The following is a 144,179-nucleotide window of genomic DNA, read 5'->3' on the forward strand; positions in this document are numbered from 1 at the left end:
CCTAAAATATGGGTAGTGTTATGACTACTTCCAAGACAGTAAAACTGAGTATTAAGGATGTTATGACTTGCAAAGTTCATATAGCTAATAAATAGTAAAGCCAGAATTAGATCTGAGGTTAGTGGATCCAAATTTATAATCATCTCTACTCTACCTATTAATATAGTAAAGTAGTATGTTCTCTGTGACTTGAGAAATCACTGTTTACTTTGCACTAAACTCTGGATGCCTACTGGGAGGCATGTAATAGATAATGTAAAATATGACAGTTCTCAGAACTAATGGGTTATTGGCAAGTTAGTAACCTAAATCTCAATTTAAAGTAACTTAAGTAAATTTTCTAAATGAAATAGACATGTTCAAAATCCTCATTGAAATACTCCATTCATAAAATAATTATTCAATTGCTGCTGAGGGTTTTTTCCCCAGGCTTTTTCTTTCTTGAGAATTTGTCATGGAGATGTCACATCTAATTTAAACAAAAACTGCCTTCCCTATCTTGCTAACCTATATTCTCAATGTGCCTGGTTCCCAATTATCAGCAAATACAACATTCATCTTCATATCTGTGTTTGCCATCTTTTGTATCATTAGACCGTCTGGTTTTTTCCCCTCTTATTCTATAGCCTTTCCTGGGAATGGTGGAGAGCATCTCACATATTCCTGTGGCTTCAGAAGTATAGGAAAAAAATGATCTCATTTCATATCAAACCTAAAAACCTAAAAGACAGGTGGGTGTTACAGATGATGAACTTGAAGTTTAGCCAGGGAAAGTAGCTTTATTACTTAGATAGTTAAGTAGTAAATGGCAGGGCAAGAACTAAAGCCCAGTTTCATGCAGTTTTAATGACTGCAATCTCTTGGACCCCCCAAACTTATATTTCCTTGATTTTCCTCTGGAGAATCTATTGCCTTAAGGACTTGCCTTTAGACCAGTCTGAGCGCTTCAACCCATATAGATTGATAATCTAATGGGCTGTCCTAGAATGTAACCCTTCAAGTTAATTTTTCCATCAATGTTTTTTGTTTTCTATTGCCAACTGTGGTGCCAATCTTAGATGAAGTAGCATGTGGTGGACCACATTAGTTTAGTTCCCAGTGGATGGTAGTTCTTAGCCTAAGAACAAGGCTGGTATATACAGCATTGCTTATAGATGCTACTTGGAAGGTTTGGTGGGACCCTTCTGGATATAGTTGTGAATACAACAGTGGATAGCTAAGCTATCGTGGCCAGTGTTGCAAATTTGACCAAAAACTAGTTACTAGCTTTTACCTTATAAGAATCCTGTGTGCCTGACTGACAGAGAAATCAGGTAACCACCATTCCAAGGTCCTCCATGCCTATCTCAGGTTGATGGTATAGTTTGTCCTGCATTGGCGGCTAGCCATATGGATATGTTCTTGCCTGCATGGGAGAAATGGAGAGGGAGCAGAGGCAGAGACTAGGTACATCTCTGCCTCTCTGCTTTCTCTCTGATTATTAAAAATTATGAAGTCTGGCCAAAACCGGTTTGGCTCAGTGGATAGAGCGTCGGCCTGCGGACTGGAAGGTCCCAGGTTCGATTCCGGTCAAGGGCATGTACCTGGGTTGCGGGCACATCCCTGGTGGGGAATGTGCAGGAGGCGGCTGGTCGATGTTTCTCTCCCATCGGTGTTTCTGACTCTCTATCTCTCTCCCTTCCTCTCTGTAAAAAATCAATAAAATATATTTAAAAAAAAAAAAGTAAAAATTATGAAGTCTGATTTCTGGAGCTGTTTAGATGAACACTGCCCTCAATTTATTTGACCTGTGGAATTCTATGGGGGGTATTAGGCCATTTCACCCACCAGGAACCAATTCAGTGACCTTACATAACTACTGTCCTAAGAACATCTCCAGTGTAAGAAGACACCATGGATGGTTATGCTCTGCTGGGCAGCCTAATATACATAGAGTTCTGTGCTCTAGAGGTTGACATAGGGCTATAAAGAAATGCTCAGCTTCACAAGTCTTTGCCACCTAACCAGTTGAAAATTGGCATATGCCTAGCCAACTGGAATTTGTAAAATATTATTGCCTGCAGCAAAGCCTCTGGGCCTGTGGGTGACCACGAGTCTCTCCAGTGGTCTGAGGCTGGCCAGAAAATAATGCACCTCACAGGGAGCATTCAAGGAGTGTGACTTCTGCTTCAGGGAGCGTGACTGTTCCAGGAATTTGAGTCTGACCAAGAATATTTCTTGCCTCTCTGAGCTGAAATTCCAAGCCCTGAGACTATACTTTGTAGAAATGTTATATTAATGTGTAATTTATATACCAAAATTTTCACTCATTTTAAGGGGGTACACTTCAATTATTTTTAGTAAACTTAGAGTTATGAAACCATCACCATAATCCCATTTTAGAACATTTTCACCATCCCAGAAACATCCTTCATGACTATTTGCAGTCACTCTCCAATCTCACTCCAACTATCTCAAATGCTTTTTAAAAAACCAGCTTTATAGAGATAACTCAGAGATAATACAATTCACTCATTTAAAGTGTACAATTCAATGGCATTTTAGTGTATTCAGAGCAACCATCACCATCACCACAATCAATTTTAGAACATTTTCATTACCTCAAAAAAGAAACGTTGTACCCCTTAGCAATCACCCCCTGCCCCAACCCTTTATCTTCCTATGCAACTACTAATCTACTTTCTGTCTTTAGAGATCTGCCTTTTCTGGACATTTCATCTACACTGAATCATGTAACATGTCATCTTTTGTGACTGGCTTATTTCACTTAGCCTAATGTTTTCTGTTTTTAAATTTTTTATTGAACTTATTGGGGCTACATTGATTAATGGAATTATATAGGTTTCAAGTATATAAATCTATAATACATGTCTGTATATAGTATTGTGGGTTCACCACCCTAAGTCAAGTCTCCTTCCATCACCATTTATTCCCCCTTTACTCTCTTCTACCTGCCCTCACCGCTCCCCCCCTTTCCTTCTTGTAATCACTAAACTGTTGTCTGTGTCTATGAGTGGTGGTTGTTTTCTTTTTGCTTAATAACTTCACCTATTTCGCCCATTCCCCAACCCCCTCTGACAGCTGTAAGTCCATTCTCTGTCTCTATGAGTCTGTTTCTATGTTTGATTGTCTCTGTCATTGAAAAGTTTTACTATTAATCTTTTTCTAATAAAGGTATTAACTCTGAAAAAATAAAATAGACTTCTGTTAAGCTAGTTTTCAATTGGTTGTTCAGGCCGATTGTCCTATATTTTAGTTGTAATTCCAGTTTGATCCTGGGAGGAGGTTAGTGTAACTTCCACCTACTCAGCTGCCAACTTGGATCTCAGCCTAAACTTTGTAAGGTACATCCATATCATAGCATATATAAGTACTTCATTTCTTTTTTAAAATATTTATCTATATTGTTGATAGTATTACAGATGTCGCCTTTATGTTTTTTCCCCCCATTGGCCCCCTCCACCCCACACCTGCCCCTCCCAGGCCTTCGCCAGACTTTTGTCTGCGTCCAGGGCTATGCATTTATACATATAAGTTCCCCAGTTAATCTCTCCTCATTCATTTATTTTTATTACTGATTAATCTTCATGGTATAGCTATATACCACATTTTATTTATTCATTCATCAGTTGATGAACTTTTGGGTTGTTTCCACTTTTTGGCTATTATGAATAATGCTGCTATGAACATTCATGTACATGTTTTTGTGTGGCCATACATTTTGATTTCTTTTAGGTTTATACCTAGGAGTGGAGTATCTGAGTCATATGATCACTTTATGTTTAGCTTTTTAAGGAGCTGCTAGACTGTTTCACATTCACATCAGCAATGTATGAGGGTTCTAATTTCTTTACATCCTTGACAACACTTGTTATTACATCAGCCTCTTTTATTGGTATGAAGTGGTATCCCACTGTGGTTTTGATTTGCATTTTTTCTGGTGGCTAATGATGTTGAGTATCTTTTCATGTGCTTATTGGCCATTTGTCTATCTTATTTTCGAGAACCATATGTTTAGATACTTTTCAAGTTATTTAATTGGATTGTCTTTTTATTATAGAGTTGTGATAGTTCTTTATACATTCTATATACAAATCCTGACATATGAGATACAAAGTTTTTCTTCCATTCTTTGTATTGTATTTTTATTTTCTTCAAAGCTTCTATCTCTGTTGTAGTACCTTACTTCCTCCTGGCTCATGTTATAGCTAGTTGTTAACAAATAATTACCTCCTTGGAAATCAGGAGCTAATTGAGGGCCACACCTTTATTTTGGTTTACCCTCAGAAACCTAGGTGGTTCTCTGCACATATATACAGTATATTGGAATTAAGCCCTAAATTCTAGGTTCTATTATCTGAAGTATTTCAAAAATATCACTAAAGCCAAAGATTTTGTTTCCCAAGTAAAATCAACACGGCTGCCTTATATCTGAATAAGATAAATGGGTGAACATGACTGATTCTATCCATTAACAATTGTCCCCTTTATCAAGGAAAAATAGCATTGATATAACAGTCAACACTTTATAAATAGGTCATATTCCAAAAATGTATTTGTATGGCAGTTACTTGTAATGCTGGACATATTTTCACCTACTGCCAACATGATAACAATGATTCAATTAACACATCTGGGATCCAAAGCCAATGAAGCTTAATGTAATGAAGCTTAATACTAAGTTCATCATAGGCCAAAAGAGCCCTTCATGATCAGGACTTGCCTGGGAATTGAGATGTCATTCATCATGTTATTTCTATGGAAAAGTGTGTAATAGCACTGGTGGTAGCATAAGCACATATCTATTTTCTGTGTAAATCGATTGTAGACTTAGTGACCTCTGGTCAGCAAGCCTGAAATTAAAAAAGGATTTGGGGGTATAAGGAGGATTACTTACAAACCCCAGTAGTGGCTAGTTATTCCTCGGGATGGGATATATAAACTTGAGTTTTGGATATTACCGAAATACCAATGTCAAGAAACAGTGAATATTTGATTATAAACTATCAAAATGATGGTCATGAAGATTATGCAGTTACATGAGCACATGTATATAAGTGGAAAATGTAGGATCTGATATTTAAATACTACCCCCCCAAAACACACACACACCCCATAAAGAAAAACAACAAAAAAATTCTAGCAGAGGAAAAAAAATAACTGAAAACAAAGAGACCAAAATGCTAACAATAATTATATTTTGGCAGAATTACCTTTTTCTGCTTTTCTTTATTCTGAATTACCTCCAATTTGCTTAAATTTATTTTTATTAAAAAACACCAGAATAACTTATCTTCCTAAATTTTAATTTCTGTGAGAGCAGGATTGTTTGTGTGTATATTAAGATATTGTCACTGCATAGAAGAGTTCGTGGATTTTTTAAAGGTGCTTAAAAGTATTTGTTGAGTTATATAAGTAATGAATTAAAAAGTTTCAGAGCTGAAAAATAAGTAGGGTTTAGAATGCAGTGATGTGCTTGACAATAAAAATAGTAATTTTTCTTCTTTTTTTAAAAAATACATTTTATTGATTTTTTTTACAGAGAGAAAGGGAGAGGGATAGAGAGTTAGAAACATCGATGAGAGAGAAACATCGATCAGCTGCCTCCTGCACACTCCCTATTGGGGATGTGTCCGCAACCAAGGAACATGCCCTTGACTGGAATCGAACCTGGGACCCTTCAGTCCGCAGTCAGACGTTCTAGCCACTGAGCCAAACCGGTTAGGGCTAATTTTTCTTCTTTATAGTTTTCTCAAATGGAGTAAAGGGAGACCAGCACCATGTGAAAATTCAAGAAATCATATAGTTTTTAGGGGCTTATGTTGTAGAGAAAGATTTCACAGCATGAATGCAGTCTGCTTTTAACCAAACGCAAAAGGATGTGTAGAAATATAAGTTCTATACCAAAAAAAAATCTAAAAAATATGCACTTCATATCTTTCCCAGCCTAATTTCCAGAAAGGGTGATCAATAATGAAAGAAGACTAGTGCTGCAAATGCACGGCAGGTATCTTTTCAGTTGTCTGTTTCCTTGTGATTTGTGTGTGTAGAAGGATGTCTCACAGCTTAGATTCTTGTAGAACCTAGAAGTTGTGATACTTCCTCAAATTCTTTAGTCTAACTGCAAATATTCCAACACTCATATGCTGACATTGTATTATAAAGTTAACTCTAAATTTCATACATTGGTATATCTGCAGCAATCCTAGTTCTCGAATGTCCTAAGGAGAAAAAGGCTAGAGCAGAACTAGAAACGTTACTAATCATAGTCTGTAACACATGCTGTTTTTCCCCCCTGCACATTTGCCAGTGTACTTTTTCTGGATTAGTTTCAAATTATTTTAGTAATTATTTTGTAAGAAAGATTGCTAGAATAGGTGCCATTTCAGATTCTTTTTTAGCTACTGCATTCCAGTTTTGAACGAACCATATTCTTAGTCTTAACTTTTTGATAATACCAATATACGTAAATCTTGTTTTGTTTGTACTTAAGCATATTTTAAGAATAATTGGCACTGAATAATGGAAATATGCCATTCTATAAATAACAACATTCTTTTCGTGATTTTCTACATTTGCTTGAGTTGCCCAAACTTTTCTTTTTTAATCTTGACAGAGTTCTCCAAGGACTTTAGATGTTTAGGGACTATGCAAGTTAAATAGCATTTCATTTTTTAAAATAAAAGGTAAACATGATCATTTATAGCTTTTTTAAAAAGTCATGCCTAAAGGATAAAAAAAGAAATCTGTAATTTTGGTTCAATTTAGTTTAGAATTATAATAATTTTACAATTTATCTCAGGGCTGACAATCACAGAGACTTAATATAAATCTTCAAGCATCTAAAGGGCTGCTTTTTAGCCAACTGAAATGATTTTTTCCATCTACACTGAGTACTTGTACAGAAGCTAAAGCATAAGTGCCTTTATAGTTTTATAAACTCAAATAACTGAAATGGATTTTTGAAGAGATGGGAATATAAAGTAAAGATCTTTTCCTCAAAGATGCTTGATAAAATGGGATAAGCAAGCCATGAATCCAAGTGGGACAAAAATGAAGTACTGGACTTCACTTTCAGTGCTGGATAAATAGTCTTCTAGACAGTGTAATCAAGTGCTACTGAACAACCAAGACATCCAAAAATTGATAAAAAGAACTACATTATATAATTTTATGATTCACCAATCTCTCTGATTCTCATAACGCTGTAAGTGATGTGAGACCCAGGACCCAGGAACTGGTGGAACCAAATACCTCCAGAGGTGGAGGTTAGTGAGTAGATCTAAGGCTCTGTGAGGAGATGTAAGGCTCTATGTTACTAGTAGGGACTTGTCAAGGGAGATCTAAAACAAGGGACTGTGTTTAAGAAGCACCAGCACTTGACATCTCCCCCCTTCCTTGGCTGTAACTGCCTTTCTGCAATCCCTGTAGAGGACTGCAAAGAGTAAAGGAGAGAATGTCTGGCAAGGAGGGGTTAGAGTGAGGTAGGAAGAGATACTAGAGCAGATGAGAGAGGGGAGTACCTTAAGAAAAAGGGAGATTAAATGAAACTGTTATAATGAATGTGCAATTCTCCCTGCTCCACCCCCCAGCCTTCTTCCTCCACTCCAAATGGCTGTCTAGCCAGCAGATTTTTAGAGTACAGTTGCTAAATTGCACAGCTCTGGGGGAGCCTGGCATACACACAGTGTATGTGAATGACACCGATGAAGCTGTGAGTGCCCAGCTTTCACAGCCATACATGAAGGCTCTAGATCAGAAGCACTTTCTCTGAGAAATGGAACCAGTCCAAGAAACAAGACCCAAACTTAATTATGTGAGATTCACCACCAGAATGGTCCCACTAAGTCTCCTAATAGCGAAGGCAACATTTGGCAAGTCCCTACTAGTAACACAGAGCCTTAGATCTACTCTTTGAAACCCCAGGCTCCAGTATGAACTTCTAGCCAAGAGTCCCCAGGCTGAAGAAGTCTCTAACATGAAAAACAGAGACTGAAATAATTAGAAGAAAAAAAACTTAGAGGAAATAAAGTCTGTAGGGAAAAAAGAAAAATATCATTAATGTTATCAGAGATATGAGAAGATAATGCATATGTGGAAAATATACAATATTTTATTATGGTAAGGAATAGCCATAGAACCAAAAAAAACCTCTTGGAAATTAAAAAATGTGATAGCAAAAATGAAAACTTGATAGAAAGTTCAGGAGATAAAGCTAAAATCTCGCCCAGTTAACAAAGCAAGAACAATTTTTAATTTTAAAAAATATTTGTTAAATACAGAAAATATTTTTTAAATTAAGGGACCAATTCAAGACATCTGACATCTGAATAGTAATATTTTTAGAAATTCATGACAAAGGAAAAGGGGGAAGATACAATAAAATACAATTTAAGGAAATTCCCGAGAACTGAACGATATGTATTTTTACATTTAAAGGGTCCACTTAATGCCCAGAAAAATGATGGAAGAAAATAGATTTATACTTTAGTACATCATCATGCAATTTTAGTACTTTGGGGTCCTATTTGAATATTAACCAGTAACATTTAAAATAAAGGTTAAAAATACAAATAGGTGACCTCTCACATTTTTTTTTTATTTTTTTGTTAATCCTCATGGGCGGATATTTTTCATTGATTTTTAGAGAGAGTGGAAGGAAGGGGGAGAGATAGAAACATCAATGTGAGAGAGACACATCAATTGGTTGCCTCCCACATGCACCAGGATCAGGGTTGAGATAGAACCTGCAACCAGGGTATGTGCCCTTGACCAGAATCGAACCTGGGACCCTTCAGTCCATGGGCCGACACTCTATCCATTGAGCAAAACTGGCCAGGGTGGCCCCTCAACATTTAAAAAAATAATAACCTTAGATCAAGGAGGAATTTTTAAAAGATGAAATTGGCCAGGGGTGAACCTGAAGGGGAGCCTCCGGTGAAGGATTAAAGAAGACAGACAAGAGAATAAAGCTGGGGCTAGCTAGCTGGGACACTGTTCTCAGATGGAGAGACAGTGCCACAGCCTGTAAGCCGAGTCTTTATTTTATAGTCAGATCCCACGAGGCAAAGCAAGGGTGTGGTCAAGATTTTCACAATGTTCTTGAAGGTTTCGAATCTACTCAATTACATGCACCTGAACTCTATCAAGCCCACATCACTCAGCCTCCTGGGATCACAGGTTCGGACCATAAGGTCAAGCTTACAACTATAGCCTTTGGCTATAATTGTGCTGGGAGGGCTTTGCCCTCCAAGCTGGGACTTGCGCATGGCTTTGCCACGAGAGGACCGTGCCCTCTCATTAGTCTGAGGCTTGCACCTGTCCAAACGCTGTAGCCGCTCTCTACATGAAATAAATCAATGGAAATAGAAAAATGTTATCAACAAAACCTCTAGAAGGAAACTTTAGCATCTCAAATGTCCTCATTATTAAATACAAACAATGAAAATTAAAGAACTAAATATTCATCTTATGAAATTAGGAAAGGACTATTAAGAGTCTCAGAAGTTAGTAATAAGGATAGCATTTAAAAATTAATAAATTAGAAAACATACAAAAAGGATAAAAAATAAAAAGATGGTTTGGGGGGGGGGAATATAAATGGGAAAAAATTGAGTGAGCTACATAAACTTTTTGCAAGCCTGATAAGGTGAAAAAGTGACAAGGTTAGAAACCACAGAGGAGAAATAACCACAATCCTGAGTGGAAAAATATTTGTGTCTGATGTTCTACAATTTTTATTAACGTGAAATATATTCATACTCCATTTTGAAGTTAAAAGTAGAATGCAAAACAGTAAGTACAGTGAGGACCCACTTTTATTAAGACAAAATAAAAGCATATGTTGTATATTCATGGAAAAAAGAGTATAGATCTTGAACGGAGGTCTTCTTTCAGCCTAGAATTATGGGTGATTTCTATATTAGGCTTACAAGTATGGGTAACTTTTTTTAAAAAAGATGTATTTTTATTGATTTCAAAAGGAAGGGAGAGGGAGAGATAGAAACATCAATAATGAGAGGATCAGTGGTTGGCTGCCTCCTGCACGCCCCCTACTGGGAATTCAGCCTGCAACCCAGGCATGTGCGCTTGACCGGAATTGAACCTGGGACCCTTCAGTCAGAAGGCTGACATTCTATCCACTGAGCCAAACTGGCTAGGCTATGGGTAATTTTTTATATTGGTTTTGTAACAAATACTAGTATACTTAAAGGTTAGTGTGTAAGTTAACAAACATTATAAACTATTTTAGGTTACTGAACAGTAACTATTTAGTGTAACATTTAAGGGAAGACAATTTTAAATTTCCCTATTTACTTTGCAGTTTCCACACCAATATGTTTTATTTTGTAGCAACATACTTCTTGCAATGTGTCGTTACCCAAATTGCTGGGATTATGGTAATATAGCAAAGTAAAGATCATTTTCTCCTTCAATGAGATAAAGCCATAAAGGACAGGCATTTAGCTCTTCCTTTCTTTTTTAAAGATTATTTTATTGATTTTTAGAGAGAGAGGAAGGCAGAGGCAGAGAGAGAGAGAGAGAAACATTGATTGGCTGACAACCTACTGGGGATGGAGCCTAAATCCCCAGCATGTGCCCCATCAGGAATGGAACAGTGACCTCCTGGTTTATAGGTCAATGCTCAACCACTGAGACACAGGGGTCCTGGCCTGAGTGTATATATTGAGTGCCTACTATATGCCAACCATTGCCCTAAATCAGTGATGGTGAACCTTTTGAGCTCGGCGTGTCAGCATTTTGAAAAACCCTGACTTAACTCTGGTGCCATGTCACATACAGAAATTTTTTGATATTTGCAACCATAGTAAAACAAAGACTTATATTTTTGATATTTATTTTATATATTTAAATGCCATTTAACAAAGAAAAATCAAGCAAAAAAATGAGTTCGCGTGTCACCTCTTACACGCGTGTCATAGGTTCGCCATCACTGCCCTAAATGCTGCCGATACAGGTTTACTAGTAATTAAAATAGGCAAAGCTTCTGCCCTTAGAAAATGTATTATCCTGTAAAACATAAATATGTATCCTTTATTTTTTTCAAATCAACTTTATTGAGGTTTAGCTTGCAAGCAATAAAATGCATTCTTTCACTTCAATGAATTTTTTTTTACACGTGCATATACCCATATAACGATCACCATAATCAAGATACAAAACATTTCCATCACCTCGGATCACCTAGTCCTATTCCAGTGAATCCTTTCTTGACACCCCCAGCAGTCACTGTTCTGTTTTCTGTCGTTGTAGTTTAGATTTGTCTTTTTGTAGTTTCACATAGATGGAATCATACTCTTTTGCCCAAACTCTGCTTTCCTTTGCTCAACATAATTTGAGATGTGTTTCTGCATGTTAAGTAGCTCACCCATTTGCTGATAATTACTATTAATTACATCGTATGGCTACGACCCAAGTTCACCAGTTGATGAACATTTGGGTTGTGTCGAGTTTTTTGGCATTAAAAATAAAGTTATGAAAATTCATATACAAGCACATTTTTATTCCTAAAGACCTAGCAGTGGGATTGCTGGAACACTTAAGTGCCTAACTTTATAGTAAAGACGAACTTTGCCAAAGTAGTTGTGACCATTTTTGCATTCCCATCAGCAACAAGGAAGGTCCAGCTGCTCCATGTCCTAGTTAACATTTGTTATCTTCTTTTAAAGTTTAATGGGTATGTCGTGGTCAAGATGCGTTCCTTACCCGTACCAGGCTACTGACGTAACCCCACTTTGAAACTGATTCTTTTATTACATTTTTTGTAGGAGTTTGAAAGAAAATGGCTAGCTTGAGCCTGCAGATGTTGTGTTCCTATTTTTCCTCCAGAAACCCGCAGGCGCTCTCCAGAAAACATAAACCTGGTGCCGGGTGGCACTAGCCCCGCAGAACTCCAAGAGCCGGCTCTTCATTCCAGACCGCAACGGATAGGGGCTCCTGACGCATCCATATTTCACGGAGGCTTCGCGTCACCTTTCTAAGAAGTTCCCAGGGAGCCGCGCGGAGGGGGGCGGGGAGGGACGGGGAGGGGCGGGCTGTGCCCCAGGCCCCGCCCCTTACTGGGACCCGCCCACTATCCCGGGACTGGGCCGTAGCTGGAGCAGGAAGGTATTTTCCGGTCTCGCGATTGGCGGTATTTACGCGAGAAGAAAAGACGGCAGCCATAGGCCGGACGGTGGCCGAGGCGAGGGAAGGGGTGTGGCCGGGGAGCGCGAAGTCCCTGAGGGTAAGGGAGGGGGGCGGGGTCGCGCGCTCCGGGCGTACGCATGCGCGCATGCAGCTAGGAGAGCGGAGTTGAGGGGAGGGAAGCGGGTGGCGGCGGCAGGGGAGGCGTCGTTATTTCCGCCGTCTGCTCGGTGCGTGGCGGCGCGGGTGGCCACTGGAGTGGTAGGTAGGGACCGCCCGTGCGGAGCCATTGAGACTTCCTGTCTCCCGTGTCTGAGCGCTCAGACCCCGCTCTTGTGGCAGGTCCTGGGGACGCCAGGTCACCCTGCGGCCCCGGCCCTACCGCCGCGCCTCAGGTAGGAGCTGGGGTTCCCGGACACCCGCTGCCCGCCGAGGCCCGGCCTTGACGGGTGTTACCGGGGCGAAGACCCGGGCCGACGTGTGCCCGCACTCCGCGCGACAATAGCCCTGCCCTTGCTTTCGCGCCCTGTGGGGCCGGGGCGTGCTGACCCGGTGGGGAGGGGGTGCGCGTCCCCTCCTCAGGTGCACCCCTGCTCTGGGCCTGGCGGGGGGGGGGGCCCACGGGCCCCATGGGGCGCTCCCGCGCGCCGCGCCTCTCGGCCAGGCTGTGCCGGGGTCCTGCGGGCCGGGAGAGGCGGCCCGTCGTCTCCTGGCAGATGGGGGGATCACCCTGACCCGAGTAGTTGGGAGAGGGGACCCTGAAGGATGCCATGGCCTGAGTCCAATGTCGGAAGCTCTGGCGTGGGTTCTGCTGGGGCCAGTGCTGGCATGAGGTGTGCTCTTTCTCCTGAAATAGTGAGCAGGCAAACTCTTTGTGAGCTCTGGTAGGTGGTTGGCCAAGTAGATGCGCCGCAGTGGTGGTAAGTATTGTGAGACTTCATTGTATGAAGACATGTTTTTCCAATACCAGCCGCAGACTCAGAAGAGCTGGGCTGAAGCACTGGGGTGAGATTTTCATCCCCGACTTAGACGCACAGGGGCTTGCAGATAGGCTGGCCCTGAAAGCGATGTCCGCCCTGCCTTTCACACCAGGTGTTCATTCTGCAGGCATCATGGTTATGAAAGCGTCCGTGGAAGACGATGATTCAGGATGGGAGCTCAGTATACCCGACAAGATGGAAAAGAGCAGTGCGAACTGGGTCGACATCACTCAAGATTTTGAAGACGCTTGTCGAGGTGAGTTTGGATATTTGGATTGGAAGCTCAGAATCTGGGCAAAGGTAACATCAAATCTTGATTGTGATTTTGGCAGTGTCTCCGTAAATCAAGTCAGTAGATAAGCGTGCTTTATGTAAGTTTTGTTAACCACACTCATTCATTCTCTATCCTCTAGGTTTAACTTTCATTTAAAGCCTACATATATATATATATATATATATATATACATATATATATATGTATGTATGTATGTATGTGTATGTGTACATACATATATACACATATATGTATATATGTATGTATATACGTGTGTATCTAATAGAACATTAAATAAATATGTTGAGGCACTTCTATTAAAATTTTCTTCACTTTTTAACTAAAGGTTAGAATATCTAGCAATAATTTAAACTGTGCAAATGGAATATGTTGACCTAAAGACAGTAATATTGTTGTCTGTTTGAGGTTTGAAAGTGATCAGATTATGTCATGTCCTGCTTAAGATCCTCCAGGGGCTTCCTGTGGCATAGAATAAATTTCAACTTCTTCCCCATGGCCTTTATGATCTGGTGCCTGCCCACCACTCAGATATCTTTTTTTTTTAATTCTCACCTGAGGATATGTTTTTTTATTTTTATTTTTTCCCCCTCAGGGCCTAGGTTTTTATTTTATTTTTTCATATTTCAAGAAAAATTATCTTAAATATAATAATGTTACATGCAATAAACACCAATTATTACAGAAAAACGATCTTAAATATAATATTACATGCAACAAACATTAATATTTCAAGAAAAAAAAGAATTTTAAGTATAATAATATTACCAAAACTGTACTAACAGTATGATATCACAAAAGTTGTAGGAAATATTAAAAATCTGCAAATAACAGGATTACTTCTACTATAGTCTAAAATATTTTTTCCCCTGGCTCTATTTTTTGTTCATCAGTTTATGTTGTTCATTATATTCCACAAATGAGTGAGATCATGTGATATTTATCTTTCTCCAACTGGCTTATTTTGCTTAGCATTTTTTTATTGATTTGAGAGAGAGAAAGAAACATCAACGTGACAGAAAAACATCAATCAGTTGCCTCCCGAACATGCCCCAACGGGGGATCGAACCCACAACCTGGGTATGTGCCCTTACTTGGGACTGGAACCCACCATCTTTCAAGGTACAGGACCACACTCCAACCAGTTGAGCCACATCATTCAGGGCAAGATTTCATTTTTGTCCCACTGTCCCACTGGGCTCATTTATGTTTAGTTGTGTTTTTTGTTTGTTAGTTGGTTTTTTAAAATGTATTTTTATTGGTTTCATAGAGGAAGGAAGAAGGAGAGAGAGAGAGAAACCTCAATGATGAGAGAGAATCATTGATCGGCTGCCTCCTGCATGCCCCCCACTAAGGATCGAGCCTGCAACCTGGGCATGTGCCCTTGACCGGAATCAAACCTGGGACCCTTTAGTCCGCAGGCCGATGCTCTATCCAATGAGCCAAACCGGCTAGGGCTGTGTTTAGTTTTAAGTCCTTATCTTATTAAGCACTACAACATGGTCCTTCTTTGAATATTTTGTTTTTCATACCTTAAATTACTTTACCCCTGGGTCTTCGCATAGCTGGCTCCCTCCTGAGCACTTAAAATGTTACCTCTCCAGTGAGGACTTGTCAAAACAACCAATCTAAGCAGATTCACCCCCTTCTATCCAACTCCAGCTCAGTTAAATCATCCTGTTTTATTCTCTTTATAACATTTACCTACTGTCATAAATTATCATTTTCAGTTATTATTTATTATCAGTCTCACCCACTGGATTGTAACTCTGTGAGTGCAGACATCTTGTCAGTAACCTAGCACACAGAACATTTCCTGACATATAGTAAGTTCAATAAATGTTTGGGCATAAATGGTTGGATAAATGAGCATGTTTGTATGAGGGGAAAAGCCTTACTAAGGTGGGAGATTGAAGATAAGAGAAAGGAACAAAGAGTGAGAGCTTGAACTTTAAGAGAGAATTGGCTCAAAAACATGGTAGAGAAATTAACTTGGGGATGGGGGAAAAATCAATATATATAAAAGGCTAATATGCAAAGTGTCCCCTCGGGAGTTTGACCCAGAGACCAGGAGTTTGATTATTCACTATCACATGCACTGACCCCCAGGGGGCAGTGCAGAATGAAGGAAGGTCCCGGCTAGCAGCTGGGGAAGGGAGGCCCCAGCTGGCAGCCAGAACGCCCCCATCAGCCCTGATTGCTGGCCAGGCCTACAGACCCTACTCATGCACAAATTTTGTGCACCGGGCCTCTAGTGGGGACATAATGAGACAGGAGGAACTGAGGTTAGGATGTGAAGATACAGGTCTATTTCTAAGTGGATGGAGAGGAATGGTGGAGGGATTCACACCTTGATGGCTTCTACATTAGTGAGCAAGAAGGTTAGGTCTTTGGTGGTGAAGTAGGGGGTTTTTAGAACAGTGCTCTTAAGGAGAGGAGTGAAGACTTGGAGCAGCTGCAGATGGAAAGGGAGCCAGTTGAATATAAGCAGAATGATAAATCATGTGCCTACCCTTTTACTCTTAAAATATGTGTCCAATTAAAATATACCTGAGAGAGAGTGGAAAGAACATTAGACTGGGAGTTGGGTGATTGCCCATGTACTGGTATGGGCAATCTAAGGAAGAGAGAAAGAAGTGTAAGTTATAGTGTAGTTTTTGTGCTCAGAGATCTTAGACTATTAGTGGATCTCATACCTATCATCTTGCACTGATTTTAAGTGATCTATATTAAAGGGCTGTTATTATGAACCTAAATGGGAAAGGTTTTATGACGTACTTATGGCTTAAGTTGGGGCTTAAAGAAATGGTTGAGTTTCTCTAAGTCAGTGGTCCTCAACCTTGGCTGCACATTAGAATCACCCGGGAATCTTTTTAAAATCCTGATTTCTGGGCCTCATCCTCCAGAAAGTCTGTTTCTTTGTTACTGATGTTGTGGCCCCACCCCATAACAAAGAAACAGAATTTCCAGAGGATGAGGCCCAGAAATCAGGATTTTAAAAAGATTCCCGGGTGATTCTAATGTGCAGCCAAGGTTGAGAACCACTGCTCTAAGTGAACATAGGGAATTATTCCAGTGGTTCTCAACCTTCTGGCCCTTTAAATACAGTTCCTCATGTTGTGACCCAACCATAAAATTATTTTCGTTGCTACTTCATAACTGTAATGTTGCTACTGTTACGAATCGTAATGTAAATATGTGATATGCAGGATGGTCTTAGGCGACCCCTGTGAAAGGGTCGTTTGACCACCAAAGGGATCGCGACCCACAGGTTGAGAACCGCTGTTCTAGACTGAGATGAACCATTAGAGTCAGATACAGTTTTTATGTTTGAGGAACAGTGAATAATTTTGCTTCCTGATGGAAGGACCTCAAGTAGGAAATATGGTTTAATCTCTGCTTCAGTGTGGATTGAGAGAGGGTAGCATGTCATTTTGTTGCCAACATCAAACCATCCTATTAACTTCTCCATAATTAGCTCTTGCATTTTCTCAAGTGGCACAAATGTGAGGTGTACTTCTTAAAACTAAAAAGTTGATATAGAACTAATTGTCATTTACATGTAGATTTAGAACTAAAGGCTTTTGGCATTGTGGGACTGGTGCCGGGTGCCAGCAGCAGGTGCGAGCACTGGGTGGGACTGTGGCATGTGGGAGCAAAGAATTTTCAGTAACCACCATAGGCCCACCCCAATGACAGTGACCAGCACCCCGCCTTGGTCTGGCACCCCCGCTTACCTACTCCACTATCCCACCACAGTTGATGCCCGCCATGTTCCACACTCTGCCACCTGCTGCTGACACCCACTATATTCCACACATGTCCCCAGGTGGTCAGTGCATGTCAGTGACCAGTTTGGTTGTTCCACTTCGGTTTATTTGCATATTAGGGTTTTATATATATAGATAGACTAGAGGCCCAGTGCATGAAATTTGTGCACTGGTAGGGTCCCTAGTGGCTGCCAGCTGCCGGCCGGGGCCTCCCTTCCTTCCTCTGGTGGCCAGCAGCTGCTGGCTCCCTCCCTTTCCGCAGCCGGCCCCAACCCCTGATTGAACTCCTGGACAACTCCCAGTTAAGGTGACAATTTACATACTATGCGTTTATTATATGGGATATTTTTATTGCAGAGAGGAAGAGAGAGATAGAAACATCAGGGATGAGAGAGAATCATTGTGTCAGCTGCCTCCTGCATGCCCCCCACTGAGGATCGAGCCCACAACCAGGCATGTGCCCTTGACCAGAATCCAACCCAGGAACCTTCAGTCTGCAGGCCAAAGCTTTATTGACTAAGCCATTTTCTTCTCTCTTTGATGATGGCTTAGTTCCCACCTTACCAGCTCATTGATATTACTTGGAGTACTTTAAAACCACTGCATAAGCCCCACCCCTCGTTGGTTTGGGGTGCTGCTTGGACTGAAATTTTCAAATGCTCCCCAGTTGATACTAATATGCAGTTGTAGTTGAGAACTGTTTTATAGAGGATGAACAGTGTTTTCATTAGCTGTTTATGCAAGTGTTTTCTATATTATTTAACTAAAATATAATTAAAAAATAGTTTTAACACTTTCAAAGACAAAAGACATTAGATGACACCAACTGGTTTAAAAACAACTTGAGAAATAGTAGTTCTATGAGAAAGTTTATTTAAGGGAACACTAGTGATTTTTTAAAAATGAGGTTGGCAATTCTAATTGGATTATTTTGGCCCTTGATGGGTTGCTTATTAATTCTTAAAAGTTTAGTTTATGGCCGAAACCGGTTTTGCTCAGTGGATAGAGTGTCGGCCTGAGGACTGAAAGGTCCCAGGTTCGATTCCGGTCAAGGGCATGTACCTGGGTTGCGGGCACATCCCCAGTGGGAGATGTGCAGGGGGCAGCTGATCGATGTTTCTCTCTCATCGATGTTTCTGGCTCTCTATCTCTCTCCCTTCCTCTCTGTAAAAAATCAATAAAATATATTAAAAAAAAGTTTAGTTTATGGTTAGTATCTAAATGTTCACTGTGTAGAAGGCATTGAGTTAGTAATTGAGTAGAAAATAATACAACCATATCTTAGAAAAGTAATGCAAGCACATTCTTCAGGTACTAGCATTTTGTTTTATTTTTTTTTCTTAGCATTTAAAGGATTTTTCTCTTTGTTTCTTTTAGAATTAAAGTTGGGAGAACTGCTTCATGATAAGCTGTAAGTATATTGTGCCCTAAGTATTTGTTTTTTCTCATGTGCAGTAGTGTTCCTTGAAGTCTGAGTAATTTTATATTCAAAGCTATAAAAATAAAACTAATTATAAATATATCTTTAACCTTAGTGAACTATATAGGGGCAGCGGACCTTAGTTTGTGATATGAAATGTTTGTGTCAGTGGTTAGAGAGTCAGTCTGTGGACCAAAGGGCCTCAGGTTTGATTCTGGTCAAGGGCACGTACCTGAGTTGCAGGTTCGATCCACAACCCTGGTTCGAGTGCATGCAGGAGGCAATTAATCAATGTGTCTCTCTCACATAGGTGTTTCTTTCTCTCTCTCTCTCTCTCTTCTCTCTCTCCCCCCCCCCCCACCTCCAAAAGCTAATATGCTAATATACCCAGGCCTCTGGTATAGAGTTTTCAAAATGCTGTTGACCATGGAAACTTTATTTCATGGAATCTTCATAGGACTAATGTTCTACAAAAAATACTTTGGCACATATCTGGATTACAGAGTCCCATATATTTGTTCAGTATACATTCATAAACCAAAAATAGCACAGGCTCTCTAGAGGCCATAACTACTAGGGAACATAAACACTAAGCGTTCTCAGGACTCTCAGTTGAGCATGAAAATTGGTAAGGGTCTCCAGACTGCCAGCCATAGGATTAATTAAATTCTGTAATTTATACATACAGAAGACAATTTTTAAAATCCCCAAACTGCATCATACAGATATTGTGCTGAAGTACAGTTCAGTAGAATAGAAGGGACCAGAGAGATTTGAAGTACAGCCTCCCTTTACTGGAGTAAAGCGAGTTTACATCATGCTTCCCCTCTTTCTCATAGGAGGTCTCCAACTCTGAGAAAGCAAGCGGAGAAGCACCTCCTGAGGGTGACTGTGTGCTCCCTTTACCCCAGCCAGTTCCAGCCTCTACCTTTGTACACCCTTTTCCTTTCACCCTTACTTTCCCTTACCTACTTTGCCTAGCTAAATATTTGCCCTGCTTGGTTATTTAATTATTTCATATTTGCATGTCTGTCTTTCCAAAAAATGTTTTTAAGGCCCTGATGACAAGAACTGATTCTAGCTTAGGGCCAAGCCTTTATGAAATACTGCTGTAATTGTCATATCTAAATGACATGACTGCAAGAGATTTTGTTTATCACTTATATTTGAACAAAATTCCACTTAGATAGCCTGAGAAATTGGACTCTAATCTGAGGCTCCTGGTTCTGTTCTTTTGTTTTGTTTGTTTGCTTAATGGTTTATTTTTAAGTGTTAACACAGGTTCTGATTCTCTAAGATGCTACTTTCTTAAAACTTAAAGAAGCAGCAGGAAGAAGGAAAATTGGTGACCTTAGAGACCTTAGGTGAAGTGTTGATGTTATTAGAAGCAAAGTTCCGGAGCTGTGCTATCCAATAACCACACATGGCTATCAGCTGGCCCAAATTGAAATGTGGCATAATATATGCATTGGAATAAAAACCTTAATATGCAAAACAGAATGCAAAATATCTCACTAATAATTTTAAATACTGAGGATCAATTAAAAAAACTTTTGGACATATTGAGTTAAAACATGTTATTAAAATCAATTTTATCTGTTTCTTTTTACTTTTTTGTGTGGCTACTAGGAAAGTTATAATTATCTCTGTGGCTCACATTATATTTCTGTTGGTCATTACTCCTCTAGTGTTTTGAGCACCCAAGACTAAAACGTGGTCCAAATACTAAATGTGACTACTAATTTATAAAACCTAGTTTCATTTTTTTTCAAGTTCATAGTGCTGAAAGTAAAACCCAACAATAATAAAGTTGAAATAGATCAGTTGATGTCTTTTCCAAAAATTTCTAATGCCCAGACTATTGAAAGAAGTACAAAATTCATCTTTTGTTTTCTCTTCCACAGTGCATGTAAAGTAATTTCATTGACAAGTACATTGGAGAATTTTTGTGTTAAAGGAAGGTTATTTAATTGAAGCGTTAGCAAGTTGGAAAGACTTAAATATTAAGTACATAAAATAATGAAGTTATTTTAAGTACTACTTTAATTTTTTACCATTGTGGAAATCTGGATAAGCTTACTAGTTCAGAAACAATTTGTGGGGTCAATTTTTTTATTTGTAGATTTGGTCTTTTTGAAGCCATGTCTGCCATTGAAATGATGGATCCCAAGATGGATGCTGGCATGATTGGAAACCAAGTTAATCGAAAAGTTCTCAATTTTGAACAAGCTATCAAGGTAGTCACCATTGTGCTTTTTGTGTTTTCTTTTATTATTTGTTATTCACATTTTAAAACATTTTTGGTTAGTAATGAAAATGAAACTTAGTATATTACTTAAAGTATAATTTTCTAAGAGTATCTCATATATAAATGAATTATTCATAACTTTTAGTTATCTCTTTCTATGGAAATCTGAAAATTATTTAAGGTCTTCATTAAAAGTTTGCTCTAATTTTGTGTGTGCATTATAAAAATTGATTTTTGAAAGCATTTGAGTATATATTCAAATACCAGGGTAATTGGCTTAAGGATTAAATTTTATCTATTAATATATTTATTATTTTTTATTATATAGCTTTTAATCCTCACCTGAGGATATGTTTTCATTGATTTTTAGAGGGAAGGAAGGGAGAGACAGAGAAACGTCAATGTGAGAAGTATCCATCAGTTGCCTCCTGTACTCCCTCTGACTAGGGATCGAACCCATAACCTATCTATTACATATTAAGTAAAATGCTTGTGGCAGTGAATTTGAAATTTACTCGTTGAGAATTGATTTAGAAATTCATTCATAGTTACCACAGAGTTTAATTTTGCATATTTTATGAAAAAAATTTGCTAAGTAAATGGATATTGTAAACAAAATTTATAAGTAGTATAATTAACCAACTTAAGGGAAGTATATTTTTTTAAATGTTTATTTTATTCTTTGTAAGTTTTGATTCATTAAAATGATTCATGTTAATGCTTGAAACTAATTTGAACTGCTTTTAAAATACTTGTTAGTTTGGCTTTTCAGTTCTTTATAAAGTCCTTTATTCTGTTTCAAATGAAAGAGGCTTGGATTTTTCTTACTGAAGACCTGTTTCAAATATATTACTTTTAAGAATACAGAGTTAATTTGGCATCTTAGTTTTATCAGATGGTGAGATAGAGTGCTCTTAGAATTGCTATTTCTAAATACTTAATTTTTGAACGCCAAAATGCATGGATCTGATATAGCATTTGCAAAATGCTACTGTACATAAATTTTGAAAACTGTTTATATGTCATATTTCCCCTCCTTTTTAGGATGGTACCATTAAAATTAAAGACCTCACCTTGCCGGAATTGATAGGGATAATGGATACGTGTTTTTGCTGTTTGGTAAGAATCAAAGTAACGCTATTGGTTAATTTTAAAACTATGACTTACCTGAATCTTTAAATTTAAAAGTATACACACTGATGTTGAGTATGAAATATATGTAATGCTTGGCCTACTAAGGTGTACAAAAGATTGACAGGCCAAGTTACGCTATAGGAAATAGCATTTTATCTACTCATCTGGTGATTTTAAAATCTCAGTTTCTGGAAAAGGGGATATTTTCTTTCTAGTGAAGATAATAGTGTAGCTATTACCCTAAGGACCCTTTTTGTTCTCAAGGTACCCAGGGAAACAAATCTGTAATTGAAAGGTTCCATAAAGAAGCATAAAATTGAAACAAAGATTTTGGATTGGCTTTGGAGAGATATTTTTCCTAATCTAGAGTGAATTATACGAAACTGGCCATGTTTTTGAAGATGAAGAAAATTTTGTGGTGCTTTCTATATGCTGGATAAGTTGTCTTCCCTAAACATTATTGATTAATTTTGGCAAAATTCTCATTTGTACTGCTTTTCTTTCTGTTTTTCCTTTTTTGCCCACTTTCTAACCATCCTTTTTAAATTTTTAAATTATCTTAGAAATATGTAAATTTTATTCATTTGGTCATTTAGTAAGTCTTCCTTGCCAGTGTAAAAATGAGTACTTCTATATTTTTCACTTAGGTCTTATATCAGCTCTATTCAATATCTGACATAATCTTATTTGCCTAGGATTACATTGCTAGGAAGGGGCATAACCAGAGTCTTGATCCTGATCCTTCTTCCCCCAAAGCTGTTTCTTTCCCTCAAAGATATCTTTCTTACTTTTTAGCAGTTTACAGTCCCATAGGACAAATGGAGGCAAGAGGGAGGATTTTTGCCCAAGTTGAGCAACCATTATTTGTATGAGATTCTTGGGACTGTAGCTAGGAGTTTGGCCTTTAATAAGCAGATGGCTTTTAGTCTGGAAAATCTTCTGCATACTGGTAATACAAAATACATACATTAATTATAGTAATTTTCATACGCATTTCTCATTTTGTAATGCAGCAGTATGTGTCTTCCTCTATTGCAGAATTCTTGGACTTAATGTAAAAAATAACTATATAAAACTTGGACAAAATTATTTACACTCTCTGACTTTATTTCTTTATATGTAAAAGGAGAAAAGTATCACTTTCCTCAGAGTGTTAGGAAATGAGATAGAATATATGAAAATAGCATAGCACTTGGGGCATAATAGTTACTCAGTTTTGGCTGCTATAGATATTCCCAGCTTTGAGCACCTGGTTCCTGGCCCATTGTAACTACTCAGTAAAATAGTGTTGAATGATTTTTTTGTGTTTTAGAAAGTTTCATCTCGTTGGGGATATATGAATTAGAGATGGGGGGGGCAATTAAACCATTGTATGTTTCTTATGGTAATACTAGAGGAGATAAGAAGAGTTGAATGAGTGGGTTGGGACCTAGTTCTAAAATTGTAAATTCCCTAGTAGTGTGGCTTTTTATTGACTGCATGGGGAATTGATTGCATTTGGATGCCATATTTGGAGATACTTAATTTCATTAGTTTCCAAGTATATTGCAAACTTGAATTATATTTAATAATGCTTTCCATATTTATATCTTTTAGCTAATCATATTTATGGTATGTGACTCTTAAAAGACTTTAGTCAATGAAAGTGAATTCTAACTTTTTTTTTTTTTGAATTCTAACTTTTTTGTCTTTCCTGACCTTTAATCGCCTTTTATTTTATTTTTTTAAATATATTTTATTGATTTTTCAGAGAAGAAGGGAGAGGGATAGAGAGTTAGAAACATCGATGAGAGAGAAACATCCATCAGCTGCCTCCTGCACACCCCTTACTGGGGATGTGCCCGCAACCAAGGTACATGCCCTTGACCAGAATCGAACCTGGAACCTTTCAGTCCGCAGGCCGACGCTCTATCCACTGAGCCAAACCAGTTAGGGCCCTTTAATCACCTTTTAAATCTTGTTATTAATATTATATTTACTTGGGTCTGTGGCAGTTTGGTCTTTGGCTGTTGGATCAGTTTAGACTTTGCAGACTCACTTTAAACATATGCATTGTTTTATTTCTTCATAGATAACATGGTTAGAAGGCCACTCCTTGGCACAGACAGTCTTTACATGTCTTTATATTCATAATCCAGACTTTATAGAAGATCCTGCCATGAAAGCTTTTGCTCTTGGAATCTTGAAAATCTGTGACATTGCAAGGGAAAAAGTAAATAAAGCTGCTGTATTTGAAGAGGTAAGATTTTGTAATTAATTATAAGTGTGAGATACCATTTATTTATTTATTGTCTAAAGTTTTACATGTCTCCTTTTTCTCTGCTTGAACCCTCCCCCCCACCCCCCAAGCCATTTCCACCCTGTGCAAGCCCCCATCGCCCCAGTGTCTGTGTCCATTGGTTATGGTAATATGCATACATACAAGTCCTTTGGTTGCTCTCTATCCTCCTCCCCTCCCTCCCCCGCCGTTTGTCTGGATTATTTTAGCCATTATATATGTAAATAGCAATAGCACTAGTTTTAAAAATTGTTTTTATCTATACATGTTACAAAAATATGTATCATATAATCATTTGAATACATAACAGTGAAAAAGCTTCAGGGATTTAAATTGCAAATAATGGGTTAAAAAATGGTATCTCTTGTTAAATCCCTGAAGCTTTTTCACTGTTTTGTATTTAAATGATTATATGATACATATTTTTGTAACATGTATAGATAAAAACAATTTTTAAAACTAGTGCTATTGCTATTGCTATTTACATATATATTGGCTAAAATTATCCAGTTCTAAGAAAGGGCTTTCATCCTAGGGTATGTTCTTTCTGTCAGTACCATTCGTTGAGTATCGATTATGTGCAGAGTACTTTGTTCTGGCTATTGTGGAGATTCACAAAGAAAATAAAAGAGCCAACCTCTGCCCTCAAGTTTCTTATAAACTATAATTTAAGAGTGCTTTACTTTCAGTCTTCAGATGAGAGAGAACTAAAGAAAACAAAAATATGAGGAATATTTTAGGGCAGCGATTTTCCGTCTTTTTCATCTTGTGGCACACATGAACTAATTCTGCAGCACACCAAAAAATATAATTTTTCTGCCCATCTGACCAAAATAAAGGTATAATTTTGAGTCATTCACACCAGACGGCTATTGTTGTGTTGGCTGTTATCTTTTTTATTTGACAGTCTAAGGGAAAAGAGGTCAGTGCCCCTGACTAAATAATCAGGTATTGCATGAATTAAAAATTATTTTGACACATTGGTTGAAAATCGCTGTTTTAGAGTATAAGCATTTTCTTAAAGTTAGTACTAGGCACCTTGCCCTGGGAAAGTGTTCTGAGGTTATATTTTTCTCCTTATAGAAAATAAGGTTTCAGATGCTGATAATTTTAAGGGAAAATGTGATAGCATTTGAGATTATTGGTAAACTAGAGGCTCAGCACATGAAATTTGTGCACGGCGGGGAGGAGTGTCTCTCAGCCTGGCCTGTGCCCTCTCGTAGTCCGGGATCCCTCAGGGGATGTCTGCCTGCTGGCTTAGGCCTAATCCCCATGGGGAGCGGGCGTAAGCCAGCAGTTGGACATCCCTCTCACAGTCCAGGGCCCTCCTTACCGCCTGCCTACTCGCTGCTCCTCACCACTTGGCTCGCTGCTCCTTAGCGCTGCTGCGGAGGCAGGAGAGGCTGCGGTCACCAGCCATGAGCCTGGCTTCTGGCTGAGCAGCGCTCCCCATGTGGGAGCTCACTGACCACCAGGGGGCAGCTCCTGTGTTAAGCGTTTGCCCCCTGGTGGTCAGTGCACATCCTAGTGACTGGTCCTTCTGGTCATTTTGCTGTAATGGTCACTTAGGCTTTTGTTATATAGATGATTATTTAATTTTTCCCTTTGTTGAAACTGGTAAGTTTCTTTTTAACATTGTTGTTGATCCAAAATAAATATCTTAGACTCCTACAGTAGTCCAGTGTATAGTACAGCTGTGGGCAAACTATGGCCCGCGGGCCGGATTCGGCCCGTTTGAAATGAATAAAACTAAAAAAAAAAAAAAAAAAAAAAAAAAGACCGTACCCTTTTATGTAATGATGTTTACTTTGAATTTATGTTAGTTCACACAAACACTCCATCCATGCTTTTGTTCCGGCCCTCCGGTCCAGTTTAAGAACCCATTGTGGCCCTCGAGTCAAAAAGTTTGCCCACCCCTGGTATAGTATGTAAAGCTTTTCTAAATAATGTTATGTATGTGAGAATAAGTATATACCTAACATGATTGTCCACTTTAAATGTATGGCTTGTGTGTTGTCTATGAAATAACTGTCAACTTTTATATATTCATTGTTTATTTAGCTACATATTTGAATTGACATGGGTATAATTATGGAAAATCTAATCCATTGGGTAGAATTACTTAAAAGATTAGTTTAAGTTAATAAGTGAGAAGAGAAATACAAATTATTTTAAGTAGTTACATTCTCAAAGGATATCAGAAGTCAGTGGGGAGAGAAATGATTCATTTGAAAAATGGTACTGGAACAATTGATTAGCAACCTTGAAAATTAACTTACCATTTTACATCTGCCTTAGTCATTTTGGGCTGCTATAACAATACCATAGACTAGTTGGCTTTTAAACAACAGCAATTTATTTCTCACTGTTCTGGAGGCTAAATCATCTAAGATCAGCGTCTGGTGAGTGCCTGCATCTTTACTTTACACTGTGTCCACACATGGTAGAAGAGGAGAGGGAGCTCTCAGGGGTCCTTATGATGAATGACATTAATCCCAAAGGCCCCACATCATAATACCATCACATTGGGTTTAGGATTTAACATACGGGTGGGGTTAGGGGGAAGGTGGTTAACAACATCAAAATAAATTGCAGATAGGTGAAATGTTTTAAGTGTTAAAAAGTTTTTAAAAATCAGAAGATAGTTCACAAAGTAAAATGGCCTTTATACATAAGATGCTTAAACTTACTTAAGAGAAATACAAATTATAAGTATATCATTTTTAACCCATTATTGGCAAAGATTACAAGATTTTTTATAATACTCCATGTTGATGAGAATGGGAAAACAGGCACTCACATACTGTGTATGTATGATATGAATTGTCATTGTTTCCCTCCAGACTTGACCGATTTTCCAGATAAATTTGTCTCAGTTTTATAATTAGGAATAAAAAAAGATTGTTCAGTAAAAGTCCTTAAGAGATATGGCAATGGACAGAAAAAAGAGGGGACATCTGTAATACTTTCAGCATTAAAGTTAATTTTTTTAAAAAGAGATTTGGTAGTGAATAAATAAGAATGACATAATCATTTTTTTGTTTGAAATAATGTTTCTGAAGTTCCTAAGTGCTGGTGTATTTTGTTCTCAGATTATGTCTCTGTTTTATTTTAACTCCTGAACTGCATACATTTTCAAGCTGTGTAAAAATGTTTCTTTCTTAATATCTTGCTCACACATTCAAAATGGGAACCATAATCGCCTCCCCCCCCAATTAGACCTCTTTTCCTCTTGCATTCTGTATCTTGCAAAATGGTTTCTAGAATGTTATCTTTGATTACAAAAATAATTTTTAACCTTCTGTATCCAGGTTTTATTTACCTTGCAGATACCTTGAATCTGGGCTCTGTTTTTCTTTGTTCCTGCTTTCGTTCATGCCTTTGTTAGCTTTAGGTTTAGGCAGAACTCTTCTTCCTGGCCTGATCTTTCTCTCTAGTTCATTCTCTACTTGACCCTCTTAAAAGTAGGTAATTCGGTCATATTCAGTTTTGCTATTCAAAAATTTTCCTTGGGGTTTGTGTTTTAATAAAAGTAATAATACTTGCACATAGTCAGATAGCCCACAAGTCTTATAGTGAGAAATTACAGTTCTCTGCTCTTCTTATCCATTCTGTCATTATATTCTTTTAGCTTTTTCCTACAACTTATTTCCATATTTCTGGATAATAGGCTTATATTCTAATTTCTGGATTTAAGGACTTAACAGTTTTTAGCAATGATATATCTCAGTACATCTTTGGCAGGTACTTAGCATTTTTACATTACCCTCTCCCCTACCCTAAATAGGAATTCAATTTTTGGTTAAATCATTATTTATTGCTGACAGTATTGTGATTATTTAAATATTAATGACAGATGAGCCAAACTAGTGTATGCCTACATTTTCTTTCTCGTTTTTCTTTTTCTCCCCCTGGCATATTATTGTTCAGCTGATCCTAATATTATTCTCTTCCATTATTTCATGCTAGTGCACAGGATGTGCCTTCTGGCTCTTACGCTTTCTCTCTCTCTGTCTCTCTCTCTCCCCCCCCTCTTTCTCTTTCTCTCTTTCTTTCAAGTTTTAAAACTTTATTTCCATATTTTTTAAATTGTTCATTCCAATGATTAAAGTCATTTTAACAACAACAAAAAAAGGCACTCTGATTAAACTGCATTTTACAGACTGTAGGACACCTTGGACCAGCTTGGTTTTTACTCTAGATTTCACTGTCGTCCTACCCAGCTTCTTCCTTCACCAACATGCAAGTTCTTTTCCTTCCCTGCCTGCCAGACAGATGGGAGAGGCAGGTGCAGCCTTCACTGTCAGTAGTTCTTTGATGTGAAAAGGGGCAGGAGTCATTTAAACTGATCCAAGCTCTTTGCATCTTACAAACTTAAACAGCTAAAATAAGAAAAATCAGAAGGCAGTGCTTGTGGAATATACAGTGCATATTGGTGGTTTGTGTATAGTATTGGCAGTTTGTGTCTCATTATGATTTTCCTGCTGGCTTCCGCTGTCGAATGGTTTCATTTGAAGGCAGTGGATTTTTCTCTTGTGTTTCTGTCTTCAATTTCAGCCTATCAAATTTCTCAATCTGAGACATGTTGGGTTTGATAGGCATGGTTGTAGAGGAAGAGTTCTGGAGGGCACAAGTGTCACACAAGTTTCACGGGGCCAAAATCAAGGTACTGGAGGGCTGTGTCCTTTCCAGAGGCTCTAGCGAATGCTCTGCTTTCTTGCCTTTTGCCACTTCTAGAAGCCTCCTGCATTTCCATCTTTAAAGCCAGCGACTCTGCATATCTTTGAACCTTCGCCATAGTAGCATTTCCCTCTGGTTCTCCTTATGCCTTTTCTCTTTTACTTAGCTTTTTAGGGCAAAGTCCTGCTTATCTTTTTGTTGTTGTTAATCCTCACACGAAGATATTTTTTCCCCATTGATTTTTAGAGACAGTGGAAGGGAGTGGGGGAGAGAAAGAGAGAAACATCAATGCATCGACTGGTTGCCTCCCACATGTGCCCTGACCAGGGCCAGGGATTGAGCCTGCAAATGAGGTATGTGCTCTTCATTAGTATCGAACCCGGGACCCTTTAGTCCTCGGGCCAACACGCTCTAACTGCTGAGCCAAACCAGCTAAGGCAGTCCTTCTTATCTTTAAAGTTGGATCCCATTCTCCTGACTTGCCCAGATTTTAGTTTTTTCTCTGCCCTTCCTCAGCACATTCTTCTGTTATAGCTGGTGTCCGTAGGTATTGGTTAGCATGGAACAGTCCTACTTGACACCTTTTTGTTCTGGTGTGATTATTAATAGCATCCTCTTCTACTCTGAATAGAATACCAGTTTGACTAATAATGGTGTGGTCCACCCCTACTAATCTCACCTCCAAAGATCTTGATTGCTTCCACTTACTCTATTTACTCTGATTTCCCTGCTCCCACTATCCTTCAGTTCTATACTAGAGACCTTCAATTTGTTTGCTTTTGCTTTATTTTTCTGTTACTTTCCTTGTGTCCTCATTTTCCTGATCCAGTGCTCTCATTTCATCATAATGTGTCACTTATCTGGTAAAACCCCAACCATCTGCCTGCTTGCTACTTGTACACAAACAGCAGAAAACTGCTTGAGAAAATCCCTATCTGTGTGTCTAGTTCTCACTTTAATTTTAGGACTGCAAATCTCAGATGGGCCCTTTAACACTAGCGACAGCCCTACCCATAATACTTGTATAGTGAACTTGCTTTTCCAGTCTCCAAGGTGACTTTTCCACATCATTTCCTCTCAGACCTCTAATGCCAACCCTTCTCTATCAGCTTGCTTTGTACTGTAATGAAATATTAGTTGGAATCCAGTGGAATTAGAAGTACCCCATCTCTCACTATCACAAGTGCTACCTGTGTTGATTCCCATATACTCTGCCTTCTATCTTGTTGAAATTGAAAGTATACCTGTGACAGTCTAAGCCAGGGGTGGGCAAACTTTTTGACTCGAGGGCCACAATGGGTTCTTAAACTGGACTGGAGGGCTGGAACAAAAGCATGGATGGAGTGTTTGTGTGAACTAATATAAATTCAAAGTAAACATCATTACATAAAAGGGTACGGTCTTTTTTTTCAATAGTTTTATTCATTTCAAATGGGCCGGATCCGGCCCGCGGGCCATAGTTTGCCCACAGCTGGAAGCTCAGCCCCTCCACTAGCATTCTAGATTCTTTTCCCTCTTGCCTACTGCAGTTATTAATCCTCTCTTTGTATCGCATTAGTAGTGTTTCCTTCACTACTAATTGGCATATAAACATGTTTTACTATCACTTAATTTAAAACAGGACATCAGTCCTGGCCGGGTGGTTCAGTTGTTGGAGTGTTGTCCTGTTCATCAAAAGGTTACAGATTCAATTCCTGGTCGAGGTACATACCTAGGTTGCAGGTTAAATTCCCTGGTCATAGTGCATTCGAGAGGCAACCAATCGACGTTTTCTCTCACATTGATGTTTCTCCCTTTCTCTTTGCTTCCTCTATAAAATCAGTAAGAACATATCCTTTGGTGAGGATGGATGGATGGATGGGTGGACGGACGGACAAAAGAATGAATGAATGAATGAATGAATAAATAAATAACAAAACACCAGTTCCCTTGACCCCATGGCTCCTTTATTTATAATTGCATTTCTCTGCTACCCTATACAAAAAACTCCTTGAATGAGCTGTTAATATTTACTTATTTTACTTTCTCTTTCAGTCTCTTCTCACTCATTTGGACATTGTCCAACAGGACATTCTTTTCTACCACTACACAGAAATTAGTGTTAACAAGGTCCTTAATGATATCCATTTTGCTAAATCCATTGTTCTCACCCCTCCCTCTTCAACCTGTCAGCATCATTTGACCCAGTTGACTACTTTTTTAAATACTTTCTTCTCCTCATCCTCCTGATACTTCAGTATCTTAGATTTCTATCTTCCTCACTGAGTCCATTTCCTGTGCTTGTTCTTCCAACTGCTGGAATACTCCTAGGCTTTTTCTCTTCACTATAACTTCTTCAGTTGCTTTCCTCTAGTTCTTGTGGCTTTTTATACCAACATTATGATGCTGAATCCCAAATTAATATCTCTAGTTCTGATTTCTCCCCTGACTTCCAGACTTAAGCAAGTAGCTTCCTGAAATCTTCATTTGGTTGACCAAAGAAATTGCAAACATAATATAAATAAAATTGTATTCCATTTCTGCATTTAATCCTGCTCCTCCCTAAATGTGCCCATTTCAGTAATTGGTACCATCATTTGCTAGTTGCTCAGACCAAAAATGATTCTTGATTGTACAGGTTTCCTCATACCCCATATTCATTTCATTGGCACATCATGTTGGCTTTACCTTTTAGATATATACTGATTTCAACCAACCCACTCTTAGTTATAACCTTAATCCAAATCACCGTTAGCTCCTGCTTGGACTGTTGGATTGTATTTAGTATTGGTTTCACTTTGATTTTTGTTCTCAAATCCACAAAATTTTTAGAGTGATCTTTAATGGCAGCATCTTTAGCAGCATCCTCTGCCTCAGCCCTCCAGTGACTTAGGTTAAGTTCTTATAATTGAGGCTTATATTTATTACACAGACCTGAGATATTCTCCTAGAAAATGCTTTTCCTTAGACTCCTCTAGATAAACTTAACAGTTCACTGAGAGGGCTTACAGGTGTTTTGTATTTTTTTGTCTTAGCAATGTTGGCCTACTTAATTTTTGAAAAATTGGTAACATTTAAAAATTGGAAAATTTTACATTAAATTAGGTTTTTGCTTTGAAAAATTAGGAGATCCTACCACACTAGTCCTGCATTAATTCATGGCCACAATAGGGTAACTAGTGGCTGACTTCCTTTAGATGAGGTGTGTGTTCCCTGGTTTGCTATGGTTTCCACTATTTTCCAAGGTATTTTGTAACCAGCCTGATATACTCAGGAAAGTTACCAGCTGTTTACACTTATAGCCCCTGCCCTACAGTAAGTTATCATTCATTCAACGAATATATTTTGAACAGTACTCTGAGCCAAACACTATTCTTAAGTCCTGGAATAAAGTAGTAAATAAAGCAAAGCCTGATCTCATGAATTAGGCATTCTGTTGGATAAGCAAATCTATAATAATAATCTGTAATAATAAAAGCGTAATATGCAAATCAATCGAACAGCCGAACAGTGGAATGACCATCCAGATGACCACGCTGACACCCACTGGCGTCAGGCCAGCCAAGGTGGGTGCGATGCGATTGGTTGGGGGCCTACCCATCGCCCCATGATCGCCATGCAGAGGGAGGCCCAGGCCACCAGCCGGCGGGGCAATTGATCAATCAGGGGGCTCCACAATCACCCCAAAGAGGGAGGCCCCCCAGGCCACTGACCAGCGCGTGGGCGGAGCCTCCCTCTGGGGGCAATCCATCACAGGGCTCCCGGACTATGAGAGGGCACAGGAGGGTGCAGACCGGGCTGAGGGACCCCATTCCCACACCCTGAGTGCATGAATTTTGTGCACCAGGCCTCTAGTACATATATAATGTCAAGTGGTGATTAATTTTAGGAAAAGCCAAGCAGGAGAAGGGGGATAGAAAGTGGTAGAGGGTACTGTTTTAGGGAGAATGCACAGGGGAAACCTCTGTATGAGGGATTGACATTGGAACAGTGGGGGTGGAGCTTTGTAAATCTTTTGAAGAAAATAACTTTGAGGGGGGGCTCAGTGAGTACAAAGGTCCTGAGAAGAGGATGTGTTCAATATGTCTGAAGTACACAAGCAGGCCTGTGTGGCTGCAGTACAGTGGACATGGAGAAGAGTGGTGGGTAGGAAATGAGGTTGGAGAGGGAGACCAGAGCCACATGGTGGAGGGTTTTAGGGGCCATGCTGGGCTTTTGGATTTCCCTATGAGGAAGGAAACTAGGTTTTGAGTAGAAAGTGCTGTAAAATGACTTATTTTTAAAACAATCCCTTTGACTTCTGGTGGCAAATTATAGCAGGGATAAGTATGGGAAGGTGGGGACCTGTCTGCAGACAGTTATAGAAGGTTGAAGTGCAGGTTTTCAGCGGAGTAACTGGATAGATGGAGGTGCTATAGTAATGTGATAAACATTAGGAGAGTTCATTTTTTCATACACATAAACTTTGAGAATCCTATTTGATGTTCAAAGTATTGCATCCTCTGAGTGATATAACACCTCTGAGTTCTTTGAGACCAGGAGCATAATGTATGTTTTTTTTCTGTAAGATAGTAATACCTGACCATGAATTGCATGATCTCTGTTGCTTTTGTTAAGAATTCAGAAATTTTGCTATAGTTCTGGCCCCTGCTGTAAATACCTATTAAGTGCATTATATTAGGCTTTTATATACATTTTTATAAGAATTGTAATGTGACAGAAACACTCCTTAAATAGAGCTTCTGATTTGTTAAATAATCCAGATGATATTAAATTCATAGTCTTCAATGCAAGTCAGCAAGCCACTTAATTTGTTAATGTCTCAGTAGTGTTTTAAATTATTCTGGGGGTAGGAATCCATGTGTGAATAATTTTTCTTTGGAATGGGGCTAAAATAGGAATGCGGTTTTGCTATCCTTTGAGTAAGGCTTAACCTTTGTTATACTAACAGTGAAACAGGCTTTTGAAGTAAGAATCTTATGTAAATCTTACAATCTTAAAATCAACCAGTAATTACTACATATTTACTGTTCACCTGTGAATTTGAGAATACTTTGTAAACGGGAATTGCCTTGTAATACTATCATAAGCATTAGCCTTATTTTGTAAATGAACTTATTAAATGCAAGTATATTTAAATTGCCTAAGGATAAGTAGTTGAAATTAAGGACACAGGGAGCCTTAGAATATGGATTTTTAAGGATGCAAGGATAAGGAAAGCTTGGATGTTTGATAGCAATATTAAGACAAGCAGGCTGATATTCCATTATGTTTTCTTACTAACAAATAGTAATTTTTTTAAGATAAATATAAGGAAAGGTTTTGCTACTACTCAGGGACCTAATTATTCCTTTTTTTGTATAGGAAGACTTTCAGTCAATGACTTACGGATTTAAAATGGCTAACAGTGTGACAGATCTTCGAGTTACAGGTAACACCATCTATAAAGATAATTCACAAGTTTATTGCTTGTATTTTTTTTAACCTCATTGTCTCTCCCTCTAGGCATGCTAAAAGATGTGGAGGATGATATGCAAAGAAGAGTAAAGGTATATATATATATATATTTTTTTTTTTTCTCTTTGGTGTAGGATTTTTTTCTTTTTCTAAATGTCAGGTTAACTTTAAGTACAAATAACTGATGTAGATAGGACCATCAACTTCCTTTGTATATGCTGTGCCTTTTGGTAATGAGTTTGAAGGCTATTACAGAAGCTTCTGATAAATTAATGTCACTTTCAAGTATTGAAAAATAAACCCTCTCAATTTTTCAATTTTGGGCTAATTTTTTAGAATTTTTGTATGCTATTTTAAGAGTAGTACATATTGTAGAATTGGAAACTCCTCCAACATAAGGACTGTCTTCATCTTTGTACCTTTAATAGCTAGGAGAGTATCTACAACACAGAGGAAAAGCTAAGTAAATGATGGTATCCCAAATCTGGTAAATATCTTCTATGAATGGCATACTTCGGCCAAATGACCCTGATGTCATGGGTCTATAGAGATTAAACAAGGGAAAGGTTAATATTTCTACTATTTTTTTTACACTTGTATAACACAGCATAGTTATCAAAGCAGTTTTACATTGTTTTATTTGATATTCACAATTATTTATTGAATTAGACAATAAACTGCACACAGTGCCCCACATTTAGAAAATACAGTTCAAAGGAGTTTAATAACCTGTCTGAGTCTCACTAGGACATGCTAGAAACCAGCTCTTTTATGAGATCTTCCTAGAATTTTGTCAAAACAGTTAACCATATATTACTCATGTATTAATAAGATGGCTTGCATTTAGTGCAGAACAGATCGGTATTCACTATGTGGCTTTATTTTTATGATGTGATTTTATAAAGCTTACTTTTTTCCCAGCAGGGTTAGTTTTGAAAGCATCTAGAATTTCAAAGAATAGATTTTTTAAAAGAAAGAAGTACCATGTGCTTTTACTTATATTGTTTTACTGTTTTGCTTTTGCTGCTTTTAATACCTTACTCTTTTGTATGATCTTTGTAAAACTAACTTTTTAAATATAGTATTAATAGGAGGAAATAAATACTAAAAACAGCTTCTTTTCCCTCTCAAATATTTTTTTAAAAAATAAATTCTTACAATAAACTAATTTAGTGCTTTACCTTGTATACTTATAATTTAATGCTTCTATAGGCCTGTGTTTGTTTTAATTCACCTTTCTTAAAATTTTAGAGTACTCGAAGTCGACAAGGAGAAGAAAGAGATCCAGAAGTTGAACTAGAAGTAATTGAACTTATTTTCTGGTAGATAATATCAGAGAAGTCAACCTCTTAGTATTAGAGTTTTATGAACTGTGTTATAATTTGTGGAAACCCTTTTTAAGGTATTTCTTTACAAATTAGACATTGCAAGAGATTTTATTTCCCTTGTGTTTATTTTGATAGAATGATAATACAGTTCTTTCAAATACATGATTTCAAAGCTGAATCTTCAGTATTCCTATGAGGTAGGAAGAAAAAATGACTTTACAGATGACACATCAAAACCTGGCAAAACCCAAGAACTTGCACAGAATCAAAAGTTGCCAAACCTTTGTTAAGGTCCTAAATTTTCTGACTCTGCTTAGTTTTTTCACAGTCCTTTTTAATTTATGATTAAATCAGTTTTGAGATGATAGTGTAACTTTTGTCTTAGGGAAAAATCAGTCCTGTTGATACAGAAGCTTTCTATTTCAATAGAGTAAGCTTTGCTATGTTTCCTGCAGCTCCGACTTTCAGGCATTTAAAGACTGAGTGAACGTTTTTGTAATGTAGTAAGTTATTAACACTGAGATTTAGGACTTAAAATATCATATTTTAAAATGAAATTCTTTTAACAGACTTTGCATCTTTTAACTTCTTGTTCTTTCTTATATATATATTTTTTAGCACCAACAGTGTTTAGCAGTATTCAGCAGGATGAAATTTACTCGAGTGTTACTGACTGTGCTTATAGCCTTTACTAAGAAAGAGGTAAGGGGATTTACTATCATCTGTCTATTTACTGGTATGTGGTTTTTGTGTTTGTTTTTTTTGCTTTGTTTTGATAGAATGCTTTATTGAAGTAGTTCTGAGACTATTCCATTGATATGCCCCTATTGCACGTGTACAGCACTGAACATTCAGTATATTTACACCAGACTAGCCCTGATGATTTTCTCAAAAAGTCACATGAATTTTACATTTTGCTCCATAACATATGCATATCTATTATTGATATAAAAATAGTCATATTTTGTGAGTTGAAAGGAGAAAGTAAAAATGAGAATTTTAGGATGTCCTCTTTCATTCAGGAAATAGCTGTTAGATTTGTGTAGACCCCAAAGTAAGCCCTAGATGGTGATTTTGTGTGTGTGTGTGTGTGTGTGTATCTCAATTACAGGCAAGTTAGTGAATAGTTAATAAGTGGTGAGTAAAGGGCCAACCTTTACCAGTGTCCTAACTTTTGCAATGCTATTTTTTTCTGTGTGTGTTTTTTTATTTCACCTTAATGAATGACAGAGTAGAAACATTGTAATTTTCCAGTTGGCTGCATCTCTCTTTTTTATTTTTTAATTATTTATTTTTTTAAAATATATTTTATTGATTTTTCACAGAGAGGAAGGGAGAGAGATAGAAAGTTAGAAACATCGATGAGAGAGAAACATCGATCAGCTGCCTCCTGCACATCTCCCACTGGGGATGTGCCTGCAACCCAGGTACATGCCCTTGACCGGAATCGAACCTGGGACCTTTCAGTCCGCAGGCCGACGCTCTATCCACTGAGCCAAACCGGTTTTGGCTGCATCTCTCTTTTTTAAACGAAATATTAATAGAATAAACCAGAAATGTTTTCTATTGTTTTTTAATGGCTCCTACAAAATTATAAAAAAAAAATAATAATTTCTATCCTGACAGGATCTGGACATTCTGTATTAAGTGAATAGTTCATGAAAACCAATGTCATCACAACAAGCACTTGATTTCATTATTGTTTATAGGATTTTCCTATCCAATGTATATCTTTCAGTGAAAGAATATGTAAGAATGTTTTTGGTGATTTATTTGCTAGACCAGTGCTGTTGCAGAAGCTCAAAAATTGATGGTTCAAGCAGCAGATCTTCTTTCTGCCATTCATAATTCATTGCATCATGGCATCCAGGCCCAGAATGATACTACAAAAGGAGGTAACTATCTGTTTTTGCTCCTACTCTTTTTCATTCTTTCCCATTCAGATTGCTATGGGTAGTATGGACATTGGCTAAAATTTTATTTAATTAAATCTCTCTGGGCCTTAGAATGTTTTTGCTCCATAGACTTACAAAGTGTGCTCCCTTCTTTTAAATTTTTTTCTAGAAAAAAAACAGTACTATATCTTACTGTTTGTGCTCTGAGTATTTACCCTGTCTGGTGACCATGCTGTGATGTCAGCAGTACATTCTTCTTAGTCACCTCTCCGCTTCACTTCTTTAAGAGATCATCACCTCCATTACAAAGTCTTCCCTGACTCAACCAGGCATATTCAATAAAGAGGAATAAACAGGGAAAGGAGAAAATAGCAACAAAATTTTAGAAGCTGGGAAACAGAGGACATTGATCTAGCTGACCCCAAATAACTGAATTCTTAGCCACTGATAAGCAAAGTCAAGAACAGACCAGTTTGTACTGTGGATTCACTCAAGAGCCTCATTTTTATATACCAGGTACCTCAGAAAATGAGGATGATAATTATGCGAATGACATGTGAACTAGTTTAAAAGCTATTTAGAAACAGAGGTTTCCTCCCTGTTCTCCTGCATACTGTATTGCATGCTGTAAGAGCTGCTGCCTGAGGATCAGGCTTCCAGTTTAGCAGGCATCTAGGGGCTGGATCAGATCTTCCTGAGACTGGGAAAACCAGCAGGCACCTTTCCCAACTTCTCACTTCAACTTGTTGCAGTAATAAAACCCGGTTACCAGTATCTCCCAGGAAGGAGCTTGCACTCACTGGTGCTCAAGCCTTTGCAGCTGTCAGTCATTGGATAAGCCCCGATCACCTGGCCCGACTAACCAACTGCACTTGCATTCAGGAGCCCCACTGGCCTATAAAACAAAGAAACAGTTGTTAGCAGGTGTGGGAGCACCCTTCCTCCATGGGTATACACACAGAAGAATTGAGCAAAAATGCCCATCTCCCAGTTTCTGCCTGGAAAGGGGCTTAACTATATACTTCCCCAGCTGCTACCTGAGGATTTAGCTTCTAATTAGCCTACATGTAGGTGCTGACTTTGGGACACTCATGGGTGTTGGCACAATCTCAGCTATTTCTAAGACCTGAAGAGGAGGTATGGACAATCACAGAAGTTTGAGAGGGAGCTTGGGCTGGGCTGAGAACAGAAAAGTATAAAACTGTTCAAAGTAAATATACACAGCCATCCCTCTGTATCAGCAAGGGATTGGTTCCAGGATCCTCTACGGATGCACATATAAAATAGCGTAGAACAATGCATACAGTCAACCTGCATCTGCAGACTCCCAGGTGTGGATTGAGTACTGTTTTTGATCTGTGGTTGGTTGAATCCATGGATGTAAAACCTGTAGATACCAAGGGCCAACTAGTTTCGTTCAGAATACTCTAATGTTGTAATGGTGGTGGGTAAATCACTTAAAATTTTTGTCTGAAGGTTAAAAGATAAAAAGTATTTAAAATACTTTGTTAATGGATGTACAATATAAAAGATGCAAATTGTGCCCTCGCTGGTTTTGCTCAGGGGATACAGTGTTAGCCTCTGGACTGAAGGGTCCCCGGTTCAATTCTTGTCAAAGGCACATGCCTGGTTTGTGGGCTCAATTCCCAGCAGGGGGCGTGCAGGAGGCAGCTGATCTTTTATCATTGATGTTTCTCTCTCTCTCTCTCCCTCCCTCTTCCTTCCTCTCTGAAATCAATAAAATATTTTTTTAAAGGGGGGGATGCAAATTGTGACATCAGATATGAAATGTGGCAGAGGTAGCTTTTGTGTGTTTGAAGTTATCAATTTAGACTATTACAAATGTATTTTATGCAAACCTCATGGTAACCACAAAGCAAAAACCTATAGATATACAGGAAAAAAAGAACAGAATCAAAGCATACGCACTACAGAAAATTATCAAATAATGAAGAGAGCAAGAGAAGGAAAAAGAGAATAAAGGAATTACAAAAAATTACAAAACCAGGAAACAATTGACAAAATGACAATGGCATTTCCATACCTATTGACAGTTACTTTAAATGTAAGCTAAATTCTCCAGCCAATAGACATATAGGAGTGTAGCTAAAGGTTTATCAATTTTGTTTATCTTTCTGGTAAACCAGTTCTTGGTTTTGTTAATATTTTCTGTTGCTTTTTGGTCTCTTGTATTTATTTCCATTCTAATCATTATATTTCCTTCCTTCTAACTTTGGGCTTAATTTGTTTTCTAGTTCCTTGGGGTATAAAGTTAGATTGTTTATTTGAAGTCTTTCTAATTTTTTAATATCTGCATTTATTGCTATAAACTTCCCGGTCACAACTACTTTTGCAGCACATCGGTTTTGGTATGTTGTGTATCAGTTTTCATTTGGTTTGATACATTTTTAATTTCCTTTTGATTTCTTCTATTAGTTCAGAACTGTGTTGTTGTTTAGTTTCCACATATTTGTAGATTTTCCATTTCTGATTTCATACTACTGTGGTCAGAAAAAGGGACTATATTAACCCTATTTTATCCCATTCTTGGCTTGAAGGTAGAAGCTCCTCTCTGTCACCACTACCAACATCATGTAGATAGGAAATACAGTTTTAGGTTATTAAATATGCTTATCTATTTTAAAATATGTGTGTATAGATATGTTAATTGTCAAAGGCACATGCCTAAATATAAAATAGGCACATGTCTAAATATAAAATCTAGACAATGTTGTGATTAGAATTTGTTTGGAGATGTTTTTAAAACTGGCCATTTTTACTTTTCGTAGTATTTGAGATTTAAAATTCTGAGAAACATTGAAATTTTTTTTTTTCTTTTTAGATCATCCAATTATGATGGGCTTTGAGCCTCTGGTTAACCAGAGGCTACTTCCACCTACCTTCCCTCGATATGCAAAAATAATTAAAAAGGAAGAAATGGTCAACTATTTTGCAAGATTAATAGATAGAATAAAAACTGTCTGTGAGGTGGTCAATTTAACAAATTTACATTGTATCCTGGTAAGTACAAATCTCTATTCTGGAATATAACTATTCATTTTAGAAATTAAGGAACTAAAGTCTAGAGAAGTTAGGTAATTCATCCAAGTTTTAGAAATGGGAGTTTGAACCCTGGATTCTGTCTTCAAAAGCTTTTAAGTGTGCATGTGCACCAATATTTCTTCATATAAAAAATTGTATCATGGTGTTTGGTAAACTTCATTAATTATTAATCTTTATATTGTGAATATCTGTCTTTTCATGTGAACAAATACATATATTTCTATATTAATGGCTACATGGCATTCCACAGTAAGCATATATCAGGTGTTTCGTTTTGTTTTCAATCCGTTCATATTGAATTGCATTTAAGTCTTTTTCATTGTTTTACTATTATAAACAATATTGTGGCAGATATCTTTATAGGTAAATCGTTGTATCAGGTGCTTTCTTCCCCTTTAAGATAAATTCCTAAACAGTGAGGTTGCTGGGTAAAAGAGTATGTACATTTTTAAGTTAACAGTTTTTGGATTAATCTTTTTTATGGATTTAAATACAGAAAAATATACTTTTATTTTGGGAATATTAAAACATTCAGAGGTGGAATTTTGTTAATGGTAAGGTTGTAGTGATATTTATGTTTCGTAGGTAAGTAGAAAATATGCAAAATAATATTCTTGATATTTAGACATAACTACACTAATTTCTTTTTTTTGTTTGTTTGTTTTTTTTTTTTTAATTAAATCTTTATTGTTCAGATTATTACATTTGTTCCTCTTTTTTCCCCCCCATAACTCCCCTCCTCCCAGTTCCCGCCCCACCCTCCGCCCTCACTCCCCACCCACTGTCCTCATCCATAGGTGCACGATTTTTGTCCAGTCTCTTCCCGCATCTCCCACACCCCTTTTCCCCCCAAGAATAGTCAGTCCATTCCCTTTCTATGTCCCTGATTCTATTATAATCAACAGTTCATTCTGTTCATCGGATTATTTATTCACTTGATTCTTAGATTCACTTGTTGATAGATGCATATTTGTTGTTCATAATTTGTATCTTTACCTTTTTCTTCCTCTTCCTCTTCTTAAAGGATACCTTTCAGCATTTCATATAATCCTGGTTTGGTGGTGATGAATTCCTTTAGCTTTTCCTTATCTGTGAAGCTCTTTATCTGACCTTCAATTCTGAATGATAGCTTTGCTGGATAAAGTAATCTTGGTTGTAGGTTCTTGGTGTTCATCACTTTGAATATTTCTTGCCACTCCCTTCTGGCCTGCAAAGTTTCTGTTGAGAAATCAGCTGACAGTCGTATGGGTATTCCCTTGTAGGTAACTGAGTTTCTTTCTCTTGCTGTTTTTAAGATTCTCTCTTTATCTTTTGCTCTTGGCATTTTAATTATGATGTGTCTTGGTGTGGTCCTCTTTGGATTCCTTTTGTTTGGGGTTCTCCGCGCTTCTTGGACCTGTAAGTCCTTTTCTTTCACCAGGTGAGGGAAGTTTTCTGTCATTATTTCTTCAAATAGGTTTTCAATATCTTGCTCTCTCTCATCTTCTGGCACCCCTATAATTCTGATGTTGGTACGCTTGAAGCTGTCCCAGAGGCTCCTTACACTATCCTCGCATTTTTGGATTCTTTTTTCATTTTGCTTTTCCGGTTGGGTGTTTTTTGCTTCCTCGCATTTCAAATCATTGACTTGATTCTTGCGCTCCTCTGTTCTGCTGTCGGGAGTCTGTATAATATTCTTTATTTCAGTCAGTCTATGCTTAATTTCTAGTTGGTTCCCCAATATAACATCGAGGGTCTCATTAGTTTTCTTGTAGATCTCATTAAGTTTATCGGCGGCTTCTAAACAGTTCTTGAGAGACCTTAAAAGTGTGGTTCTGAACTCTATATCTTCCATTGACAATTTTGTCCTGTTTCTTTGTCTCCGCATTTTGTTATGCTTCCTTGGTGCACCCCCTAGTGGTCTTTGTTCGTGGTCTTATAGTTAAATTTTGATTGTTGTAGCTAATTCCAGGGAGGGTTTGACCTCCAGGCCAAGTGGCTATGAGAATCAGCTGTGTCAGCAGTGAGAGAACTTCTGTCCTCTAGGGAGGTGCTAATCTGGCGTTTGCCTGAGGCTATCGGGCAAATGCGTCTGTGCAGGGCTTGGGCGGGGCGGGTCGCACAGGATCAACAGGGTGGGCTGGAGAGAGCAGTTATGGCCGCTCTCAGTCCTGTCCCCAGGGGCTCTGCCTCTCTGAGTCCCAGCAATGGCTGCAAAGCTCGGAGAGAAAGCTGCACTCGCTCTGACCAAAGCCAGGCAGACCCGCTTCTCCCGTTTGAGTCTGGGTCCCTAAAGACTCGCCCGGATCTGTAGCTCAGAGTCTGCGACTCCCTCCCGATTGAAAACGCCAACCGCGCCCTCCGCCGCCAGCCCGCTCCGCGCACTCCGCACCTCAGAATTTGACTTCAGCACTGCGCCTCCTCTGAGTGTCCGTATGCGTTTCTCTTTCCTCCTAGGTGTAGGACTTCCACTCAGCCAGCGTTCCAGTGGTTCTGGGTGATGTCCCTCCGTCTTTTAGTTTCACTTTTGAAGTAGTTGTTCAAAGCAGCAAACTCCGGCGTTAACCTATGTCGCCATCTTGGTTCTCTCCCTCATTCTCATTCCCCACTAATTTCTTTTGTGTGGCTACGCATACATGTGCATTTGTCCCCTCCATGCTGAGACACATGATTCCTAGCTCCATGTCATACCTCTGTGAGTCTTCCTTATTGGTTCCAGGCCTCTTCTGTACCTGTGTTTCCTGAGAGGACAAATGAACCAGCTTACATTCCTAGAATTAAGCAGCAATTGTGGGACATAGTTGATAGTCAGTGAAGATTTGTGCTTTTGTTTATGTTCTGTCTTAAAATAATTTTATTTTCCCTTCCACTAATTCTTTGTCATTAAAGCCCAGCGTAAGTCTTCATTCCTTAGTGAAACTTTCACTGATTATGTCTTTATTACTCCCCTTTGTATTTGTTTACTTTATAATAGTCTGTCCTTAAGAATCATGAATCTTAAAGATAGAAAAGATTACAGGAATAAGCCAATTCATTTTGTAATTCATTGTAACTTCATTAGATTGGTTAGTGACTTATCTGGATAATAAATAGAGATTTTTTGGATACTCTTCTGTATCCACTTTTCTGATCCTTAATTGTTACATAGGTACTTATTTGTGTTCACCAGATTAATTGTAGGGTTTTAGAAAAAGATCAATGTGAATTGGAATAAGAGAGTGTAATGCAAACGTTGGAATTTGTATTCTGGCAGGAGATTATGGATTACCTTGTCAGACGGGTGAATGCATAATGACATACCATAATAGAATGGAGCTGGGGGAACTGCTGGCACTGGACATGAAAAAGCCTAGTCAGAGAAAAGTCTGGATCCCTGGAAGGCTTGGGACAGAAGAATAGTGGTAGTGGGGCATGTGGCAGAGGCCAAGAGTAAAGTGAGGAAGGATAAGGGACCAAATGGTCCACTGGATCTGCATAAGAAGCTTGTTATTAGGATAAAGTGCCAGATTATAGAGAATGCGGACATATCAGTAAGATAAAGATAAGCAACAAAATGTAAAATTGGGATAGGACATAAACACACACATTTAAAAAGCAATAAACATTAAAAATACTCAAACTTAATAATAATATAAAAAAATTTACAACAATTAGATTGATAAGTAAAATAACATTTTAATGTTGATAAAGGGAAATAGTCATTGTACTGTATTCCAGTGGCTATCTCTCTCCAGTCTTAAAAATGTACATTCTTTAACCCAGCAAAATGCAGAAAAATATGAAGATGATAAATACCTACTATCTTATAACCTACAGATGTTAACATTTCAGTGTTGTTGTTTTAAATATATATTTGTATTTAAATTATGTGATTTCAGAGAGGAAGGGAGAGGGAGAGAGAGCAAGAAACATCAGTAATGAGAGAGAACCATTAATTGGCTGCTTTCTGCCCACCCCACATTAGGGATCAAGCCTAAAACCCAGGCATGTGCCCTGACCGGGAATTGAACTGTGACATCCTGGTTCATAGGTTGATGCTCAAGCACTGAGCCACGCCAGCCAGACTTCAGTGTCTTTCTTATCTTTTTTCCTGTCTGTGTATAAACCAATCTATAGTTTTCTGAGCATATCTTTTGGTCTTCCGCTAGCGTCAGGAACAGTCATTTGGTAATACCAATCCAATTGGCCTACTTACTTGGTATTTATTTATGTGAGGTAGGAAGTAAACCTCTGTCATTAGTTAGTAAATTATTACTGTTATTTTTATGGTGTACAAATTTAATATGAGTATCCACACAATACTATTGGTCAGTTTGTTTTAAAAAATTGAGGCTCTAAAATTATCCAAAATGTTATTGGTACAATTAGACAATTTAGAGAACATCTTTAGCTAACTCTGGTAGGATATTATTTCTAGTAAAAATTACACTCTCTCTGCAGATGTTTTTCTGCTTTTATGTAATCCATTATTGACATTACTTTTTCTCTGTTTCTCTCTTAGGATTTTTTCTGTGAGTTTAGTGAACAATCACCTTGTGTTCTTTCAAGATCTCTATTACAAGTAAGTTCCACTTAGTATTGAAAATACTTATTTAAACATCAAATTATGTGATTGATGGAACAAAAGGTAGATACTTCTTTCTATAGGATATTCCACAGTTAATGTTACATTTTTTAATTAGAAGCATTGATTTAGAGTGTTAGATATTCATCAAGATCATACCCATGCCATAAAATATACCTCAATTTTAAAACAAAATGATATAAAATCTGCACTCTATTTTGGAATTAAATGAGTAATCAGTAACAGAAAGATAACTGGAAAATTCTCTAAATATTTGGAATTAGTACATGTCTAAGGAACCCATGGATCAAAAAGGAAATCTTAAATTAGAATGAAAATGAAAATAAAATTAATACTGTAAATTTTTGACCAAACACAAAGGTAAATCAATAGAGAAATGGTAGTCTTTTACAACAGGTGGTGCAAATTGGACAGGCACATGGGGGGGAAAATTGACTCAGAATACATCATAAACCTAAATGTAAAATGTGAAACTATAGGACTTTTAAAAAAAATGATAATGAGGAAGTCTCTGTGACTTTAGAGAAGGCAGAGAGTGCTCAGATGTGACATTAAAAGCATAATCCTTAAATTGATAAATTTAAAACTGTCTAGTAATTCTGTGGAAGACACTTAAGAAAATAAAGAGCCTCTACAGAGTGGGAGAAAATATTTGTAAATACTGCCAGACAGAGGACTTGAATCTAGAACATATAAAGAACTCTGTAAGCATAACAATAAAGAAACAGTCCAGTTTTTAAAATGAACAAAATGTTTGAACACTTCAATATGGTAAAATATTTAACATCATTAATATTACTGAAATGCAAATTAAACTGCAATGAAATACTACTATCCACTTTTCAGAATATCTTTTAAAAAAGAAAAAGAAAGAAAAACAGAATATCAACTGCTTGTAAGGATGTAATGCTTATGGGAATGTGAAGTGCTTCAGATACTTTGGAAAGCAATTGGCACATTCTTATAAAATGTAATATACAAATCCCACTCCTACTTGTTTACCCTAGAGAAGTGGAATGTGATGTTTTGGAAACCTGTATGTGAATATTACACTGTTTGGTTCATGATCACCAAAAACTGGAAACAACCCAGATGTGTTAGGAAAGCAAGTAAGGTACAATATAGTAAATATTAAAGGGCACTAAGGTTGAGGGGAGAAAATTAAATACAAATTATTATTAAATATTTTCTTTTAAATTTAATAATGTACTTTTTAATCTATTGTTTCATCCAATTTTGGAAAGGTTGTATATATTCCAAAGCATTCATTAGAAATAAAGATTATTGACTAGTTTAATAAGTATAGCCACTTAACTATTACACAGTTTATGAAGCCCATTCCTACATATTAGCTCATTTGACATATTTAGACAAGTCAGTTGATTTGAACAATTCGCAATTACTACTTTTGACTTGAAAGACTTTTATTCTCCTGCATCAAATACACCTTAAATCGGGATTAATAAGTAATATCTTGTGGAGACAGTGATTATAAAAATTTTCCACCAACTTTCAATATTTTAATCTCTTTTTACTTTATGGTATTTTAAAAATTATGCTCATGTCACAGTAATGGCAGCTGTAAGTGCAATAGGTCAAGTTTGTGGCAGTATTACTAATATATAACATTTGTTTTAAGACCACTTTCTTGGTGGATAACAAAAAGGTCTTTGGAACTCACCTCATGCAAGACATGGTGAAAGATGCACTTCGGTCTTTTGTCAGTCCTCCAGTGCTTTCCCCAAAGTAAGTATCATAGGAAGTTTTATAACATATGTGTTTTTGTTTTTTTTTTTAAGAAAGAAGGCGATTTTAAAAAATTATATCTATGGATAGATATATAGATAAAGATATATACATTTATTGATTTCAGAGAGGAAAGGAAAGGGAGAAACATCAGTGATGAGAGAGAATCATTCATCAGCTGCCTCCTGCATGCCCCCTTACTGAGGATCAAGCCCACAGCCCAGGCATGTGCCCCTGACCGGAATTGAACCGGGACCTTTCTGTCCATAGGCCGATGCTCTGTCCACTGAGCCAAACCAGCTAGGGCCCTATGTGTTTCTTCTAAGCCCAAATTGCCTGACCAGCTCCTTTTTAACCAAGGCATTAAAACTGTTGGAATTAAATATCTATATAAAAAAAAAAAAATTCGATCATGTTAAAATTGATTTAAGATACATGTTGTTTAGATTTAAACTGAGGTTTTTATGAAGTTGACATTAGGTCCAGTAAGAGAAGAAAAACTTCCAAGGAGTTATCAGAAATTCAGTAAATTGCATTTGACCCTTACTGAGTCTAAAGCACTGTTAGGTGCTTTGGGAAATAATTACCAAAAAAAAACAAGGTCTATTTTCAGTGAGCTGAGTCTAGATAGAAATAGAAAATGCAGATAATTGATTCTTAATTATGTTCTGACAGAGTCACTGCCCCAAAAAACATGCTGCTATAAGAAGCTGGAAAGTATTTCAGGCAGAAGGAATCATCATTTGAGTTGGTATTTTGGAAAATAAGGAGAACTTTCCATGGCTGAAGGAAGAAAGGAGTCTATTTTATTTTTTGTTATTACTCACCTGAGGATATTTTTCCATTGATTTTTAGAAAGAGTGGAAGGAAGGGGGAGAGACAGAAATATCGATGTGAGAGAGAGAGAGAGCGAGAGAGAGAGAGAGAGAGAGAGAGATCAATTAATTGCCTCCCACATGGCCCCTGACCAAGGCTGGGCATCAAGCCTGCAAACCATGTACATGCTCTTGACCAGAATTGAAATCGGGACCCTTCAGTCTGTGGGCCAAACTATCCACTGAGCCAAACCTGCTAGGGCAGGAGCCTATTTCTTAACAAAGAAATCAGTATGTATGAAGACTGGTTGTATGAGATTCGTGCACCAGTGGGGTCACTTGGCCTGGCCTGTGCCCTTTTGCAATTCGGGACCCCTCTGGGAATGTCAGAGAGCCAGTTTCGGCCTGATCCCCACAGGCCAGGCTGAGGGACCCCACTGGTGCACAAATCTGTGCACTAGGCCTCTAGTATGCATATAAGATCTTTGGTTAATCTTTTCCCGCCCTCCCCCCCTTTCCTCTGATATTCATCAGTCTGTTTCATGTTTCCATGCCTTTCTGCTCCTGCATTGAGCGTTTGCCTCCTGGTGGTCAGTGCGTGTCATAGCTACCGGACGGTTAGATGGTTGCTTAGGCTTTTATATATATGTAGATAACAGTTAGTGGTTCAGCAACCAATTTCTTGAATAAATGATGCCACATCTCACTTAGAACTTTCTAGTAGCTTTCTTTCTTAGCTTGGATTCCCCAGAAGCAGACCCTGAGACAAAGATTCATGTAAATGTAATTGTAGTGTTCCCAGGAAAACCCAGTAGATTTTTGGGCAAGTGGGACATGAAAAGAAAGAAAGCCTACACACAAACGTGTGCTCCATAGAGAGTAATTCCTCCGGTTCAGTCCTGTCGGGGAGTTCTGGAGACAGTGTTGGTGACCCCTCAGAGTTGTCCTACTCAGGCAAGGGAACTTGAGAATTTACCCAGACACCTCTCATTTAAGGACTGCTTCTTAACTGGGAGGAAATAAATTCCTAAGCATCCTTGGTGCTTGGTTAATATTCATCACTTCATTCACAGTAAAAGCCACCGTCTATAACTGAGCCTTCGAGGCCCCATATGCTCTGATCTAGACCCCTGATAATGCCTCCCTGACCTCATCTCTTACTTCCCTCCCTGCACCTCCATTCCTTCAGCCACACTGGTTTCCTTACTCCTCCTGGAACATACACGTTCTCTCATGGTCTTTACACAGGGATGGGAGTGGAGAACATTTTCCTCAAAAATTCCCAAGGCTGGCCTGGCCCCCTCACTACCTTGAGGTCCATTCAGTATCACTTCAGTGAGGGCTACCCTGGTCCGTCTATTTAAAAAGTCAGCTGCCCAGCCGGTGTGGCACAGTAGTTGAATATCGATTCATGAACCAGGAGATCACGGTTCAATTCCTGGTTATGGCACATGCTTGGGTTGTGGGCTCGATCCCCAGTGAGAGGCATGCAGGAGGCAACCGATTGATGATTCTCTTTTTCTATCTCTCCCTCCCACTCCCTTTCTCTCAGTGAAATCAATAAAAACATACATTTTTTAAAAAGTGTCATCCTTCTCTTCTTTGCCCCTCAAGGCCTAATACTCCGTTTCTTTCTCTCATTTTATGTGCCATCTTGAGCTAAGGAGAAAGGGAGGTAGAGCTTTGGGACTTCACAGAGGAGGAAGGCAATTCACATGGAGATGGAAAAGCAAATGTTTGATAGGTGTTTTGCTGGGCCATCTTTAACAACAGGACACGGAAAGAGCTTTGATTAAACAGACCTTGCCAGGTTCCTCCCTGTCTGCCACATCTAGTTCCTATTAAACTATAGTTATCTCTGATGGTAGTTCCCAAATAGTTTGAGTTTCATGACATGGATATTATCTTACAGGTGCTGCCTATATAATAATCACCAGGCTAAGGATTGTATTGATTCCTTTGTTACTCACTGTGTTCGGGTAAGAACTACAGTTTGGAACGTTGTGATGGATACTTTAAAAATTGTGGGGTATAATTCCTTTAGTAGCATTAATTTGTGCTATTTTTCCATCTAATATTTCTTATTCACATTCACTACATAGAAAGTTTGTATCTCTTCTTATGCTTGAGTTGATAGCATCATAACCTATTGTGTTCCTGGCAGGTTATCAGGTACAGAGGCACTTTTGATGCCCTCTTACTACTACCCTCAGGAACCACAGAAACGGGTTATTACCCCCATCTGGGAAAACAGCAGTCCACATTGTTTTTTGGTGTGTTTTTTAAATAGACACAAAATCTTTACTTATTTTTGACCTTATAAACTAGGCATATTTGTAACATCCCCAGGCACATATCCTCATACTATCTTAATGAACAGGATTATAGTAAAATTATTAATTTAGATGAGATCAGAAACTTCTTTCAAATCTCAAGGAATTAGGAAAACTTACAACTCTTGTGGTGGATTAAGTTTATTATAAGCCATTCTTATTTAATTACAATCTCTTTTTAGAGAGCTCTTTTTAGTAATTCCAATTACTAAACCACACACACACATGCACATATACATACATGAAGACAGCATGGTATGGTCAAAAGAGACCAGATTTCATTTTTATCACTAATATTTTGTCATCATCAGGGAGGTCACTTTACTTTTGTATAAATTTCCCGATTTTTAAAATGTGCAGTGTTAATTCTGCCTCTATACCTCTTAAGAGGATAGACTAGTTAGTGATCAAATGAGATAATCTGTCAAAGTATACCATATTAAAATAATATTATACTTGAATCTTATGATTCATACTTCTTAAATCAGAGCATCCTACTGTTCATGTCTGTTGCCCAATTAGTGAAATGTTACAGTATTTTATATGAGAACTAGAGGCCCAGTGCATGAATTCATGCACAGGTGGGGTCCGGCTGGCCCAGGCCAATCAGGCTGGGCTGGCTGGGAGAAGGGGACATGGGAGGTTGGCTGCTGGCCGGCCCCACCCCCAATCGGGGAGGGGGAGCCAGCCAGGGTGAGGGGTCACGGGCCATTGGCCAGCTGGCCCTACCCCCCAGTTGAACTCCTGGTCGAGAGGACAATTTGCATATTAGGCTTTTATTATATAGGACTAGAGGCCCGGTGCATGACATTCATGCACTGTGGGGGGGGGGTCTCTCAGCCCGGCCTGTGCCCTCTTCAGAGTGGGCCTAAGCCAGCAGACGGACATCCCCCCGAGGGATCCTTAGCACTGCCGCAGAAGCGAGAGAGGCTCCCACTGCCACTGCTGCGCTCGCTAGCCATGAGCCTGGCTTCTGGCTGAGTGGCGCTCCCCCTATGGGAGCACAATGACCACCAGGGGGCAGCTCCTGCGTTGAGCGTCTGCAGTGCGCATCATAGTGACCGGTTGTTCCGTGGTTTGGTCGATTTGCATATTAGCTTTTTATTATATAGGCTACTGTATAGATTAGGAACAGAACAACTTAGAGTTTATAGTTATTAGCCATTACCAAGTATTATAATTATTAGGCATTCTGGTATATTTAAAGCAGCACAGATGTGTCAGCCTTGAACAGTGCCTTTTGCCTTGAAATAAGCACAAAAGAAACCCCTCTTTAAATTGTGGGATGATATCTGAAGATTAAAGGAAGACATTTTTGTCATATGCAAACAAGTTTCATAAATAGCCACTTTCTTCTAGCTATTGATAAATCCTGGTGTTGAGTTCCTCAAAAACACCTGTGTAAAAATACACATAGGCATGATTCTTATATGCACAGTATTTTTTTCTCCTTAAACCGGATTTTGGAAACTTGGAATGTTAATTTTCTATATTATCAGGAAATTTCATATTGACGGTTAACAAATTTTAATGTGTTGCAGCCTTTCTGTAGTCTTATTCAGATCCATGGGCATAATAGGGCTCGACAGAGAGACAAGCTTGGTCATATTCTTGAGGAATTTGCTACCTTGCAGGATGAGGTAAGAGCCAACAAGTAACCCTTCCTTCTAAAATTCAGCAATTCATATAACTTGAACAAACTTTTAAAACAATTCTTTGGAACAGTATTTTGACTATTTAATTTTTCACTATGGTGAATTCTCTTTTCACTTACAATGTAACAGTTTCATATACCAAAGTAAGAGTTTGCAGAAAGTAACACAACAAGCCCAGGCCACAGTGACTCAGTGGTTGAGCATCCATTTATGCAGGAGGTCATGGTTCAATTCCTGGTCAGGGCACATGCCTGGGTTGCAGGTTTGATCCCCAATAGGGGATGTGCAGGAGGCAGCCAATCAGTGATTCTCTCTCATCAGTGATGTTTCTGTCTCTTTCTCTTCCTCTCTGAAATCAAAAAGATATTTATATGTTTTTTAAAAGAAACAGAACAATAATTAAAGCTGAATTATTTGGTAATCAGGATAAGCTATAAAATATATGTATAACTATAATTTTATAGCAAGTTCACATTAACATAAAAATGTATTACATATTAACCTTAGAGTAAATTTGTGAGCAGCAGCAATATTAATTGAAAATATAACTAAAGACCTGAAATCAATTACTTTTATTTTTGGCCTATTGGATGTCTTTTTAGCTTAAAGGACTATTTAGCTAAATGTTATCCATTGTGAAATGAAAAGTTTGAATATAAACTTAACCAAAACTACTTTTATAAGTATGAGTTCTTTTAGTGGCAAGATTTTCATTTTCTGCTCATGCTGTTTTTAGCTGTTTATTTTAAATTCTCTCTTTACTTAAAAAGAAAGTATTACGATATTTTATTCTGATAGGCAGAGAAGGTTGATGCGGCTCTTCACACCATGCTGTTGAAACAGGAACCCCAAAGGCAACATTTGGCCTGTTTAGGTACCTGGGTCCTTTACCATAACCTCAGAATTATGATACAGTATCTTCTCAGTGGCTTTGAATTGGAGCTCTACAGCATGCACGAGTACTACTACATATATTGGTAAGTGGGTGGGATAGGAAAGATCTGAGAGAGCATCTGTAGAATATAATTTTAGGGTACTTTTTTCATTTGTGTATTTTAATTTTAGCTGTGGGACAATTGGAAGAGCGCTTATCTATTTCTAAGGGAAAAAAATAATACACATTTTGGCCTAATTTCAGTGATGCTGGTTGCTACTGGCTATGTATTATACTTATTGGAATTAAAGTTCAAAATTTGAACCAGATCATTCTTCTGAGAAGAAATCAAGGCTGAGGTTATCATTTGCAAACTGCATCCCTGAGGACTTGTTTCAGGTGGTTTAAAGAAGCTGATGAGAGATGATCCTCAACAGAGTAGTTCTCTGCTTTCACTTAGAGATAACAAAAGCTAGTAAGAGAATGCTTGAGAATATTTTAGGCATGGAAAAACTGTCATAGAATAAAATGAATTTCAGCCAGGGACAAAGTCACTCCTTGTTTATCCCAGCTTGGCTTTTGGTCTGTGCCCATGCCTGGTTCATGTTCTGGACACATGGGGGGCAGGAAAAAGAGAGAAAATTGTGAGCTAATGAATTGAGTCATCTTAAATCTTTTTCTTAGTCTGGCAAATTGTGTGGTAATTTTTAAATAATAATAATCTATTACTGCTCATCACAAACAACCAAGTTTAGTATATTAAATCTTAATATAGTTCATCTTTTTAACTCATTCAAGATTATTTTATTTATAATTAAGATACTGTATATTCCTTGGAGTAACTCTATGAAGGAATGAAAGTAATTCTCTTCCATGCAGTTGACATAGGTTTTTTATCATGGCGCTAAGGGTTCTTTAATAGAAAGCTCTTGACTATGAAAATTAAATTTGAGCATCAACTATAGTGATATGAGAAAAATATTTAGTATATTCTCCAACATTTCAATAGATAACTCTTACCAAAAGGTCTTGGTATAGATACTTGGGTTACATTTTGTTAACTCATAGTAGACAAGACAGTTTATAGGAGAAAATGCTCAAGTTCTTTGTGGTTTGAGGTAGCTAATTAGAAGCTTTTGTGCTCTTGGCTTGGACTTACTTGCTTTCTTTTGTAATTAACGGGGGGGAAAAATTTAATAGGTTGAGGTGAACGTGTCCTGATACAGTAAAACCAATGTAATGTGCATTAATTTGATTTACATATACACATCATTATCAAGAAATCTTTTGTAAAGTTGTAAAACGCATGTTGTAGGGAATTAAAGAAATTTTCCAGTATTGTGTGGCAACATAGATGGCTACAAGAAACGGAAAGTTAATTACTTGTAATGCTGATTTCTAGTCTAATTGATCTGACCTAAGATCTATCAATTATCTAATTGGATAACCTATTTTTAAAAGACTTTTTTAGCATTATGAAAAATATCTCTTTATCAGTATTAATACATGTGTTGATAAAGCTATCTCATTTAGACACCCACTGTTAACTAACATTTTTATTCTATAAGGTATCTGTCTGAATTCCTTTATGCATGGTTGATGTCGACATTAAGTCGTGCTGATGGCTCTCAAATGGCAGAGGAACGGATAATGGAAGAACAGCAGAAGGGCCGTAGCAGTAAAAAGACAAAGAAAAAGAAGAAAGGTGCTGTGGATTATTTCTAAACTTAAGAAATAAGTAATATTGGAGACACTTCTGTCCCTTGTAATGGGTGACTTAGTCATAATATTTTAATTCTCATCTTCTCTTTAGAAGTATAAGAAAAAGAGTCCCAAACTTAATGATACAAGGCTTTTTGGTTCCTTTCTTTGCAATTCCATGTGTCAGAGGACCTTAGGACAAGAAGTAGCACATAGACCATGCAAGCAATTTAGTTAAGGCGCAAGACAGCAGGTCTCTGATCTTTGGACAGAAGGCTGGCAGCTCAGGAGAGAGGCAGATCTGGAGCTGTGCTCTTAGAGTCAGCACAGGATAACTAGCACCTTGGCACAACACTCGGGGACCATGAGGAGAAAGAACTGTTTCAAAGGGACTGTCTCATTAGTCACTAGTGACTAGTGGAAGGGTACAGATATTGCTACAATCGTTACAAAATACTTCTTTGTATTTCCATCAGATTTTAACAGTTTGGGTGGGCTATTAAATGACCGTTCATGGGCTTCTTCTTTAAGAAGTCTCTTAACTATGTGTGGTGCCAGGTGGGTACTGGAAATATGGGGAGAACTCTGTAAAGTATATGATTGTCTAACCACTATGCTATATACACAGGCAACTAATACAACATAACTTTGAACATAAACTATAATTGAAAAATAAAAATTAAAAAAGAAACATCATTTATCACAGCATTTGGGACTAAACATACCATATTATATATAGAAAAAAAAACGTTAAATCTCTCTATGACGAATTCAGAAGTTCAAATTACTTTAGAATTCTTTAGTATTAACCATTCAAGGAACATAATTTTTATTTAGTCTTTAAGTTATATTTTATTATTTGTAGTTTTGGACCATAAAATAAAATGTAGCCTGTGGGAACAAACTATTCAAAATTTTAATTTAGTAAACATGGAAGATTTTTAAAAAATTAGATTTTATCCTGCAGTAATGCAAGAGGAAGGTGAAGAGTACAGGTGATTTTCCTTCTAATTACAGTTCGCCCTTTGAGCCGAGAAATCACAATGAGCCAGGCCTATCAGAACATGTGTGCTGGAATGTTTAAGGTAAGTTGTTGAAAATAGAGTTCTTTTTGCTTTTTAACTACACTGCTATCATGTAGTTTAGTTCAAATTGACTCTCTGTGATTTTTTCCAGGTTCTAATTTCACCTATGTTAAACATCTGCTAGAAACCTTTTTTCCAAGTCTAGTTGTTTTCATTGAGTTGTTTACCAAATATTTGAGCCCATGTTATGCCAGATATCTTGTACTGGCAGAATACCAAGTCTAATCAGATGTGATCCTTGTCTCAGATCCTTATTAATGACAGGCCAGGTGACTTGTGTGACACAGATAATCAGAGAAGGAAGAGTTTACTTCTGATTGATGATCAGCAAAGGTTTCTTGAAAGAGATGGGGTTTGGATCTTTTAGGGGTGTATTAGGAAGGGGGCGGGCTCCACAATGAATGGCTTAAGCAAACGCAGGCATTTTCAAGGAGGTGGAGTGAGTACTGAGTCCTAACTTTATTGGTAACACATTAAAATATAAAGAACATGGACTCCTTTTCTTATAAAAATTTATATGCCTACATGTTTCTTCAGAAACTTTCACTTGAAGCGGAAAATAATGTGCATATGGTATAATTTCACTGGGAAAAATAGTAATATCAACACTAGGCCTTGAAAACCTATTAAAGATGACACATGAGCCCTAACCGGTTTGGCTCAGTGGATAGAGCGTCGGCCTGCGGACTGAAGGGTCCCAGGTTCGATTCCAGCCAAGGGCATGTACCTTGGTTGTGGGCACATTCCCAGTAGGGAGTGTGCAGGAGGCAGCTGATCGATGTTTCTAACTCTCTATCCCTGTCTCTTCCTCTCTGTAAAAAATTAATAAAATATATATTTTTTTAAAAATAAAGACACATGACATAAAAGTAAACACTAAAGCCAGTTTTTCTCTTCCTGTTTGATTTCTGAGCCTTAAGTTGTTTTAGATATCTGTAAATAGTTGTTTCTTGTTTTCTATTCTGAATTAATGAGAATGTTTACTTTTTCATATTGATATATATTTCCTCATTCTCTTTTTTCCTGTAGACCATGGTAGCATTTGACATGGATGGCAAAGTACGAAAACCCAAGTTTGAGCTTGATAGTGAACAAGTTCGATATGAGCACAGATTTGCTCCATTCAACAGCGTAATGACACCACCCCCAGTACACTATCTGCAGTTCAAGGTGAACGTGCTCACTAAAGTCACTGTAAAATATTTAGTCTTAGGTCTTAGAGATGTTTGTACCGAGCCACTTCGTTAAAATACTAAAATCAGACTGTTGTTGGACTAATGGGACAGAGTAAGAAAATGGCAATTTAAATAGTGTCAAAATTATTTGGCTTTTTTGGGATACTATCATCATGTTTAACATTATTTAAGAATGAGAATAATATGAGGCAGTATTTGAAGGTTAAGAATTTAATATTACCTAGGAAAAAATAGGGACATGCTGAGTGTTTGCTTAGGTGTCTATATAGGAATGGATGGTCAATGTAGAATCCTTTAATTTAAAAAGGTTTTTTTTAGAGTTGTTCATATTAAACATGTTTTGAATAATAGTGTTTCCCCCTTTAGGAAATGTCTGACCTCAATAAATACAGCCCTCCCCCCCAGTCTCCAGAACTGTACGTGGCAGCTAGCAAACACTTCCAGCAGGCCAAAATGATCCTGGAGAACCTCCCGAACCCTGACCACGAGGTAAGGCTCAGTCTCAGTGACTACAGGGAAAGACTGGTTGGGAGTACAAATCTTACCACTGAATAGCAGTTTAAGTGTAAAAGTGAACTTCATGGTATTCATAAAGGAAGCCTGTCATGTTTCTGCCCCGGATTTCAAATGGCTTTCTTGACCTAACCTTGTCAGACTTAAAATTATTTGATGAGAGGTGATGTAAATACCTCCTATGGGTAAATTTAGAAATCAGTGCAAGGAGAAATTATGAGTTAGAGCTGTGAAGAATAGAAATAAGATCTGGCTTGTTAGAAATGTTAATGTTTAAAATATTTTAATCTATAGTTTACTGTATTCAAATATAATCACATAAATCTTAAATCTGAAAAATGATCTGGTTAGTTATCACAGGAAGTGAAAACCACCTTATCCCCTTGACCATATAAAATAAAGACTATTGTTTTTGATGACTTTATTTTAAAATACCATTTTACAGAGGTTGTACATATTAAGTTTCAGGTTTTCATAATTTTCACAATTCGCTGTATACCTACTTTTATTGAAATGCATTTCTTCTGTAAAATGAGTACCTGTATCATACACCATTTGCGGGGAGTATATCTCAGTACAACCTCCATGGAAAGGTAGCTCAGCAGTTCTACTTCTTAGGGTTTTTCTACAGATACATGTGCACATGTGGAAAGTAAGGGAAGTGACGAATATACAAGAGTATTCATCACAGCAGGATTTCTAATAGCAAGAAAATGAAGGAAGTAGTGTTCTCCAACAGGGGACTGTAAAATACCTTAAGACACGTCATACAATGAAATATTGTGCAGCTTTTGAAAGGACAAGGAAGACCTTTATGCACTGTAATGGAACATTCTTTAGAATACAAGAAGTTTAAAAGGCAAGGTAGTAAACTATATAGTATGTTGCCATTTCAGTCAAAAGGGGCAAGTATTATATAATATATATAATACTTCTGGAAAGATAATAGAAATTAGAATAACAGTGTGTGCTTCTTGAGAGGGAGTGTCAGGGAACAGGGATGGAAAGGAGACAACTTTTTTTCTTTTTTTAATTCACATACTAGTATAATGATGTAATAAAAAAAAGGGGGGGGGGGAGTATACAAATTAGAGGAAGGTACCTATAATAAAAAACAGCCTATTTATTTTACTAGTAGTGGACTTCACTTATTCAAGTATTTCCTTAGTGCCTCCTATGCCTCCGACACTGTGGTAGATTCCAACAGTGAAAAAGGGACAAAAATCCCAGCCCTCCTGTGTTGAGGAGAGTGGTGGGTTGCAGACAATAAGTAAATAAATGAAAAGATAAGTAAAATAGTATATTAGATCCTAAGTATTATGAAGAAAAAATCAAGCTAGGAATGGGATAGTGACTGCTACAGGAGATAAGAAGAAGAGGAGGTGAGGCATTTTTTAATAAGGTGGCCTTTGAGCAAATCCTGGAAGGTGAAGAAGCAAATCATGTGGCCAGGTAGGGATGGAGCCTTCTAGGCAGTGGGATCCGCGTGTGTAAAGGTGTGATGAGGCAGGAGTGTGCCTGGACTATTTAAAGAACAGCCAAGGACTGATGTTCTTCAAGGGGCAAACAAGGGGTGAGTTGTTAGAGGGTTTCAAACAGAGGAGTGACCAGGTCTGTGTTCAAAGGATCATTGTGGTCACTTGGCTGAAAATAGACTGTAGTGGGGCCAGCAGAAGCAGGGGAGCCAGGTAGTAGGCCACAGCAGTATCCCGGGTGAGAGCTGGTGGTGACAGTGGAGGTGATCAGAAGTGATCGCGTTCTCTATGTATTTTAAGGTCAAGCCTGCAGAGTTGGTTGATGGATTGGATATGGAGTCAAGGATGACTCCAAAGTTTTTGGCCTGAACACCTGGATGGATGGAGTTATATGAGGAAGATGCAGGTGGAGCAGGCGGGGTGGCAGAGCTGGGAGTTGAGCTGTTTTGGACACGCCACCTAAATGGAGCTGTCACCAGGGCAGGTGGCTGTGTGATTTGGAGCTGAGGAGTGTTTCTTAAAGTTATAGTGAAGTGTGTTTCCTGAGGGGTCAGCAAGATGACAGAACTTTTTCCTTCAAGTTGCACATCCCATTGGTATTCATGTGTTGGCGTGACGCTTTTTAGACAGTGATAGAAATAACAGTTAACACTTACAGGATACTTACTACCTGTGAGGCCTGGTTCTCAGGTCATAATATAAATGAACTCATTTAATCTTTACAACAGATCCTGGCGGGATAGGGAAAATTATCCCCATTTTCACAGGTAAAGAAACTGAGGAAGAGAGGTAGGGACCTTGCCAGAGATTTCATAGCTAGTAAACGGCAAAGCTAGAATTTGTAAGCAGACAGCCTGACTCGAGTCCATGGCCGCCTCCATGGCGTTGTCTTTGCAGCTCAGTGTTCTTTTGTTCTCATGAGAGCAAGCTACGGTAGCCCTTTGATGTTTTCAGAGTTGACTAAAATAGGATTCTGTGTTACTAAAAGAAATCTATTTTTAAATTGCCTATATTTAATAAAGTATCAACACTTAAATGTGCAAAGTTCCTATTAGTATCTGTAATAAGACATTTTGATTGTAAATTTTGTTTTGATAGCTTAATGTTGCTCATTGTCTAGGTCAATAGAATTTTAAAGGTTGCCAAACCCAATTTTGTGGTTATGAAGTTACTGGCAGGAGGACACAAAAAGGAATCTAAGGTAAGAACATTGTGGGGAAAATAAATGATCCTAAATTATCATAGAACTTCACTTTTTTCAATAAGGTGTTTCATTCTAAAAAAATTAAGCACTCAAAAAAGGATCAGAAGCAGGAAAAAGAAAATAGACTAGAGCTTGCCCTTTTGACTTGAAACATAGGTTCTGTTAACTTAAAATTTCAAGTCTGCCTTTTCATTCCCCTATTCCCACTCTGCAAATTACTGGATGACTTGGGATAAAAAAAAGAAAATGTGTATACATACATATATGGGAGAGGTATTTAAAAAGTCTTTAGAAATGGATGCTTTAATAAGATATTTTTAATGGTTCAGGAGATGGATGCTTCCTTGGTAGTATTTTATCATCAGTGCTATGTAAATACTCAACACAGAGGTTCTCCATCTCCTTGGAAGCCAACCACTGAAGCATCTGCGGTGGCATCTGCCCATTATATGTACTGCTGTTTGTTCACTCCCATTGCTTTTCTATCTCCTCTCCCGCCCGGCTTTACCAGTGACTCTCATGTAACTGCTCAGCACTCTCAGTGACCCTGGAACTAAAAAATGTGCTGACCCGTGACTTCTTCCTGTGTTTTAAGTCCCTTTTCCTTTAACTATTCTCTAAAGATGTCAGCTTGTTTTCTAGTGATCTTCATAAATCCAGGTTAGTTTCTTAGTTTTTTGCTATTTAACCAGCTTTTTAAAAATCTCCCTTGTACTGCCTTGTCTTTAAAAATAAAAAAATATTTGTTTACTGTCTAAATATTTATTAGGTACATTTGACTTTCTGATTTTTCTTTACAGGTTCCTCCTGAATTTGATTTCTCTGCTCACAAATATTTTCCTGTTGTGAAACTTGTTTGAGACTGACAGGTGACGATAAAGGGGTAAAATCTACTTTCAGATTCTACTTTTTAGGACCCACCCATCAGTCTTACCATATAACATGAAGTGAAATGGATTTCTTGGATAACCACCCATTATAAGGAATTCTTTTAATTTGACAACCTTATATGATGTGAATGAAAACTGCTGTTTTAAAGTGGTTTATTATGTCCGTGGATGAAACTGATGTTGTTGAATGCATTGATGAACGTTATATGGTCTTATTACAGATTTAATCATAAATCATTTTTTATGAATGACTGAGTGAAAATAGTGTTTGTAAAGGTAAATAAATTTGACCAAAATGTATTACTGGAGATAAGAGCTGAAGGTGTTTACTCTTTAACATTTGAGTAATTGAAACAACTTATCTAAAAGATGTTTCAAATCAAGTGATTTAGGCAAAATACATTTGAACGGGGCCTAGTCTAAGCTATGTAGGGAGGCTATTATATGGGCATTATGATTCCATGTCATGACATTAAATTATATACCTGTAAGAATGTAGATGTTTTTTAAAATGTCTTTAACTATTACTTTGGTACTTTTAAAAGATTAAAGCTTAGGCCAAGCCCCTTAAAAGTACTTAGCACTTTCAGTTGTAATTTAAATAGTTGTTTCTATCTTCCCAACTGTAGTATAAGCTTGAGGAAAGTGACAATCTTTCTAGAACCTGCTCATTTAATTAATGGAATATGGAATTTTTAAATGTGGCATTGAGCTATTCTGGGGTAAACTGAGTAGAGAAGGTAAAAAAGGTCACTAGGGCAGTAGGTTGACTGCCTTTTTTTAGTAAAAGAAACACTGGTGGTGGGAACAGGACGGATAAAAGGGCAGAGGAATTTGGAGTAGCAAGTTGGAGGCTGGTCCTTGCACTTAAACAGTTTGCTTCAGCTGATGAAAGTTGATTCATTTGTCGGGTATGTACAAATCAATCCAAGCACACAAGTTGGTATATCAGATACATCCAAATCTTGAGAGTAGGGAATCAGAACTGGTTGCTTTTGCTTATAAGGAGCCATAAAATAAAACTTGAGATGACTGAATATTTGTGTCATCCTACAGCTGCCCGAAGAGTTTTAAAATTGATTTTGAAGAGATGAAATGACCTGAGATACTGACCAGAAAGATTGTAAGGTTTTTTTCCTGTAGTCCTCTGCTAATAATGCCTTCCATTTAAGAAGAGAATGTATCTGCTTTTGGAGGATCATGTAAAGTTATTACACAACTCTGAAACCTTCTGTCTACAATTCAGACATTAAGCCAAGCTTAAAGGAAGGTGTTGTACTTTGTTTTGATCACAGATTTGTCATCTGTTGAGTTCTAGAATAATTTTGTAATGAGCCTATCTCAAAAACCAGAGCAAGATTGTCCTTTACAGGAAAACAAACAAAAAAACAACCCTGTCAGTTGTAGGCTGCTGGTTGAAATCACAGAACTACTTTTTTAAATGGTACAAAAATGTTCAATGTTGATAATACAGCAGCTTTTTTGGAGAGAGAGTGAAAATGTTGAGGTGACTATTTAAATGTGAACTTAAATTCTGGATAAAGGCAGATATGGCACATCACCCTGGAGGTTCCATCACTGTCGTTCACTACAGTTTTCAGAGACAAATTAGTAAGAAGCAAGCTACCAACACAGACTCTGGCTTACCTCTTATAGCCAAGTGGGTTTTCATCTTAATTCCCATGTGTTTAACATTCATACAAAAAGCCATCTATTCATTTAAATGTTTCTAACAGGCAACTTTCAGTTAATATGAAAAGTAGGTTATCTATCTAGGACATCTCTGATCAATCACAATCATTTATTTGGACTTAAGAGTAAAATATTTACTAAGCACCCAGCATAGGACTAGAATCTCCAGGGGTGTAAATTATATTGGCAACTTATGTTCAATGTCACTCAGTTCAGGAGTAAGAATAGAAAATAAGCATTTGTCTCAATTGATTAGGGCCTTGGTTTGTAAAACCCATTATCTGAAGTGTATAAAGATAGTATCAAAAGCCAGTTAACTTTTCCCAGAGATGCACACCAGTGAGATTAAAGCCTTTCAGTTGTGTGTGTGTTAAGTGCATGGGAAGATATGTATTTTAGAATAATCTTACAGTGTATACATTATCAGAATTTTACAAACCAGTTTTTAAGGAACAGTGGCTTAGTACACTTTAAGAAAGTGTTGCTCTCTGAGCTGAGAAATAGCATACAAACAAACATTTAAATACACAGTCAAAATAAACTTTTCCCAACTTTCAGGCACTAATGAACATTTTCAACATCTAAGCTAATATGTGCAAAAAGGAAGTTAGTAGAACCTCTGCCATTAAAAAATTTTTCTAAAATCCATTTCAAAGACAAGTGTTAGAAAAACTATTTGTAGTTAATAATCTTTTAGGCTAAAACATAATGGTAGTAAAACTAACCACCAGGACCATGAATTCACAATTCTCTTCACCATGCCAGGTTCTATAAATGGATAACCAGCAATTACCAATTAAAACAATCATGTTAATGATCTAGTTATTTAATGACAACATACTGAACAGGGAGAGGTTTATTTCTCAAGCTTCATCACACAAAAGTACACACTAGGTGTGTGCTGTGATTAGATTCCTCGGGAAATCTAAATCTAATCCAAGGTTGCTTAGAATCTCCACCTGCAGTCTGATCTGCAGGAAAAAAGATAAAACGATTCATCTTTCCTGCCCACACACCATTTGAGAATAGAGAGGACAGGTGCCAATTAGTTGATGCCAATTACAGATTAGAATAGCTGCTGATTTAATTTGGATACTTATTACACAGGTGTGTGTTTAGTTTTTTAACAGCCATAATACCTCTAAGTTGTGCTTCGGGCTAGGTGCTTGTGATCCCACAGGAAGCCAGTAATAATAAAGCATGACTGCCTGGAGAAACCACGCATGGCACACCCCCTAAAGCGGTGATTCTCAACCTTGGCTGCACATTAGAATCACCCGGGAATCTTTTTAAAACCCTGATTTCTGGGCCTCATCCTCTGGAAATTCTGTTTCTTTGTTATGGGGTGGGGCCACAACATTAGTAACAAAGAAACAGAATTTCCAGATGATGAGGCCCAGAAATCAGGATTTTAAAAAGATTCCCAGGTGATTCTAATGTGCAGCCACGGTTGAGAACCACTGCCCTAAAGGAATGGCCTTGATGCCTCTGTAAATGATGAAATCATCATCACGGGTTACTTTTTATTTATATTGATATCTCATCTCCACAACTTAAAAGCTGGTTCTTTAGCGATCAAATAAGGGATGAAAGGAAAACTGAAAGTTTTAAAAGCTGGACTAACAGTATTTCATTTCTCAGCAACTCTGTGCACACTAACTAAACATGAGATGAATTAACTACTTGGGAAATCAAGCCTAAGACTAAGGGAGGTGGGACAAGGACTTGGATAAAATCTTATAGAGCTACTTTCATACTCTTAGATGCCTTTTTTGGGTGGAAAAGTTCAGTCTTAGCAATTAGGTAAAAGGGAATTATACATGAAGAACATCCAAGTTGTAGAGCTTAACCTGAAGGCAAAGCAGGTGCTGCCTCAGTGACTGCCAGGGGCACAGCTAGTCAACCCTGGGTGTGAGGCCAGGTTATGCTCCAACTCCTCTAGGCCAGTTTCCTCTCAAAACAAGGGAGTCCCACCAAAGGACCCAAGGAGACTGCATCTCAATCCTGTAACTCCAAATATATTTTAGTAAGCGCACCACCCACTTAACTGCTTAGAGAGCCTCATTGAAAGCCATTGGTGTGGTTTTGCCAGTTATTCACAAGTGGCAAAAGCCTATTTTCCTGAAATATTAAGGACAAACTAAAACTAAAACTATTATCAATGTAAATTATGATTAGTCATTTTCAAATGAACATTAACTTTTGATTTTTAAATCAGTTTTGATAGGCATTTACCACAAGCTAAATATGTAAACTATGGCACAATGCCATTTCTCTTCCCTTTCTAATATTTCCCAACTTATAACAGTATACTGTTCAACACCAACTTTCTCTTTTCCTCCAGCAAAGTAGGCAGTTTGTCCACAACAAACCCCATGGTGCTGTGTTGCCCTCGGGCACCCGGGTCACCTCTGCTCTGGCCCCTGTTGTGTCAAGTCTAATCCACTCATAGCTTTTTTTGGTGATGCCCACTCGTTACAGAAGATCCTGCTTTGCCTACAAACATTAGCAAAGTAAGTACAGATCACCAGTTTTCACATTAGAAGCCACTTAACATTAACAACAAGGGCTATTATACAAGTGGTCGTTAAAAATTCTCCCACAAACACCTTGTTGTTTAAACGTGTTTACAATGCTGTCAGTAGTGTTAGTAGTCAGTGCTCCAGGCCTCTGAGTGTCAGAACCAGGAATGAGCACAGGAGAGCAGAAACCCGTAATCCAGTGCTGATCAGGGAGAACAGAAATGACAGGCCGGTGCCCTCACTTGCCACCACATTTGGAAAAGAGAATAACTCCAGAAGGAACCAAGAAGAGATGGGGTTGTTTTTTTTTTACGTGCAGCAGGCCTCTCCTTCGCACCAGAAGATGGACTCTTCCTGTGGATTTTATTTTAAACACAGGTAGATCCAGGATGGTAAGTGCCACTGTCGCTATCCTAGAGAAGTTGTGTTCTATTTTTGGTGTTGATCTTCTCATGAAATACCTATTAGCCAACACATGTTAACATCTTTAATATAGAGGCTTCAAAAGTAACCCCCAGTGACATACTAAAATTCCACAATAATCATCTTTAGGTCTACTTAGTACATTTCACAGTATTCAATCCCTTGCGAATATTTTGTAGTTATCGCTGTTCAGTCCTGACATGAAATGAAGTGATTCCAGTTTGATTGTGGGTTTCCTCTTTTCATGCTGATCAAGTAAACTTATCATCTCTTTTCTGATTTTCTGCATTAAGAACTAAAAAGGAAAAAAAAAAAACACCATAATATTCTAGTATTAAATGTTTTGAGAAACCAGCCTGGCAGGTCCCATTGACATAAATATTTAGAAACTGTCATAAAGACTCATAGCAACACTACAATGGGGAATTGCACTCATAGGACAAGATAGCAAACGAGACCACTTGTTTGGCCAACAGGTGCCATGAAACGAAACTCAAACATGTGAAAAATCCATATTTGAAATGGTGAAATTATGTCCCATGTCCTATAAAATGTACTCTCAGAAGAATTTTGATGCTGTCACAATCCTCATGAACACCTCTGTCAGTGCACCTGCAACAGGAAGCACATGCCTCCTAAGAGCCACTGGCAGCTTTGGTCAGCTCTCGCCACTCCAAAGCTCTCCCCTTTCAGAGTCGGAATGGACTGTGGCTTCCACCTTCCTTTGTCCTTGGAACACATGGACAACATCAAAAGACATGCCACAAATAAGACCTAAGACACATACCTGATTTACAACTACTGCACAGAAATGGCTGACTTAGAAGAACCCCAGTGAATTAATAAAGGCACTAAGCATCAACTGCTGCTTGTATCACAAAAAGAGAGACACCAGACATTACGTTCCTCCTGGTGAAAGAACATAACTGTCATCTTACCAAAGGCTTGACCAGAACCTGAGTCTTATCAAGACTGGTTTGCAGGAGGTAAAAAGAACATAGTAAACTGCACTACCCAGACTGCGGAAAACTCCCAGTCAACTGGCTTTGGCTCTTTAACAGACTACAAAGAAGAAAAGGGGAAGGAGCCCCAGGGACTTACTGGTTAAAGAACATACTAAATTTAGGAAAATAGGCAAGACTAAACTGGTGTCCAGGGATGCCCACCTGGGTGATAAACCCACAAAGAAATGTAAGAAAATGCCTACTAGATGGGTCAGGAGAGGGGTTGCTACTTCAGGGAGGGAAGGTGCTGGGCCTGGGGCAGGGCATAGGGAGGAGCTTCTAGAGGGCAGGCCACATTCTATTTCTTGACAGGGTGGAGGGTGGTTACAAGGTGTTCATCTTCTAAAAACTCCTTTGCTTTATGTGGTTTTTCTGAATCTGTTTTACTTCCTAACAGGAAAATTTTGTAAGCCTACTAAATGAAAACACAGGTAAATTCCTTCCAACTCCCAGAGGCAATAAAAGAAAAATTGTAGAAACTTGTGCATGGCAAAAATACACCAGAGGCAAAATCAAGACAAACTGGGAGAAGGTATCTGCAACTTCACAGATAAGGAGCAATGTCTCCAGCATATACAGAGTCTTAAAAACAGAATTAAAACACCAAGAATCTGAAAAAATAAAAATTTAAAAGGAAATCATAATGATATTAAAACCAATCAATATGTGTGAGTGTATGAGTGTGTGTTGGGGTAGGGAGGTCCCTAAAGAATGGCAGCTAGTCCTGGCTGGGTGGCTCAGGTGGTTAGAGCATCGTCCTGTACACCAAAAGGTTCAATTCCCAGTCAGGGCACATACCTAGGTTGTGGGTTCAATCCCCAGCTGAAGCATGTGGAGGAGGCAACCAATTGATATTTCTCTCTGACATCAATGTTTCTCTCCATTCCTCTCTAAATCAATTTTAAAAATTAAAAAACAACAACATGACAGCTAATACCTGTGAAGGTGACAGGATCAGAAAAGTCACCATTAGAAAGGGGTTCCAATGGATGGTAAAGCCAAACCATTGCAAAGGACCCCTGCCCCCATGGGGATGGAATGTACAATATGATGGAAGTGATTAACAGTGCCTTGTGATACGTATGAAAGTTGTTAAGAGCGTGGATCCTAAGTATTCTCATCACAAGGAAAAAAATATACTGTGTATCCCTATGAGACGATGGATGTGAATTAAACTTACTGTAGTAATCATTCCACGATATACATGTCAACTCATTAGGCTGTACAACCTAAACACAGTGTTGTATGTCAATTCTATCTCAAAAATGGAAAAAGGGGTCCCATCTAGATGACATATTAGTTCTATGGAAAGTGGACTTTGGCAAGGGAGAGACCTGGTGCGCACTGCCTTCACCAAGCCGCCAGCCTGCCATCCGTGCCTCCTGGTGTGGCGCAAGAGGAACGCAAGGCAGCTGCAAAAACGCCCAACCTGAATCCAATCACAGCAAAACGGACACACCCAGACCTGATCCATCCCGCTGGACTGGACTCTCCAAAAATTCAAAATTGTAACATTACAAAACGCTACTATAAAAAGCTGCCTGAAAGCGCTGTGCACTGTAACAGGGCTTTTTGATGGGTGCTACGGAGTAATCAGCGGTGACCTGGCCGTTTTGTTGGGAAATCCCTAAGTGTCGCTGAAGACCCATCCTCCAGCTGACTCCCGAGGGCTGGAGCCCCGTGAACACGCTCCTCAGCCCTGCACCTCCCTCCTGGCCCCTAATTCGAAGGCTTCTGAAGAAAAGTCTTCAGCGACGGATCACTTATGCTACTGCTGGGATTCGCTGTACAGCCACCTCCATGGTGAAGGACCACAGAGTAGAGCGTCACAACTGCGCCTAGAACGAGGCAACCCCACCACAGTCATTACCATTCACGTTCCTGTCATTCCCTGCAAGGGCTGCCTGCTTGTCTGTTTCAGATTCTGCCTCATTTTCATCCATGTTGTAGTCATCATCTCCTCCCACTTTTTGCTCGTTTCTCCCTGAAACAGCACAGACAACACATAAAACAGAAACGCCATCATTTCTCTTGGTGCCACAGACACAACAGAGCCCAGACACTGGGTTCTTCTTCCAGCCATGGTTTCACCAACAGATCTTTTTGCCACATCTCAGAACTGACAGGGACTCATGTGTTTGCTGCCAGTACACACACCGTGCAGGAGTTCTCTATTCACGTATTCCACTTTGACTCTGAGTCTATATAAAACGGGGGACCTACCTACCTAGCTGAACCCAAATCCCAGTTTTTTAAAGAGACAATCAACTCAAGGTTGTTTCCACTGTTTTTGGGAACAACAGGTTTCTAATTAACTAGAGGCCCGATGCACGAAATTTGTGCAAGACGCTTGACCCTCGAAGCCCTGGCTTCGTCCAGAAGGTCTTTCAGCTCTCCGGTCTAATTAGCATATTATGCTTTTATTATATAAATAACGACATCTCCTTAGAGTAGCTCATTGCTCCAAAAGGAGGAAACGAGTGGCTGCTGTGAGCCAAAGGATAAAATTTCCCGTCAGACCTACAGAATTCCATCATTCATCACTACATCCATCCCTGGAAAGGAAGATCAGGACACAATGCATTCCACAGACACAGTCACAGAATTTAACCTAAACATGGCATATATGTATATAGTAAGTAAATTTTTTTAAGCACACCTGGAAAAGTCAGCTCTAGTTATATTTCTCTGCACTTGCTGCCTGACGTGAACATGAAGCACAGGCCAGTGTGCCCTGTAGCTTCATTCCACTAAGTAGATCATCACCAGTGCACCTGAAAGGAAGTGCATCCTCATGTCCTATAGTAGCGCGCCCCCTGGTGGCCGTTACACGTTGTGACCAGCTGCTAGGGGACAGCCACCTACTGAATCAGCCACCTGAGTTTTATTGCTTCAATTTTTCAATGGAGAACTTGTGAGGACACATTCTTCAGAAAGAGAAACTTGAGTGAAAATTAGGTTTAAATGGACTCAGGATAACTTCTGTAATAAGCACATTCCCCAACTTCTGTTCCTTGGTCACTCCCAGAGCACAGGTGCCTTCTATTTAAGTGCTCCTGGCAGCTGGGATTGAAGTTTTTCACATCTTTAACACTAGAAAGAATGAAATTTAGTATATACCTATATTGCCCAAAAGCAGTCAAAATGACTGCATTGTGAAAGAATAGTATCGGAGCACTCTTCACTTATGTTCCTTAGCTTTTCCAATAACTCACTTCTATTCGACATTTCTTTCATGAATTTAGGGCGCAAAAGAAAGAAAATAAACAACTTATTAGAACAAGTATCACTGCATAAAGATTCGAATAACAAGTACTAGTTTAGCTTATTGAGCAACTGCAACTTATCAAGTATCGACAATTTATCATGTACTTGTATGTTATCATGTGACGGTAATTGAAAAAAAATGAAAACTGTTATTTCAATACAGAGCCGAAATGGTCATATAAGAAATTTACTCAATTCAATAATAAGAGTCATTTGATTATTTAAAATTTCCCAAGCAGTCAAAATGACTGCTTTTGGGCAATATAGGTATAACACATATATATATATACCGGAAATGAAGGAGGGGGAGGTAACTATAATTATTAATAAACGCATTTATATGTTGTACAAAAAGTCACAAAATTCTAAAACATTGTGTCCTCATATACATAATTGTTTTTCTAATTGAAATTAAAAAGCAGTCAAAATGACTTCCTTGGGCAATCTAGTGTTAAGAAACCAAAACCAGAAAGGTGAGATTCATGTGTCCCTTTTTGGCAAACTAACTTCCTTCCCTCCTTCTCTTCCGCTGTCTATGCCCCCCCGCCCCTTGCCACACACACACACACACACCTCACCAGGTACTAACTGGTGACGCTGGGTGCTGAAGTGCAGAGATAGACAAGGCATGTGGGCTGCCCACCAGGAGGCCTTTTACCTGATGCTTAAACACCATCAAGGTTTCCCACCTGAAAAGCCCCCTCGCTCCCTGTGAATATTATTTCTGAAAATTCCAGGTGCCAGGGAATGGACTGCTCTTCCCTCCTGCCTCCTACTTGATAACGGATACTGAATAAGCAAAATGAACCCTCTGATCATGGGCTGCTGTTTGGTCAACTTCAGGGGGACCCTTCCCATGTCTGCGGGCAGCCCACAGAGCCTCTCACCCACCTTCCTCGTCAGCATCCTGCTCCTCCTCCTGCCCATCCCGGACCACAAGCTGGTCCCGCTCAGGCTCCTCCACCTCCTGATTTTCCTGGCTCATCAGCAGGGTGGCTGGCACCTGTGGGGTTTGGCCGGGGTCTCTAGCATCTCCCGTGCCTCTTCCGCCCGCATGTCTGTCTGCTTCCACAGCCTGCTCGTGGTCCGGCTCCTGTGGCAGCGCCTGGCTGTCCCTCCGAAGCGCCTCCTCGCTGATGACCTGAATGTCATTGGTTTCCTCTGTGCATAGAACAATGTTAGCTGTAAGCCCCCTGCCATTTAACTTCATTAAAACAAAACCCTCGTACCACTCGATTCCCAGAGCCCTCCCAAGGACTGTGGATGGGGTGCTGAGGACAGGTGGGGCAGCTGGGTCATGTGCTTAGTGACCTCAGCAGAAGGCTCCCGTCCTGTCAGAACCGGGGCCTGCCATTCTGCCTCAGAACCAGGAGCAAGGGAAAAGTAGTTTAGAAAAAAAAATCTGGACTAAGTTATCTTGTTTACAGTGACAACCTACAGATGGGGGAAGGTGCATGCTGGGATCATCTGACCACCGTATGTTGGAGACAAGTACTTGGGAGCCACTGACAGGTGCCTAGGACTCAGCTACCGCCTGTGATCCCCCAGCCCCACCCTGTCCTGAATAAAGGCGCAGCCTAGGCCCTTCACACAGAACAGGCACTTACTTTACAGGGATGAGACCAGCAAGAGAGAGAAGCCCTGCGGCCCCAGTTCCAGGTGCCCAGAGACACCTGCCACCTGCAGCCCCACTATCGAGCTCGCTGACGCCTCCAGCAGCACGCTCTGCCCTCCGAGTGTGTGTCTGAGTGCAGGGCTTGACCTCCACTGTCTTTTATTTGAATGGGGCTCTGGCGGGAGTTTAAACATGTAATAACTACCAAGCTTCACTTACCTTTCTCACCCTCTCTCCTCAAATCCAAAGCCGCCTCAGAACTGGGGACTGGCGTCTGGGGCTCACCGTTCCCGGGCACATTCCCTTTCGTCTGTGGCACCTCTGCCGGGGGCTGAGGCTCACTGGGAGCTCGGAGCTGAAACAGGAGCACAGGACAGCCATGGTAGGGCTCTGTCACTAGAAACCTTACACTGAGACCCTGAGAAATGCCATCTCCCCGACCGTGCCCCTCCTCCTGGCATAAATCAGAACATCTGAGGCCGACGCAAGATCTCCCCGAAAGTACTTTCAATAATGGATGAAAAACTAAAATAATGGATGGACAAGTGGGCAGAAGATCTAAGGAAAAAGAAACTAGACAGGACATCAATAGAACACTCACCCAACCAGAACAAAACATACATTCTTCTCAGGACAGACAGAGGCTAGGCCACAAAATGAGCCACAACCAATCTAAAATGACTGAAATCATGCAAACTATGTTTTCCAACCACAGTGGAATGAAATTCTTCATCATAGCAGAATGAAATTTGAGAAATTCACAAATAACCAATGGATCAAAGAAATCACAAGTCAAATGAGAAAGTGTTGAGAAAAATTAAAACAGAAAAAACACACAACATACCAAACTTATGGAAGGCAGCTAAAGCAGTGCTTAGAAGGAATGTATAGGCCTACATTAAGAAAAAGAAAGATCTCAAAAGTCAGTAACATAATCTTTCACGGTGAAGATAATGGCGCAACAGGAGCAAACTGAGCCTACTCAAGGAAAGATCATAAAGAATAGAGAAGGAATTCATGAAATAAGAAATAGAAAAATAGAGAAAAATCAATGAAATCAAGTTCTTGAAAATATGAAAAAAATTGACAAACCTCTAGCCAGATTAACTGAGGGGAAAAAGAGAGTAGACTCAAATTACTAAAATAAAAAATGAAAGGGTATAACAATACTAACCATACACAAATAAAAAGTATTATTTATAAGGAAATACTATGAAGAACTGTTTATCAACAAGATTGATAAATGAAATAGACACGTTCCTAGAAAGACAAACTACCAAAACTGACTCAAGAAGTAGAACATCTGAGTAGACTTATAACAAGAGATTGAATTAGTAACTTAAAAATTACACCCCTCTAACCCCCCGCCCCCGCCCCCCCAAACAAAAGCCCAGGCCTAAAATGGCTTCATTAGTAAATTCTACCAAACATTTAAAGAAGAAAACCAAATCTTCACAAACTCTTCCAAAAAACAAGAGGAAAGAATACCCCCCAAGTCATTTTATAGCCAGTATTACCCTGATACCAAAGCCAGTCAAAGGCATTACAAAAAAATAAAACTCTAGACCAATATTCCTTATATAGGCACCAAAATCATCAACAAAATATTAGCAAGTCATATTCAACAACACACAAAAGAATTACATACCACAGCCAAGGAATTTATCTTGAGAATGCAAAGTCAGTTTAACATTTAAAACTCAGCGAGTTAACTGCCACGCATCTAAAACGGAAACCATCCCCACACGCCATGATATTTTAAGTTTAATTTAAAAAATCAATTTGCAATGAATATTATAAAAATAAATATATTACTCACAATTCGGGTGTTCTTGAATAGTTTCAGTTGAAAATGCTCACGAAAAATGATTAAAGTTGGTCTATAGGTGCGTATGGTAGGCAAATGGTAAATGTAGCCCTGGCCAGTATTCTCAGTGGTTAGAGCACCAGCCTGTGCATCAAAGGGTCTCAGGTTCAAGTCCCAGTCAGCGGTACATACCTGGGTTGCAGGTTTGATTCCCGGCCCATGCAGGAGGCAACCAATCAAGGGTCTCTCTCACATCAATCAATGTTTCTCTCTTTCCCCCTTCCTCCTTCCCTCCCACTCTCTCTAAAAATCATTCAAAAAAATATCAAGTTAGATCAATATAAAAATGAATTGTATTTCTATATACCAGCAAAAGATAATTTGAAAATGAAATTAAGAAAATAATTCCATTTATAATAGCATCAAAAAATACTTAGAAATAAAGTGAACAAAAAAAGTGCAAGACTTCTGAAAATCATAAACACTGCTGAAAGAGATTTCTAAAGGACTTAAATATGTGGAAAGACATCCCTTAAATATGTTAAGACATCTGATTGAAGACTTCATGCTGCTAAGAGGGCAATACACCTCAAACTGATCTACAGATTCAATGTAACCTCTCAAAATCCCACATGGCTTTGTTAAAGAAATTGACAAACTGATCCTAAAATTCATAGTGAAAGTCAATGGATACAGAATGGCCAAAGTAATCCTGAAAAAGAACAACAAAATTGGAGGTTACTATAAAGCTACAGTAACCAAGACTGTGTGTGAGGTACTGACAGAATAGACAATGGAATAAAAGTGAGAGTCTAGAAGTAAACCCTCGTGTTTATAGCAAACTGATTTTCAACAAGGGTGCCAAGACAATTCAGTGTGGGGAAGAATAGGATTATTTTTCTCAGTAAGTGGTGCTGAGACAAGTGGATAGACAGACAATGCAAAAGACTGAAGTGGGATCCCTATCCTCACAGCAGCTACAAAGACTAAATTCACTCAAGATGGAGCATAGGACTAAATGTAAGAACAAAATGTGAAGAACTATACAACTCTCAGAAGAAAACACAGGAGTAAATCTTCCTGACCTTGGGTTAGGCAAAGTATTTGTAGATATGACATCAAAAGAATAAGCAACACAAGAAATATATAAACATGATTTCATCAAAAGTAAAACCTTTTTGCTTCAATGAACACCAACAAGTAAAAAACAACTCACAGAATGAGAAAAAATATTTGCAAATCATATGTCCAATAGCTGTATATATGTATGAACTCATTACAAACTCTTACAACTCAAAAAAAAATAACTTTTAAAAATGACAAAGGAGCTAATAAACATTTTCTCCGAGGAAGATATACAAATGGCCAATAAGCACATGAAAAAGATGCTCAACATCATTAGTTATTAGGAAAGTGTAAATCCAAACCACAATGAGAAAACACTCCACACCCACTAGAATGGCTGTAATGTAAAAGGTAGATAATAACAAGAGTTGACAAGAATGTGGAAAAACTGGGACCCTCATAAACTGCTGGTGAGAATGTAAAATGATATGATAACTTTCCAAAAATAGTTTGGCAGTTTCTCGATACATTAATTTACCATGACCCAGCAGTTCCACTCCCCGGTATATACCTAAGAAAAATGAAAACTTATGCCCATACAAAAATATGTACATGAATGTTCATAGCCACATTATTCATAACAGCCAAAAAATTGGAAATAACCCAAATAACTACCAACGGACAAATGAATAAAGAAAAGTGGTATGTCGTATAATGGAATATTATTCAGCCATAAAAAAATAAAGCCACAACATGGACTTTGAATCCATTATGCTAAGGGAAAGAAGTTAGACACAAGAGGCCACATAATGATTTTACTGATAAGAAATGTCCAGATTAGGCAACTCTACAGAGACAGGAAATGGGCTGGTGGTTATCTAGGGCTGGGGAGGATTGGGGTACGTGGGGGGTGAGCTAATGAGTATGGGGTTCCTTTGGTCATGAAAATGTTCTAAAATTGATAGCAATGATGGTTTCACAACTTTGTGAATATACCAAAAACCAAAAAATTGCAAATATAATATGGGTGAATTGTATGGTATATAAATTATATCTCAATAAAGCTGCTATATTTTAAAGCAAAAATGAAGAACTCCCAGAAGCAATTTCATGGGATGTGCTTTACACAGGAGACAGCCTGGAGGCATGGGCTCTGATCGGCTCCACCGCTAACCAGGTTAAGTGTGACCTTGGCCATCGCACTTAACTATCACCATGGGCCTCAGCACCCTCAAAACATGAAAACAGCAGCAACTCCCTCCCAAGGTGGCTGTGAGCTTTCGGTGAAGTTAATCCCAGTAGAGCCCAGAGCACAGGGCCTGGGCCCGGAGGCCAGCCTACTCAGCACCCCAGGGCCAGGCCGGGTATCTCAGGGAAGCAAACCCACTGGGGAGAGCAGAGAGCAGAGCAAACCAGACAGCAGACAAGGGAACAAAATGCCTGGACACCGGTAGGAAAACCTGCAAATCCTTGGCAGTGAAATCCAGAATTACCTGCTGGCTTGGTTCCTTGTGTTCACTCAGGTCTCTGGAAGCCACAGCTTCGTTCCCCTTTTTGGTGACTTCTTCTATCTGCTCCTCACACTGCTCCTTCACCTCTTTCATCTGATTGATGCACTGGCTCCTTTGGGACAGAAGGAAAGGACAAACATCTACAGGGGTGTCTGTACGCCAGGTGTGTCCCTGCAGTGACTGAAATCCACAGGAGACACTTCCCCTGCCCCAGGCACGTCATCTACAGACAACACGTAAGCAGGACAACGTGTGCTTTTATTAAATGACAAGAAAACTGTAGTTGATTGAAACTTTCTAAGACTATGTCACCTTGTTCTAGAACAGGTAAACTTTACTGGTTAGAAAAAAAAAAATTTTTAAAACATCATCTGTGGCCTGGCCAGCATGGCTCAGTGGTCGAGCGTTGACCTGTGAATCAGGAAGCCACGGTTCAATTCCCTGTCAGGGCTCATGCCTGGGTTGTGGTTCGACATCCAGTAGCGGGTGTGCAAGAGGCAGCTGATCTATGATTCTCATCATTGATATTTCTATCTTTCTCTCCTTCCTCTCCCTTCCTCTCTGAAATCAATAAAAATACATTTTAAAAAATAACAATAATGTATGTATTGGTTAGTTCATGGTGACAAAAATGCCACACTAATGTAAAGTGCCACACTAATGCCACACTAATGTAAAGTGTTAACAACAGGGGACACTGGGTATGGGATATACGGGAACTCTACTATCTTAGCAATAAATCTAAAATTCAAAATTTACATTAAAAGATGGAAATGACTGAACTGAACTGGAGGATACCCAGTTGGTGTGAGAGAACTGCAGATGAAGCACAGAATCTAATTCGGCCCGAGCTCCCAATCAGCAGAGACACTTTGAGGTATCACTTCAGCTTTGTACCTGGAACTCAAGTGTCTGTTATAAAGTAATTGAGAGAATTACCCACTTGTACAAATGAGGAAGCTAAGAGGTGACCTGACTGACACCATCCAGGGTTGCAGAGAGGAAGAGAGACAAGGCTGAAATCAGAAGCCAGACTGTGGTTTCCTGACTGCAAGGCTCCCTCTGCCCCACAGCTGCCTCTTCTGAGCCACACCCATTTCAGAGCCAGGCTAAGTGCACGCCACCCCTAACTCTAGTGCTGTACTTGTCAGTTCACAGGACTTACTGGATCTCGGCCACGCACACAGAGGGACACCAGGTACTTCAGAAATAATGAAAGACAGAGCTCCTAACCTGGCACAGCTTACAGATCAAGAGAAGACTTGGGGAAAATTCGCTTGTATAAAATTCTCACACACATGCGAGCCGCGGGCGGTAGACTAGTGCCCTGTAGCTTAGCACAGCGAACAAGAAGAAAGACATCTGTATACGGAAAGAACCAGAGGTGTCCAATTCATTGTGACCCAACAACGTCACAGAAGCTCAGGATTAGCACAGGAGCAGGTGCAGGGCCATTGCTGGACCTTTAAACCTACAAAAGGAACTACTGTTTTCGCCTGCTCTCAGCCCTGCCAACATCAAGTACAAAGAAAAGAGCCTGTGCGTCTCCGCCCTGCGGATTAAGGTCAGCTTCCACGTCCCCACTCAACAGCAACAAGAGGAGCAACCGCAGAGCCAAGCTCACGTGCAGGTCCTACAGATCGGGACAGTGTTCCTTCCTGGAGGCCGCGGGCTGGCTTTCCTTACACCTTCTTGATGCATGTGCAGGCAGTAACTGGAGCTCAAATGGAGAGGCATACAAGACCGGGCCACCAGAGCTCATCCTAAACCAGGGATGGGCAAACTTTTTGACTCGAGGGCCACAATGGGTTCTTAAACTGGACCGGAGGGCCGGAACAAAAGCATGGATGGAGTGTTTGTGTGAACTAATATAAATTCAAAGTAAGCATCATTACATAAAAGGGTACGGTCTTTTTTTTTTTTTTTTTTTTTTTTTATTCATTTCAAGCGGGCCGGATCCGGCCTGCGGGTCGTAGTTTGCCCACGGCTGTCCTAAACGGTGCAACCAATGGTCGGAGGACCATGAACAGAATGTGCTCAGTACAGGGATCTATCAAGGCAGATGATCTGAGGATCCAGGGTGCTGACTCAGAGTTTTACTGATTACATTCCACCAGCCCACTTCCTCATGGCATGGAGAGGAGAGCACAGGCAGTTCATCCCATACACCAACTCTAGGGGCCCTGGGAAGGGAATGCAAGGCTGTGCTTGGATCAAGTACAGTGATCTCTCAGTGATGTCTGCCACAGGGCAGGAGTACGAAGTGGGGATGAATGCTCACTCTGGTATTTGAAGGTTTCCTGGCCTTTTCTCAGCTTCTGCATTCTCAGCATGGCCTTCTGTAAAATGCTGAGGCCAGAGAGGGTGTTCTAATGGACGATGGGCACATTTATAAATGGACATATACACCAAGTTGTGCATTCAGTTTGTGGGACCTTCATGCACAGCGCTGTGTACATGTCCATTCGTAAACTGGCTAACAAGGTGTTCCTATCTTTTACCAGATCCTCACAAAGGGTCTCTAATCCAAAGACAGTTAGAAGCAACTAACTCTTTCCAGCTTTCAACATTCAATGAGCATCATCCCTGGGAATCATCTTGTATCTGGCTCAGGGCTCTGGACACAACTAATGAAACAGATGTGCTCAGCCAGTTTTCCATCCATCCTCCTCCTAAGAGAAAAACAGTGCGTCCCACACACAAGGCCAACCCGGGTTAGAACATTCCGCTCACTGCTTGTCTGAATGCTCCTATCTGGGAGGCAGAGCTGCCCTTCCTGTCACTGGGCCCTGGCTGATGTCCAGCTAAAACCTTCTGGGTCAAATATATCCAGGCCATTAATGGCTTACTGTATTTCAGTCAATGGACGGGGAATATGTGCATTAAGGTGTCTTTCAAGGATGAGTAATAGTAAGACTGGGGCCCTTCATGTTTGTCTGAAAGTTTTGATTACCAGCCCAGCTCAGGGTTTCTCAACTCGGCACCTGTGCTATCTGGGGGCAGGTAAAACCTCATTGTGGGAGGAGACCCATCTTTGCAGGATGTTTAGCTGTGTCCCTGTTCCCTACCCACTAGATGACAGTAGCCCCTCTTCTGAGTTGTGACAATGAAAAATGCCCACCAAAAGTCTCCTTGGGCACAATGCCACCCACTGAGAACCGCTGGCCGAGCTGAACAAGGTTCCATCTATGCATGTTTTCTTACTATGTTTCCTTTGCCTTGACTACACATGTCCTTTGCCTGTTTATGTCCTGGGGGGCTCCTGGTTTGGGCTGTACTTGGTTTTGAAGTGATCAGGAAGATGTCACGGTGGACAATCGCTTGGAAGTCATCAGAATCCCTACCAGGGCAATCGGTGTGCGGAGACTTGTTCTGGTGCATCGCTGGTCACCACGCAGATGGCCAGAGTCCTTTCAGAGACCTACCTGCCCCTCAATCTGGGAGGTGGACGCAGGTCACATCTGAGCACTTCTGGAACACATGCTTAAAGGCTTTGAATGTACCAACTTAGCCAGGTCACCTGGGCTCCACAGAGCGTGAAGTTACATTACGGCTTAAAGCAGGCTGAGCAAGTCATTTCCTGCTACAGAAAACTGCCCTCTTATTTATCTTGTATTACGAGCCACTGGCTAACACTTTCCCACGCCTTTCTGAAGCACTGCTAACACTTAAGACATAAAATGCATTATTTCTGAAGGCCTGACTCCTGGAGGGGACTGGGCCTTCCCCATCTTCTCCCTGAAAGGGAGGGTGAGGGTGACTAGGTTGGCCCGTCCGCTGCCCGAGGCCTGGAGCTCGGCAGCCCTGAATGCACGCACTTGGTGCCGAGGCACACTTACAGGTCGTAGGAGAACTTCCGCTCCAGGTTGGTCTGGTTCTTCTGAAACTGGAGGACGTCCTGCTGCAGCCTGCCGTAGTTCCTCTGCAGGGCCTTCAGCTGGTCTGAGCCACAGGGAGGACAGAGTCACACAGGCCCACAGGACGGGAAGGGGAGAGGTGAGCACACGGCCCCCCCCACACCCCGACGCCCCCGCCAGGGAGGTGGCCCTTCGAGATCTACAGGAACCGGCGGCACTTGGCTCCTTTTCCAAACATGTCTTCTCTCTTAAATCTCCTTCTTGACCTCCAACCCTGAAAATGCCTGTTTCTTTCTTAGACATCATAAGCCCTGAGCCGTCTGTCCTACCAGGTCACAAAAGCTCCTATGCAGCCCACTGATTTCGACATCTTATCAGATGAGTAGCCGCTCCTCCCTCCGCCTGTCCTTGGCTGCCAGGCTCCACCAGGGAATTTCTCCAGTCATCTGCTCACAGCCAAGCTACTCTCCGAGGCCCCCATGTTCATGTAATCATCTCGCCCTCTTATCTGGGAAACTGCAGCTTTCGTTGAGGAAATTCTTCAGCCCCATCCCTGCTGCCCTGACAACTTGGCTCATAAAAGCAACACAGGCCCAGCCGCGGTGGCTCAGTGGCTGAGCATCGACCTATGAACCAGGAAGTCACGGTTTGATTCCCCGGTCAGGGTTGTGGGCTCGATCCCCAGTGTGAAGCATGCAGGAGGCAGCCAATCAGTGAATGATTCTCTCTCCCTCTCCCTTCCTCTTTGAAAGCAATAAAAATATATTTTAAAAAATAAAAAAATAAAGGCAACGCAGTAGGAAAAACAGAAACTAAGTAGGTATTTATAAGGCTGGTAAGAACTGCAAAAGAAAATGGCTGGGATGCTACAGAAACACTGAAAAAATCTTGTAAAAGCTCTACAGAAAAACAGCAGCAGCTGACAAAGCGCCAAGCTGGGGGTGGGCGGGCAAGCTGCCACGGAGGGGCCCGCAGGGCGGGCAGAGGGCAGCAGGGCCAGGACACAGCCCTGGACAGACACCTGAGTCCCCCCAGGCTGTCCTCACAACTCTAGACCTGCCGGGCTCTCTGAGGGGAAGTCAGCGAAAGTGAAGGATTCCGGGAACTGCTGCTACACAGCCACAAGGAGCCATCTCAAGCACATGTATGTAATGGCCTCGAAAGGCAACACCGGGATGGGGTCAGGGGCATCTCCCGGGTGGGAAACGGCTCAGTGGGGGCCCGAGGCTGAGGTGGGGGCAGGAGGCTGACCACGAAAGTCTGCGGGGGGGTGGGGAGGGACATCCTGGAGTGATGGACACGAGCTGTGTCCTGACTGTGACGGTGGTGGTCTGGGGCAGTCGGCATGTGTCACAACGTATAGAAAGGCACACTGCAAAGGGCAAACTTGATTGTGTGTAAATTCAGCTCCATTAACCTTAAAAAAAAAAAAAAAAGACTCCGCCCTAACCGGTTTGGCTCAGTGGATAGAGCACCGGCCTGCAGTCTCAAGGGTCCCGGGTTCGATTCCGGTCAAGGGCATGTACCTTGGTTGCGGGCACATCCCCAGTGGGGAGTGTGCAGGAGGCAGCTGGTCGATGTTTCTAACTCTCTATCCCTCTCCCTTCCTCTCTGTAAAAAATCAATAAAATATAAAATAAAAAGACTCCATAAATCAAACTGAGCATGGGCAATGGAATACTACTCCACAACGAACAGGAATGAAGTACTGCCACCAGCCTCGGTGTGCAGAGGCCACACCATCGAGGTGTGGGTAAGCACGCGCCACGCTGCGTGCACAACGACGAGACCGCCTAATGACACGTCTCAAAGCACAGCGGCCGCTCAGCAGCACAGGGTGCGTGGGAAAGGCTGCAGCCGTCCTCCCTTCCTGACGTGTGACCAGGAGCATCAGCAGATCGCAAGCTCTGAGAAGCCCCCGGGACCAAGAACTCACTTAACTCTGTGTAGCCCTGCCTTTCCCCTCCGAACATTCGTAGACTCCTAGACAGGCGCTGTCCAATCGAACCACGGGCGGGGGCAAAAGGTCTGCAGTTGTGAGTACGAGAAACAGTCTATTTCTCTTCTTCTGTGTTAATGACTGTATTATTTTCCATACGAACAACTGCAGGCCTGCTTTTGCCCCACCGTGTATATACACCATATATAAAAAATAGATCACGTACATATCATAGGTATGTGTGTGGGCACATATGTATATTCTTTTCACCGTATCAAAAAATGAGAGAGTGAATTCTTCTGTGCAGAGCAGCTTGCAATGTATTCAGTAGCATTTTTAGAGGAAAAGCTCTTTCAGGATAAATTAAAGATTACTCCATCACTCATAATCACACCCGTCACTAGATTAGAATAAACAACCCACAGGACAAGCGGAAAGTAGGTCCGCGACCGGAGGCCTGGTGTCAGGAGGAGAGGACAGCTCACCTTGCAGGGTCCTGATGAGCCTCTCGCCTGTGGTGATATTATTCACCAAAACCGCCTGCAAGGAAGATAAACGCAGAATGAAACACCAGAACCACCCCAGTAAAACATACACGTGGGGAAAAGGAAGGCTGCACCCCTCCCCCACCCAACGCAGAGGTCAGGAGGGCAGGCCTGGGGCGGGCAGCTCTGATTACCTGGCGCCCATAGCCAGAAAAGGAACTCGCACACAGAGACCTGCCCGCCCAACACCAGCTGTGACCGGAGGAAGAGGAACCGGTCCCTGGCCCTGGCCGAGTTCCAGGACCGGCCCCTCCTCTGTGCAAGGCCCCTGCCATGCCTGGCTGATTCCCAGCTCTGGCTTTTTTTCTGGAGGAGCCTGGGTACAGTCATATCCTCCTCACTCAGAAGTCAAACTCTGAAGGCCAGGCCGGCTAACAGAGCGAAGAGAAGGAAACTTGGGGCCCACTCCTCCAGCACAGACTCTGCGTCATTTTAACGTAACCTCTGGCCTCTTCCTTCTGTCCACAGTCGGCAAGCCTGGGGAGTGCGAGGCTCACACCCAGCTAGTGACACAGATTTGGGAACGCTGACAACAGAACAGGGAAAAGGCCGCACAGGACTCGGGACAACAATGTAAAAGCAGCAACAAGAAAGAGAAATGAGTGTGCAGCTGAGCGGGACCAGCAGCCTGTGTGCGCCGAGCGAACGCCTCACAGCAGGTCTCTGCGGAGGCTGCGGGAGCGGGCGGGCGCTCCTCCTCTGAGGCACAGGCTGCTCAGGAAGCTCCAGTCCTGCGGCTCTCTCAACAGCCAACACGCAGAGCCACCCCTGAGCCCAGCGCCAGCTCCGGGAGCCAGCACTCCATCACTACTTGCCAAACTGGGTCTGAACCTCGAGCCGGACACCAAGCCAGTGGACCGCGCCCAGCACTAACGGCGAACAAAAGCCTGAAGAGGGCTGGACTGGAATTTACACACCAGAGCACCTCACCCTGGAAGCACAGTTTGTGCACACACTGTGCACGGGGCCACCTGGGAAAGCTTCTTCCTGTGTCATAACCAACGAAGCTTGGAAAACGCCGCCCGTAACTCGGAGACACGTTTCTGTCCCATTTCTGGTTCCCGGTGATGATGCCAACCACACCGCCTCCCCCTTCTGTGCCTCTGGCCTTCCCCTGGACCTCTCTGCCCAGCCCCCGCCCTTCCTCTGGCCTGGACAGAGTTTCCTGGAGTCAGGTGTTTGTGAATACAGGGGTGTGCACCAGAAATGAAATCCGGCCAGGCTAATCTGGTGTTGATTCTGGGAGACCCGAGCAAAGGCACATTTCCTGGTATAACAGGGGAGAAGTCACAGTGCATGAAATCCACGCACAGGGAGGGTCCCTAGTGGTTGCAGGCTGGGGCCTCGCCGCTGGCGACCCTTCCTTCCCCCAGCCACCTGCCGCCCCCGCCCCCTGGTCAAACTCCCCGTCGAGGGGACAATTTGCTTATTTGACTTTTATTATACAGCAGCGGTTCTCAACCTGTGGGTGGCGACCCCTTTGGCAGTCGAACAACCCTTTCACGGGGGTCACCTAAGACCATCCTGCATATCAGATATTTACATTACGATTCATAACAGTAGCAACATTACAGTGATGAAGTAGCAATGAAAATAATTTTATGGTTGGGTCACAACATGAGGAACTGTATTTAAAGGGCCAGAAGGTTGAGAACCACGGGTATGTAGGATAATTATTCTCTCAGGGAGAGGTATCAAGAGGGGTCTTTATAGATATTCTACACCAACAAAAAATATTCTATGCGGGCAGCAGAGAGAAGAGAACCCGCGGTGACAGGAGGGTTCGCACAGCCAGGAATCCGATTTACACAGCGTGCAGCTCCTGCTCCTCTCAGAAAAGGCCTGCACCAGTTCAGCTAAAAAGACAAGAGATGAGCACGTCGGCCAGCATCCCCACTCCGGGGATTTGTCTGGAAGAACTCAAAGCAAGATCTCGAGGCGGGATCTGCAGCCCCATGTTTTACAGCAGCACGATTCACAGGCGTCAGCGCTGCAGCCACCTCCTGTCCCCGATGGTGACGAAGATGTGCACGCAGCAGGCTGTTACGCAGCCTTTAAGACAGAATGCCACGTGCTGCAGCAGGGATGAACCTGGTGGACTGAATGCCAAGCAAAACAATCCAGTCACAAAAGGACAAATGCTACATGATTCCGCTCGGAGGAAGGATCTAACGCAGTCAAAATCGGAGAAACAGAAAGTAGAAAAGCGGACAGTTGCCAAGGGCTGAGGGTGCGGGGAGGGGAGTTGGGGTTGAATGAGCATGGAGTCCTAGTGTGGCAAGATAAAAACTATCCAGAGATCTTTGGTACAACAACATGAACTGAACACGTAAACTTCCACCTCGCCCAGCGATCAAAACCTCCTTCCCTCTGAACACCAGAGCTGAAACAAACAGAAAAAGAAAAGGACCAACTTAAATGGCTGATCTCGGATGTAATCAACACAGAACAGTATTCATGAGATATTTTGCTTTTCTATTCATTCTAAGCCTTCAAATCTATTCACATTACAGCACATCCCAATTGGGCCATTTCCAGTGCTCAACAGCCACAGGCTGGCAGGGACAGCTCAGGCCCTGAAGAATAAGAAGGGAGGACAGAGAGAGTCCCAGCAGCAGAGAAGAGCCAAGTATTTATTTATAGCAGCCTCTCTCTCCCCTTCTCCATGTTGCACCTGTCACCCAGGCCTGTCCTGCTGGCTGCCTCTCGAATCTGCTCACTTTGCAGAATTCATTCCACTCTTACCTCAACTCAGCACATAATTTTTACTTCAAATATTTCAAGAGCTGCCTCTGCTCTGCCCTGCTCCCCACCCCAAGGACACTCCCCAGGGCCAGGACCCACCTTTTAAACCCCCAGACCTGATCTGATGACCTTGATTCACAGATTAAACCCTCTGATGGGTCCCCTGCCCTCCACCTCAAGTCCAAACTGTAAGTGGCTTAAAAGACCCTGTGTGAAGGGCCCCTGCGCTCCTGTGTACTCCCTATATGTTCCTAAAATTAATGGGGATAAAAACAGAAAAGTAATGGAGATAAAAACCAGCCTCACACCCAGCCACGGGGTGCTGCTCCCACCTCCCGACACCCCCAGGGACATTCACCTGGCTTCCAGGTGTCTCGGTGGAGGACACTCTCCTGTGACCCCACAGCACTTGGGCACCCCCTCCCTCACGCCTGGGGGCAGACACAGGTCCCGCATCTGCAGCACACGGCCTTTGCTGCGCCTTCCTGAAGCAGCTTGGAAGCTAACGTACATTTTCCAGACTCCTTCCCAGTGGGACTTAGATCCAATCAGATACACTCCCTGGAGAGTGGAATGCTGACGGGGTTAGAGGCTGGAGGAGCAGAATGGAGCAAGGAGTGTGGTGGCCCTGCCTCTGAGTGAAGGCCCCCGCACAGCCTCCCGGTTCAGCCTCCAGCCTCCGGGTCGGACCCTGGGGCTGGTCCTGACAGGTGAGCCATCCCAGCAAACTTGCTCCCCCAGGCCCTTCCCACCATCCCGTCGGCATCTACTTCCCTGTACCAAATCGTTTTTGCATCAAACAGCTGGAGTGACTTCTGTCTATGACTGACTCCAACAGACCCATTTACTCATCTCTCCACAGCACCCGATGGGAAATGCACAGACAACAGGCACAGCCTGGTCCCGACGAGGCACAAGGCCAGTGCCCGGCAGCATCCTGAGCAGACAGACAGAACCGAACACAGAAAATGAATGGGGATAAAAACAGAAACGCTTTTCTAGAAGCCTTGATTCTTCCATCAGTCACAGGGGGAGAAGAGGTGATAAAAAGCAAAGAAACGACAGGGATCTGCTTTGGCCCTCCAAAACAAAAACAAACGAGAAAGCGCGTCTGCAGAAGAAAATCGCCTCGCTCTCAGGTGCACAAGGAAAGCCGACCCAGAGCGGAGAAACTGGAACCCTGAGAGCCGTGTCTGCTGGAGGGCAGGCAGTGGTGGAGCCAGCAGCCTGGGCCAGCCCCGGCCACGCAGCAGGGCCCTGGAGCCCGCTAGTGACCTCTCAGGGCGCAGCCTGTACCTCCATCCCAAAGGCCACACCTGTCTCCCCGTCGGCACCTTAAACGCGTTCTTGTGTGAAAGCACTCTAAGCCAGGACAAATGACCAAGCTGCTTAATTCTAGTCAAGTCCTTTGGAAGGGGCAGAATCTTCCTGAGAATCACCCACAGGAACCCACGCCGAAGGGAGCAGCCCCCAGCCCAGGCCCACGGCACAAACCATCTCAGCTCTCCTTGCTTTCCCCGCCCAGCAGCCAGGGAAAAGCCACTCACCCGTCACTGACAACAGGAAAGCCCTCTAAAGCATGGCGATTTCATGCCACACCCCCTCCAATAAGGCCGGGGAGTCTCCTCACGCCCCAAGTTACCTACCAGGCAAGAAAGGAGAAACCCGGAAGCTCACCGAAGCCACCTCAAAGCAGACGCAGGTCACACAGGTGAGTGAGGAAGGTGAGGCTAGGTGAATGGCAGGCCTGTTCTCCCTCCACCTTCCCGGCTGCCTCGGCCTGTAAGCTTTTCTCTTCTGGACACAGATGAATTAACAATCCCCAACATCCCCTCCTCTCATCTCCCACTCGGCCATCTTTCTTTTTTAGGCCACTGCTGCCCTTCAGGACAGTACTGTATTTCCATTACCAATGAAATGGTACTCAAACGATTTGCTTTGCACTACTGACTGCACTGCTCGCTCACATATTTTTTTTCATTTACATAGTTTAACAGCAAATGAAAAGCCTAAATTTCAACATCAGATAAATGGCTGCAAGAAACCAGCCTAGCATGAACGTCACAAGTAAAATTGTACAAAATGAAGCTACTTCTGACTCCAACCGGTAGCAAGCAAAAATGAACACAGTAGCAGGAAGCTGGGTGTTCCCTGGATGAAGTGCCACTAAGTCCCTCAGGGTCTTCTGATTCTTTGCCCAGGCATTCAGAGAGGAGGTCACGTGCCCCTCACGTGCCTCCAGGGCCACTGTGCGGCTTCGCCGCAGCCAGGGGCCAGGAGAGGGCCCGAGATCTCATCAGGTCTTCAGGCCCAAAAGGACTGATCTGCCTTCCGACAACCAAGTAAAAGAATGAATAAAACATCCTGTGCCGCCCTGAGACACTAGTGCAGACCTGCACCAGCGACTCTCCGTTAGCTTTTGCCAAAAACTAGCACCTGAAGGCCTCTTTCTACTGGGGCCCCTAAACACTTATTTTATACATACACACACATAAATCTAAAAAGAAAATAGCATTTCACTGCTGGCTGCGTAAAGGTTATTTATAACCACACACATTTGGCGGTTGACAATGTGACCTCAGGTTTCTGACCAAGACAGAGGCTGATTCCCTCTCCCCTCCCGTCTGGGCTGGCCTCGGCCACACACTTCCAGCCACCGCACAGGAGCTGGCCCTGCTGACTACGAAACAGGTGCCATGGCTTTTACCCCGAAAACCCATGTCCACCCAGAACCTATAAATGAACCTATGAAAAGCCTATTCAGAAACAGGGCCTAAGCAGCTGTAATTAAGTCAAAGTCCCGAGGGTGGGTCCTAAATCGATGTGACCGAAGAGAACAGGCAAAGCTGCAGAGACGTGGAGGACACGCCCTGTGCGAACAGCGGCAGAGATCAGAGGGACACAAGTGCAAGTCAAGTCACGCCAAAGGTGCCAGCAGACGCCAGGAGCTGCAAGAAGCACAGGAAGGATCCTCCGATGGAGCCTCCTAGGTCCTGGGACACCCTGACTTTGGACTTCCAAGCCTCCTTGAAGGAGTTAATCTTCGTTGCTTTAAGCCGCTCAGTTTACGGTAATTTGTTATGGCAGACCTGGGAACGCATACACAGGTGACAGCTTTCTCCCGGCTCCCCCCTCTCCCCCCATCCCTCCCCCCCCTCCCTCGGCAGGATGCTTGGCCTGGGAATCTAGCCTCCACAGTAAAGGAGGGCAGCAGCCTTGCGGAAAAGCCTCACAGGTGCTTCAGCCCCGGCCCCACGGAGGCCTCTGGTCACTGGTCACCAGACACGAGTGAGGAGACCTTCTGCCCCCCGACTTCGAGGCACCCCACACGGTGACACAGTGGAGTACACACAGTTGCCCCACTAAGCCCTCCCAAAAAGCAGACACCTGAGCAGCATACACGCTGTCCGTCATGGTTTTAAATCACTATGTTTTGGGGTAATGTGTTATGAAGCAGTAACACGTGTATGTGCACTCCTGTTCATCTGAATCAAATGTACATCTTCATGTCCAAAACCTAGCCACCTCAGCCAATCAGACGTCAAGGGAATCCACTGCAGTTCCCTTCAGCAAACGTTTATGAAGAATTCTCTCTTATCTCGAATTATACTCCTGGTTTTCTATCACTGAAGTGGTTGCCTCAACACCCCTGAAATAACAATGCATAATAAGCCAAGAGTTTCCAGGTCTTTTTAAATGATGTGCAAACTAGATGTGTTCAAATGTATGTATCATTTAAAGAGTCCCCTTTACATTCTATACTTTTCATGGCATACCCACATTTATAAAAGCTTGAATATAACAGTGATTTAGAAAAGCTTAGATGTAATCTATTTTTGTTTAAAGGGGTGAGTGCTTCTCAGTAGTTAATCTCTGAGTGATGGAACTGCAGGTGATTTTAAATTTCTTTTTTGTATTTTCAAAACTGTCTATAATATTTTGATAATTAAGAAAGACAACTTTTTTGAAAGTTATTTAAGGTTAACTTCTTACACAATCATTTCTGTTGCAAAACAAAGCTGTATAACTCTTCTTATATACAACTATACGAGGGCTTCCACCAAGTTGTAGCAATACAATATAAACTCTAATAATTGCATTTATGTATCAAGCCACCATAAACATACCTAATTCTGCAACAGATAAGGAGACAAAAAAGAAAAGAAAAACAGAATGACAGTTCAATTCCCCAAAATCAGCTGAGGCCTCAAAATCAAATATTTTTTTTAACTTAAAATCCAGCATCCTTGAGTCCCCTTACTCTCTCTGTTAGTATTTTCCTGAATGAACCTTCATGCAACCTTTCCAATCATCCGACATAAAGAGCACAAATATCACTCTCCTTTGAGACACAAATCCAGCACAGGCCCGGCTCAGAGCAGGGACTTAACACATGTTTGAAGACAGTAAGAAAAAAAGCCAACAGGGGAGAAAAAGGAACCCTCGTGCACTGCTGGTGGGAATGCAGACTGGTGCAGTCACTGTGGAAAAAAGTATGGAGTTTCCTCAAAAAGTTAAAAATGGAACTCCCATTTGACCCAGTGATCCCACTTCTAGGAATATATCCCAAGAAACCAGAAACACCAATCAGAAAGAATATATGCACCCCTATGTTCATAGCAGCACAATTCACCATAGCTAAGATCTAGAAACAGCCTAAGTGCCCATCAGCAGATGAGTGGATTAAAAACCTGTGGTACATCTACACAATGGAATACTATGCTGCTGTAAAAAAGAAGGAACTTTTACTATTTGCAATAGCATGGATGAAACTGGAGAGCATTATGCTAAGCAAAACAAGCGAGTCAGAGAAAGATAAATACCACATGATCTCACTCATATGTGGGATATAATGAGCAACATAAACTGATGAACAAAAATAGACCCAGAGACAAAGAGACACCAAACAGACCATCCAACCTCAGAGGGAAGGAGGGTGGGGGGGTAAGAGATCAACCAAAAGACTTGTATGCATACATATTAGCGTAACCAATGGACACGGACAGTGGGGCGGTGGGGGCTTGTCCTGGAGGGTGGGAGTGGCCTGGGAGGGGTCAATTGGGGGGAAAAGGAGACATATCTAATACTTTAAACAATAAAAAAAGATTAAAAAAATACTAATAAAGCCAACAGGCGGATAATCTGATGCTAAGATAGTTCTTTTCATTTCTCTCATTTATCCCCACTGCAAAGGGTTTTACAAGAAGCCCATCCAGACGGGGAGATACCCAAAGCTTCATCAAGAGGCTAATCTCAGTTAATTCCGGGATACACACACACCGCTCCCCCTCCCATGGAGAAGAGCTGCCCAGCGGGGAAGGGTGTCTAGAACCCAAGCCGGCCTTGCCTTTTCATCCTGGTGTAACCTGTTGACGCTCTCCATCTGGAAGTTGTGGCTGGACTGGATTTTGTCCAGCTGCTCCCGCTGCTTCTCCAGCTCCCCCTGGAACTCGTTCTTCTTCAGCTCCACCGCGCCTCTCTCGGCGGCCGCCCTGCGGACCCTGCCTTCCAGCTCCATGATCCGCGTCTACAAGGACACCACAGTGTGAGGGCAAATGTCAGGCCTCCCCTGGAGACCAGACCACCTGCGCAAAGACAACCCCGCCCCAGAGCCGGCAGCACGCCTTCACCCACAGGCTATGCCCAAGGCTCAATCTGCAGTCACCTGTGTAGAAGCTACAGCGGTTTTTCTACAAGCAACAGAATTCACTGCTATGAGCTTCCCTGACTCCACTGCACGTCTCCATGGAAACACCACCACACCTGCACAGGGATTTGGTGAACTGTAAATAAATACATAAAATGTCTCATGCTTTACCAGGTGTGAGATGGAGATGCTGCTCAAGTACAGTGGGGCCTTGACTTACGAGTTTAATTCGTTCTGAGACCGAGCTCGTTAAGGAGCTCGTTAACTCAAATTACTCTATCAACTCAATGCAAAAAATCAGCGGAGAGACAGCTGGTATCTCAAAAAACTCGTTAGGACACTGTAAGTCAAGGCCCCACTGTATTTAGTTCCTTTTCCCCACTTAAGTAGTTACGACTCCTTATCAGACAAGATTTCTAAAAAGAGACTCAGTTCTCCAAACCAGGATGCCAAGAGCCCATCTGTGCAGAGAACATGGCTCAGACAAAGGCTCTAGACGCCTGGAGGGTAAGCAGGAGAGGAGGACAAAACACTCGAAGTTCCAGGGCTAAGAGCCCAAGCTCTGACGTCAGACAGACTGGGCTGGAATCCCAGCTCCCCAGGCACTTTACCTCTCTGGGCCTCAGTCTGCCTACCTGTGAAATGGGAAGAATAAAGTCCCAACCTTGTAGAGTTGTGTACAAAAGATGATGATGTGTACAATCCACTGTTAAATAAAAACTATTCTGATGCTTATTAACACAGTAGGGAAAATTTTATTCGAGACAACCCCACAGGATCATGATGGGGGCCGGGGGGGGGGGGGGGGGACAGAGAAACCATGCTCAGCTCTGAATATAGCAAAGACAGCAGTGGATTGGTAGCCAAAGAACAGACTGAGGCGGTCAAGACGTGGAAAAGTATCAGAAGGAGACATCTTGCTAGAAGTGGATTCTTGCTAAGTGGCTAGCAGGATTCTCTCTAAAGGCAGACTGAGGGCTTAGAGAATAAGGGAGGAGGAGCTTGGTCCGATATGGAGGCACATGCAGAGCCGGCACTGGCATTACAAGGAGCACACACGTTGAACAACGCCTCAGGGGGCGATAAATGCAAGCCAAACCCCTCAGGCCCCACCACCCAGCACGTGAAATACTCTACAGCAGCCACACAAACAAAGCGAACAAGCAAAGTACCTGGAGATCCACGCTCCGGGAGCTCGCAATCCAGTAGTTGAAGCCCAGGACGATGATACAGGCCACCAGGGCAGCCAGCACAAAGGGCGGCGACTTCATGGTCCGACGCCCGTTTCCCAGTCCCATCATCTCATAGGCCAGGCTGAGAATCTGCCAAATAAACGCAGAGATAAACAAGCGTCAGTATTAGTACTCCACGGCCGGCCACGCAGGCCACGTCCATCGTCACAACCACGTGGAAGGCGTCCTCGCCTTGAAACGCGGAGCTGCGGAGGGAGAGCAGGCGGGCAGCACCGCAGCGGGCAGCACCGCAGCGGGCAGCACCGCAGCGGGCAGCGTGGCTGGCCCCCGGGCTCGCTCACGGACCTCGGCAAGTAAGCATCTCTCAGGCTTCAGTTTTCTCTGCTGTAAAATGGGGATGGAATCACTAAGGGCACCAGCCAACGTGTTTCCTGGGCAACGGGGCGTGAGTGTGACCTGCACTGTGTAAGTCCCGGGACAGGCAGGGCCTGTGGGCAGGAATGAGGCGGGCACCAGCTCCCGAGCTCCTCTCCCTGACTGGTGGGACCCCAGCACGCGGAGCGCACAGCACGCCCAAGGAACAGAGCTTGGAGAGCTGCAGAGGGCACCGCGTTCTTCAAAGAAACAGACTCGGCTGACAAGAAAGGAGCCATCCATTTGGTTCACGGGCTTCAACCCAACGCCAGGTCTGGCTGGATGCCAGCACTGGGCACCAGGGACAAGGAAAAGCTGACTTTGCCAAAAGGCTTCTGCTGAGCCAGATAAAGCAGGACCTTATCAGAGGGAGGGCAATGAGCAGTAACTGCTTCTATGCCAGGTGGGGCCAGCAATGGAGGAGGGAGAGGGAGGAGGGAGGAAGGGGGAGGAGGAAGGAGGAGAGGGGGAAAGACCACCAGGGGCTCACCTTTGAGGTCAAGGTCTTGAGAGTGAGAGCACAGGAGAGCTGACGGGGCCTTCTCACCCTACGGTATTTCTAAGTGTCCCTGGGAGACGTCCTCCTCCTTAATACAGGCAAACCTTATTTTATTGCTGGTCTGTTTCCTGAAGTGCATAGGTGTTGCCTTTTTAACAAATGGAAGGCAAGGCCCTCCACCGGCAAAAAGATGACGACTCGCTTACTTACACGACTCGCTTTACAGCGGTGGCCTGGACCTGAGCCGCCGGCGCTCTGAGGTGCGCCTGTGCACACACCTGGGCCCCACGCCTCCGCCTCTAATCCCGACCGTGCTTAAGGCAGGGCCCAGGTGATGGTGCTTTATAATCTCCCAGCCACGTTTCTCGACCTCATTCTCGATGTTTCTGGGTGCGTTTACAAGCAAACAAGCTCACCGCGGGGTGCTGGACATGTCCTGAATCAATCAGCGACACATCCTGTTACCCTTTTCCTGGCAGCACATGACAGTCTGCCCCATTCTTTCTAAAGGGCTGCCTCGGGCACCTGTGAACCAGGACTGACTTAGCCAACCTCCTGCCAAAGGCCGGGGGGGTTTCCAGGCTTATTTCCAACAATGCTGCCACGAGCACTCTTCCGCATCTGCATCTGTGTTTGCAATCTCGTATGCCGGAGTACAATCCCTCACCCACAATTCTGAACTCCAAAATGCTCTAAAACCCCAAAGGGATTTTTCATCACTCACCCGGCAACAGAACCTGGCCTGAAATCAGATCAAGGTCTGGCCAGAACTCACCTGAAGCTACTAAAAATCTGTCTTTACCTTCCTCCGGTCATGTGACTATTCATACATCGTGCTGCAGAAAGATCAGTGTTTGACTATGGGGTGCTGCTGCAGAGCTGTCACATAACATATAATAAATGCCTCTTACTAGCTTCTGAATTCTGAAAGAACTCAGAACTCCAAATACCTCCGGCCTCCACGGGTTCTGGGAAGGGAGGGGGAGCCAGCAGGAAGCTCATTACGTGGGAGGCACTGACCAAGCGCTTCCAATAAGGCCTCGCTGAATCCCCCATCAGTGCGAGGGGTGCAGGGGTCCTCTCACCCCCTGCTGCGGCACCTGAAACATCCCAGACAGCTGTGGATAAACTTCAGTAAGTGGAACTGCTGGGCCTAAATATATGTGTTTAACACTGACGGCTCTTCGCTCCTTTAAAATATTTAACAAACTACGAAAGGAAAACAATACCTTTATACTGGAGAATCCTAACAGACTCCCCCTTATGTCAACATCACAGACTGCCTGATATGATGCACCAGGAGAAAAATTCTGAGGAACTCAACTGAAGAACATCCTATAAAACTCTGACTAGCACTCTTCAAATCTCTCAAGATCATGAAAAATAAAGAAAAGACTAAGAAACTGCCACAGACTTAATAATAACTACAGTCAAGAACTCAGTGCAAGATGGGATCCTGCACTGGACCCTAGAACAGAAAAAGACCACCACGGAGAAAAACCAGTGAAATTCAAATAAATTAAGTACTTTGGATAATAAGGTAGTGCCAAGGTTAATGTCTTAATTTTGATAAACTCTCCGAGTATGTAAGAGGGTAACATAAGATGGGTGACGCCCTAACCGGTTTGGCTTAGTGGATAGAGCGTCGGCCTGCGGACTCAAGGGTCCCAGGTTCGATTCCCGTCAAGGGCATGTACCTTGGTTGCAGGCACATCCCCAGTAGGGAGTGTGCAGGAGGCAGCTGGTCGATGCTTCTCTCTCATTGATGTTTCTGACTCTCTATCCCTGTCCCTCCCTCTCTGCAAAAAATCAATAAAATATATTAAAAAAAAAAAAAGATGGGTGAAATATACTAGTATATGGTAACCACCTGTACTATTTTTGCAACTCTTTCATAAATTAAATTTCTAATAATGTTTTGAGAAATCTTACCATGTTGGCTTCCAAATTATTTCCAATAATTTACCCTCCCACCACCTGTAGGAGAATATCTGTTTTCTCACATAATAACACACAAACTTTTTAATGTCTGGTAATCTCATTCATAGTAATATTTTTAAAATACACTTCCTTAGTTGTGAACATAAATGAACACCTGTTCATTCACTGGCCATGTGTATGTTCATTTTGGTGAAATACCTTTCCATAGTCTTTGCCCACTTTAAACTGCAGTGTTCATCTTATTGATTTGTAAGAGCTCTTTGTATATTAAAGATAAACTAATTTTTGGTCTTATATAATTTTTTTCTCAATTTTTCATTTGTTCTTTGACTTTGTGAAATTATCTGCCCATAGTTTTTGGCTGTTGGTGGTATTTTTAAAATAACCTAATCTTGTCCATCTTTTTTTGCTTCTGGGTTTTTCAGATTTAGAAAGACATTTCCTACTCTGAGTTTTTTTTGTTGTTGTTTTTTTTAATATTTTATTGATTTTTTTACAGAGAGGAAGGGAGAGGGATAGAGAGTTAGAAACATCGATGAGAGAGAAACATCGATCAGCTGCCTCCTGCACGCTCCCCACTGGGGATGTGCCCACAACCAAGGTACATGCCCTTGACCAGAATCGAACCTGGGACCCTTGAGTCCGCAGGCCGACGCTCTATCCGCTGAGCCAAACTGGTTAGGGCTACTCTGAGTTTTGAAATATATTTACCCATATACCGTATCTCCTCTCAACATATCTGTGATTTCATATTTATATTTAAACTAGGGGCCCAGTGCACGACTTCGTGTACCAGTAGGGTCCCTTGGCCTGGCCTGCGGGATCAAGCTGAAACCAGCTCTCCGACATCCCCCGAGGGGTCCTGGATTGCGAGAGGGTGCTGGCCAGGCCAAGGGATCCCAGCGGTGCACCACTGGGGCCAGGGAGGGATGCAGGAGTTTGGCCAGCTGGGGATGGACCGTGGGAGGGCTCCAGGACATGTCCGGCCTGTCTCACTCGGTCCCAATCAGCCAAACCCCAGCAGCAAGCTAACCTACTGGTCAGAGTGTCTGTCCCCTGGTGGTCAGTGCACGTCATAGCAAGGGGTTGAGCAGACTTAGCATATCATTAGCATATTACACTTTGGTTGAACGGACAACCGGACGACCGAACACTAAGCACATTAGGCTTTTATTATATAGGATCTTTCCTCCACTTAGAATTCTTTTTAATGTAAGGAGTAAGGAAATACAAAGAAAAAAAAAATTCCTCCTATTGACTCTTCTGTCCGCTGTAGCAGTAGTAACTGCCATCACCTGGGGCTAATCCACAGACGCCCCTGCAGCAGTCGACGTCCCAGACCAGGCCCATAGCATGAGCAGGAGAGATTCGGGGAGGCCGAACACAGTGCAGTCTCAGAAACCCCACTCGGTGGCCCAGGGCTCTGCTGGCTGGTGTGGACGAGAGGGGCCACATGCTAACCTGCCTAATTCAGGAAAGCCTTCGTGGCAGCTTTGCAAACTCAGAGACTAAAGTAACCACGAAGGATGGTCTGAAATTAAAACTCTTAACTAAAAGCAATTATGGTGGGTAGTCATGTCCTAGGCCGGTCTCTCCCCTGACAAAGGCCAACCTTTACCTTAACTGAGCCTACTGTCTTTTTGCATCTATGATAACATGTCGTTGGAATGTCGAAGTAATTTTTCCTCTTTTTCAGACCCCTCATAGCACAGCACCACTCTGAGGAGGCCACAAACCCCTCACTGTTACTGAGGTCATTGTTAACCGTTAACTATCCTACACCCACCTAAGTAAGAGAAGCATGTGTCTATCACTTCACTTTTTATCCAATCCCAGAGGTTTCCCTGCTTTGCTTTCTCCCATCTCCCTAATCTATCACCAATGGCGTTCATGTAACCCACTAACGTCTCCTCTTTTGATTGTAATGTATAAAACAAGGTGAAAAATCGCCATTCTCCAGAGCATTATCTGAATTCCTTGAGATTCTGTTTTCCAGCAATTGTCAACAGTTTGGCTCAAATAAGCTCCTAGAAATTATTTACAGGTTTGAATGTTTACGTTAACACCAGGAAGGTGTGCAGCTGCCCAGAGGGCAGTGTCAGGAGAGCCTGGGCACCAGATGGACACAGGCTGCCCAGGTTAGAAGGGGCCCATGAGGAAGGGCCAGCACCCCTGCTTCTGGCCTGCGGGTGCTCCACCACGGACTTCTGGGACTGTGGTAACCACTGCTGCGGAACAGAAGGGACAGACACAGGTGAGAAATGGCAAAGACCGAGAGGACTTCAGGCAGGAAATCAGCACCAGATTTACAGTCGTCAAATACGATCAGCATTCTCCTATCCCCACCTTAAATATCCGTGCACGGAGGAGGCGATGAAAGTGGATGGGAGATACGGTGATATTAATGTTCACTGTCATTTAGGCTTTAGGTTGTGTCTTGTCTCGTATTTGATTACCAGTATCTGGACATACTAAAAAAATGATTAACCTTGATTAACTAACCCCTGCGACCCCCGGCTCCCCTGCAGTGAAAGTTGTGTGTTTCTGCACTGAAAGTCTCTTGGTAAATTGGAGAAGTCACATAAATACTGCAGATTCTTTCTTACTGGCTTAATTTTTAAAATTTGGTCTAAATTTGGTTAAAATTATTGTTGGCTTATAAAACAAAAATTCTTATAAGAGAACAGAGACCTCTTCTTTTCTCTTTTTTTAAAGAAAAAGATATATGAAAATGGGCAACCTGCCAAATGCATCAGCCCCTTGAAGCTCCTAGTGAAATACTTTTCCTCCCACTTCCTTATTTTCCCAGAAGGGTTTTTAATCGTATGGGCAAACGGAAAGGAGCAAGCAGATCAGGTTAGCTGTTGGACCACGTCACCAAGGCGGGACCGGCTTCTCCGCGCAGCAGGGGGGAGGGGGCTGCACCTTTGCTCTTTCTCAGGAAACGGCCTCCCCTGGAGGTTCAGAAGTCACTGTGAGAGACTCCCAGAGGCTGGTGAAGTAGAAGGACTCAGTCACCAACACAGTTTTGAGAGTTTAAAATTATTCCCCCCTGTCCCAAGAATGTCTCCAAGTCAGGGCAGCAAACTGAGGCGCCGGAGCCACCGCTGGCCTGTGCTGTAAATGTAGTTTCACGGGCACAGCCATGCCCATTCCTTCAAGAACTGCTCACGGCTGCCTCCTGGCTGCCAGGCAGAGGCTGAATGGTTGAGACAGAGATCTCTCAGGGTGAGTGTGAGGATTAAACCAGTTAAAGTATGTGTTATCTGGACCTTTAGGGAAAGTTTGTCAATGTCGGCTCCAAACTATGAGGGTTAATAACCAAGACCATTGTGTTCTCCTCACATCAATTTAAAAACGTACACAGAGTCTCCTCCTCTCACTTTCCAGTCCACCATCCTATATAATAAAAGGCTAATATGCAAATCAACTGAATGGTGGAATAACCAGTCGCTATGACACGCACTGACCACCAGGGGGCAGATGCACAATGCAGGAGCTGCCCCCTGGTGGTCAGTGCGCTCCCACAGGGGGGGCGCCACTCAGCCAGAAGCCGGGCTCATGGCTGGCGAGTGCAGCGGTGGTGGCGGGAGCCTCTCCTGCCTCTGCGGCAGCGCTAAGCATGTCCTACTGCCTGCTTAGGCCCGCTCCTCATCAGCTGGACATCCCCCGAGGGCTCCCAGGTTGTGAGAGGGCGCAGGCCAGGCTGAGGGAACCCCCCAGCCCCCAGTGCAAGAATCTCATGCACCAGGCCTCTAGTTAGTATATAATTTTGTCTCTTCTAAAAATCTGTCAAGGCAATACTTTTAAAAACTGGTAATAGCCAAAGTTCCAGCCCAACTGAGCCTCGCAAGACTGCTGCCCTGGCCAACATCACATGGAGCAGAACCACTCAGCTGAGCCCAAGTAACTAACAGACCCATGAGCAATGATAAAATGACAGTTTTGAGTTTGGAGGCGATTGGTTATAGAACAAAAGATAATCACAATACAAACTGTTGCCCTGGTCAGTGTGGCTCAGCTGGGGAGCATCATCCTATGCACAGAAAGGCTGTCAGTTCGAGGTCACCCAGTTGATTCCAGCAGGGGATATGCCCAGGTTGTGGGCTCAAGTTGGTCAGGTTGCATATGGAAGGCAGCAAATCCACATCTTGTTTCTCTATTTTTCTCCCCCTCTCCCTCTCTCTCCTCATCCTCTCTCTCTCTCTCCTCTTCCTCTCTCTCTCTCTCCTCTTCCTCTCTCTCTAAAATCAATAAAGATACATTTTAAAAAAATACAAACTCTCAAGTAAAAAAAAAGTTCCAAAATATAAAAAGGAAGGATACATACAAGCTATGGTGAGAATAGAATGTATAGAGGAAAGGAAGAGTAGAAATGAAGCTTGCATTTTTTATTTTTCACAACCTTTTTTCTCCTCAATGAGCATATTTTTAATACAAAAGCCAAACACTTTGTAATACTTTAAGCAATAAAATAAAAAATAAAAATAAAAAATAAAGCCAAACAATAACAATAAAAAATTAAGATGTGCCCTAGCTAGTTTGGCTCAGAAGATAAAGCGTTGGCCTGTGGACTGAAGGGTCCCAGGTTCGATTCCAGTCAAGGGCACATGCCTGAGTTGCGGGCTCGATCCCTAGTAGGGGGTGTGCAGGAGGCAGCTGATCAATGATTCTCTCTCATCATTGATGTTTCTCTCTCTCTTTCCCTCTCCCTTCCTCTCTGAAATCAATAAAAATATATAATTTTTAAATTAAGATGTAAGGAAGATATACATTGGTAATATTAGCCAGTGTTGAAGCTGTATTTTTGGCATTCCCAGATTAAATCATGGTATTTTACAGCTTCCCCTGAAACAAAATGATTATACCACATGTATGTTCATGAAGTAGAGAACAAAACAGAACTCATTCAAACAGATTCCAAGGCTCTCTTCTGTGCTGGAACCCATCCTTGGGGACACCAAGGTGGCAAGATAGATCTCTATCTTCAAAGGACACAAAGAAGACACAGGTCCCCATCTGGAGCTTGGGCAGGTAAAGGAGAGGAGGTGGAGTGCAGTGTGAGAATCCGTTTCTACCTGCGTACCTAGCAGTTCCTCCCAGCCCTCTGGAATCGTCTATAAAGGGGTAACCTTGGTGTCTGTCTCCTAAGACAGGTGTGAAAATTAAATGCCATCATTTACTTGCCACTAAGTAAACACATGACCATTTTTAGTCTCAGTTTATTCATTTAAAAAAGGGGGAAAGATCAATTGTACCTGCCTTAATGGGGTTCTTCTGAGGAGCAAATGAAAGAATTACCTGAGGCTAAAATGAGAAAGCAGCTGTCTGCAGCAGGGCTCAGGCATCCCTGAGGTTGAAGAAGATGCTCCAGAGCTGGGGAAGGGAATCCCAGGAGTTACATTTATTTTTACCCAAAAAGTAGGATAGCAACTATGTTTTAGTGATACCAGTATTACATGTAGTAACTTAAATTATATGATGTATGTACTAATCATGCTGATTATTGTATACTGCTATGTTATGCTAATTTTATTATGCTACAGCAAAATACTAGCAGTGCTAATAAAAGCAGAAACTGACTCTGCCTCCTCACTGAGCCTCTCTGTCCAGGGTCACGCGCCACCACCCCTCGGAAGTGCCTGAGGTGTTCTTTGCCTTCAGGACTTGCACAGAGAAGTGGATTGACACAGTATAACTAAACTAAACATTAAAGAGGATATGAAGCTTTACGATTCCTATAAAAAGCACAAATTAGGTTACACCAATAAACGCAAGCACAGGCAAACACAAACCCAGTTTGGAAGGTCCACGCTTCTCGCCCAGAGTCAGCTTTGCCTGAGCCACAGCATGAAGTAAAAAACTGATCTGACCAGAAATAGGCCCAAAATACTCAAAATTCAAGAAGCAATATCTGAAATGGGGTTTTACCTCCACTGTTATTAACAATGAATCCAGGCCTAAGTGTATACTGGGCCTTGAGATACAAGACAACAATAGCACATGTATTTGTATGGGGAGAGCTAAAGGTTATTTCACTGAGATATAACTGACATATCCTCTGTAATAGTAAAAGCGTAATATGCTAATTAGACCGGACACCCCTCCAGATGACCTTCCAGACAAAGCCGGGGCTTTGAGGGAAGCCTGGCCCCAGGTGCCAGAGGGAAGCCCAGGTGCAGAGGGAAGCCGGTGCCAGCAGCCAGGAAAAGTAAGGCCAACTCTTGCACAAATTTTGTGCATTGGGCCTCTAGTATAATAATAAAAGCCTAATATGCTAAGTGTCTGGTTGGCCGTTCAACCAATCAAAGTGTAATATGCTAATGATATGCTAAGGCCGCTCAACCACTCACTATGATGTGCACTTACCACCAGGGGGCAGACACTCCGACTGGTAGGTCAGCTTGCTGCTGGGGTCCTGCTGATCAGGACTGAGCAAGACAGGCCAGACATGCCCTGGAGCCCTCCCGCAGTCCCTCCCCAGCTGGCCAACCTCCTGTGTCCCTCCCCCGCCCCAATTGTGCACCAGTGGGGTTCCTCGGCCTGGCCTGTGCCCTCTCCCAATCCGGGACCCCTCGGGGGATGTCAGAGAGCTGGTTTTGGCCCGATTCTGCAGGCCAGGCCGAGGGACCCTACTGGTGCACGAATTCGTGCGTGCACTGGGCCTCTAGTAACATATATAAGTTTTAGGTGTTAAAAATTTTTCACTAATGAGAATGATAAAAAAAAATTTGGAAATCACAGCAAACTACAAAATGTATTATTATATAGTATTTTACATGTATTTTCTTACTGTCAGGCACTAATCAATCTTCAAAGATCTTAGTTGAAGGAAGTTTTATGAACACAGCCTTGAGGCGTTTTAAAGAAAAATAAAATCAAAATGTAAAAATCTGACAAGGCATGCATTTTTTTTTCTTCTGAAAGTGTAGGAAATTTCTGTGTGAAGCTAAGCAGACTCTCTGGGAATTTAGGAAACACTTCTTTAACTTCAAGCCAAGTCTCTCTTTCAATGTATTTCATCAGTAACTTGAAAGTCTAGAAAACCATCACAATCAAAGAATGCTTTTTGGGGGCAAATGAAATACCACTCATACTTTCCTAAGGTGAGAGCAAAGGCCTATGAAGACCATTCCTCTCCTTTTGCAAATGTTTAAAAAAATTAACAAAGTGGGGGTGTTTTTTTGTGGGGGGGGGGGGTTGTTTACAACAAAGATTTTTTTTCTTACCCCAATTATGGATATTATTTCTCATGTTAGGTCATTGAAAAATAAATGAATCTTTTCCTCAGGCAACTTATTTTTTTCTAAAAATAAACATAGTAACAATAGTACAACTGAATTAAAGCCCAGGGCACAGGGGCTGTCAGCCCTCATCCCAGTCTCCCTCCCCGCTCCTGGTCACCCCAGGCAGTTTTAGAAGAGAGGGGTGGGGGGGGCCTACAAGCTCCCTTTCGCTCAAGTGCCATCAAGGAGCTCTCTGGTCATCACAGCCTGCGCAGTGACACTCCACCTTCCAACTCTCCCCGTAGAGGCGGTTTCCCAGGTTCTGCCGGCTACCCTGCCTGCTTCAGATGCAGAAACCCAGCGGAACAAGCACAGGATTGTCAGCAGGGTCAGCAGTGCCCTCCCTGCTGGGGGAAGGTGGCCACATAAATAGACTCAAGTAGCCCTGGGCCTGACCAGGTCAACCATCTTCACTATGGTTTCTGCTCACCCACCCCCAATGAAAAAATATATATAAATGCAAAACATTGGCATTCCCCATCAACAACTGGACCAGCAGTTAGAAAGCAGATGGCATCCTTAGCTCCTAACAGCAACCTCACTGCAATCTGACCCCTCCCTCGCTCCCCAGCACTCCTTCCTCTCATTCTGGGTTGAGCAAAACCAATGAAAAAAATGTGCTCCATAGGAGAACAAAATATGTCTTGAAGAGCTAACCTTTCCCCTCTAAGCATCTGAAGAATTCAATGTCTTTTTCACCGGGTGACACCTTAAAAATTGAGTTCTGGCCCAAGGACAGTAAATGTTAGCAAGTTGCTGGTTTCTACTTAACGAATAAAGTAACATTCCTCTTCCCAATCGCAGGAGCTTAGTTTCTATCCTCGATGACAGGAGGGGGAGGAGCCAGAATGCCCCCGGCCACCACAAGGACCTCCTGGAGGTTACACGGCCCCCCAGGGCCCACGCTCCGAAAAATCCAGAAATACTACAACTGCCTCAATTTGAGTCCATGCGATGGCCTTAGCCAAACCCCGCGTCACTCCAGCGCTGTTGAATATTTCATCGGGCTGTTGGACAGGTTAGTAATCCGCCCCTAGGAATGTCCCTCAACACTGGCATAATTTCAGGCTGCCGCCCCTCGGAGACCCCAACCAGACAAAGGAAATCTCGGAACGTCGAAAGACGCACAAGTTGAAGGCACCGTTGGACATGGGGCATCTGCAAATGGCTAGCAGCATAGCATCACGGCATTCCGAATGTAATAATGATTCTTAAGATGCGCTAAAAAGAACATTTATCAAAATAGATTATTTTCCCCATTTTGCTTTACCGAAGATAAAACAACACACACATTAAGAACATTAAGCAGGGTGTACATATAAAGCGTATATAAACCCCGAAGACCCTCTTCAGAGCAGAGCTAAAGTTCTGTGGAGCCGTCACATGCCAAAGGTGGGGAAGGCAGGGGCGGCCCTGGCGCCCCCAACACGGGCTCCGCACGGGCTCCGGCGGCGCGGTCCGAGGCCCCGGCCACCTACCAGGGCACGACCGCCGCCAACGTGGGCGCCCGCGGCGGCGGGTGGGGAGGTGGAGGGAGGACGGGGAGGAGAGGCGCCCGGCGCCAGCCCTCCCTCCTGCCCTCGCGCCCGTCACGCCCGCGAGACCCGCACCCGCGCGGCTCTGGGGGACGCACGCTTTGGGCTTTGGATGCTGACGCGCGTCATCCAGCGAAGAACAAAAAGAAAGGCCCGCACCGTCCCCGCCTGGCCTCCGCACGGGCGGGCAACCCTCGCACGGCCCCTGGGCGCCGGGGGACGCGGCCCGGCGGGGCCCGACAGCCCCGAGGCGAAGGCTGCGGAGCGGGGAGGTGCGGAGCAGGGCCCAGCCGACGCCGGGAGCAGGCTGCCGCCGGGGCGCGAGCCGGGCGGTGTCTTCCGGGACCCGCACCGAGTCCCTGGGACCGAAGCCCGGGCCGAGGAGGGACGGAGAGAAGGAAGCAGCCGGGGCGCCGGGCGGCGAAGGGCGCGCCGGGCAACGCGCGCCAGACACTCACCTCCTGCCGCGGCTCGGGCGGCCGCTCGGCGCTGCAAGCCCGGCTCCCCGGTCCCCGCCGCTCTCCCGCCGCCGCCGCCGCCCCCGCGCTCCGCCCGCTCCGCGCCGCGCGCCTCCGGCCTCCGCAGCGGCGAGTCCCCGCCCCCGGCAGCGCCCGCGGCGCGGGGAGGAGGCGGCGCCTGGAGCGCACAGAGGCCAGGCCGGGGCCGCGCCCGGACGCCGGCCCCACGGTGCGCGCGCCCGAGCCGCGGCCGCCCCTCGGCCGGAGCCGGGGAACCCGCGCAGCGCCCCTCCCAGCCGCCCGGCTGCCGCCCCTTCTCTCCCTCCGGACGCGGCTCCGACTGCAAATCTGAGCGGTCCCGGCGCTTCTTCGGGGGGCGGGGCGGTGGGACGCGGCGGCGGAGCGAAGGGCGCTGGAGAGCCCGTTCCTCCCACGCCCCCTGGGCTCCAGGGAATTTTCCGGAAAGCAGACCAGCCCCGCCCGGCGCCGCGCACCTTGCCACACTCCGGTCTCCCCGGTGGTCCAGCCCTCACTGCTCGGATAGAGGAGCCAGTGAAAAGTACATGTTTGGGGGGGAGGGGGGGATCTTGTTTTGTTTTTTTAATTCCACAACCATTCTGGGTTGGCCATAGCCTCCGCTTGACAGTTAACTCGCAAACCTGATTGTTGGAGCTGTGGCACCCCGACTTCTTGCGAGAGCTGCAGTGAAGGTTCCTGGGCGCGCGGCAGTTTGCAAAGCACTGTCAGGTCGTATGTGGAGGCCACAAAACGAATGTCCTCCGGGGTTCCTACGCTAGAAAATTCTACAGCAGCGGTTCTCCCCCCGGACCGCACGGGGCAGAGTTGGCATGATCTGGGAGCTTTTACAATATTCAGGTGCTAGGGTCCCGCCGCTGGAGTTGTGAGTCCAAATATTGATATTTGTGCTTGTTTTAAAGCTTCCCAGGTACTTCTAACAGATGGCCAGACCGAGAAACGTCCTCCCAGAAGGATCACTTGGGAAGCTACCTAGCTCTGCTGTGTGGGAAAGGAACTCTTCCTCTCACCCCTCCCCAATCCCAACAAGAACAAGGACATACACAAACTCCCAAGGGAATGCTTACAGCCCAGATGGTTCTCAACCCGAACAAAGTCTCAGCTTGAAGAAGGTGACCAAGGTAACCTCACACCTCCTGACCCTGGGTCTCCTTCACCGCCAGAAAAGACCTTTATGAGCCAAAATCTCCTAACTGAATTATGAGCGGACGATCATGACCCCTCTAAAGTCACGTTTTACCGTATTCCAAAGTGAATTGCTCACTGTTAGACTGCCACCTGCTCACACCGAATGTTCAAAAGCCGAGGGTGCGTGGGACAGCAGCTTTGGCGTGTCCAAGGACTGGACGTGTGCCACTTTGATCTTCTCCTGACCTTAGGTGTCCATGTCCAGGTGTGGGGACAGATGCAGTAAACTTCCTTAATGGCTGAGGGCAGGATTGGGGGGATGAAGGGACATTGGTGGGATAAGGACACATTTGTAATATCTTATTCAATAAAGGAGAAAAAAATAAAAATAAAAACTTCCTTGATGGCTCCTTTTGGCTCTCTTAGATTGGTAGCCCACAACTTCACCTCATTGGCCTCTAAGTAGGTCTCCATTTATCTGCAACTAATTAGTCAGCAATGACTCAGCCAGTGATTATTTTTATGGAACACGTCCGTATGTCTGAGTCTGAGGGCAGCTGGCTGAATTAACTACATCTTCACTGAGGGGGAATCAGTCCTTTTCAAGTTTCATGAGAACCTTTATGACAGAATTTGGAATTTTTAAGATGCAGTTATATCTAAACATATATCATATATACTGAGAGGCCAGGTTATTATGACCACCTGACGTTTGTAGGCAAATTAGCTATAATTTCGCACTGAAGTTGCTAGAGGGCCAGACCATTATAAACAGGGAAGCAGGTTGTTTACCATGACAGTAGATGTGATTTTTTTTTCTGAAGATATGGGTAAACAACGCAATTTAACAGCCTTTGAATGTGGGATATTGCCGGGGTCCAACCCCAGCGGGTCCAGGGGTCCCCAAAGGTGTAGACGGAGTCGGCGAAGAAGGAAGGACACGGAGACAGTGTTCAGTTGATCAGCAGCCTAGCCAGGATCTCCAGCCAAGTTCTGGTCTCTCTCCAGAGAGGTTCTGCTTAGGATCTCCAGGGAGGCTCTGCTGTTTATTGTTTTGTTACATCTGTATTTATACCAGTTGATTTTAATCCTGTCAATTTCTATTACAAAGGTTAGGGCATTTCTTATCTCCATTCCAGGGAGTAAAGATTATGTAGCTTAAGCATGATTGTTTGTAGTTGAAGTGATTAACTACCCGCCTGGCACTTAGTTAAGGAGTTTCATCCCCTCCCTAACTTCAGGGAAAAATTCCTACCTGGGGAAACAACCTTTCTAGGAGAGGCATCCCCTCCCTGACTTCAGGGAAAAGTTCCTACCTGGGGAAACAACCTTTCTCGGAGAGGTGACCTTGGTTAAAACACGCAGCGCTAAGGGGAACAAACATATTAAGAACAGTATGCTATATACGCCAGGTCCCTTGAAACATATGCTGTGCAGATGTTTCTTTCCTGCAGCAACTGTGTCAAGCAGCAAGGATGGACCGGCTTCCGGCAGGATATATATACTGTATATGTAACATATAAATACAATATATATTGCATACATAAATATTGGATTTACATTCCTTACAATGTTTTCTATTTCCTCAAGGCTTCTTACCCACAGTATTTAGCCTATTCAGTTGCTGGCCCTAAAGACTCAACTGGACATATTTTGATTAGATGATGTACCAGGGGCTGTGGTGGTTGGTGGCAGTGGGCAGCCATGATTTGCCTGTTCAGTATCCTTTCCCTCACTTGCTAATGGCACCTGCTTTTCAAACAGGAACCTCCCCCCTACTCTCCAAGGGATGCAGCCTTGTTAGAATTGTCAATCAAAGGGGTGTCCTCTCCAGCTCAAGGGAGGGGGAGGGGGAGAAGGCACTTTGTATTAGTTTTCCATTTGCTGCCCCAACAGTTTATCACAATCAGTCAAAACCACGCCATTTTGTAAGTCAGAAATCTCACTGGGCTGCATTCCTTTCTGGAATCTCTAGGGATGACCCATTTCCTTGTCTTTTAGGACCTCAAGAGGCTGCCTGCATTTCTCAGCTCTGACGCCCTCCCCAGTCGGCAGCATCTTTCTCAGCCTGCTTCTACAGTCACATCACTCACATCCAGCTGGGCCAGGTTCTCCACTTCTAAGGACCCTGTGGTTATATTGGTCCCACCCAAATAATTCAAGATAATTTCCCCACCTCAAGGTCCTTAATTTCCTCAAAACTGTAAAGGCCCTTTTGCTATGGAAGGTAGCATTCGAAAGTTCCAGGGATTAAGGCGTGAATGTGTTGGAGGGCCATGTTTCAGCCTCCCACAGATCCCCAATGTTGGGGGCCAGATGTAAGCTAGCAAGGACCTTGCACCTGAAGGGGCTAGCAAGGCTGGGACCCTTACCCACACAGTTTTCCCAGACTTGTTTGGATGGCGATTATCAGTAGAATGAGAGCAACATTTGTAGAATGAGAACAGCCTTTCATAGCTTACCAAGAAGTCTGTACCTATTTACTGAGATATGCTGTACTGAGAACTTGTCCTTCTGCTGTATCTCTCCCTTAGAGATTAAGAGGAACAAAGAATACATTCCTCTTGACAGACCTCTGATTCAGTGTGTTGTGTATAAAGAGGATTGTATAGCTGATAAACTCGCTCCAGTTCATCAAGAGAACTGGGGTCCTCCCGACCCCGCTTTCCTGTCTTTCTTTCTTTTCTCAATTCCCACCTCCCTGCCTCAGCCCGGCTCAACCCTGTCAGGCTGGCCCTGGCACCCCAACCCCGGCTGGTCCTTTACTCTGTTTCTGGAATGAGCAAAGGGATGACCAAGAACTGAAAGTATTGATGTGCACCTACCTCCATGATGGCTCCCTAGACCTGCAGGGCTGGCTCCTGCTTGACGCTTCAATTTATCCTTCAATCCTTAGAAGTTCCCCATAGCCTAGAACTTGCTAGGATTAAATGTAAGACATCATAGGACAGCATCAGTGTGGTATCAGAACACGGTTTCCGACAACAGACAACCTCTCTCATCTTAAGTAAGGAAAAGGGAAATTGAGTAGACAGATGTCAGTGTCTCACAGAATCAATGGTGAGAATTAGTGTCATTATATTGATTGATTTCCAATCCATTTGGGAAAACCTAGGCAGCAGAAAACACTGCAAAAGTGATACAGCAGGAAGAGTGGGTGTAGTTTATCTGCCACACTCTGCAGCAGCTTTAAGAAACAGGGCCTTCAACCCATCCTTTGTAACCCTGGCCCAAGATACAAATTGCCAGGAAGGAGCTTCTAACTGGAGGAATTTGATTCCTCCCTGGTACTAGAAGGGACAGCCCCTCCGGTTTCTCTAGTGGGATGTGGCCACTAATTTTCATCAAAGCAGGAACCATAGGACTTTCCCCCAAGGAGGCAGGATGCTGGCAAATGCCCCCCCACAAATATCCTAAGAGAAATTCAAAGAGCTATGGGGGAGACAGAAGTCATATCTGTTTAGGAAAATCAGGAAAGGCTGTATGGAAAGTGGGTATAGAACAGGGCTGTCATATAGAAATAGAATTCAAGCCATTTATGTAATTAAAAATGTTCTAGTAGCCACATTAAAAATAGCAAAAGGAAACAGGTGAAAATCAGTTTAATGTATTTTATTTAACTCACTATATCCAGTGTATTATCATTTCAACATGTAATTAATATAATAAAATGTTAGTGAAATATTTTACATGAAATAAAGTGTTCAATGGAAAAATTTACAGTTTCAGTTATTTTAATTTAAATTAAATACATGTCTTTAACCAATCTCCATGCTTACATGTATTTTCATATGGTTGGGAAGGTATCTTCAGAGTATGTACATTCTAAGAGATTTGAGACTTTCATACTTATTGCCAAGTTGCCCTCCAGAAAGCTATCCTAAGTAATAATTCCCCTTCTACTGCTCTAGACCATATCATCCTTTTTAAAAATAAAAATGAATGTATTGACTTTAATGCAGTGGCTCTCAACCTTCCTAGTGCCGCGACCCTTTAATACAGTTCCTCATGTTGTGGTGACCCCCAATGTCATTGTTACAAATTGAACATAATTAAAGCATAGTGATTAATCACAAAAACAATATGTAATTATATATGTGTTTTCCGATGGTCTTAGGCGACCCCTGTGAAAGGGTCGTTTGACCCCCAAAGGGGTCGAGAGACAGGTTGAGAACTGCTGCTTTAATGGAATGGTCGCTTGGTAGTGGTATCCTCTTAGTTATAGTGAGGGGGGAAATATAAGTGAATAAAATGTTGTCCATCTCCTAGTGTATTTGTTTGAATAAGCAGCAAAGCTGTCTGAATACAGCCCGCTGGTGTGGCTCAGTGGTTGAGTGTTGACCCATGGTGGTCATGGTTCCATTCCAGGTCAGGGCACATGCCCTAGCTGTGGGCTCAATCCCCAATAGGGGGCGTGCAGGAGGCAGCCAATCAATGATTCTCATAATTGATGTTTCTATCTCTCCCTCTCCCTTCCTCTCTCTGAAATAAATAAAAACGTAGTTTTAAAAAAGCTGTCTTAATATAGGATCTCAAGTGAGATAAGTTGAGATCAGGCTTTATAAATGGTAAAACTCTAAACAAATAATCATCACCCTTACTACTGCTTAGAGCCCACAAAGGCATGCTGTCAGGGATCAATAAGAGCCTGCTCATTAAGGATGGCGGTGGGGCGGATCTAAATAAGTTACCACATCATAAGTATAAAGCCCAATATGTCAGGTTGTTCTGTGTTTTTAAAGCCTCCAGACCTAGTTCAGCACAAAAGGTTTGTATTATCTTCCTTTTTTCCTTTCTGCCTTTGATCCACGTGTATTCCAAATGCTTTAATTAGTGTCACCAAAAGGTCTGGTTTATCATCACCCTATGCCTCCGGTGACATGATAAATAATTCCCTTTCTCCAGACCACAATGTCTATTTCTATTTTCAGACATGACAGTAATTAGATCATTTGTCTTGATTTTGGACCTGGTAAGACCCCAGCAGTTGCTTTTTAATTGTCCCATTTCCCCTTACTCATCATTTCTTAATAGGAAGCCACACAAATTCAAAACTAGTATGCTTCTTATCATCATGCAATTGTATCATTCAAGCGTTAATTTTCTCAAAGTAATTTTGCAGATTACTATATTTTTATTATCTCATAATCCTGATTATGTTACATACTCTTTTAATGAAACTGTATCCATGTGTATCTGCAACCCCTAATCTTATTTTTTTAATCTGATTTAGGTTGATTTTATTACCATTCTGGAAACAGATACAAATTAGAGGAAAACTAGAAGCAAAATTGGCACAACAGATTCTCAGTTTCATGATGCATTAAATTTGGAGGCAATTTATCATAAGTGGGAAAAGTTCAAGAGCCCTTAAAGAGATATAATTTTATCTTAAGGTTTAGAACAAAGAAAACTCATCTGTTAAGTAGAATTGAGTTCATGGGACCCATTTTCAATAGTGAAACACATGGACTATTCAGGGATTGATTTAAAAATTTTTACTTTCCAAAATAATTCGACACATGAGTCATTGTATCTGCCACGATGAGGTCAGTGGCCACAATTGGAACTCTCTGTGGGCACTTCAAAGAGCTGCAAAAATTTTATCTTCTCTGAAAAATTTCTGGGAAAATGATTGTGAGGAGAGAAAAATGTGTGGTGTAGTGAAGAGGAAAGGTATAGTTCCATAGAGATACTCTCATTCATTCAGTAAATATGTAGGATCATTTTATTCATTCATTATTTGTTCCACACAAAAAATCGTTGAGTATTTATTGTGTCAAGAAATATTCTACATAATAAAACAGACTCATAGAGAGTGGGCTGGTGGTTGCCAGAGAGAGGGACATTGGGGGGCTGGGTGATAAAGGTAAAGGAATTAAGAAGTACTGATTGATAGTTACAAAATAGTCACGAGATGTAAAGCACAGCATGGGGAATATACTCAGTAATCCGCAATAACTGTGTATAGTGCCAGGTGGGTACTGGAAATATCGGGAGAACATTTTGTAAAGCATATGGTTATCTAACCACTATACTGTACACCTGAAACCATACAAAATAATATTAAAAGTCAACTGTAATTGAAAAATAAAAGTTATGCCCTGGCTGGTTTGGCTTAATGAATAAAGCATTGGCCTGCAGACTGAAGGGTCCCAGGTTCGATTCCAGTCGGGGGCACGTGCCCGGGTTGTGGGCTCCATTCCCACTGGGGGGCATGCAGGAGGTAGCCAGTTGATGATTCTCATCATTGATGTTTCTATCTCTCTCTCCCTCTCCCTTCCTCTCTGAAATCAATAAAAATATATATATATTTAAAAAAGAAAGAAAATAAAAAACCAACACAATTTTTTAAAAAGATGTATTCTAGGCACTGGAGATAGAATGACAAACAGAATGACAAGACTCCTAGTGGGAAAAACAGACCAATAGGGGGGTTGAGAAGGTAAGTGAAAAAGGTGATGGTAGTGGACAATTATGTCTTCTGGATGAATAAAACTTTTATGATTAATAAGCAATCCTCTATTTCTAATGATGCTTCTTTTTTTAAGTTGGCTTTGTCTGATAGTAGTATAGATATAACAACTTTATTTCAGTTACTGTTTAGAAGATACATCTTTTTCCATCTTTGCACCTTCAACCTTTTTCATTATTATACTTAGCTTATGTTTCTTGTAAGCAGCATGCCATTGAAACTATTTTTATACAGATTGACACTCTTTGGCTTTTAATAGAAGTATTTATTCCATTCAAATTTAAATTAATGATTGCTATATCAATATCTAATATCTTACTATTTACTGTTTTTCCCACCTGAACTATATTATTTTTTCTTTACTTTCTTGTCTACTTTTGGATTGATTAAATATTTTTTATTCCTTTTCCCTCCTCTATTTGCTTGTTAATTATACACTATCTTCCTGTTCTTTTAGTGCATACCTTACACACTACAGCAAACATCCTCAACTTATTACAAACCAATGTCTATTAGTCCACTCTATCTTAGGACCCTCTCACTCCATTTACCTCCATCCAACTTATGTGCTCTTGCTTTCATGTACTTTCATTCTAGAGAGAGAGACCCATCCCCTAACATTTACAGAACTCAGAGAAGGAGTACAAATGGAGGCCCACACATGGTATATCTAAATAGTTAAAAGTATAAATCAAACCAACAAATCACTGAATTAAATGTGTGCTATTCACCAATAATTCTTCATGACAATTTGGAAGGCCAAATTTAAATTTAAGTTAAAATTTAGAACTCTTCTGCCAGTGACCCAAATGTTTGTCAATAGCAGAATAGATACATAAGTCAGGCTATTTTTATATAATTGAATACTAAACAGCAATGAGGATAAATAACTATTGCTACATATATAACATCAATGCATCTCACAAACATAATGCTGACTGAAGCCAGATCAAAAGAATCCATGCAGTATGTGTACATTGGTATAAAAAAGTGCAAAAATAGACTAAATCAACCTGTGGTCAGTACCTGTGGTCAGGAGGGTAAAAATTTAGGAAAGTGCAAGAGAGGGGCTTGCTGGCAGTGTTCTAGTTCATGACCTGGGTGTGGTTCCATGGGTATGTTCAGTTTGTTATAATTCATCAAGCTTATGATTTTCTGTATGATATTATACTTAAAAAACAAGTTTACTAAAAACAAAACAAACACCAATGAATCCACAATGCTACTTTTTTTTTAATCTTTAAATTCTTTATTAGTTAAGGAATTACAAATGTGTCCTCATTCCCCCCCATTAACCCCCATCCTCTCCCCCCCGCCACCCCCCCCCCCACCCACTCACGCTCTCATCCCCCTGTTGTCCATGTCCATTGGTTTGGCTTATATACATGTATACAAGTCCTTCGGTTGATCTCTTCCCCTTACCCCCACCCTCCCCTACTTTCCCTCTGGGGATTGACAGTCTGATTGCTGTTTCTCTGTCTTTGGATCTGTCCCTGTTCATCAGTCTGTGTTGTTCTCTATAGTCCACAAATGAGATCATGTGGTATTTATCTTTCTCTGACTGGCTTATTTCACTTAACATAATGCTCTCCAAGCTGCTTGGATGGAACCACAATGCTACTTTTAAAAGATAAAAAGAGCCCTGACTGGTTTGGCTCAGTGGATAGAGCGTTGGCCTGCAGGCTGAAGGGTCCCGGGTTCGATTCTGGTCAGGGGCATGTACCTTGGTTGCGGGCTCATCCCCAGTGGGGGGTGTGCAGGAGGCAGCTGATTGATGTGTCTCTCTCATCGATGTTTCTAGCTCTCTATCCCTCTCCCTTCCTCTCTGTGAAAAAATCAATAAAATATATTTAAAAAAAAAATAAAAAGAGAAAGACTTCTTTGTCCATCCTTGAAAGAGACTAGAACATCAACTCCTTAATCTGAAAAATGGCAACTAAAGAGGGAATCCTAAGCAATAAAATTAGAAAATCATAGTCAGTAAACCCTAATGAAAATACCTGATCCAGCAAAGATGATTGTGCTAGTTACCTATCACTTTAAAACAGATCACACCAAAGTGTAGCAGCTTAAAATAGCAAATATTTATTATCTCACAGTTTCTGTGGATGAGGAAGCTGGGTCTGGCCTAACTGGGTGCTCTTGGTTCAGGGTCTCCCACAAGGTTGCAGTCAAGGTGTCAGCAGTCATCTCAAGGCTTATAGGAGGAGGGTCGGCTCCCAAGTTCATTCATGTGGTTGTTAGCAGATTTCAGCTTGTTGCTGGCTATTTGCCAGAGCCATCAGTTACTTGACACATGGACATCTCCAAAAGGCATCTCTGAAGATGGCAGTCGGCTTCCTTAGGAGCTAGCAAGTGAGTGAGAGTAAAAGAAGGAATCCAAGATAGAATGCACATTTTTTTTTTTTTTTTGGTAGCTTACTCTTGAAGTAACTTCCTATAACCAATGATGCATTCTTTTCATGGGAGTAAGTCATAAGTCTAGCCTACTCTCAGGGGATACATGGGTGTATCCACTAGGAGGTGGGGATCACTGGGAGCCTCACAGAGGGTGCTACCATTTTCATCTTTGGATGAAAGCCATTAGATGAAAGGTTGGTGGGGAACTTTATAAAAAGGCACCAGGCTGTCACCACCTGAATGCACTCCTCAATCTTACAATCACTAAACTAGGGACAACCAGATATTATTTGCCTTCTATGGTGAGGCAACCTGAAGTACACAGCATCACCTAGTGAATTTATACTTTTCAAAAAGAGGTGAGCCTGAATATAATCAAGCCATAGCAAACATCCAATTCATAAGAAATATGGATGATAGAAGAATAAGTTAAATGACCCCGTGAGGTACAAATCTAGATTGTGGAAACTTCTACAGGACAATGGATCTATTTCTTCAGTAAGTCAATTGCATGAAAAAAGGTGAGGAATTGCTCTATATTAAAAAATCTTTGAGAGACCAAATGCAGTCCTAATCTTGCATGGATCCTGATTGAAACAGACAAACTGGAAAAAGATAGTTTTGAGACAACAAGGGGACTTCAAATATGGATAAATAGATGGTAGTAAGGAATTATCATTTTTCTTGGTATAATAATGGCAGTGTGGCTATGAAAGAAGATTCCAATACTTTCTGAGATGCACACCAAAGTATGTAAGGGTAATATCTTAGACCCGAAGCCTAAGATTTGCTTTAAGATAGTTCAGTATCGACAGCAAACACAACAATAGGAATAGATGAGATGAGTGTGGTAAAATCTTAAGTATTGACTGTAGTTCAAACAGTTTCACAATAAAATAGGAAGAACAATGTCAGGACTAGATGATTTTATAATTGAGTTCTGGCTAGACTTTAAAGATCTAGCTTTAAAATATTTCCAATGTTATTTAAAAGGCTATGGCCTCAAATAAAAAGATGAAAACTCCCCAATTCATTTTATTTAATTAATTTTATAATCCTTACCCGAGAATATTTTTCCATTGATTTTTAGGGAGAGTAGAAGAGAGAGGGAGAGACAGAGAGAAACATCAATGTGAGAGAAACACATCAATTGGTTGCCTCCTGTAAGAGCCCCAACCAGGGCCTGGGCCAGGTATGTGCCCTTGGCCAGAATCAAACCTGGGACCCTTTGGTCTGCAGGCCAACATTCTATCCACTGAGTCAAACCGGCAAGGGCCCCAATTCATTTTATGAAGGTAGCACAACTTGTAAACCTTTTTTGGTGAAGTATAACATGCATGATCAAACTTTACAGTTGTTAAATGTATGGCTTGAGGAATTTTTGCACACTGAACATACCTGAGTAGATAGATTTTTAAAAAATATATATTTTATTGATTTTTTACAGAGAGGAAGGGAGAGAGACAGAGAGTTAGAAACATCGATGAGAGAGAAACATCGATCAGCTGCCTCCTGCACATCTCCCACTGGGGATGTGCCCACAATCCAGGTACATGCCCTTGACCGGAATCGAACCTGGGACCTTTCAGTCCGCAAGCCGATGCTCTATCCACTGAGCCAAACCGGTTTCGGCATGAGTAGATAGATTTTAAGAACCCAGACTATTGTGAGAACCCAGAAACCTCCCTCAGACCAATTGCTAGACAGTATCTTCTGCTGAGGACATCCACTATGCTGAAGCCAAAATCTGATTTTTAAAAGTGGTGCAAAAAAATGAACATCACAGAATAATTTCTTATATATAGGTGAATTTTTAAAATATCTCTCTATATAAAAGGCTAATATGCAAAGTGTCCCCTTGGGAATTCGACCAGGAGACTGGGAGTTGGATCGCTCGCTATGATGTCCACTGACCATCAGGGGGTGGCACAGAACAAAGGAAGACCCCAACCGGCAGCCAGGAGGCCCCGATCAGCCCTGATTTCTGGCCATGGGCCCTACCCATGTATGAATTTTGTGCACTGGGCTTCTAGTTAGGAAATAGAATTTAGAAATATATTTTAATATCGACACAATTGCAATCACACACTATGAAGAATTTAATTGCTCACCCCTGTTACTTGCACTCCCTCTGGGTTCTTGCCAATGTATGCATTTGCTAGTAGTTTTTTCAGTAAGGGGTAGTAAACAGTTTTTGCTCTTCTATGTTTTAACAAGAATTTACTTTACTCTTAGTTTTTTTTAAAGAGCGTTGGCTGGTTAGTGAATTCCAGATCGCCAATTATTTCCCTCAGGATGTTGGGTATATAAAACCTTCACCTTCTGACTTCTGCTGTTAGTGAGAGTTTCACCATCATTTTGTCATTTGTTTGTCATCCATCTTCTCTCTTTTGTAGATTATATTTTCTTTTTTTTTTTTTTTTTTGCTAAATGCTCTTTGGTTCTGCTACTGTGTTTCTAAGTATAGATTTATTTTCCTGCTCATCACTCAGTGAGATTTTTCAATGCAGGTTTTCATGCGTTTCTTCATTTCTAGAAAACGATCAGTCATTTTTTTTTTCAAGTGTCATCTTTTCTCCATTCTCCTTATTTCCTTCTGCAATTTCCCTTGGATATATTTCTGAACTTCTCATTCTACTTAGACTCCATTACCCTCAACTTCTTTTATAACTTCCTCCTTTATCTTACTGTGCTATGATCTGGAAACTTCTCTCTCAGTGCTTCCTGCCAACCCTAGAAGGTCAGCTTGGATCTTTTACTCCATATTTGTGGTTTAATTTTAGACCTTATGTGCATATCATATAGAATCAGGTCCCATGTTCCATTGGTGCATCTGCTTCTTAAATTTTTGTGTGTAAATTCAAAATTCTTAAAAGCAAAATCTGCATCCAAAATATTTTCAATAAACTATATATTTCACTTAAGAAGAAGTTAAATTTGGCGGAAAATCAATTTTGGGAAAAACGACCAAAGACCTACGAACTAGTGGGGGGAAACTAACGCCAGGCATCTCCTTGCTGTTTACAAACCTCTTCTCACTGTTGTACTGTATTTTTGCTAATACATCTGAAGTTTTGCGTGTCCACTTTGTGATCCCTTTGTAATATTTCCACTCCAGATCCCTTAGATCCATGAATTGTTTTTCTGAAAAGAACCAGATGTTCAAAGAATCACATGGTGTCATTTAACCTTCAGCGATTCAGAGGTGTTTCATGACAGAATAAGCCTTTGATTAATTTGATTCTCCTCCCTTCTTGTAGAAAGCCTTTTCTGAATCTGTATAAACTAAGGGGGAACCTATGGTGTCCACCTCATGTATTGGGTGGGTCTGGCTAGCAGGGCTGGAGAGGAACCTGCAGGGCCACAACAGGTGAAGTAAGTGTCTCATTTGGTGCTTGGAAATGAAGAATGTGCAAGTACAGAGACCTGCAGAGCCCTGAGGTCAACAGGGGGCAGGAGCCTAACAAGTGGTGGAAACAAGGAGGAAGATTCAGCAGAAGTATATACATTGCTGGTGTCACTTCTTCCAAGATGCTGGTATAAGCCCTGAGTACAGTGTCTTAGCTAGAATTTGGCTCTTTTCCCTTCTCTTTCAGGACCTACCAGTGTGGACAGTGATTAGTAGTTGCAATTTTTTCAAGAACCCAGTGAACCACAACCAAGATATACTGCATATTCCCCTACTCAGCAGCCATTTCTCTTTCCCTTCCCTTCAATTCTTTTCATGACTAAATAAATTGTAAACTTGAAAAAAAAAAAAAAAAAAAAAAGCAAGGCCCAAGGAAGGGGCTTGAATGTAAAACCAGAGGCCAAAGAGCCAAGATGAGTTTGAGGAGTTTAAAGAGAATAATTGATACAACAAACAAGCAGGTCTATTTCTCATGGGTAATTTTACCATCCTTCCTGTTTGGTGATATTTGAGAAGGTTACCTATGGCCCAGGTACCACCCCTGCCCCAATCAAACCTCCATCCTGGGAAGGGCCTGGGTTTCCCAGGGTTTACCTGGTGGTAAGTCTATATCTCTATCTCTATCTCTATCTCTATCTCTATCTCTATCTCTAGCTCTAGCTCTATCTTTATACTAGAGGCCTGGTGCACAGATTCGTGCACTGGGGGTTCCCAAGGCCCAGCCTGCGCCCTCTCACAGTCCGGGACCCCTCGGGAGATGTCCACCTGCTGGCTTAGGCCCGATCCTGGGTATCAGGCCTAAGCTGGCAATCAGATATCCCTCTTGCAGTCCCAGACCCCTTGCTCCTTACCACCCGCCTGGGTGCAGGTCCTGTGAGCCCAGCTTCTGGCTGAGCGGTGCTCACCCTGTGGGAGCACACTGACCACCAGGGGGAAGCTCCTGTGTTGAGCATCTGCCCCCTGGTGGTCAGTGCACATCATAGCGGCTGGTCGTTCTGCCGTTCAGTCAATTTGTGTATTAGGGTTTTATTATATAGGATCCTGTTCATGCCTGCAGTGGGAGACTGGAGCCAGGGACTGTTCCTTGAGCCATGGTGTTCAACAGTCTGTCCCCAGGGTCAGTTGCCAAATTTCAGGGAGTTTGACAAATCTTGGCAGGGTTGGCATAGCAAGAATTGATGATAGAAGAAAGGACAGGAAAGGAATATTTGGCAAAAGAAGGCCATAGAATTGATTATTTTGATTACTAAAGAGCTTTATGTTGTGATCTGTGGTAGACACTATAGGTTAGGTCACTCCAGACCCATTACAATTTTCTTCTGCCTTCCTCTACTATAGGGGATGGAAAGATCAGAATTCTATTCACCAGCCTTCCTTGAAGTAAGGGTTACTATTGGCACAGGTCTGGACAATGAAATGCAAGGAGAAGTCACCTTAGGATGTGTGTTCTGAGGAGCTTTGCTTCCTACTCAAAGAGGATCAAACTAGCCAAGGTGGGCCTTTGTCCCATCTCCCTCTTCCAGCCTGGAAGGTGGTCATAGTTCCTGGAACGGAAGGAAGCATATCTTGGCCATGAAGACAAAAGCCATACAGAAAAAGATGGTGGAGCCTGAAGCCTCAATGACATCAAAACACTACTCCCACCCTTGTTTGCCCACCTCCAGACTTCTAATTACATAGGAAAAATAACCCCTATTTTTTGGTCACATCCCTAACCTATAGGGCTTAGCCTGAGCAAGAGTTGCTCATAAGCTAGGAGAAGAAAAATGGCAGCACCACTCCCTTTACCTCCTCTAGTGCTTGGTGCTAGTAAAGATATGTTCAATACTATCCTTTGGTATACCAGGAGTCTTACAATTTTCCTGGACTGAGTAGACTTCAGGCACTAGCTGGCTGATGAAATGATAGTAATATTGGGCAATGTAGGACAGTAAAAGGTGAAATGTTGCAATATCAAGTAAACCTAAGGAATTACTGGATATTTCTCATCTGGATGCCTATCTGGCTTCATGCATATTCCTTGAATAGACAGGACATGCCTCAGAAATTTTATAGCTAGGATCTCAGAAAATGAGGTCATGGAGGCAGAGAAGAGACTGAGTGAGTCCGAGTGTAGAAGGGCACATGAGAGACCTCCAGGGTTAGATAGACCGCAGGCAATCCATGCATTAGGAAGGAAGGACAATTCAGCCCCTGTGGGTGGCAAAGCCATAAATGTTCAAGACCCATCAAACATCCAAAGCCTTCAGCACTTCTTCAGTAGGCTTTTTTTTTTTGCCAGTTATTATTGATCCTAGCACTTTCCTGGCATTTTCCTCTCTGGTCCCAAACTTTAGCTGTGCAGTTTTGTGGATTATGTAGGCCATTCCACAATCGCCTTAATTTCTACTTCTGCCTGAAATCCAACACACTTGTATGATTCTGTCAAAGGAATTTGAAACCTGTGTCAGGATATCAATGTAGGGAGTGAGAGCAAAGATTCTTCCAGTGTCTTGGACCAAATACTGTATTGGTCAGAGTGATTGATCTATTCCTTTAACTTTGTTCCCATCTTTCACACTACTTTTAATATAAAAGTTGTGATGTCATAATATTTGCTGTGCAAAGGGTTTTATCTTGGGTCAAGAAGCTATTTTAGAAAAGTTTGAATATTTTATATCATTAGTTTAATCTATTTTTTATAGTTACACAGAATGACAAAATATGACTTTCCTCAAATTACATAGGAAAAATGGAGACCTTAGGAATATTCTCTTCTCTTTATAACTTACCAACATATGTTTTATGACATATTATTGACTTTCTCTGTATGGTCTTTGGACTTTTATGGGTACTTACTTATTAAAGTATCAGAACTGGAGAGTTTCCTTCTCTTTGTAGAGATGTAGCAATAGGAAAGTATAAAGGTTCATGAAAAAAATCTTAAAAAACAACAACCCTCAATTGAAGGAAAATCAAGATATTTAAGAACGATAAGTCATTATTCAGTAAATACTTGACTAACTTCATGAAACAATAAACAAATAGTTATGGGTGCTTTAGAGGTCAAGTTGTACTGGCTCATTTTAGAAAAGTAAGTTTAAATACACCTTTTCGGGAACGAGTCTGGGACTTGACCCTGGGATGTTTGCTAGAGCTCTGCATTTCCCACTGCTTTGACATGTAGCAGAGCACCAGAACGCTATTATTCCCATCGATCAATATTTGACACCTTTAACTCTAGAAATCTAGGTAAATTTTCTAGTAAGATTTCCACTCTTTTTCTCCCACCATGTTTAGAGTACCTGGTTCAATTATTGAGTATTCTGTAATTCTATCTTCAAATAAAAACTTGTCTGCCTTCACCTTGGGAATGCTTATCTTCGATAAATTTCTGGCACTTGAAAACTTCTTCTGTGTGCCTGAAAGGTCGGTTTCACTGAGGATAATCTCATAGGGAAAAGTGTGCAAGGGAGGAGGGATCCCATAGTAAGCAAGTCTCTCCTGGGATTTCCCCAGCCTGTCTACTTGACAGGGTGAGCCGGTCAGTAAGCTGCGGTGTAGGAGTTCAGTCATTGATGGTGGCTTCTCCTTGTCTTTTCTAACCACAGATTGGGAGTCTTCTCCCAAATCAGTTCTGCTAGTGGGTGCCATGGCATTCAGGGTTTGACTAAGCGTTCTCCGTGCTTCAGTTGGTGAAATACCAAAAGTTTTTAGGTGATTTGATTTTTTGCTCTCCTTATGAAAATTCTCAGCTTGTGCATATAATTCTGGCAGCTATGGGAAAAAAGTGGGAAGTCATGAGATTGATGAATGGTGATTGCCTGGCAGATCCGCAAACCCTAAAACAAAGAGCATAACAAGTAACCATGCAAACAGAAGCATCTGTCTTTGGAAGATATTGTTGCCTAGCTAAGCCAAGTCAGTGGTGACAATGCGGAACAGAGACTAGATGGACAAGTCTCAGATTCATTCCCCAAAAGAGGTAGTATTTAGACACATCACTGAAAGGCTGCATCGCAAAATGAGCCTGGTTTCCAAAGTCTTTAAGATCTTTCCAACTCTACAATTCTGAGTTACCATGGAGAGACGCAGTTGTGGGGGGTTGCAAAGTCTGTTTTGGGTAAGGCTAGATTTCTTTGAAAGAAGAAAGGGAGCCAGATCATCTAGATATCAAAGCTTCATCCTGGTGACCGAGGGGCTTGGCATATTTAGGAACACTGTGCGAATGAAGCTGTAATTGACCCTTTTAACTGGAATATTTTACCAAAGCCAATGGTGACATTTGTGGAGTGTTTGGGAAGAATTGTTGGCAGAAAAGACAATAAATGTCCCCTCAGAGTCCCCCTTCTCTATCTAAAATCCTGTATTAAAGGGATAAAATTTTATTTGCTAGAGCATTCTGCCTGCGAATCCCATTATTCCCAAGAAGTTTCTTAGGTCATTGAATTGGAAGGGCAAAAAGGCCAAAGTGAGAGCCCAAACGTGTGTCATTTAGCCCAGTGTAGTTTCCCTTCAATTCTAGTCAAGAGCAGCAAATAGGAAGTGGGCTCAGTTGGTCAATGGCTCTTTCAAACGCATTACCATTAGCACAAACTCAAGTCAGCACTCAGGATCCCCTGCCCACAGAGGAGCTGTATTTTGCTGTGCCAAGGAAGGCTAAGTCACAGAAGTGAAGTGTTTGTGTTCTCTTTGCCCCCCACATGGCATGCCACTGAGTACTTAATAGTTCTTCTTATAATTCTCGAGAGCACAGTTTCCTGTGCATATTATAGCATTAGGGGGACATACCGAACACCTGGGAAACTCGGCCTCCACATCATCATTACTTGGATCAATGTCGCTATTGGTGAACATTGTGCTGGGATTTTACTCTCTAATTCCTAAAAAATCAATATGAAGAAAGATGAAATGAAAGAGCAAAAGTCAGATAAAATACAAAGGGTAACACTTTTAAAAAAACACATATATTTATTGATTTCAGAGAGCAAGGGAGAGGGGAGAGAGAGATAAAAACATCAATGATGAGAGAGAATCATTGATCAGCTGCCTCCTGTATGCCTCCTACTAGAGATCGAGCCTGCAATCCGAGCATGTGCCCTTGACCGGAATTGAACCCGGGACACTTCAGTCCGCAGGCCAAAGCTCTATCAACTGAACCAAACCAACTAGGCCAGGGAAGCACTTTTTAAATCTTCTAAACTTTGTAAGTGTGACACTTTAAATTTTATAGCATTACAATTTTTCTTTTGTTTTCTCCTTACTCCAGGTCTGCCAAATGAATCATGTTTCAATGAAATATTTTCTGTGAAACACTTCAAATTCTTATATGACATATATGTTCAGGCATTTATTACTAGTTCAAAGAATCCCATATAGATTTTTGTTTCTTTTACATGTTTTTGATTTTCCAGATCATCTAAAGAAAAACTTACACTTCTTTACCCAAGAAAAGTATTTTTTTTAATTGGAAAAAAACGCTAATAATAACAATAATTAATATTTTGAAATTATTTGCTTTGGGCCACAAATGATCGCAGGCATTTTACAGATGGAATTTTGTTTAATCCAGTGGTTCTCAACCTGTGGGTCGAGACCCCTTTGGGGGTCGAACGACCCTTTCACAGGGGTCGTCTAAGACCATCGGAAAACACATTTATAATTACATATTGTTTTTGTGGTTAATCACTATGCTTTATTTATGTTCAATTTGTAACAATGAAATTGGGGGTCACCACAACATGAGGAACTGTATTAAAGGGTTGCGGCATTAGGAAGGTTGAGAACCACTGGTTTGATCCCTTTTTGAGGGGTTAAAAATGGCCATAAAATCTATACAATTGGTCTCATCAATAAGTGGCAGCGAAGTCCTCTCCCACACTTGACTCTGGGCTGGTATTATGCTTGCCTTTACCTCTGTACTTGCTATTTTTTATATTCTCATAATCTAATCTTTAGTATAACAACATTGAGCTTCTACCTTGACTGATGGACCAAAATTGAAATCTTGAAGACAACAGTGAGTTCTTAATAATCAATTCTAATGCAGTTTTCACAGCCTTCATATTTATCCACCTTAACTCTTAACCTTTCATTTTGAAATTGATTTTTAAAAAGTATCTTCTCTAGTCTTTCCAAACTCATTGTAATGATTCTGATAAGAAGCCTAACTGACCTCATCTTTGAACTGCTACAAAGATCGCTTACCGTTTTTCTTGCCTGTATGTTGTTGTTGTTAGTAGTAGTAGTAACAGCAGCAGTGGTAGTAAATCTATTCTAAATCACCTCTTTACTCAGCCATTCATTAGTTCACTCTTCAAACTTGGCTCTTTATTCCTTTTAGGATAAGATGTACATTTCTTGACCAGACTTAAAAAGACTATTCACAATTTGCTTCTAAACATTCCAAACATTTACAAATCCTATTTCTATGTCACCACAAGGCCACACATGTTCTCTCTGTTTCAGTGGGGGCAATTCATTTTTTTTCTGAAACTATCTCCTGTGCTCATATGCATTCTTCATCGCATCTGTGTTCACTCTGACCCGCCACTTAATCAAGCAGAATGTTTATTTAATCTCCCTTTTATGTCAGTCTAAGTAAGAACATAATAGAACTGAAGAGAAAATGGAAATAAGCATAATGTTAATTAGCTATTGTGGCAAACAAAAGCAAAATTGGAACAGGAAATAGAAATAAGGTGGCTAGGAAAATAATGTTTTTTTTAAAAAATAAATGGTGTTGAGACAATTGGATATCCACGTGTAGAAGAGTGAAGTTTGACTCCTACCCTAATCCATACACAGATTAACTTAAAATGTATCATAGACCATAATAGAAGAGTTAAAACTAAAAAAAAACAACTCCTAGAACAGTGGTTCTCAACCTTCCTAATGCCGCGACTCTTCAATACAGTTCCTCATGTTGTGGTGACCCCCAATTTCATTGTTACAAATTGAACATAATTAAAGCATAGTGGTTAATCACAAAACAACATGTAATTATATATGTGTTTTCTGATGGTCTTAGGCGACCCCTGTGAAAGGATCGTTCGACCCCCAAAGGGGTCGCGACCCACAGGTTGAGAACAGCTGTCCTAGAAGAAAACATAGGAATAAACTTTCATGATCTGGCTTAGGCAAGGATTTTTTGGATATACATCCGAAAACAGAAGCAAAAAGAATAAAGAAATACATAAATTGGGTTTCACCAAATTAAACTTCTGTGCTTTAAAGGACACCATGAAGAAAGTGAAAATGACAATACACAGAATGGGAGAAAATATTTACAAGCCATATATCTGATAAGGGATTCATATTTAAACATACAAAGAACACTTACAACTCAACAGTAAAAATACAAATAAATAAATTTAAAAATGGGCAAAGGATTTGAATAGAGATTTCTCCAAAGAAGATATACAAATGGTCAATAAAACATGAAAAGGTGCTCAACACCATTAGCTATCATGAAAATGCAAATTTAAGCAACAGTGGGGTATCATTTCACTCTCCCTAGGATGGCTATAATAAAAGCAGATTAATGATGTTTGTTGGCAAGGATCTAGAGAAATTGGTACCTTCATACATTACTAGTGGGAATAAAATATGGTGCAGTGACTTTGAAAAACAGTTTGGCAAGTCCTCAAAATGTCAAACACAGAGCTGCCATATAACCAGAGGATTCATTCCAAGGTATATATCTAAGAGAAATCACATGTCTACACAAAAACGTGTATATGACTGTTCATAGCAGCACTATTCATAAGAGCCAAAAAGTGAAAACAACCTTAGTGCCTATCACCTGATGAATACTATTCAGTGATAAGAAATGAAGTATGTTGCAATATGATAAATCTTGGAAATTTATGCTAAGTAAAAGAAGCCATCCACAAAAGGCCAGATATTGTACGATTCCATTTATATGAAATATATAGGATTGGCAAGTCTATAGAGAGAGAAAGTAGATTAGTAGCTGCCAGGATCTGGGTGCATAAAGGAATGGGGAATGACTGCTAATTGTATGGGGTTTCTTTTGGGAGTGATACAAAGGTCCTAAAATTGACTGTGTTGATGGTTAGTGGGTTGAACTATATATTTTGAGTGGGTGAGTTTTATGGTATATAAATTATTTCTCAATAAAAATGTTTAAAATGATTTATAGCTATCATTTAGAAAATGATAGCTATAAAGGTTGGGCTAAGGAGATATAACATATTTAATTGGATATCCCAAAGAGGGGAAAAACAAATTCCTGGAAAACATTTAAAATTAAAATTCAAGATTTTCCTGGAATTAAAGATTTTAATTTCTATATTGAAAGATCACACTCTCCATGGTTTCAGATATCCCTGGCCAACAGTAGTCCAAAAATAGTAAACGGAAAATTCCAGAAACAAACAACTCATGTGCTAAACTGCGTGCTGTTCTGAGTAGCGTGAAGAAACCTTGCGCTCTTCTGCTTGTCCCCATGCGCTGGTCCTGGGGAAGGAGAGAGGAAGCTCTCTAGTATTTTTCCATCTCCTCCTCATTTGGATGCTCCTATTTTCCAAGGCTGTACGCTCTCAAGGCTGGATGGAGGGAGGAGGAGGAGGAAGGACCCAGGCGTGGGGAGAGCAGAGCCAAGCCAGGGCCATGCATCTGTGGGAACGTGGTGCGGAAGGAAGAAGGCACAGGAATGCAGGGAGAAGGCAGGGCCGTCAGTGGAGAAGGCCCCAAAGGAAGAGGGAGATTGTACAGGCACAGTCCTGACCAGCTGGGTCCAGCTTTCTGGGACCTACTGGAAGGAATGATGGTCTCCCAGCCACCATCTCATCCCTTGGCTCTGGCCTTTCCTGTCTCTCTCTCCAACTGCCCACTTCACCCCACCTCTCCTTGCCAAGCCCAACTGGCTTCCTTTTCACTTTTTGTGCTTTTCACTTCATTATGCCCACTATTCATCACTGCACTTACCACCTGCTTAATAATCATCTGCTTATGTGGCCATCTCTTTCACGAATCTGTGTGCCTGGGAGCAGGGGCTGGGTTCCACGCATCCAGTCGCCTCATGGTCTAGGAGGGATCAGCTTCCTAATGCTTAGTAAGTTTTGAGTAAATGAGTACCTGTCCATTGTGACATACGAACATCCTCAAAGTCACATAAACAGCTGTGTAACACTAAGGTCAGGGGAATATCTTCCTGCATGAGGGTAATGGGTAGAGAAAGTGGAGGATGGAAAGGTAATTTTTAAAAAAGTGAACATTAAATAGCCCAGCCAACATAGCTCAGTGATTGAGCGTCAATCTCTGAACCAGGAGGTCATGGTTCAATTCCTAGTCAGGGCACATGCCTGGATTGCAGGCTCGATCCCCAGTGTGGGGTGTACAGGAAGCAGCTGATTAATGATTCTCTCTCATCGTTGATGTTTCTGTCCCTCTTTCCCTCTCCCTCCCTATCTCTGGAATCAATAAAAATGTACTTTAAAAAACGAACATTAAATAGCTGAATTGTGAATATAGTTTCTAATTCAGGTAGGTGTTTCTTCTATAGATAGGGGCAAGATGCAAAGGAGAAATTGAGGCAATTAGTCAGGAAGCAGACCTGTGCTCCCTGCATCTGCCCAGATGATCCCTTTGGGAGTGGACGGGGGTGGGGGTGGGGGGCTGCACGGCCATGCTGACTCTCCAGGAGCCCAGCAGCCGTGCTCTGCACCATGCCCCACTCTTAAATGGCTCCCCTTGGGAGGATTTTGTGGCAATCATGAAAAACTTCGCCAAAACAACCGCCTTAGGTGGCCGGTCAAAAGAAGGGCCATGCAAGACTTTCCTCTTCTTTTGTATCACTGAGGTGTCAAACGTAGTCATTCAATTTGAAAACACTCTGGTTCAAAAGCATTGGGATAAAAATGACTGGTGGAACCTCCAAGTCGCCTGCTTCCTCAGGCTCAAGCAGTGGTGGCCGAATGGGGACCCCAGCCACCCAGGAAGCTAGTAAATGGAAATGGGGTCCCCGATATGTTTAGTATTTCAGAACACCTAAAGGAGATCAGCCCTTAGAGCTATAGCCGCCCGGTCCTGACCTTCGAGTTGTCATCTCAGGATGGCAACCTGGGTATCTCATGCTGGTCAGAAAGCCTGAACACCACGAGGGCACACATGGTCATTCATACAGTCAGGCTCTTCCAGAGGCAAATTCTTTACAACCCTGGCACTCAGAGAGCAGAGCAGCAGCATGGGCTGCAGCTGGGCCTGGCTGGGTGTGCACACCCCCGCCCAGAGCCCTGGAATCAGGGATGTGGGAACAGGATCCCCAGTGACTTACACCTTAAAGCTGGATTAGTGGGTACCTCACAGCGATCCATTTGAGAGTTACTCGTTCCTGGAAGTAAAACCATGAAGTAACCTACGAAGGCCATTAACAATAAAAATAAAAATAAGGGTTGTAAGCTGGGTACAGCGCTCTTGCCTTGGGGAACGTTGGATCCCAAGTCACCATTAGTAAGAATCCTCCGACTAAGCCTTCAACCAGGATTTCGCAGGGGAGCCAGGGAGGAAGTTGACCTCATCGCCTCACAGTTAACCCCCAACATGGGCTGAGCATCTCAAAGGAAGCGGAGGGCAGGGCAGACCTCCAGCCTGGCTCTCCCTGAGGTCTGGTGTGGTCCACCCAGGCTCCTCCTCCTCAATTAAGGCAGGTTTCTCTACACAGGAAGTCTCTCATCAGCTGCTAAGAGAATATACTTTCTCTGTACGATTGTTTTTGTAGTACTGTAGTCATTGTAAAGAAATGCAGCAAATTTCCCCCCCAGATTTTAATATGGGACAATAACTCCCTAATTGTGTGGAGACTCATTTCCGTAAACTCTTGCTTGGATGGACAATCTATGGGTAAACTACAATGTATCTAAGCTGGACGCTGTACTGTGTGTGCTCTTAACTCTATGTTTCCAACCTTGGCTGCACATTAGAATCACCTGGGAATCTTTTTAAAATCCTGATGTCTGGGCCTCATCCTCCGGAAATTCTGTTTCTTTGTTGTGGGGTGGGGCCACAACATTAGTAACAAAGAAACAGAATTTCCGGAGGATGAGGCCCAGAAATCAGGATTTTAAAAAGATTCCCAGGTGATTCTAATGTGCAGCCAAGGTTGAGAACCACTGTCTTAACTCATCCCATTTCCCCACATTCTGAGCTTGTTCTACAGAAGGGAAGCAGGCTCAGAGAAGTGACCTCACCTGTGCCAGGTCACCAGGCTACAAAGTGGCAGAACCCACGGTTCAAATTCAGGGGTAGCTCCCTCCCAGACCTACACCTTTGCATGCCAGCCTCCCATGCACTGCACCAGGCCGCTGAACTTGTACTTCCTGCAGGCTGATGCCGTCTCTCCGGCCCCGGCCACACGGGGCACTGACGGTTCAAGAGCTTTGTAGGCTGTTAGATGGCAGGGAAGGGCCAAGTGGCTTCACATCACAGGCTTTTGCATTTCCTGATCTCTGAGGCATCAAAACGAGACAAGAAGCTGTTTTTTTAAAGGTATTTCCTGCTACGTGAAACCTAGAAATGTTAGGAACATCTGATCTTGTAGGGATTTCTCCAACCCCGCTCCACCCTTTCCTTGTTGAGAAAAAAGTCATCCTGTGGGTCCTGAGACAGAGGGCAGGGGCACGCTCTGGGGCAGTGTGGCCCAGCACTCCCACCATTTCACGGGATATTTAGCCACAGTGGCCCGAGCCGTCCAGTTAGCATCTTGATGTGAAAGAGTGGGCTTTTAATTGTGATGATCCATTGGTTCTGGCTCTGCTTCTGCGTGAAGAACCCTCCACAAAGCTGATGGTCTACCTGTCACACAGGACGCCCGGGGTCTGGAGTGGGGCTTGGGTGAATAGGACACAGAACACGTTATGGCTGCTAAGGGCCGTAGGAATCATTTTGCCAAAATATTTTTGATGTGCCTGGTGTTGGGTGAATAGCAAAGAAAATGGTAGAACTTGCGTCAAGAACCTTTCAATATTGTGCAAGTGACAAACCAAGATAAAAAACACCAGTACAAGTTTTGCTAGTGTGGGTAGCCAAGAGGCGCAAAATCACGGCCCCATCGGGTTGGTCTGTTAATGGAGTCCCACCGATTTCACCTTAGGCTTCCTCATACGGGTCCCTCCCTCAGGTCCTGCTTGGTTTTGAGGTAGCTTCCTGTGCTCCGCCACATCACACAGCCTTCTCCATGCTCCACAGGGCAGTCCGGCTGATACTCCCAAATGCTCTTGTTTTGATGACTCCCTTTTAGAAACCATCAGCGGCTCCCAGCACATACATTACCGAGAGAAAGACCAACGTCCCAGGCCTGCCTTGTTCGTCCTGTCTGCCGCCTTCTGTGCCTCACACTCTTCTGAATGCTCAGCTTCCTAAGTATATTTGCAATCCTCTTTTTGTTCATTCTCTTTCCCAAACCTCTGATGTCTTTTATGACTTGGCTCTTTAAAAGTGCACTATTTTGGTTCCCATTGTGACATGCAATGTGGCCTCGCTACTAGGAACATGGGGCTGGAGCCAGACGCCATGGGCTATCATCGACTTGGCCACGTACTGTGTTACCTTAGCCAGGTACTTTATGATGTGCTTTAGGCTCTCATCCACAAAAAAGAAGTCAGACCTACTTCACCGGGTTGTGAAGATTATGTTAATTAGAACAATCCTGGGCACGTAGCAAGTCTGCAATAAACGTTAGCTATTAGCAACACCATACTTTCTTTATTGGTGTCTGACTCATTTGTCAACTCGAAGATCTTTGAGGTCAGAGACTGACGGTCTCTGGTCATCTGTAAAACCTCAGGGCGAGTGGAGAGCAGGTGCCCATGAACATGCCTGAAGTGACGCGTTAAGCACCTTTTTGGAGGTGAACACAAAACTCGGAAGACCGACTTGAGAAAGCATTCCAGATAGGGACGATGACACACGAGAATGTATGAAAGAAATCTGTGTGGGAGGCTTGAGAAGCAGCTTTGGTGACATGGAAATGCTGAGGACGGTGGAGCCAAGAGCAACTGGAAATGTGACAAGGACTGCGAGGAGAATACAGCAACTGAAACGCAACAGAATCAGGTGGAGAAGATTCTGGCCGCAGGGAGACTAGTTAGAAAAGTTATGGCAATTATTCATAAGAAGCTATAACAGTTACTATTCCCAAACCCATCTTCCTTAAAAAGAAAAGGCAATTTCGTGATCACAAAGAGGCCACATTTTTTTATTGAAAACTCAAATCACTACATACATTCAGTATTGCACAAATTATAAGTGGGTTGACAATTATATTAATACAAACTCATGAGCATAAAGCAACTGCTCTAGGTTTTGGTGCAATTTGTGTCAGGTACTTCAGTAAATACGACAAACATCAAGGAACTCAGCTACTTCAATTCATAAGACTTGGCTTTCAAGCATATGGCATCTCATAAAACAATATGTCAAGCTCAGGAAAATTAAGTATTAAATTACAAAAGGAACACTGTTAAAAAGAAAAATTGGTGACAAAAATGTTGGGTTAAAATATTAAGATTTAAAATTTTTAGCACTTGGACTTAGGATCCAGAAAGTATATGCATCCTGGGAATTTCAGGAGAAGACCCCTGTGCTCTGCTACACTCACTACTACATTCCAAAAGGGTGCTCTGGGTTACCACGTCTTCCCTGCAGGTATAAACCACTGCTTCATACTTCAGAAGAAGTATGGTCATTCACATAGAGGGGTTTACAAATAAGATTCTTCTCACTCAAAATAAAAATATGATCTCCATCAATTTACGTAGAAATCTTATCGAAACGTCAATCAGCTGGGGAAGCCAGATCGCCCATTTACCTTCTCTGCCTGCCTCGATGCTCCAGGCTGGCCTGTCACTGAACGGAAGGGGAGATGTGAGTAGTCCCGCTCTGTCTGTGCAGGTGGGCACAAGCCCCCCTCCTTCCCTGGGGTTTTGCTTCCTAAGGTACAGAATTGATGGGGAGGGGCTGGATGGCTTGTAGGAGACCTTTCAAATAAAAGAATCTAAGCTTGAGATTCCATCTTCAGCAGATGTTTAGAGTGGCAAAGAAAATGGACGAAAAATGGTGGGTGAAGTATTTCTTACCTTTGATGCCATCACTCAAAACCATTCTGCACTGTATTTCAAGGAAATCTTTGACCCTTTCATCTGATGGCTGATGCTGCTAAAGGGGAAGGAAATGAGGCATCTGTCAATGAAATTTTGGATACAAATGTAGAAAGGCTGAGCCAAGTTTGGGTAGAAAAACAATGCATCGCCATGTCAACTAGCAGTCAGGGCTTTCCGCCTCTGAATTTTAAGAACCATCAATCTGGCCTAGAGATGCACGTTCAAGCCATTCAACAGAGATACAGTGTGTACACCTACTAAGAATGTGTTTCCCCGAAATCCTCCCAGGCCGGCACCTTCTGCAAAACTGGTTCTAACAGAAAGGATGCAAGAGAATTAAGTACAGGGCAGGATTTATTTTTCTTTACAGATCAGAAAAATGACCCAAAGGGAGTGATGGCTTCTCATGTTGTCCCCTAAAAAGAAGACAAATATCACTTCTGAAATCTAACACACTGGCTTCATTTTCAAAATAGTTATTTTCCTCCTAAGGCAGCCATGCATTGTCAACCTTAAGCATGTGACAGTCACGATTTCTTCCACAGCTTTCCTGGAGCTTACAGCCAGAGTAGTCCTGAGGAGTCAAATATTAAAGCTTTCTCCACAGCCACATGTTCCTTTGATGTTGGGGTTATTGAACACAAACTCACTGGATAATTTGTCCTCAACATAGTCCATTTCTGTTCCTAAAAGTGTTAGCTGTGCTTTCTTTTCGATGAACACTCTGACTCCTGGGGGAGAAGAAAACACATGTCATATAAAGCCTGCACACCAACAGAACCTGCGAGCCAAAAGTCAAGTAAGCTTTAAATAGTAACACTAACAAAACCCAAACAGGGCGCTTTTGAATCTCTTATTGTTTCCTTTAAGGGATTCAGTGCTCAGTTTCCTGTCCCCTCTTTCTACACAATAACCTACGTAAAAAACAATTATATTAGGTCAGAAAGTTGTACCCAAGCAAATTCCATGACAAGTCTATGTAAAACTAGAATTTGCCTTTCACTATATTTCACCCATTTTTCAAATTTGCAATATAAGGAAAATGTGTACATTCAGTGAATTTTGTAAAGATGGAGACGATACATTTATGAAAACCCTGCAATGCCATCTATGCACATGACACATTGCCACACCAAAGACTGTGGTAGAATGGGCTGGTTTAAGACAACGCAGCAGTTCTGTTCTGTGCATGGGCTAGAAAACTGGTAACAACATAACCCATAGTAATTATGTAGGCAGAAGTCAACATCTTCATAAAAACAATCAGTTTAAGAAAGCTTTCTCCTTATAAGAAATTGAGTCATTACTTAAATATAACCATACATATTTATTAGATCTCCTATTCATTAATATGAAAAATTTAAGGTTTATGTACTGATTTAAAAATAAAATATCGACAAATACCTTTCTTGCTTAGTAAATACAATTTAGTAAAATGAACTCACACTAGGAATCCAGGAAAGCTGGCCAACAGCACACTTCTGATGCACAAAGCCACAACTGCAAAACCCATGTACACTGAAGTTCCCCTAAAGCTGTAGCACTATTTATTTTGTTTTAAATAGGCTTAATCAGATTATTGCATTGGGGGCAAATACAATTAAAGACCTAAAAATTTTAATTTGGAAATTAAAATTGAAACTATAGAATCCTCAAAAGCATGAGATGACATTACTAGAAATATATGTAAAACTGCTACTTTACACAAAAGTAGTCGGTTCATTTTGACGTTTTATCATCTTAAAAACTTTCTGCACAGAATAACCTTTCATAATTGAAACAAATAAATATATTTAACCAATAATCTACCCTAGCTCTGCCATAAATCTGATTGGATTTAAGTGTTCACTAGGCCACTTACTAGCTCTGTGACCCTATGCAAATGATTTAATCTCTCCATGCCTCAGTTTTCCTTATTGGCAAAATGGGGACAATATGGGATCATTCTCATTTGGAAAGTCTCTCAAACTATGTCTACTTCATAGTGAACATTATAAATGTCATCCCTACTATTACTATTACTCTTGCTATATAAGGAGAAACATTTTAGGCAAAATAAAGTGCCCAGAAAAAGTTTGTTTAATACTCACCATCTTGAACAACTTCTTCATCAGAATCTCCTTTTGTTTTTGTATATTCTAGAGTATAAGAAAGGCCATTGCAACCCCTGGTTCGGACACCAACTTTCACGCCTACCTGAAAAATAATTGTAAATATAAACTTAATTTTAACATAGTACAGATTAAACAATCATATTCAAAAAGTCCTGGCTATATGATATTCACTTCTTCATTTCTTTTTAAGCTAAAAGATATATATTAGAGGCCCAGTGCACAAAATTCGTGTACTCAGGGGTGGGGGTGTGCGGTCCCTCAGCCCAGCCAGTGCCCTCTTGCAGTCCGGGAGCCCTTGGGGGATGTCTGACTGACGGCTTAGGCCCGCTCCCCACAGGGAGCAGGAGAGGCTCCCGCCACTGCTGCTGCGCTCAACGGCCGTGAGCCTGGCTTATGGCTGAGTGGTGTTCCCCCTGTGGGCGCTCACTGACCACCAGGGGGCAGCCTCTGGTGGTAGGTGTGCATCACAGCGACTGGTCGTTCTGCTGTTTGACTGATTTGCATATTATCCTTTTATTATATAGGATTCCTGGCTATAAAATAGCTCTTTAGAAAGTATAAGTGGAATGGGAAGCAAGTATTTTGAAAATTTACTTATTGTACAAACATTATTATGACACAAAGGGGTGGCCCAAAAAGAATCAAAACTAAGTATATACAAAGAAAACAATACAGGGGTGGGGTGGGGGGTGGGACCCAAACTACAGTCACTGGGAATAACATTGTAAAGGAAGGAGTTTTAATTAAAAAAAAAAAAAGAATAATCACTCTTTTTAAAAGGAAAAAGAAAAGTATCTGAATGGCAGAGATGACAACTTAAAAAAACGAACTTGCTCAAAAACACTTCTGCTCCACCTCATCATGTGAGATGTTCTCAGGAAGTTTCCCTATGGTTAGGTTCGCCAAGGTCCACAGACCTGGCAATCATGCTGCCTCTAACAGGGCCTTAATTCTAAGGCAGAGTTGTGTCAACATTCTCAAATACCAGGAAGCAAAAGACTGATGCCAACAGAAATGTAAGAAATTTAAAAAGTGACCCAACAGCACTCTTAACATACCAAAGTCAGCCTTAATGTAATTTTCTAACAATGTCTACAGAATTTCTATTCTTGGATCCTATCTGCTTTTTCATTTATGTATACAGCAAAAATATCATCATAAAAAGTATTATTTCACTAAGCAGATGTTGATTCTCAGAAAAGCAGCAACATGTGCTTGCTTTCGGAAAGTGATTATGAAGGAGGAAGACACTGGTGAAGAGTGTGAGTTAGAATGTCAAGCTGTCTGGGAGTTTCGATGAGCTGAATCATTCAGAGTAGTCTCTTCTGTCCTTAAACAGCAGCAAGGACAGAGCCATGATTTTATTCACCTTCAGATGCCAGCTTAGAGAGCCTCGGAGGCAGTTTAACATATTCAGCATAAATACACAATAAACTGTCTAGCTGAAGTTCTGGAGCTTAAGTCATAAGTATTTAACTTAGTCTTTATCGTTGTAAACAGGAAGACACAAGCAAGCAGGAAGTCCAACCATCAGAATGGATCGAGACACTTAAACAGTATGTGCAAGTACAGCTTTAGGTAACTGGAATTTGGAAAAGGGATTGACTGCCACAGTGACACCAGATGAAGTGCTTGCTCAATCCTTTTCATGTCACCATGACCAAATCCACAAAGTTAATTTTTCTGTTTCATTTGGTTAATTTCTACTCTAGTCATTAGTGTATCTAAATGGAGTTGGAACACTGACATACGTTAGCACATAATCATTCATAGGAGGAAGGTGCCAGAACTCCCATTGTAACGGGATGTTGTACAATGGAATCTAGAAACCACTCTGTAGTCTAATCAGTAAATGTTAATAGTCTTGGAAGTAATTTACAGTATTCTGTAGGCAATTAGCAATACAATAAGACTAAGATTATGTACACAGTCTTTACTCATCAATTCCACATCTAGGAATATAGCCTACGTACATACACTAAGCTACGCTTACAGGTCTAGAACAATGGGCCTGGTGTACTATAGACACTAAATATTTGTTGAGTGATGTTTGTGGCAGCACTGAATGAAACAACCCAAAAATACCCTTTAATATGGGGGGACTGGTTAAATAAATCAAACTTGTTCAATGGACTATACTATTAAAAACGCAGCCAGGGATAACAATGAGGTAGATTTTTATGTAAAGACTAGAGGCCCAGTATACGAATTTGTGCACAAGTGGGATCCTTCAGTGTGGCCAGTGATCGGGACTGATGAGGGGCAGTGTGGGGGGGACTGCCCACCGGGGAGAGGGACTGCAGGAGGTTGGCTGGCCGCCCCCGCCCCGCATTGGGCTGATGAGGGGGAGGGGGCAGCCAGCTGGGGGGAGGGACCGTGGGAGGTTGTCCCCAGCAGCAAGCTAACCAACGGTCGATTCCACAAGGAATTGGGCTCCCTCCTTTCTCCTGTCTGGGTCTGGGGTGTGGGTGAAACAGATTCGGGGTTGTCAGGGCCCCAGCAGCAAGGTCTGGGTCAGGGCATGTCATAGTTACTGGCCAGTCGTTCCAGTCATAATGGTTGTTTAGGCTTTTATATATATATATATATAGATATGAAAAGATCTTCAAGCTATTTCATTAGGGGCAAAAAGCAAAGTGTAACTACAGCATATATGGTATGTTCTCACCTAAGTAGGAAAGAAATACACATACAAGCTTAATAAGCAGAGTTGAGGCCAGTGGTTCCCCCCTCAAGGAAATATTTTTGGTTGTCACAACTGAGGAGTGAAATGGAGTCACTGGCAGAGGCTATAGATGACACTAAACACCCTGCAATCTAAACCCAAAAAAGAATTACACAGCCCAAAACAACAGTGCCGAGGCTGAGAAACCCTGGTCTAGGTAAAGAAAACGTACAGATTATCTCCAAAGGACACTAAGAAGTTGCCTCTTGAAAGGGAGAATGATGACGAAGTGTCTGGGGTAAGAGAGTGACTTCCTTTTCTGAGTATCCTGTTGTATTCTGTGGATTTAGGGAGCGTTTGAGATCTTGGTCCCTGGCTATGTTGTCAGTTTGGCTCAATTAAACTAACCCCTAATTAATAGAAGCATATTGTTTATCACAAGACAAATTCATTGTGAAAATACGTTATTTGACTGGTTTACTTACATGTTCAGGCTTATCTTTAAGAAGTTGTTTTATCTTGTTTACTGCTGAAGGTGTCTGAAAAAGAAAACGTTAAGTTTTTAGCTACAAAATTTGCATTCTTCAAATCAAAGCCTTATATTTTCTAGTCTTTAAGAGTACTCAAGTCTATCTGCAGCAAATTCATGTGATGAATTTATGTTCCATTTCCACCAGGGTACCTTGTGGATTTTATACACAAACATATGAACTATACTTAATTAAAATCATTCCCTTTATTTTTCTTACTTATTATCCTCACCAAGGATATGCTTTCATTGATTTTTAGAAAGAGAGGAAGAGAAAGGAGAGAAACATCGATATGAGAAAGAAACATGAATTGGTTGCCTCCTATATGCACCCGGACCAAAGATTGAATTCGCAACCTAGGTAAGTGCCCTGAATGGGAATAGAACTTGCAAACTTTTGGTGTATGGGACAATGCTCCAACCAACTGAGCCACCACCCAGGGCTTAATCATTGTCTATATTTTAAAATGTCTTCTAGCAACAGCCTTTTCATCTTGCTCCATCCAGCAAAGGTCCACTCCCTGTCATAATCTCTATGGTACTATCCATGTGCATCACAAATGTAATCTTTCTGGGCAGCATCTATTTTGTGCTCCTACTGGATGTCCAGCAATAAGCACATTGCCCAACACACAGAAGACGCTCAAAAGCCAATGAATGAATCAAAAGCCAACTTTCAGGCATTTTTCCTGTTGATTAACTCCATTGCTCTTTTTGCTTACCCAAAATCTATTTCAACCCATCAAAATGCACACCTAGATGAAAGAGTGCTACCATCATCAAATACCCCAGAGTGTGTCTCTCATCCCAGTCTCACCAAATGTTCAGATATAAAGTTGGCTTGCCGGGCCTGTGTGGCTCAGTGCTTGAGCATCGACCCAGGAGGCTACGGTTCAATTCCTGGTCAGGGCACATGCCCAAGTTGTGGGCTGGATCACCAGTAGGAGGGCATGCAGGAGGCAACTGATCAATGATTCTCTCTTGTCATTGATAATTCTATCCCTCTCTCCTTCTCCCTTCCTCTCTCTGAAATAAATAAAAACATATTAAAAATAATGCTAAAGTTGGCTTACATCAGTATTTCAGGGTATCTAAGGTAATCAATAATAGAAACAAGAACAGGGAGGAGGTTTTTTGGGAGAAATGCTTTTAACCTAGTCCAGCTGTCCTCAAAATAAGAAAAACATCACAACATACTGCATGTGTATCACCAACTCCACTTTCTTGAGAAGGAGGCTGTTAGGGACAAAGTCTGTTCCAGGGCATTCCTGGTCTACCTCCTAGCTGTGTCCCAGCCCATTACTTGGCTTAAATGGGTATAATAATCTCTCTTCTTCAGGATTCATGAAGACCATTTAGAGCAGTGGCAAATATAAGCCAGCTGTTGTTATGACGATGAAATCATGTCCTTCCTACTTTATTAGCTCCTCTAGCTGGCAATGCTGTGCTGGTCCTCCAGTTTTTTGTACTGGCATTTTCCTGGTTTGTGAAATCCCAAAGAGTGGACATCATGACCTGTGATGGGGCAGTAACTCTGGCCAGAACTCAAGCCTGTGCCCAGGGAGCAGACCCAATTGATGGCCCCAGAGTATGCTTTTCTGCTTTGCCCCATGGGGGCTCAGCCAGATGAGGATGGTGAAGCAAAGTCTGAACCCAAATTAGAAACGTCATGAAACCAGTTCAGAAGGTCGAGACTAGCATTTTTAAAACTCAGAACACAAACACAAAATAGAAAACAATGCATTGCAGTTGATAAAAGATAAATGTGCAGTGAAACTTTGATTTCAATTATTAATATACTATACGTATATTTTATTGTGCATCACTGTAAAAACAAAAGATATTACTACCAATGCCCATAAATCACTACCAATGTCACTGAAGAAAAAAAATTAAACAAATCACTACCAGTGTCCATAAAGGCCCTTTCTCACGATTTTATCCTAACAGGAGGCAAGCCGCTCAACAAGACAGGGAACAGTACCCAGGGGGAGAAAGAAGGAAATGCTGAAGAGAAGAATTATGGCTTCTATTTATTTTGGAAACCACAGCATTCCAACCTTAAAGAGTTACAGAAATATTAATGAAAAAAATTTTAAAGTGCTCGTTTACCCTTCTAAATGACTGAGGATAAAAACTAGCTTGCAAAAAAAAAAAAAAAAAAAAAACCAACAAAAAAAAACTAGCTTGCATAATTTTTATGGTCATATTTCCCATGAGGCCTGAAGAACTTACTCAAATTATTGTCAAAAAGCAAACGATAGCTGATAAATTACACACAAGAAGCACAGCCATGGGAAAATATTCTTTGGAAGTACAACCCAAGGTATAACCTTGGCTAAAGCTGGTGGGTCAAAGGTGTAGAGGGCGCACCACTGCTTGAGGTAAACAAAACACACGTGAGGGGTCTGGACCCTAAGCTGTCAACAGCCCCAAGGGTTTTTAATTCCACATGACTTTCTCAGTGACCTAATTTAGTTTTACAAAATAATATATTTTATTTTTTTCTCAACTCTTAGTAAAAAGAGGAACCCTCAATTTTTCTGTGTCAGGAAAATCCCAAATAGACTCCACTGGGAGAAGTGCTACTACTGACAGATGCCTTAGTTTAGTACTCATCTAAGGGGAAAGATATGGTTCTTCTAACTTTCCAAGTGATGGATCCAATTTTCAGAACAAGTCAGAATGACTAAACAGGAAACATTTGGGACTAAAGATAACTTCCTGACAGAAGCTAAGGAGCCCACTTTGCTCTAAATCTATTTGCATACTTCAGCAACTTTGCACTTAAGTAAAATCAACCTGGGAAATAGTATAAAAAGTCCAAATAAACAACAGGCTGCAAGCTAGCAGCCTTCCCATTTCACTGCATTTCTCAATTAAGAAGCCCATGCCTTTCCAAGGAATTTATGTATAATTAATGACTAGGTCACTTGAGATTTGCTTAGTGATTTAAAACTTAAGAGATTCTTAAGGGGGGGGGTGGTGGTGGAAATGGGGGACATCTGTAATACTCTCAACAATAAAAAGTAAATTTAAAAAAATCTTGAGACTCTTAAAACTCAATGAAATATAACGATGGTTTTTAATCTACTCATACGTATATCAGAACAAGACATTCTTTCAAGTGAAGGAACATCTTTGAGTGAGACAGTGTGGCCTTTTAGAAAAATATTTCCACTTTGTTTTTCGTGTTAACATTATGGAAGAAGGCACTGTAGATGATGCATTTTTCACCTACTTCTTAGCAACATACCTCTATCCAATGCCATAGGGTTTCTCTCCTTTGTAGCAAAAGCTTTTCATTCTCAATACTGTGTTTCCTTGAAAGGAGACACCAAGTATGAGTCATGTCCTATAGTTCTTGTGATTTCAAAACCTTAGGAAATCCGAATAATTGATGGTATATCTTTGAAACATGAAAACAGACTTGGTGGTATGGGGAAAAGTAATACAGAATATGGCCTAAAATGTTAATCCATTGTAAAAACGAATTCTTCCGCCGGATCATGACTTTCTTCTATTTTGCAACAACGAATTTTCTGGCTTATGGCACTATACTGACTGGCATCAACGATTCCACTTAAATACAGTAATCTATTTTCCTAGTATCTAGGTCAGCGGTTCTCAACCTGTGGGTCCCAACCCCTTTGGGGGTCGAATGACCCTTTCACAGGGGTCACCTAAGACCATCGGAAAACACATATATAATTACATATTGTTTTTGTGATTAATCACTATGCTTTAATTATGTTCAACTTGTAACAATGAAAATACATCCTGCATATCATGTATTTACATTACGATTCATAACAGTAGCAAAATTACAGTTATGAAGTAGCAACAAAAATAATTTTATGGTTGGGGGTCACCACAACATGAGGAGCTGTATTACAGGGTCGAGGCATTAGGAAGGTTGAGAACCACTGATTTAGGCGATGAATACTTGAAGTCTTCTCCTTAATCAGAGAGAGGGAGAGGTGTGTGAGAAGGCCGCTGATCGCAAGCTTCCCAATGAGATTAATCTTTCCAAACTGCAAATGCACACGCCAGGGTTTTCTTTTGGGACGACATAGAAACGATGGCTGGACAATACTGTGAATGTACTAAGTGCCACTGAATTGAACACTTTAAAGTGGTTCATGTTACGTGATTTTTCCTTTGGTGACGACAAACAGAGGTCGGGGGTCGGCACGAACGCCGAGTTCTTTGCGTGTCGGGTTTGCACTCCGCTGCCCTCTGAGTGTCAGACCTCTCACCCAGAAAACGCTGTCAACAAACGCAGGGCAGACACCTTCACCCTTCTTTGTTCCTGGTAGGCGGCCTCGAACGGCCTCCACACGGGGGGTGTTGCAAAGAGCCTCCGCTAACCCCACACCAGGAAGTAACCCTCGGTGGCCCGCAGCCTCCGTCTGCGCAGGGAACGCACCCTTACCGCCGAGCACCGCACCGACACCGACACCGACTCCGTCCGCCCCAAGCACCTCAAGGGCCAATTCTGGTTTATTCACCCGACTACGCCCCGCGCCCGGCCCGTTCGACCTCTAAACCTACGACCTCCAGCACCGCACCCCAAGGCCCCCGGGGGGATCCTGGGCAGCAGGCAGGCCGCGCCGACCCGACCCCGGGGTCACGCACGCACACCGCCCCTCCCCCCAGGCGGCGCGCGGCCCGATGGGAAACGTAGTGCCGGGGGGCGCCGGGTCGGGCGGAGCAGCCCCTCCCGGGTCTATTTTCCCAGCAAGGACGGGGCCTAGGGGTGGGGGGCGCAGAGCTGCGGAGCAGGCTGGGGCTCCGCCGCCCGGCCGTGGCGCACCCCCCCGCCCCGGCCTCCCCGCGCGGAGCGGAGGTGAGCCAATGTCACGGGCCAGGCCGCGCGCCCGAAAACTCACCAGGGTGAGGGCGGCCCGGGTGGCCTGCAGCTTCCTCTTGCTCACAGCCCGGACGGTGGCCCGGACTAACGAAGCCGACATCCTGGCCGGCCCGGCGCCCTGATGTCTCGGGCCGCAGCTCAGATGCCTCAGCCGCTCTCCATGGACACAGCGGCGCATTGACGCCACAAGCTCCGCCGCTGGCTGCCTCAGGCCTCGCCCCGCCCCGCCGCCCCGCCCCGCCGCGCCGCCATTGGGCGGGCCGCGTGAGTGATGGGCGGAGGGCGGGCCGTGGGCTGTTGACTCGGCAGCGCAGGGCCCCGGGGAAAGGTGGCCACCGCGAGGGCACGGGGCGTGGTGCCGGCGCGGGGCCGAGGCGCGTGGCTCCGGCCGCTTCGCATGGGCCGGGTGCACCACCGCTTGACGCCGCCGAACAGTCAGCCCGGCTCTGGAGCTGGTGCTCTCTCTCCAGGCAGGATGGTTCCGAGGCCCAAACGGCTCCAGACGCTTCAGTCTTCTTTTTCGGTCCAGCTGGACCAGATGTTTCTTCACTTGAAAGAATGTCTTGTTCTTTTGGAGCTAGAATTACCGCAGACTCGTGGGATAAATAAAGAGCCCCCGAGCAAGCGTGCTGGACAGCCTGGGGTGGTGAAGGATGGAGCTAATGCGATCTTCGCTTTAGGTGGTGATTTTGGAAAACACTGCCGTATCCTAAAACGTGACTGGGCAGCTCTGTGGATGCGCACATGTATGTGTCAGACCTTACCGTGGCTGCTTAGGGGCCCTGCCTTTTAATGCCGCCAGTTAATTCAGCAAATATTCCTGAACACCAGGCACTAATAGGAAGCCTGGTAAACGGAGGGCCCAGGAAGAATGAGAGATCCTGGTAGGACAGACGTGCAGCAGGGTTAGCCGATGGGAGAACATCAGGATAGGCGGCCATTTCTCACGGAAGTACTGGAAGTTCAGGGGGAAAAGGAGTGGTGCTGGGAGGATAGAGTCTTGCTCCTGGTTTTGATGTGGAAAGAACCAATCGGGGCAGTGTGTTTGCAGCCTAGTTTATCTTTAATGCTCTAATTCAAGCTTAGCAAACTTGTGGCCTGCGGGCCGCATGTGGACCACAACGAATATATTAGTGGCCTAGCCAATATAATGGTATGGTTATGTAAGAAACGTCTTAATAAAAATTTCATAACTTAATTTTTATAATATCCTCTTAATTATTCTGCTGTGTATTCCTTCCAATGTGTTCTTTGTGTTATGTCATTCTTTATTTCAGACTGTTCTTTTTTCGTAGTCACTGTATCTTTTTTTGTAGTTACTGTATCTTTTTTTATGCTCTTGAGCATTTTTACTATTACTCTGAACTCTGATTCAGGCAAATTTCTTATCTCTGCTTCATTTATCTCTTCTGGAGAATTCTCTAGTTCTTTCATTTGGGGGTTGTTTCTTTGTCTCCTCATTTTGGCTTTCTTTTTGGGTTTATGACTATGTATTAGGTAGATCCTTTACACCTCTCAATCTCTAGTGCACAATAATGTTAAAGGCTGTTTCTGATTAATTAGGTCAGGCATAGACTCAAAGCCTTCATCAATAGCCTCTGCCTACAGACTGATAGGATTCTGACTTGAAATGCCCCCCAAGTGTGGCAAAAGTTATTTTCAATAGGGTGGGGCAGTTTCTTCTGCTGGAGATTAATTCTTAGTTTTAATTTCTTAAGTGGCCTCAGGGCAAGGTGTTATCCAATAGGGTGTGTCGACTGTTTTTCCCCCAGGCAAGGCAGACAGATGTCTATGTGGGAAATATGTCCTCCGCTGTGTGAGGGAATGACTCAGCCCGGGAAACTTGGGGTGTCTGCCTTCTGAGCTCTATCCCTCGAGTCCCCAATCCTGGCTTCTGCTCTCACAGCTCCAGGCCACTTCACCCTCCCTCTGCCGGAGCACAAGGTGGGTGGCTCCACAGGGAATTTAGTGTGTTGGTCCTTTCAGGGGATGCCTAAGTTTTCAGCTGTTACTCCCTGGCAGATAGCTCCCTGCTGCTTTTCACACCCATATGTTATGTGGGTACCCTCCTCAGGTTTGGTGCTCTCTGGGGGCCCAGCTTGGGGATTAGATCCCAGAGTTCTCAATGGCAACCCCCTACATCTGAGATATTTCTTTGGAACTTCAGTTGCTGTGGGTGCCCGGCCAGCTCTTTCAAGCCTCCTCCCCTCCCTCTATGCGGTCTCCACTTTTGGTCCTTGGATTCTCTCCTGCGAGTTTTCCATGGGAGCATGTCCGTGATACATCCACTTACTCTGCTGCCAGTTTTAATCTCCTCTCATTGCCTGTTATACATAATCTATATATATAAAAGCCTAATATGCAAATTGTCCTCTCAGGAGTTCTATCAGTCACTATGATGTGGGCTGATCACCAGGGGGTGGTATGGAATGAAGGAAGGCTCTGGCCGGCAGCAAGAAGGCCTCTCTCTCTATATAAAAGCCAAGTGACTAGAACGCCGGGATGACTGGTCACTATGATGTGCACTGCGGCCAGCCAACCAGCCTGATTGGGAGGGTGGCCCCTCCCCCTGCTGGCCCAACCTGATTGGCCTCCATTGGGGTGGGCTGGCCGGACCCCACCCATGCACGAATTCATGCACCAGGCCTCTAGTTATTAATAATGAACTACAATGTTTGCTAATGACTGATTACTATAATTGTGTTGCATTCATTTCCTTTACGTGCCTTGCGTGCAGGCACACCATTTCTCTCTGCTAAGA

At 41.9% G+C, this 144,179-nt stretch overlaps 3 protein-coding genes across 8 annotated transcripts; 1 reads left to right on the plus strand and 2 right to left on the minus strand.

Annotated features, from left to right (window-relative positions):
- Positions 1 to 12,283: 12,283 nt before the first annotated feature.
- Positions 12,284 to 60,970, plus strand: NAA35 (N-alpha-acetyltransferase 35, NatC auxiliary subunit). Of its 3 annotated transcripts, none has more exons than XM_081102967.1 (23): positions 12,284 to 12,408; positions 13,255 to 13,383; positions 18,567 to 18,600; positions 20,732 to 20,846; positions 21,902 to 21,976; positions 24,063 to 24,230; positions 34,293 to 34,359; positions 34,434 to 34,477; positions 35,637 to 35,687; positions 36,332 to 36,415; positions 37,494 to 37,608; positions 40,451 to 40,629; positions 45,152 to 45,211; positions 46,875 to 46,981; positions 49,709 to 49,775; positions 51,671 to 51,769; positions 52,583 to 52,761; positions 54,227 to 54,363; positions 55,377 to 55,444; positions 56,474 to 56,614; positions 57,007 to 57,129; positions 59,749 to 59,829; positions 60,633 to 60,970. In XM_081102967.1, exons 2-23 carry the CDS (start codon positions 13,260 to 13,262, stop codon positions 60,690 to 60,692), a joined length of 2,178 nt encoding a protein of 725 aa, XP_080959093.1. In that variant the 5' UTR covers positions 12,284 to 12,408; positions 13,255 to 13,259; the 3' UTR covers positions 60,693 to 60,970. The 3 variants fall into 3 exon arrangements, with proteins under 3 accessions (XP_080959093.1, XP_080959095.1, XP_080959094.1); XM_081102969.1 differs by having other exon boundaries at positions 12,298 to 12,412; XM_081102968.1 differs by having other exon boundaries at positions 12,304 to 12,377.
- A 2,240-nt stretch (positions 60,971 to 63,210) lies between these two features.
- Positions 63,211 to 103,832, minus strand: GOLM1 (golgi membrane protein 1). Of its 3 annotated transcripts, XM_081102970.1 has the most exons (10): positions 103,688 to 103,832; positions 91,534 to 91,683; positions 90,062 to 90,241; positions 81,910 to 81,964; positions 79,468 to 79,570; positions 75,611 to 75,740; positions 71,465 to 71,600; positions 70,522 to 70,791; positions 68,234 to 68,347; positions 63,211 to 65,654 (listed from the first exon to the last, which is right to left on the minus strand). In XM_081102970.1, exons 2-10 carry the CDS (start codon positions 91,660 to 91,662, stop codon positions 65,611 to 65,613), a joined length of 1,161 nt encoding a protein of 386 aa, XP_080959096.1. In that variant the 5' UTR covers positions 91,663 to 91,683; positions 103,688 to 103,832; the 3' UTR covers positions 63,211 to 65,610. The 3 variants fall into 3 exon arrangements, with proteins under 3 accessions (XP_080959096.1, XP_080959097.1, XP_080959098.1); XM_081102971.1 differs by lacking the exon at positions 68,234 to 68,347 and having other exon boundaries at positions 65,406 to 65,654; positions 103,688 to 103,776; XM_081102972.1 differs by lacking the exons at positions 68,234 to 68,347; positions 103,688 to 103,832 and having other exon boundaries at positions 65,406 to 65,654; positions 91,534 to 91,677.
- Positions 103,833 to 130,317: 26,485 nt separating this feature from the next.
- Positions 130,318 to 142,491, minus strand: ISCA1 (iron-sulfur cluster assembly 1). 2 transcript variants are annotated; one of them, XM_081103644.1, is made up of 5 exons: positions 141,438 to 141,616; positions 136,502 to 136,555; positions 133,328 to 133,433; positions 131,888 to 131,968; positions 130,318 to 131,292 (listed from the first exon to the last, which is right to left on the minus strand). In XM_081103644.1, the coding sequence occupies exons 1-5, from the start codon at positions 141,594 to 141,596 to the stop codon at positions 131,273 to 131,275; spliced, it is 420 nt and encodes a 139-aa protein (XP_080959770.1). In that variant the 5' UTR covers positions 141,597 to 141,616; the 3' UTR covers positions 130,318 to 131,272. The 2 variants fall into 2 exon arrangements, with proteins under 2 accessions (XP_080959770.1, XP_080959769.1); XM_081103643.1 differs by lacking the exon at positions 130,318 to 131,292 and having other exon boundaries at positions 131,579 to 131,968; positions 141,438 to 142,491.
- Positions 142,492 to 144,179: the final 1,688 nt, after the last annotated feature.

Source organism: Myotis nattereri (assembly GCF_964212035.1).
Source record: "Myotis nattereri genome assembly, chromosome: 12".
NCBI lineage: Eukaryota > Metazoa > Chordata > Mammalia > Chiroptera > Vespertilionidae > Myotis > Myotis nattereri.

What these genes read in the sequence shown, in the direction of transcription:
- NAA35 (XM_081102967.1), top strand. Translation starts at nt 13,260, where the DNA reads ATGGTTATGAAAGCGTCCGTGGAAGACGATGATTCAGGATGGGAGCTC. An exon ending in TTTTGAAGACGCTTGTCGAG is followed by an intron (nt 13,384 to 18,566) that starts GTGAGTTTGGAT and finishes TGTTTCTTTTAG; the next exon opens with AATTAAAGTTGGGAGAACTG. An exon ending in ATATGCAAAGAAGAGTAAAG is followed by an intron (nt 34,478 to 35,636) that starts GTATATATATAT and finishes TTAAAATTTTAG; the next exon opens with AGTACTCGAAGTCGACAAGG.
- GOLM1 (XM_081102970.1), bottom strand. Translation starts at nt 91,662, where the DNA reads ATGATGGGACTGGGAAACGGGCGTCGGACCATGAAGTCGCCGCCCTTT. An exon ending in GGTTACACCAGGATGAAAAG is followed by an intron (nt 81,965 to 90,061) that starts GCAAGGCCGGCT and finishes TCTTCCTTGCAG; the next exon opens with GCGGTTTTGGTGAATAATAT. An exon ending in CGGAAGTTCTCCTACGACCT is followed by an intron (nt 75,741 to 79,467) that starts GTAAGTGTGCCT and finishes TCTGTCCCAAAG; the next exon opens with GAGCCAGTGCATCAATCAGA.
- ISCA1 (XM_081103643.1), bottom strand. Translation starts at nt 141,596, where the DNA reads ATGCGCCGCTGTGTCCATGGAGAGCGGCTGAGGCATCTGAGCTGCGGC. An exon ending in CCCGGGCCGCCCTCACCCTG is followed by an intron (nt 136,556 to 141,437) that starts GTGAGTTTTCGG and finishes TTTCTTTTTCAG; the next exon opens with ACACCTTCAGCAGTAAACAA. An exon ending in TTAAAGATAAGCCTGAACAT is followed by an intron (nt 133,434 to 136,501) that starts GTAAGTAAACCA and finishes ATTATTTTTCAG; the next exon opens with GTAGGCGTGAAAGTTGGTGT.